The 144,179-nt window shown below is 43.4% G+C and overlaps 2 protein-coding genes across 4 annotated transcripts in view; one reads left to right on the forward strand and one right to left on the reverse strand.

The window, feature by feature from the left end:
- Positions 1 to 65,518: 65,518 nt before the first annotated feature.
- Positions 65,519 to 99,218, reverse strand: LOC115129977 (fidgetin-like). The gene is made up of 3 exons (XM_029660767.2): positions 99,063 to 99,218; positions 98,166 to 98,196; positions 65,519 to 69,757 (listed from the first exon to the last, which is right to left on the reverse strand). The coding sequence occupies exons 1-3, from the start codon at positions 99,174 to 99,176 to the stop codon at positions 67,566 to 67,568; spliced, it is 2,337 nt and encodes a 778-aa protein (XP_029516627.2). The 5' UTR covers positions 99,177 to 99,218; the 3' UTR covers positions 65,519 to 67,565.
- A 43,450-nt stretch (positions 99,219 to 142,668) lies between these two features.
- LOC115129979 (complement C1q-like protein 2) overlaps positions 142,669 to 144,179 on the forward strand; it is a 3,113-nt gene continuing 1,602 nt past the window's right edge. The window contains exons 1-3 of one of the 3 annotated variants that reach the window (XM_029660768.2): positions 142,669 to 143,065; positions 143,403 to 143,465; positions 143,615 to 143,656. In XM_029660768.2, the coding sequence (XP_029516628.1) occupies positions 142,738 to 143,065; positions 143,403 to 143,465; positions 143,615 to 143,656 (433 nt within the window). In that variant the 5' untranslated portion in view covers positions 142,669 to 142,737. The remainder of the gene's footprint in view (positions 143,066 to 143,402; positions 143,466 to 143,614; positions 143,657 to 144,179) is intronic. The other 2 variants (XM_029660769.2, XM_029660770.2) reach the window with 2 other exon arrangements.

Raw genomic sequence — 144,179 nt, forward strand, 5'->3', positions numbered from 1 at the left:
CAGGTGATGTGAGAACCAGCTTATCTCTCTGACATGCTGCTGTCCTCCATCAGTGTTAATGTGAAGCCATACAGGTGGATATTCTCTCTCTCTCTCTCCTTCTGGCTCTCTCCCTCTATCTCTCTCTCAGGGCATTGGAGGAGTGTGCTCTAAGGTAGCTAAATCAATATGATGTGAATTATTAAGAGAGTGAACTACTGTCATGCAGGATTGGTTCTCAGAGTCTGGAGGCTATAGCAAGGTACTGTAGATACTGTAGTCAGTCAGTCAGTCAGTCACTCTCTCTCTCTCTCTCTCTCTCTCTCTCTCAGCACACCACATTTTTGAGTGAACACACACCTCATGCACTCTCTTAGTCTTTCTCTCTAACACACGCACACACTGACCGGTCCTACAGCTCACCATTGTCAGAGAGCTCATTAGTCAGTGCAGTGATGCAGAGTAGCCTGTCATTAGCTGAGGGGTTTCTGTCCTCTGTTCTCATCTATATTTACCACATACCCCCTTTCTCCATCTCTTTCTCTAGCTTCTCATCCTGCTGTCCAGAGGCATCATAAAGGTCTACATGACAGTGGAGGTATCGCTTCTCTATAAGGTTTCTTCTTATAAGATCTTGTATTCCTTATCTTATCAACTGATTTGGGATGAGTTTTTCACTACAATTCCCACAATGCACCCATAACAGAGGATGCCGGTTGGTGTTGACATAATATGTGCAGCTGAGCGCCATTCAGTTCAACACACAACCCCAGGGAGTCCCCTCCCTCACACACCTCCTCCCATTCAGACAGAAAACCGCATCCCTGTCTCACAAATCAATCCAACAGGGTTGACTTTTACCACTTCCTACCCACTACCACCAGAATTCTCCTCTCTCTCTTAACAGGAATAACGTGACACTGATACATGTTAGTCCTGTTTAACCCAGCCCATTGATGAATCCTTCAGCTGGAGGAGAGAGATCCGTTTCCTCGTCCAGACTCCTCCTCAGGCCTTAATTTGTCTGCTGGGAGAAGAGGCTGACACACTGAGACTGATGGGATAGCCTGTCGTACTCCGCCTCGACCTCAGTCTTCCGGCTACCCGCCTTGTTGTGTTGTCTCATCTATTATAGCTTGTCGAGACGTCCGCCGTTGGCGAAGCAATCAGTAATACACATCCCTGAGCCGGGGTAGAGCGACGCCTAATGAAAGTGTGTGTTGTGTTGTTTGTCCACATGCTATCAGCTACATCAGAGAAAGGAAGTATCAGTCCACATGGATTGAGAGAAGAGAAAGGAAGTATCAGTATTATTCCACATTGGTTTGAGAGAAAGGTATTAGTCCACAGGGTTTGAGAGAAAGTATCAGTCCACATCGTTTGAGAGAAAGGTTTGAGAGTGGGAAGTATCAGTCCACATCGGTTTGAGAGAAAGGGAATTATCAGTCCACATCGGTTTGAGAGAAAGGGAAGTGTCAGTCCATTGCATCGGTTTGAGAGAAAGGGAAGTATCAGTCCATGAGAGAAAGGGAAGTATCAGTCCACAGAGAAAGGGAAGTATCAGTCCACATTGGTTTGAGAGAAAGGGAAGTATCAGTCCACATCGGTTTGAGAGAAAGGGAAGTATCAGTCCATTGGTTTGAGAGAAAGAGAAAGGAAGTGTCAGTCCACATCAGAGAAAGGGAAGTCAGTCACATTGGTTTGAGAGAAAGGGAAGTATCAGTCTACATTGGTTTGAGAGAAACATTGGTTTGAAGTATCAGTCCACATTGGTTTGAGAGAAAGGGAAGTATCAGTCCACATTGGTTTGAGAGAAAGGGAAGTATCAGTCCACATCGGTTTGAGAGAAAGGGTTTGAGAAGTGTCAGTCCACATCGGTTTGAGAGAAAGGTTTGAGAGTGTCAGTCCACATCGGTTTGAGAGAAAGGAAGTAAGTCCACATCGGAGAGAAAGGAAGTATCAGTCCACATCGGTTTGAGAGAAAGGGAAGTGTCAGTCCACATCGGTTTGAGAGAAAGGGAAGTATCAGTCCACATCGGTTTGAGAGAAAGGGAAGTGTCAGTCCGCATCGGCTTGAGAGAAAGGGAAGTATCAGTCCACATTGGTTTGAGAGAAAGGGAAGTATCAGTCCACATTGGTTTGAGAGAAAGGGAAGTATCAGTCCACATTGGTTTGAGAGAAAGGGAAGTATCAGTCCACATTGGTTTGAGAGAAAGGGAAGTATCAGTCCACATCGGTTTGAGAGAAAGGGAAGTATCAGTCCACATCGGTTTGAGAGAAAGGGAAGTGTCAGTCCACATCGGTTTGAGAGAAAGTATGTGGAGTACAGTAAGTGTGTTGGCCAATGTGTCTGTAAGGCTGGTGTGAGAGGCTGGTATGAGAGTTATCATGAAAGATTTTGTGTCAACTTGTATGTCTGAGCCGGTTAGTGTCTCCCTTGTTTCAATTCATGCTCCAGATCTCCTGATTGTTGCCTGACTTTTTTACTCACATTTCATTTCACTAGAGTTAATTGATTGATGTTCTGATGATAACATTTAAATATGCCCATGCCTGCATTACTGAGTCGAACATCACCCACACAGCACATCATTTAGCTAATGTCTCTCTTGCCGCTTTGCACATCCTCCAAATGTACCACCATAATCTCGGTGACAGACGACATTAATTACAGCTCTCTCCCCACATCATCTCTGATTACAATTTCACACGTTTCAATGGAGCGCTCACTGTGTTGCTATACGGAGCGGCTCCGAGACGCCACCACAGCCCGCCGTCGACCAATGACTTGGGGATTTTGTAATTCCTCAGAGACTCGCAGAAGGAGAAAATGTCGACATGTGATGTGCGACAGCCGAGTCAAAGCCCAAAGTGCTCAAGCAAAATGCTTTAATTGCGGCGCGTAATGGCAATAAATCTCAACGGCATCTTCATTAGGACAGTGTCGTTGGTCCTAAATGAAGGGACAATGAAGTGCTAACTCCTCGCTGGATACACACATTCACATTTCACATTTGCCAAGTTTAATTAAGCAATAGATTACGTTTTAAAAGGGGCTATCGATGTGATGAAATCCCTTGAGTGGTCGGATAAACACTAGAATAGGCTCAGTACTTCAACGTCGAATCGGTTTGGAAATAACTTTAAATGCTCTAGACTAGCTTATATTGCCATCAGTCTTTGGCACATCATCAAGTTGATAACGATGTTGAGGCAGTTGCGAAGTTGTCTGACTCATTTGTACTCTTCCTCACACTATTCACGTTATGATCCTTGTATGCTATAGTTAGCAGAGTTTTCTTTTATGAACAATTATATTTGAACAAGTCTTATAAATGAATATACTGTATTATCTCTGCAGCTTATCAGCATACACACAATATGTTCCCCCTGATGATGATGCTTGTTATGCCTTACGGTTGAACCAAAAGATTACGTGTAACAAAAATGTAATGAAATTGGAAACAATTAAATATATTCAAGGGTTTTTCTTTATTTTTTAAAACTATTTTCTACACTGAAGAATAATAGTGAAGACATCAAAACTATGAAATAACACATATGGAATCATGTGGTAACCAAAAAAAGTGTTAACAAATCAAAATATATATATTAGATTTTTCAAAGTAGCCACCCTTTGCCTTGATGACAGATTTGCACACTCTTGGCATTCTCTCAACCAGCTTCACCTGGAATGCTTTTCCAACAGTCTTGAAGGAGTTTCAACCTAGGCTGAGCACTTGTTGGCTGTTTTTCCTTCACTCTGTGGTCCAACTCATCCCAAACCATCTCAATTGGGTTGAGGTTGGGTGATTGTGGAGGCCAGTTCATCTGATGCATCTCACCCTCCTTCTTGGTGCTTCTACGCCTGCGTTGCTTGCTGTTTGGGGTTTTAGGCTGGGTTTCTGTACAGCACTTTGAGATATCAGCTGATGTAAGAAGGGCTATATAAATACATTTGATTTGATTTGATTTGGTCAACTAGCCCTTACACAGCCTGGAGGTGTGTTAGGTCATTGTTCTGTTGAATGACAAATTAGAATCCCACGAAGCGCAAACCAGATGGGAAGGCGAATCGCTACAGAATGCTGTGGTAGCCATCCTGGTTACATGTGCATTGAATTCTAAATAAATCGCAGACAGTGTCAGCAGCAAAGCACCCCCGCACTATCACACCTCCTCCTCCATGCTTCCCAGTGGGAACCACACATAACGGTGTCCTACTCTGCATCTCACAAAGACATGGCGGTTGGAACCAAAAATCTCAAATTTCACAATTCCTGACATTTAATCCTGTCTTAGGTCAGTTAGGATCACCACTTTTTTTTAAGAATGTGAAATGTCAGAATAATAGTAGAGAGAATGATTTATTTCAGCTTTTATTTCTTTCATCACATTCCCAGTGGGTCAGAAGTTTATATGCACTCAATTTGTATTTGGTAGCACTGCCTTTAAATTGTTTAACTTACGTCAATATTTTCGGGTAGCCTTCCACAAGCTTCCCACAATAAGTTGGTTGAATTTTGGCCCATTCCTCCTGACAGAGCTGGTTTGTAGGCCTCCTTGCTCGCACACACTTTTTCAGTTCTGCCCACAAATCTTCTACAGGATTGAGGTCAGGGCTTTGTGATGGCCACTCCAATACCTTGACTTTGTTGTCCTCAAGCCATTTTCCACAACTTTGGAAGTATGCTTGGGGTCATTGTCCATTTGGAAGACCCATTTGCGACCAAGCTCTAACTTCCTGACTAATGTCTTGAGATGTTTCTTCAATCTATCCACATACTTTTCCTACCTCATGATGCCATCTATTTTGTGAAGTGCACCAGTCCCTCCTGCAGCCAAGCACCGCCACGACATGATGCTGCCACCACATGCTTCAAGGTTGGGATGGTGTTCTTCGGCTTGCAAGCCTCCCCCTTTTTCCTCCAAACATAGCGATGGTCATTGAGGCCAAACAGTTCTATTTCTGTTTCCTCAGACCAGAGGACATTTCTCCAAAAAGTACAATCTTTGTCCACATTTGGGCGGTTGCAATCCGTAGTCTGTTTTTTTATGGCAATTTTGGAGCAGTGGCTTCTTCCTTGCTGAGCGGCCTTTCAGGTTGTGTCGATATAGGACTCGTTTTACTGTGGATATAGATACTTTTGTACCTGTTTCCTCCAGAATCTTCACAAGGTCCTTTGCTGTTATTCTGCGATTGATTTGCACTTTTCGCACCAAATACGTTAATCTCTAGGAGACAGAACGCGTCTTCTTCCTGAGCGGTATTTTTACTTTTTATTTTTATTTCACCTTTATTTAAGCAGGTAGGCCAGTTGAGAACAAGTTCTCATTTACAACTGCAACCTGGCCAAGATAGAGCAAAGCAGTGTGACACAAACAACACAGAGTTACACATGGGATGAACAAATGAACAGTGAATAACACAATAGACAAATCTATATACAGAGTGTGCAAATGTAGTAAGATTAGGGAGGTAAGGCAAAAAATAAGCCATCGTGGCGAAATAATTACAATTTAGCAATTAAACACAGGAGTGATAGATGTGCAGAAGATGAATGTGCAAGTAGAGATACTAAATAACAATATGGGGATGAGGTAGTTGGGTGGGCTATTTACAAATGGGCTATGTACAGGTCCAATGATCGGTAAGTTGCTCTGACAGCTGATGCTTAAAGTTAGTGAGGGAGATATAGGTCTCCAGCTTCAGTGATTTTTGCAATTTGTTCCAGTCATTGGCAGCAGAGAACTGGAAGAAAAGGCTGCCAAAGGAGGAGTTGGCTTTGGGGGTGACCAGTGCGTGTGCTATTGGTGGGTGTTGCTATGGTGACAAGTGAGCTGAAATAAGGCTGTGCTTTACCTAGCAAAGACATATAGATGACTTGGAGCCAGTGAGTTTGGTGACGACTATGAAGCGAGAGCCAGCCAACGAGAGCATACAGGTCGCAGTGGTGGGTAGTATATTGGGCTTTGGTGACAAAATGGATGGCACTGTGATAGACTACATTCAATTTGCTGAGTGGAGTGCTGGAGGCTATTTTGTAAATGACATTGCCGAAGTCAAGGATCGGTAGGATAGTCAGTTTCACGAGGGTATGTTTGGCAACATGAGTGAAGGATGCTGTGTTGCGAAATAGGAAGCTGATTCTAGATTTAATTTTGGATTGGAGATGCTTAATGTGAGTCTGGAAGGAGGATGTACAGTCTAACCAGACAATTAGGTGCCGACAGAGATGGCCGCCTCGCTTCGCGTTCCTAGGAAACTATGCAGTATTTTGTTTTTTTACGTGTTATTTCTTACATTTGTACTCCAGGTAATCTTCGATTTTATTACATACAGTCGGGAGGAACTACTGGATATAAGAGCAACGTCAACTCACCATCATTACGACCAGGAATACAACTTTCCCGAAGCGGATCCTCTTTTTTGCCCTCCACCCAGGACAATGGATTGGATCCCAGCTGGCGAACCAAAACAACAACGCCGTAAAAGGGGCAGACGGAGTGGTTTTCTGGTCAGGCTCGGAGACGGGCACATCGCGCACCACTCCCTAGCATACTACTTGCCAATGTCCAGTCTCTTGACAACAAGGTTGATGAAATCCGAGCAAGGGTAGCATTCCAGAGAGACATAAGAGACTGTAATGTTCTTTGCTTCACGGAAACATGGCTCACTCGAGACACGCTATTGGAGTCAATACAGCCACCTGGTTTCTTCATGCATCGCGTCGACAGAAACAAGCATCTTTCTGGTAAGAAGAGGGGCGGGGGGGTATGCCTTATGATTAACGAGACGTGGTGTGATCATAACAACATACAGGAACTCAAGTCCTTCTGTTCACCTGACTTAGAATTCCTCACAATCAAATGTCGACCGCATTATCTACCAAGAGAATTCTCTTCGATTATAATCACAGCCGCATATATTCCCCCCAAGCAGACACATCGATAGCCCTGAAAAAACATTATTTGACTCTATGTAAACTGGAAACCACATATCCTGAGGCTGCATTTATTGTAGCTGGGGATTTTAACAAGGCTAATCTGAAAACAAGACTCCCTAAATTCTATCAGCATATCGATTGTGCTACCAGGGCTGGTAAAACCCTAGGTCATTGTTATTCTAACTTCCGCAACGCATATAAGGCCCTCCCCCGCCCTCCTTTCGGAAAAGCTGACCACGACTCCATTTTGTTGCTCCCTGCCTATAGACAGAGACTAAAACAGGACGCTCCTGCGCTCAGGTCTGTTCAACGCTGGTCCGACCAATCTGATTCCACGCTTCAAGATTGCTTCGATCACGTGGATTGGGAAATGTTCCGTATTGCGTCAAACAACAACATTGACAAATACGCTGATTCGGTGAGCGAGTTTATTAGCAATTGCATCAGTGATGTCGTACCCACAGCAACTATTAAAACATTCCCAAACTAGAAACCGTGGATTGATGGCAGCATTCACGCGAAACTGAAAGTGTGAACCACTGCTTGTAATCAGGGCAAGGTGACCGGAAACATGACCGAATACAAACAGTGTAGCTATTCCCTCTGCAAGGCAATCAAACAAGCTAAGCGTCAGTATAGAGACAAAGTAGAAACACAAGGCTCAGACACAAGAGGTATGTGGCAGGGTCTACAGTCAATCACGGATTACAAAAAGTAAACCAGGCCCGTCGAGGACCAGGATGTCTTGCTCCCAGACAGATTAAACAACTTCTTTGCTCGCTTTGAGGACAATACAGTGCCACTGACACGGCCCGCTACCAAAACCTGCGGACTGTCCTTCACTGCAGCCGACGTGAGTAAAACATTTAAACGTTGTAACGGCGTTCTTCATTTGTTGAAGGAGAGTCGGACCGAAATGCAGCGTGTTGGTTACTCATGACTTTAATGAATGAAATGCGGTACATGAAATAACTCAGAAATACAAAACAACAAACAGAACGTGAAACCTATTACAGCCTATCTGGTGACTACAACACAGAGACAGGAACAAACACCCACGAAAACCCAGCGAAACTCAGGCTGCCTAAATACGGTTCCCAATCAGAGACAACGAATAAGCACCTGACTCTAATTGAGAATCGCCTCAGGCAGCCAAGCCTATACCACACCCCTAATCAGCCGCAATCCCAAATAATACAAACCCCAATACGAAACATAACATATAAACCCATGTCACACCCTGGCCTACCCAAACATATGACAAAAACACAAAATACAATGACCAAGGCGTGACAGAACCCCCCCCCCTAAGGTGCGGACTCCCGGACGCACCTCAAGAGCATAGGGAGGGTCCGGGTGGGCGTCTGTCCATGGTGGCGGTTCTGGCTCGGGACGTGGACCCCACTCCATAAATGTCCTTGTTCCTCCCCTTCGCGTCCTGGGATAATCCACCCTCTCCGCCGACCATGGCCTAATAGTCCTCACCCAGATCCCCACATAACTGAGGAGCCACTCGTAACAGAGGGGCAGCTCGGGACAGAGGGGCAGCTCGGGACAGAGGGGCAGCTCGGGACAGAGGGGCAGCTCGGGACAGAGGCAGCTCGGAACTGAGGGGAAGCCCGGGACCGAGGGGATGCCCGGGACCGAGGGGATGCCCAGGACCGAGGGGAAGCCCGGGACTGAGGGGAAGCCCGGGACTGAGAGGAATCCCAGTACTGAGAGGAAGCTCAGTACTGAGATGAAGCTCAGACAGGTAGTAGGCTCCGGTAAATCCTGGTTGTCTGGCAGATCTGGAAGAGACTGGTTGTCTGGCAGATCTGGAAGAGACTGGTTGTCTGGCAGATCTGGAAGAGACTGGTTGTCTGGCAGATCTGGAAGAGACTGGTTGTCTGGCAGATCTGGAAGAGACTGGTTGTCTGGCAGATCTGGAAGATCATGGCTGACTGGCACTTCTGGCGGATCCTGGCAGACTGGAGGCGCTGGGCAGACTGGCGACGCTGGGCAGACTGGGAGCACTGGCGGCGCTGGGCAGACTGGCGGCTCTGGGCAGACTGGCGGCACTGGCGTCGCTGGGCAGACTGGCGGCGCTGGGCAGACTGGGAGCACTGGCGGCGCTGGGCAGACTGGGAGCACTGGCGGCGCTGGGCAGACTGGGAGCACTGGCGGCGCTGGGCAGACTGGCGGCGCTGGGCAGACTGGCGACGCTGGGCAGACTGGCGACGCTGGGCAGACTGGGAGCACTGGCGGTGCTGGACAGACTGACAGCTCTGGCTGCTTCATGCAGACTGACAGCACTTGGCAGACTGACAGATCTCTGCAGACTGGCAGCTCAGGCTGCTCCGAACAGGCAGGAGGCTCCGGCAGCGCAGGAGAGGATACAGGCTCTGGCTGCGCTGAACAGGCGGGAGACTCCAACAGCGTAGGAGGGAAGGAAGGCTCTGGCTGTGTTGAACAGGCAGGAGGCTCCGGCAGCGCAGGAGAGGAGACAGGCTCTGGCTGCGCTGAACAGGCGGGAGACTCCGACAGCGTAGAAGGGAAGGAAGGCTCTGGCTGTGTAGAACAGGCGAGGCGCACTGAAGGCCTGGTGCGTGGTGCTGGAACTGGTGGTATTGGATCGAGGACACGCACAGGAAGCCTGGTGCGGGGAGCTGCTACCGGAGGACTGGTGTTTGGAGGTGGCTTTGGATAGACCGGACCGTGCAGGCGCACTGGAGCTCTTGAGCACCAAGCCTGCCCAAGCTTACCTGGCTCGATGCCCACTCTAGCCCGGCCAATAGGAAGGGCTGATATGTGCTGCACCTGGCTCTGCACCCGCACTGGAAACACCGTGCGCTCCATAGCATAACACGGTGCCTGCCCGGTCTCTCTAGCCCAACGGTGAGCACAGGGAGTTTGCGCAGGTCTCCTACCTGGCATAAACATACTCCCTTCTAGCCCCCCCCAATATTTTTTTTGGGGCTGCTTTTCCGGCTTCCAACCGCGTCGCTGTGCTGCCTCCTCATACCTGCGCCTCTCCGCTTTAGCCGCTTCTATTTCTTCCTTGGGACGGCGATATTCTCCAGGCTGCACCCAGGGTCCTTTACCGTCTAATATCCTCTCCCAAGACCAGAAGTCCTTATATTGCTGCTCCTCACAATTAACAGGGAGAGTAGGCTCACGTCTGACTCCTAACTCAGCCACTCTCTCTCTGCGCTCTCCCCCAATAAATAATTGGGGTTTAATTTCGGTTTTCGCTCTGCGTCGCCGTGTTTTCCTTTTTGACTCCATTCGTCTGTAGCCCTCTTCGCACTGCTGAAGCGAATCCCAGGCGGACTCCTGCACTCTCTTTGGGTCGGCCGCCCACCTGTGGATTTCTTCCCACGTCGTATACTCCATGCCTCTGATATCCATAACGTCCTCCCTTCGCTGCTCCTGCTGCCTGTTACCACGCCACTCGATCGGTTTGTGGTGGGTGTTTCTGTAACGGCGTTCTTCGTTTGTTGAAGGAGAGTCGGACCGAAATGCAGCGTGTTGATTACTCATGACTTTAATGAATGAAATGCGGTACATGAAATAACTCAGAAATACAAAACAACAAACAGAACGTGAAACCTATTACAGCCTATCTGGTGACTACAACACAGAGACAGGAACAAACACCCACAAAACCCAGCGAAACTCAGGCTGCCTAAATACGGTTCCCAATCAGAGACAACGAATAAGCACCTGACTCTAATTGAGAATCGCCTCAGGCAGCCAAGCCTATACCACACCCCTAATCAGCCGCAATCCCAAATAATACAAACCCCAATACGAAACATAACATATAAACCCATGTCACACCCTGGCCTACCCAAACATATGACAAAAACACAAAATACAATGACCAAGGCGTGACAAACGTGTTAACCCTCGCAAGGCTGCAGGCCCAGACGGTATCCCCAGCCGCGTCCTCAGAACATGCACAGACCAGCTGGCTGGTGTGTTTATGGACATATTCAATAAATCCTTATCCCAGTCTGCTGTTCCCACATGCTTCAAGATGGCGACCATTGTTCCTGTTCCCAAGAAAGCTAAGGTAACTGAGCTAAACGACTTCCGCCCCGTAACACTCACTTCCGTCATCAGGTGGTGAGGGTAGGTAACAACATCTCCACCCCGCTGATCCTCATCACTGGGGCCCCACAAGGGTACGTTCTGAGCCCTCTCCTGTACTCCCTGTTCACCTACGACGGCGTGGCCATGCACGCCTCCAACTCAATCATCAAGTTTGCAGATGACACTACAGTGGTTGGCTTGTTTACCAACAATGACGGCCTGCAGGCAGGAGGTGAGAGCCCTCGAAATGTGGTGTCAGGAAAATAACCTCACACTCAAGATGATCGTAGACTTCAGGAAACAGCAGAGGGAGCACGCCCCTATCCACATCGATGGGACAGTAGTGGAGAGGGTAGTAAGTTTTAAGTTCCTCGGCGTACACATCACAGACAAATTGGTCCACCCACACAGACAGCGTGGTGAAGAAGGTGCTGCAGCGCCTTGCCAAGACTGTCCTGATCAGGTCAGGTTACAGGAGACCACAACCCTACAGATTATCTCTCAACCCCAACAGAGGAGGAGAGATCTAGGGGTCTGAAGATATGGGGGGTTTTATGACCCCTCACGCCCCTGGTAAATCTCAGGCCACAGACAAAATCCTTTGTCCTGTTACTATGGAGAACCAGCCTCACAACATTAAACATGAAATAAAGGGACTTTGGAACAATGGTTTCCGTCAGCTACAATGGTGGTCATGACGATAGATGGAATATGAAAATGTATGTAATTTTTGTTTTGTTATTAAAGGTTAGTAGATTACGTTATTACGAAAACATTGTAACATCAAGAGTTTTCCTAGTATATGTTTGATGTTTATACATTGTATGTTGTGTGGAAAATGTCCAAATCAAAGGGAATGTTTTGGAGAAGATGAAATGTTAAGATAGTTGTCTAAAATTGGATTTTAGTGAAATCTAGATCTTGCCCTCATTAAATTAACTTGGTACGCCCAGAGAATTGCCCTAAAGGTGGTTATGCCCACTTCTGACCCAAGGGTATAAAACCTGTGAGGAAAGAATTCACAGACAAGACTACATGACCCAAGCTGCAGCCAAGATCTAAAAAGTCAACGAACCCAGAACGCAACGCAAGTTTGAAGAGAAAGAAGTCCTTTTCTACCCAAGCTACGGATGAGTAGCTGTGTCTAAGCGGGTGAATTCAAGTCAAACTACGTAGCCTCCATCTCCCATCGAATCGTGGTATCTAAAGGGTTTCATTCCAATGCTGTCAGCTCTGAGCTACAGAGCTGTCTGTCCTCAGAAGACACCTTCCAAAGCAAAGGGTGAGGGAACAGACTCCTAAGCCAAAAGGACACTGACATCGGGAGGACGATCAGAGAGGTGCGCCGGAGTAGCGCGTCATCGAGCAGCCTGAACGGTCCACGCAGTGAATCCTCTGAGATCATCCCCACGTAATTACATCATTATATTCTGACCCATAAGAGCGGCAGTTTGGGGCATGGCTAGGGTTAGAATAGCATAGCTGACAAATTCACCCAAATGTATATTTCTGTTGTGTACTTTCTTTTTTCTCTCTCTTTTGAAATCCCCATTGTGGGTAACACGCCCCATAGTGTGTTGGCCCGGCATACTAAGTTCTAATCAATAGCCTATAATGTGTATTGTCTATGTGTATCTTTTATCATCATTTTAGCTTTTTAATAAATAAATATTCAACTAAGATTGGTGTGGTACGAACTCATTGGTGAGACCCGGGTCCGTGCAGATTCACTGGCTATACGATGTTCAGAACGAGATTGGTAGAGGCAACTGGTTACTTAGCGGCTGTTGTAAAATCGATATTCTGATATTCTTTTTAGTTAATTTGGGAAATAGAAACTCAATAAAAACTAGTTTTCCCATGGTGCCCCAGGTTAATGAGTTAATAATTGCTTGATTCAGTTAATCACGCAATTTGAAACTTTAATCATTCGATGAACAACAGTCGTCACATTAACTAATACAACGTCACGACAGCCTCTTTAACCTCAGGAGGCTGAAGAAATTCAGCTTGTCACCAAAAGCACTCAAAAACTTTTACAGATGCACAATCGAGAGTATCCTGTTGGGCTGTATCACCGCCTGGTACGGCAACTGCTCCGCCCACAACCGTAAGGCTCCCCAGAGGGTAGTGAGGTCTGTACAACGCATCACCGGGGGCAAACTACCTGCCCTACAACACCCGAAGTCACAGGAAGGCCATAAAGATCATCAAGGACAACAACCAACCGAGCCACTGCCTGTTCCCTCCGCTATCATCCAGAAGGCGAGGTCAGTGCAGGTGGATCAAAGCAGGGACCGAGAGACTGAAAAACAGCTTCTATCTCAAGGCCATCAGAATGTTTAACAACATACTGACTCTGCTGCCAACATACTGACTCAACTCCAGCCACTTTAATAATGGAAAAATGTATGTAAAGAATGTATCACTAGTCATTTTAAACAATGCCACTTAATATAATGTTTACATACCCTACATTACTCATCTCATATGTATATACTGTACTCTATACCATCTACTGCATCTTGCCATCTTTATGTAATACATGTATCACTAGCCACTATAAAGTCTTCGAAAGCCAAGTTAACAAACAGATCACCGACCATTTCGAATCCCATCGTACATTCTCCGCTATGCAATCTGGTTTCGGAGCTTGTCATGGGTGCACCTCAGCCACGCTCAAGGTCCTAAACAAAATCATAACCGCCATCGATAAAAGACAATACTGTGCAACCGTATTAATCGACCTGGCCAAGGCTTTCGGCTCTGTCAATCACTGCATTCTTGTCGGCAGACTCAACAGCCTTGGTTTCTCAAATGACTGCCTCGCCTGGTTCACCAACTACTTCTCAGATAGAGTTCAGTGTGTCAAAACGGAGGGCCTGTTGTACGGACTTCTGGCAGTCTCTATGGGGGTGTCACAGGGTTCAATTCTCGGGCTGATTCTTTTCACTGTATACATCAATGATGTCGCTTTTGCTGCTGGTGATTCTCTGATCCAACTCTATGCAGACAACACCATTCTGTATACTTCTGGCCCTTCTTTGGACACTGTGTTAAAACTTCTCTAAGATAGGGGGCAGCATTTGAAATTTTGGATGAAAAGCATGCCCAAATTCAAGAAGATAAGATATGCATATTATTAGTAGATGAGGATAGAAAACACTTTGAAGTTTCTAAAACTGTTTGAATCATGTCTCTGACTAAAACAGAACGTATTTGTTAGGCGAAGTCCCGAGGACAAACAATTCAGATTACTTTTTTTGAGGTCACTCTCTTTTCAATTGTTTTTCATTGGGAATCCAGATTTCTAAGGGACCTTCTTGCAATTCCTACCACTTCCATGTCAACAGTCTTTAGAAATTGGTTGAGGTTTTTCCTTTGTGTAATGAAGAAGTAACACTGTTCAAAATGAGGCTAGAGTGAAGAGGACTCTGAAAGCTAGCTACAGTTTGTTTTCCTCCTGTATTGAACACAGATCATCCCGTCTTCAATTTGATCAATTATTTACGTTAAAAAATACCTAAAGTTGTATTACAAAAGTAGTTTGGAATGTTTTGGCAAAGTTTACAGGTAACCTTTGAGATATTTTGTAGTCACGTTGCGCAAGTTGGAGCCGGTGTTTTTCTGGATCAAATGCGCCAAATAAATTGACATTTTGGATATATATCGATGGAATTAATCGAACAAAAGGACCATTTCTGATGTTTATGGGACATATTGGAGTGCCAACAAAAGAAGCTCGTCAAAGGTAAGGCATGAATTATACCTTTATTTCTGCATTTTGTGTCGGGCCTGGAGGGTTGAAATATGCTTGTCAGTGTTGTTTTACTATGGTGCTATCCTCAGATAATTGCATCGTTTGCTTTTGCCGAAAAGCCTTTTTGAAATCTAACATGTTGGCTGGATTCACAACAAGTGTAGCTTTAATTTGGTACCTTGCATGTGTGATTTCATGAAAGTTTGATTTTGTAGTAATTTATTTGAATTTGGCGCTGGCTTTTGGTCAGGTGTTACGCTACCGTCCCGCATATCCCAGAGAGGTTTTTAACAAACCTCCAGACAAACTTCAATGCCATACAACACTCCTTCTGTGGCCTCTAACAGCTCTTAAATGCAAGCAAAACTAAATACATGCTCTTCAACCAATTCGCTGCCCGCACCCGACTGCCCGAATAGCATCACTACTCTTGGTGGTTCTGACTTGGAATATGTAGACAAATACAAATCAAATCAAATGTTATTTGTCACATTCACATGGTTAGCAGATGTTAATGTGAGTGTAGCGAAATGCTTGTGCCTCTAGTTCCGACAATGCAGTAATAACCAACGAGTAATCTAACCTAACAATTTCACGACAACTACCTTATACACACAAGTGTAAAGGGATGATGGTACAGAATGGCATAGGCAAGATGCAGTAGATGGTATCGAGTACAGTATATACATATGAGATGAGCAATGTAGGGTATGTAAACAAATAAAAGTGGCATTGTTTAAATTTAAGGATCGGCGTCCCGTCAATGGGACAGACGTAAATAATGCAGCGCGTTATGTCAAGATCGCAGATTTTAGAGAAACAACAAATGTCGGTATATATAAGTGTCTTATAACGTCTGAAAGCTGAAATTCGTGTTAATATAACTGCACTGTCCAATTTACAGTACCTATTACTGCGAAAAATGCCATGCTATTGTTTGAAGAGAGCTCCTAACAACAATACTCTTTATTAATTGAGATTGGTTTGAAAAATTAACCTCTGAATTCTAAAATATTGCTCTGATTTATCATCCAAAGGGTCATAGAGTGTAGTTTTGTTAGAGGAAATCATTTTTAAATATCCTAAAAAGGTCCATATAGCAAGCACGATAAATGTTGTTATTTCCACTCATTCAATTTGCAAAGAAAGGAATCTGTAAAAATCTCACCCTAAACGTTGTTTCAATGAGTCAAATCACATTTGTATGTATTCCTCAGAGATACTAGAAGGTAACAAGACTCCACTATATCATTAGGGGTGTAGTATATCCTATAGGACACCATATTTGGTCAGAGAGCGACTCCTTCATGGCACGCCATAAGCACCAATCGGGGTCAAACGAAGCTAGCTAGATAGCCAATGAGCTGGGCTTTATGGGAGTATCCGGAATCCATGTATATGTCGTCAAATGTATCTACTAACTTTGTATGATAGCATGCCTTTTCATTTTGGACAAAAATTTAAAGGATATTCCTCGTTATGAAGTTATGAAAACTGGTTGTTTTGCAAATGTTGAACTTATAATATGGCTACTAATACTTGGAAAGCTAAATCAAAGTCCAAGTATACAGATTTGACGATATCCTTGCAGAAAAACGTAAAATGAATGCAAAGGGCTCCTTCGCGATTTGCCCAAATCTACCTGGGAACTTCACACTAAAAATCTTGTAGTTCAATCATACTTAAAGTTATTCATCTGAAACTTTGCACACACACCGCTGCCATCTCGTGGACACTATCGGAATTCCAACGAGAGTGATGGCTAGAACGGTGACCTTTCTCTTGCATTTCAAAGATGGTGGCAGAAAAAGAAAAACCAAAAGGTTGTTTTTTTCTTTTGTATTTTCTTCTACCATATCTATTGTGTTATATTCTCCTACATTCAATTTACATTTCCACAAACTTCAAAGTGTTTCCTTTCAAATGGTACCAAGAATATGCATATTCTTGCTTCAGGGCCTGAGCTACAGGCAGTTACATTTGGGTATGTCATTTAGGCAAAAAATGGAAAAAAGGGGTGCATTTGTGCTTAAGACCACAACCCTCCAAGGACTCCAGTTGAATTGCGAGAGACAGCTGTTGTGAATCAAATATTGAATAGTATCTGTCTATCAACTAATTTTCAGTATAATTTCATTTGTAAATCATATCCCTGAACAAATTTGGCATAGGAAAAAGCATGAAGTAACACCATTTGGGCTTAATTGAAATCCTCACCACAAAACCACAATACCACAATTTCAAAGTTATCCTTCATTGCGGATTTGTCTTTTGTTTTTGTTATGTCTGAGCATAATCAGACACAGCTTTAGTGTTTATAAACAAATGAACTGTAAATGAATGCTTCTCTCTCTAAAAAGGGTTTACAGATTTCCGGCAACGTTTTTGATGTTGTGTCTGGAATCCTCTTTGACCTTCTCACCCTTATTATGGGCTGCCCGTTGCTAAGCCCGTTGCGCAGTTACACCAAGTTGAATGGAGTCCTGGCCCGCCTATTTACACTAATGCCCTTGTCTGACATTCAGACCAATTCAGGGAGATTCCAGGGAGTATGTGTGCTTTGTTTCATGGTTTGAAGGGTAAATATCCACCACTATTGGGTAGCAAGAGGGCAATGCGTATAGCGATTACCAGGCAGTTAAATGCAGTTAAATCAACTCATTATCCATTACAATATTTCCAATTATGATATTGTAGACCGTAAAGCAACGTGATAACATGAAACGACACGTGATCTCATGTGAAGTGTTCCAAAACATGTTTTCATGTGATTTCACATGTGAAATCATGTGTTTTTTCTCTAAAGGTACAAGTCTGCAACATTTGCCTATCAAGGGCCAACACAAAAATAATGATTAGTCTCTTGCCCCTTTGTTTTGAAATGATACCTTCTTTATCTTGAATAACGACTGAAACAACCTCAGAAACACTAATCATCGGAGACAAACGATGCTAGGCGAGACATTTGGCACTCCACTCCTCTTCTCCCCCACTCCACCTCTCCTACACTCCACCACTCCTCCTGTCCTCTCCTCTCCTCCACTCCACCACTCCCCCCCCTCCTCCTGTCCTCTCCTCCACGCCACCACTCCTCCTCTCCTCCATTCCACCACTCCTCCTCTCCTCTCCTCTCCTCCACTCCACCACTCCTCCACTCCACCACTCCTCTTCTCCTCCACTCTACCACTCCACCTCTCCTCCACTCCACCACTCCTCCTCTCCTCTCCTCCATTCCACCACTCCTCCACTCCACCACTCATCTTCTCCTCCACTCCACCACTCCTCCTCTCCTCCACTCCACCACTCCTCCACTCCACTCTACTACTCCTCTTCTCCTCCACTCCACCACTCCTCCACTCCACCACTCCATCTCTCCTCCACTCCACCACTCCTCCTCTCCTCTCCTCCACTCCACCACCCCTCCTCTCCCCCACTCCTCCTCTCCTCCACTCGACCACTCATCCACTCCACCACTCCCCCTCTCCTCCTCTGCAGTCTCTCTCTGTCTGTTGGATTCACATCAGGAACTTTTCTTTCCGAGTTTCACCTGTGAACCCGGCTGCGTTGAGCAGTTAGATTTTTCGACTATGTGCCTCGGAGCTACGTTGTGAACCTTCAAAGGGCTGGCTCACTTCGTAAAGCCTCTGTGAGACTCAGAGCGGGAGCGGGATCTAAGCCCCCGGCCGTCGAGTGCTCCGGAGCGTTCCGAGGAACTGGAGGATTCAAAAGCTGATGGGGATTGACAAGGCCACTTGGACGAGGAGGGAGAGAGGGAGAGGAGGGGAAGAGAGACACTACCCGGATGAGGAGGGAGAGAGGGAGAGGAGGAGGAGAGAGACCCCAAACAGGTGGGAGGGGTGAACGGGTTGATGAGGATGACAGTGAGGAGCAGGAGCTGGGACACACACCATTTATTAGACAACACTATCACTATGGTCTATGGTAACCATGAGGGCGACAAACAAGATATAAATAGCATAGACTGGATAGTGCGTCTCTCCCATTCACATCAGGGGATAAATGGTTCTGTATCCCTTAGAAATAGAAGCCCAAGAACAGACACAACAATTTCATTGTTACACTTGACTAGGAATGTCCATTTTAGTAATTACATTTCTTTGCTGTACCCTGTCTTTGCTAACCTGTATCCTGAAATTAAGTGACAGTTCAGGGAGACTCCTCTGCAGAGACGTCACATGGCAGAGCGTGTGTGTGTGTGTGTGTGTGCGTGCGTGCGACAGGAGCTGTCGATAAAGGGGAGGCCGTAGTGATGGAGTGCTGATGGGAAGAAGTGCTGTTGAATCCTCTTTTTAATCTGTCCATCAAGGTTATTGAAAGTGCTGTCTTCCTTATTACCAGCCAGCCTTGGTATGTACACGGACGCAAACGTGTACAAGATCACAAACAACCACATGTAGCCTACGCACACACAGGCACGCGCACACACGCGCACAAACACACACTATAAATATTTTTTTAAGAAAGGAAGAGCATGTTAAAAGGTCCGATGGAGCCGTTTTTATATCAAATCATTTATAGGTAATAAGTCCGACCAGTATATAAAAATATAATAGAATGTTCAATTGAACAGAAACGGTGTTGTACTGAATGACCAGGTGAATAACGGGGAGGGGTTGAGTACTGGGTTCAACATGTACAGCTGACATTTAAATACGTCACTCATGGCTTCAAATCACTTCCCAGGACACCCACAGAACGCAGCAAACATACCTCAAAGTCAGTTCAAGAACATAAAAGAACATTTTGGGAAAAATGTGTCTTTCAGTACAAAACCGTTCCGCAACGTAGCAAACGTTCAAGTGACCTGAATGCACAAATAAAATAACATCTAACGTTATTTCTACAACACATTTCAGACATGGAAGACAACGCAATGTTTTTCACAGGAAAAAAGCAATGAAAAAACAATGAAAATAAGGTTAAATATTTACTGCTAAACAAACATAAGAAGAATGACAAATAACTGATATAAATATGATATAAAACACAGGAACATTCTCTTTTTTTGACTGCATGACTGCACTTGTCCTTGAAACTAAAAAGTACACTTTATTTAGTGAAAGGAAGAACTAGAGGGTTGATTTCATGAGACAGTCCTGTTCTTGGAGAAAAAAAACCTTCCTCTTGACATTTGAATCCCCTATTTTTCAAAGTGAACATATCACCGTCTGAAAAACAAATGTAATAAAGATTGGATAGTGAAGGGGAAGGGGAGGTAAAGGGGAAGAGTAATGATAGCAAGCGGTATGATCTAGATCAAATCTGTAAATGTTACGGGTGAAAGGCCTATTGATCTTATCAACTCATTGTTCCTGCACCGTAAGGATTTATGACGAGGTGTATCAGTGTATTGATGGCCATTCTCCTCAGACCCACTGCTCTCTCTCTCTCTCTCTCTCTCCCTCTCTTCTCTCCTCCCATAGTTTAGACTTAGACTGTAGAGATCCAAAGCTCCACATGCATACAGTACAGCAGATCTGGGTTCAAATACTATTTAGAATCATTTGAAGTAGGTTAGCTGGGATTTATTGAGCAAGCCTGGTGCAATTGAACCAATAGAATAGACACAAACCTGCAAACCCCACCCGTCTGGCACTCGGGGAAGGCCAACACTAAAAGTATTTGAAATATTTCAAATACTTTTTGAACCCAGGTCCGCGGTACAGGGACTCATTTAAATTGAGACCCAACAATGAGTTGTCAATTGAATTCTCATTCGAATTCAGACTCTCGTTTGAATAATGTCGTACGGCTCAACGTAGACGGATGAGAGACGGACAGTTGACAGCTTGTCGGAGTGTGATTTTTAATCAAACGAGGGGAAATGTCACAGGGATATTGATGTTATGGTCTTTAGCTCCCTCACTGCGTCTGTGTTGCCGTGGTTTTTCTGCAACATTTGCTTTACAGCTAATCTCGTTATGGAGGTGCGCGGTCACTTTTGGCTAATGTCGTACTTGTAAAATATGTTCTCAGCTTATCATTCATGTATCATTGCTAACCCACATTCATGTCCATTGCACTTTAGTAAAACATAACGTATCCCTGTGTGAAATAATGGAGCATTTCTCTCGCAAGCTGCAAGAGCTACACACACTCCGTAAAAGCATAGTATTTTGAGCTTGTCCACTTGTAACATCCTCCTCTATCCAAATTGCACGATCAACCAAATGGAACTAAACGTAATTAAGCCCGGTACAAGGTTAATTTGGTCAGTAATGGTATTAAATAAGTATATGGAGATAGTTCTCTTTCTAAATACCAATTCATTAAATCCCTGTTATTAAAATATGAAACTGGGAAATTACACAGAGCATATACACATGAACTGTCATGAGTAATAGATTCATGTGTTTGTCTTAGCAAAAGCCTCACCAGAGAGTCTCAAGGTGAATATTTATGTTCAATATCATTAATCATCACTTCAGTAACTTTGTATTCCAAATCTAAAATTGTCATTACTTGAACACGCACTCGTGTATTCACATCTATTCTATGGTTAAGCTTTGTCAAGGTCCACGCATCAGGAGAGCTATTCAAGTACACAAAATAAACTGGGAGTTTTAAAAATCTTTACAAGCGTAATAATTGGTAAGTGGCTGTATTGATTCAAGTTGAGGTAGCTGAGATATGAAAGGGAAATAGCTTTTTATATTCACATTTAACTCATTTAAATTCTGATGTTATTGTCTTGCATTCGTCGTGGTCTTTTGTGTTCGGCCCAAGGCTGTTCCCTGCAATGACTTTATTCTCACCTTAGTATTCAAACTATACATTTACCTTCACTACCTTATGTTCAAGTTTACTTTGTCAACTTGATGGACCTTTTATTTCTTTACGAGTGCAAAGGCACAGAAATCACTAGTTTCTACTAATATATTCCTGTTTCCTCAAGAAAACAAATAGACATAGAAATTCTACACGTCCAAAGAAAATATCAGTCCTTGAAACTTGTAATGTTGATCACAATGTCACTCAATGACTGTACACAGACGTTCTCTCTTTACCATTAAGCACAGAACCATGCCATTTAAATATCTGTCTTTTATTCCCAAGTTCTCTCCCATATTAAATAGTTGAACCCTTGATGAAATGAATTGGTTTGGTTTTATACTATGTTCACTGGGGGGTTGGGAGAGATCACCCCTGTCTATGATCCTCTATTCCCCAGAGACCAGCAGAGATACTGTAGTGTGGGGGTGTGTGTGTGGCAGTACGAACCGTTTCCCCCTAAGACGACTCCACGTAAACCCTCCCAAATAGCCGTCTCAAATTAGCCAGGCCCAAAGTGCTCTACTGGCATTTCAACTGTTATGAGAGCTCACATATACGAGCTGTGGAGAATGGTGGGCTGTGTCCCATAAGGAACCCTATTCCCTATCTAGTGCACTACTTTTGACCAGGGCCCATGGGGTTATATAGGGAATAAAAGGGGACCATTTGGCCATGGTGGGGTGGCTATGAAAAGGACCAGGAGACAATAGCCTCCAACTGATAGGCTAATTAATGGGTCTCCATTGTAAAATTGTCTTTACACAGGTCACCTGAGAACTATAATTAAAACGCATTATAGATTCTTATTTTTTAATTGAGGCAATTAAATAAATCAACTGTAAATATAGCCGTCCGAGAGGGTGAAGGTGAGGATGTTGGTCAACAATGTGCATTTGAGAAAAAATGTGGGGGTGTTTAGGTGAGATTTGTAATGCTGCTCACGCATGTTCATGCAGGCACGTGTACCTAGGCTCATACACGGGTTTAGACACATGCACCATACACGTTCCCACACACGCACAGGCGCGCACGCACACACAGGCCTGCGAGGTTTGATAGATGTGTCACATCGGAGCTTTGAATGAAAGCCAATTACATTTATAATGTCAAACGTTGGACAGAAATTAGCCACAGCGTTATTATGGGCAAACTAATTGCAAGGAAATGCTCAAGTGATTCAAATCACCGGGGCTATTTCAAGACATTAGGCATTTGAAGATAGCTACAACACTAACAATTTGTACCACCCATTTTATAATTACATTTAATAGGTTGTCTTATCAGAGCTCCAAATGTGGATTTGGATTATCACTCCCTTGACTAGATGGACGGGGCCAAATTGTATTTTTCTCCCCGCGACGAGTGTTCACACCCATCGCATAAGAGAAGGGGAAAAAGATAATATTCCGAGGTTAAACTCCGGAATTGCCTCTTGAAAAGGTAAAAAAAATGAAGCAGAACACTATTGGCTCACCTGCTTTGTATTTTAAAGCAGGCAACCTGGAAGGTCTGCCATTGGCATTCAGGGCCACTTGACATCCAATGCAATAGATTTCCTACAGTATGCAAAGACGTACAGTTCATGGAGAGGCCCCATCTTCAGCATTGACCCCATCCATGCTATTGACCCCCTGCATTGTGAAGCCTCTCGGAACTCAAATGGGATACTAATACGCAGCAGGAGAATAGTCTAGGCTGTTAAGCATATGTAGCACTTGTGTTACTAAGGCTGCCTTATTAGTCTTTTCACGAGGCCCCACATTTCAAAACATTTGAATAACAACACAATTGGTTTCGCCGAGACGCGAATCGCCCTCTCCAACCAAGGTCAGATACTGTGGAAGGTATCTTGGGAATGACGTTAACCTCTTTTTCATGAAGCTTGACGTTTCTGCTTCATCGGCATAAACCAAGCACTTTATTGGTGCGTCGTGGGTCAGCAAATCGCAGTTTTTCACGAGACAGCGACACATCCAACACCGCACCTGTGCTTTACGGTAGTCACAGGCCGTTGGCGGGGTAGGTTTCTGCTGCTACACCAGGAAGCCGTACCCACGGGTGTACAATCAGCAACATAGGCAATAGGCCCTTAATCCCAAGTCCAAGTCATCCTAAATCCAAGTCATCCTGCAGGCTGGCACGGAGACATGGGGCTCCACTCCGTTGTTAAGGAGAGATTACTGACAGTGTGTCCTCCGAGTTTCTCCCTGTGACGGAAGAGCACTGCTCCTCATAGGGCACATTCCCCGAGTTCATCGGTGGTGTCTGACCCTTTCTGATTGAATTGAATGGGATGTTTGTTAGGTGTTTGTGTAGAGAAACGGAATGGTCTGGAAGCCTATGTAGCGTGTCTCTTTAGAAGGAGGTCAAAAGGAATGGGAATCACTCAGGGTTTATCTATGGGATGACCGTGGTTTTCAGAGCAAGGATGATTCAAACGCATTCAGGCTCTATGGTGTCTGTCTGCAGTTGATGATATTCTGATCCATGACGTTCACACACACACACACACGCACACACACACACACACACGCACACCTCATCCATCCCTCCCCAACATCTTGCCGCTTCCCAACATGGGCATGGTGGGGTCTGTGGAGGTCTCTGTTCCTAGCTCTGCCTGACTGTGAGTCATTAGCCATTCCAGACATAGCGGGGCGATCAGCAGAGCCAGCCTGGCCTGAGACAATTAGAGAGCCCAGAGGTGGCTGCACATCACAATGAGCCCAGCAGTCATGATTAAAACATCAACCGCACTGAATATGCTCTGCCTACCGAGGAAGGGGGGAGGAGATAGGAGCTAAGGCATTAGAGGCTACAGCGATGTTATTCTATTACGTGTCGGGTTAACCAGCTTCAAGGGTTTTTGATGTTCTGATGGAGAACTGAGTAAATGATCGATGCTGGATCAATAGTAATACTAGCAGACTGTTTTGCTGAAAAATGTGTATCAGCTTCCATGAGGAAAATGTTGAGTGTTATGTTATACTCTTTTTGCCTTCAAATAGGCTATTTGCATAAAATGTAAACGGTTGAATTAAGTTTTAAGTGTCGGCGTTGTTCTGACATCACTGGAGGATTCTACTGGCTTTCTTCTATTCCCCATGGTGGATTGCCCTCCTTCTCTTCCCGCTCCTCCTTTTCCTCCCTCTCCTCCTTCTCCTCCCTCTCCTCCCCCCACCTCCCTCCTGGGTCTCTCTGTCCCATAATCACCACTGACTCCCTGTCTCCCCCAAGATAGCAAACCTCCCAGAGGAGCCTCCCTTCCTCCACTCCTCCCCCTATCCCAGTCCATCATCCCCCCAGTATGGAGCCCTCTGTGTCCAGCCTATGGTCTCTCTGTCCCAGTCCAGTCTGGCTCTATGATTCAGCCACCATGGAGGAGTGGAGCCCCAGGGAGCTCCTCTGCTGTGCCAATAGGACTCCCAGGCAGCCAGGAGGTCTGGACAGTGATCAAGAGCCCCTCTGTCCCTCTACCCCCTGTGCCCCAGAGAAATCCCCCCCTCTGGCTGTAGTAATTTACTGTGAGCTATGGAGTGCACTGAACTAGCAGCCTTAGTGCAATGTGGGTGCATAGTGAACACAAACACTACATTACCCATGATGCTTTTGGGTGGAAGGTGTGAAAACCTCGAGGCATTTAGACCTTGGTAGGTGGAATTATTGGCTGGTAGTTGCATTCATATCATGATGTTATGGATTCCGATGACAGATATATTGGTGTTGAATTAATTCTCATCAATTGGAAATAAGAAATCGCTGGTGATATTGTAGGATGATATAGATATTGGGGCGGCAGGGTAGCCTAGTGGTTAGAGCATTGGACTAGTAACCGAAAGGTTGCAAGTTCAAATCCCGAGCTGACAAGGTACAAAATCTGTCGTTCTGCCCCTGAACAGGCAGTTAACCCACTGTTCCCAGGCCGTCATTAAAAATAAGAATTTGTTCTTAACTGACTTGCCTAGTAAAAAAAAATATATATATATATATATATAACAAGAGAGCTTAACGTAATTAACGTAGATACAAGGTAATTAAGAATAAGAGGAATAGTAATTGTCTAACATGTAATAATCTGCCTTGATGAAGATGTGGCTGTCAATGTTGTCTCATTGAATTTGAAGCATCGCAGCACACGCTCCTGCTCTGACAAACGCTATAACACCTAATTAAATGTGACGGTTGGCATTATTTAAATTCAGAAACAGTTGTACCTCAAAGAGCAAAAAAAAAAAGATCAAATTGATTTGATGATGGTTAAATTGCGAGAGAAGACATGGTCTAACCAGCCCATGCAAATGAGTCCAATTTACAATCTTGTTTTCGGGCTGGGAAGCGGCATTGCAAAAATGATCAGGCCAGCCAGTCACAGATATTAAAATGAATTATATCAAATCGGAATTTTAGTCACGCTACATTAACTAATATAACGTTATTAACATTTCAAGAGGGGAAAAAAGCTTTTCCCTGCTAAATTAACAGTGACTGGAGTGACCTGCAGGCATGCTAGTCTGATCAGTCTAATGACAGCATAATGGCATATTTACATTAAAACCTCGCCAGCTAATATGGGATTCAGAATTAGACGTTAAATCAAGGATTATTTATTCTGGCCTACTTGGCCTCTTCTGCAACTATTTCTTCTTTCACTTCAATAGAAACCCCAAAAGTTTTTCATTCGGAGTCTCCAAATTTTGTGGTTCTCATTCTCATTCTCATTCTCATTCTCATTCTCTCTCTGTCTCTCTCTCTCTCTCTCTCTGTCTACATCCTAATGGTCTCTTTAGTTACAGCTCCCTTTGTCTTTCATCTACTCCTCTCTTTCTCTCGGTTTGTCTTTCTTTCTCTCTCTCATTTTCTCAGGGGATGAATTCAGTCCTTCACTAGGGTAGAGGGCCACACTCACTGGTTATTTCTTCTCTGGAAACAGAGAGTGAATTTTTTTAGTTTAATTGTTTCACTTTCATTTCGTTTCTCTTTGGTCTTCCCACATTTCCCCGTCTCTTTACTTCATCAGTTGCAGTCATTTTAAGTTCAAGGACTGGGGGAAAAAAAAGGATATGCTGACTAACACTTAAAGACAAGCTTTTAAGATAACCATATCTGATGTGCTCTTCTGGTTTCAAAGTACCATCGCAATTTACATAGAACAGCATAAGCCTTCACTTTAACCACAGAAATGGGATAAAAAAACAAACAATTCTGGACTAATTTACACAATATCCATAGCCATGAACCCAGTACATGTAGTTTCACAGGTCTTCATTTATATACCCATCAGGGCTAGCAAATGCTTAAAGGGGTGGTCCACTCAAAACATATTTTTTTTCCACTTCCCTGGCTGTTGTTGATTTCTTAAGACAGTCAGGGAAGGTAGAAGAAATAATGTTGGTTGTATTTTCAGTGGAACGTTCCTTTAAATATTTTCTCAGTTTCTTTTTCGTACCCTGGCCAGCCAGGTTTGTTTTGGTTCCATTGTTTTTTAGAGGGGGGGGGGGGCAATATACAAGCTGCACAGGCTAAGTTATTGTGTCTGATTGGTGGAGACCTCGTGCGTCGCTTCTCTCCTCCACTCTCCTTCTCTCATTTCCACTCTCCTTCTCTCCTCCACTCTCCTTCTCTCATTTCCACTCCTCCGCCCACGTGTCTGCAACCACTCTGCTCATCTACAGCCAGCAATTTTTATTTTTATTTAATTTTTTACATATGACAGTCTTCTCCTTTATATTTCAAGGAGAGGAAGCTATCCTTGGGGAGACACCGGAGTATGTTTATGGCAGCATCAGCACCTTGTGTCATTATACATTTGTATTTAGGGTTCATTAAAAAGGGCCTGCTGGTATCCCGTGTACGTGTTTCTTTAGGTTTGAAACCTCTGTAGTTTGCAGTGAGAGTGGACAGACAGGGTGGTGTGTGTGCATTACATACGTTCCTGGGTGAGTACGTTACTTGTTCATTAGGGACCTGGTTTATTAGAGTGTAGAGAAGGATTGCTTTCCAACCACCATTATTCAACAGCCCTTTAAACCCATGCATGTTGACAATATATTCAGTCAAGGTTGAATCTTTAATTGGGCAATCTGCAATTGCTACATCCATTTTTGGACTTCTAAAGTAATAGTATATACCCATTGATTCTTGAAAAATATAACTTAAGCGCTTCATGCGCTTAGTTCAACTGTCATACCTCATGAGAACCAAAAATATAAGATGGTTTTACGCCAATGTTTGTAAATTAAATAGCAGTTAATGTAAACACACTGTATAGTATCAAAACCTGGTATCGTGGATGGTCAGTCATTGCGTCCAGAGCTCTGTTTATGAATTTGAGAGTGGTTACATTTCTCCTGCCCCATCCCTCAGCGTTTTTATCAAAACAGTGGCAGGGTCACCGCTTCGTTATTGTTTCAACAGCAGATTTCTCCTTTAAATGGTATCGTTGCACAATGGCATTTTTGAGAGGAAAGGGCTTGGAGTTGTGTCCCTCTACGTATCAACAGGTTGCCATCCTCTGCTGTTGACATTCTCTATATAGGTGAAGGCACTGCATGTGTATTTAGGAATGCAAAGTGACAACGTGACTGTGCTCGCCCAACAGACCCTGTATACAGTTAGCCATCCGGTCCATCAAGTCACATCCTCCAGTCATACTAGCTGATGAGCTCAACCCTAAAGTCTGTGGAGATATTTGGCATATTCAGAGTGGGCGCAGGTTTACATGAAATCGAAGACTGCGTCATTCTAGAAACATTCAGAAACATTGTGCTGTCTTAATGTACCCAGTGTTCTGTTTATTATTATATATACAGTATATATATTTTAGAACAGTTTTAAAGACAAACAGAAAATGAACAAAAAGAGAGTGACATACACAAAGTACATTACATACAAAACAACATCAGTACATAAAGTACAGTTAGCATTATAACGTAGTAATACTTAGCAGCATGTATCATTTTAATGTACAGTTAGCATTATAACGTAGTAATACATAGCAGCATGTATATTTTAAAGTACAGTTAGCATTATAAAGTAGTAATAGATAGCAGTTGTATCATTTTAAGTACAGTTAGCATTATAACGTGGTAATAAATAGCAGCAGGTATACATTTAAAGTACAGTTAGCATTATAATGTGGTAATAAATAGCAGCAGGTATACATTTAAAGTACAGTTAGCATTATAACGTAGTAATAAATAGCAGCAGGTATAATTGTAAAGTACAGTTAGCATTATAACGTAGTGATAAATAGCAGCAGGTATAATTTTAAAGTACAGTTAGAATTATAACATAGTAATAAATAGCAGCCGATATAATTGTAAAGTACAGTTAGCATTATAACGTAGTGATAAATAGCAGCAGGTATAATTTTAAAGTACAGTTAGAATTATAACATAGTAATAAATAGCAGCATATATAATTGTAAAGTACAGTTAGCATTATAACGTAGTGATAAATAGCAGCAGGTATAATTGTAAAGTACAGTTAGCATTATAACGTAGTAATAAATAGCAGCAGATATAATTGTAAAGTACAGTTAGCATTATAACGTAGTAATAAATAGCAGCAGATATAATTGTAAAGTACAGTTAGCATTATAACGTAGTAATAAATAGCAGCAGATATAATTGTAAAGTACAGTTAGCATTATAATGTGGTAATAAATAGCAGCAGGTATCATTTTAAAGTACAGTTAGCATTATAACGTAGTGATAAATAGCAGCAGATATCATTTTAAAGTACAGTTAGCATTATAATGTGGTAATAAATAGCAGCAGGTATACATTTAAAGTACAGTTAGCATTATAATGTGGTAATAAATAGCAGCAGGTATACATTTTAAGTACAGTTAGCATTATAACGTAGTAATAAATAGCAGCAGGTATCATTTTAAAGTACAGTTAGCATTATAACGTAATGATAAATAGCAGCAGGTATAAATTTAAAGTACAATTAGAATTATAACTTAGTAATAAAAAGCAGCAGGTATCATTTTAAAGTACAGTTAGCATTATAACGTAGTAATAAATAGCAGCAGGTATCATTTTAAAGTACAGTTAGCATTATAACGTAGTGATAAATAGCAGCAGATTTCATTTCATAAAGCAGATGTATTTTCTGAGCTTTTCAAGTAGTACATGAAATATTACACCTTTGAAGAGCTTTTTTTCAATAAAGGACAGTAAGGTGACCGTACTTTCAGGAATGTGGGTCCATTGTTCACTTTTCTAATGGCCCAAAAAACTGCTTGTTTTTAGCAACAATTGAAAAGTGGATGTGTTTTCATTTTTCCAACACACACAAATACGTTTCTTTGCAAAGTATGACATAATTATCAGCAACCTTGTCTTGCCTGAGTCAAGCGTAGTACTCGGCATGTGATTAGGGAGGGTAAAGGCTTGGGAATTGTACCAATTCTATATCTAAAATAATCTGAGTGGCTGTATGAATAGAGCACCAGAAATCCATTAGTTTATTGCAGTGCCAGAATATATGCAAAAATTTCCTTTATCTGTCCTGCGTTTCAGGCAATATGGTGAAGTATCTGGGAGCATGCTATTTCATTTAACAGGGGTGAGACAAAACTTCAAAATGAAGTTGTTCTGTTTCGTTTTTTAAAACAAAATAGAGAGAACAACAGAAATACCAATATGATGGTGGAGGGTGTAATGAACAGAAACTAAAACAGATGGGGTTGGAGGGTAGGAGACTAGGGGAGGGAGAGAGGTGGGGGTGGCGGTTGGGGGTAAGGGGGGGGGGGGGTTAGTGTAGGCTGCTGAAAAAACAGTTTGTCTCCCCCAACGGCGAGCCTCTGCCACTTAACAAATGAAATCACAGTGGAAACGTGGCGTATTAATATCATAATGAAGGCGAGAGTGGCCATTAGAGGGGTGTAATGTGCCTCCAGGGGTCCGTGATGGATGTTCGCCGGCGCTCAGGCCTTATTTGCACACAGTCACCTCTGTGGTGGACAACCATTAGGCCCCGACATAGGAGGTAAGGGATGGGGCGGCTGGGCTGGACAGCACCACAGAGAAGGGATTTTATTAGACAAAATGACAGCAGGTTGTGTAGGGGAGAATGTGTGCGGAGGGATGGTGGTGTGAGTGGGGGGGGCAGTGTGTGTGTGTGTGTGTGTGTGTGTGTGTGTGTGTGTGTGTGTGTGTGTGTGTGTGTGTGTGTGTGTGTGTGGCTACTCCTTCTAACAGACAGACTGTGCTCTCATTCCCTGCTCTGTCTAACGTCTCTCTCTGTGGGGTGATTCTGTATACTGCTGTAATTAAGACAAATTGGCCTCGAATGCGGTATTATGTTTACAGCAACATATAGTATGTCTGCAAATATTTATACTGTAGGATAGAGACATTATCATCATACAGTAGCTTATGATGTATCAAAGTCAGTTTAAAAATGTGATTAGAAAATGTGTCACTTTATTATGTTCTATTTCTCCAGTTCTCACAATGACAAGATATCGTTCCCTCCCTGTCCATCTATCACCCTCTCCCACTTCCTTCCCACTTCTATCTCCCCATTTCTCTCTCCTCCCCATCTCTCTCTCTCTCTCCCCCAGATATCCTTCCCCCCCTGTCCATCTATCACCCTCTCCCACTTCCTTCCCCCTTCTCTCTTCTTCCCATCTCTCTCTCTCTCTCTCCCTCCCCCTCTCTTTCTCTTCTTCCCTCCCTCTCTCCCTCCCTCCCTCCCTCCCTCCCTCCCTCCCCCTCCCTCCCTCCCTCCCTCCCTCCCTCCCTTTCTCTCTCTCTTTCCCAGTCTCTCTCTCTCTGCCACATCTCTCCATCTCTCTCTCTCTCTCCCCCCTCTCAATCTCCCTCCCTCCCTCTCTTTCTCTTCCTCACTCACTCTCTCTCTCTTTCCCAGTCTCTCTCTCTGCATCTCTCTCTCCCTCCATCCATCCATCCATCCCCCTCTCTCTCTCTCTCCCTCTCTCTCTGCCATATCTCTCTCTCTCACCCCTCTCTCTCTCTTCCTCCCTCTCTCTTCCTTCCTTCCTCCCTCTCTCTCTCTCTCTCTCTCTCTCTCTCTCTCTCTCGCTCTCTCTCGCTCTCTCTCTCTCTATCTCTCTCTCTGCATCTCTCTCTCCTACCCATCTCTCTCTCTCTCCCTCCCCCATCCCTCACTCTCTCCCTCTCTCTCTCTGTCCTATCTCTCTCTCTCCCCCTCTCTCTCTCTCTCTCCCTCCCTCCCTCCCTCTCTTTCTCTTCCTCACTCACTCTCTCTCTCTTTCCCAGTCTCTCTCTCACTCTGCACCTCTCTCTCCTCCCCATCTCTATCTCTCTCTCTCTCTCTCTCTCTCTCCCTCCATCCATCCCTCTCTCTCTCTCTCTCTCTCGCCCAGTCTCTCTCTGTCATATCTCTCTCTCTCACTCCCTCTCTCTCTCACCCCTCTCTCTCTTCCTCCCTCTCTCTTCCCTCCTTCCTTCCTTCCTTCCTTCCTCCCTCTCTCTCTCTCTCGTTCTCTCTCGCTCTCTCTCTCGCTCTCTCTCTCTCTCTCTTTCCCAGTCTCTCTCTCTCTGCCATCTCTCTCTCTCTCCCCCTCTCTCTCTTTCTCTTCCTCACTCACTCTATCTCTCTCTTTCCCAGTCTCTCTCTCACTCTGCATCTCTCTCCTCCCCATCTCTATCTTTCTCTCTCTCTCTCTCTCTCTCTCTCTCTCTCTCTCTCTCTCTCTCTCTCTCACTCTCTCTCTCTCTTTCCCAGTCTCTCTCTCACTCTGCATCTCTCTATCCTCCCCATCTCTCTCTCTCTCTCTCTCTCTCTCTCTCTCTCTCTCTCTTTTCCAGTCTCTCTCTGCCATATCTCTCTCTCACTCACTCCCTTTCTCTCTCACCCCTCTCTCTCTCTTCCTCCCCCTCTCTTCCTTCCTTCCTTCCTCCCTCTCTCTCTCTCTCTCTCTCTCTTTCTCTCTCTCACACACACACACACACACACACAAATGCTCACTTCTCTCTCAGCACATTTCAAAAGAATGAATTACTATCTGCTGTCACTAGGCCCAGGCCAAGAATGTATTTTTGTGGGTCAAGTGTTTCAGAATGTCATCTTTGACAGGAACCATCTCATACAATAAATACAGGGACAGACCTGGACTGTTTTTCCCTTTTATATGCATACTGAGGGGATCTGCTGCCATTTTTTGAATACAACCAGCCATCAGAAAAAGAGTGGGAGAAAAAGAAGGAGAAGAGAGAGAGGGGGAAAGAGCGAGAGGTGTAGAGAAATCAATATTGAATTAAAACAACCAAACCACATGTAAAGCTATGTGTGGAGGGAGGGAGGGAGGGAGGGAGGGAGGGAGGGAGGGAGGGAGGGAGGGAGGGAGGGAGGGATTGGTGTTTCTGCAATGGTTCACTGTAAGTACGACTAAAGAACATACACAAAAACAACCCGTTTTTAAACACCAACCAGAGCGTGTAACACTGCAAAGTCCAATCAATACCCTTCCTAAATGAACCAATGAGTTAATGAAGCTAATGAAAAGCCTATCTAACACGGCCCTGCCATTCAATACATAGAGCAGAGGGGACCACAGCTACCACAGGGTCTGCCTTCTACTGTGTTTATTTCATCAAGGGACAAGGCTGGGGGTATGCATTGTGTGTGTGTGTTTGTTGGGACTGCGGTGTGATGGAGAGACCAAGAGACATGGGGGTTTCAATGGCATCGGCATTCTAACAGAGACAATCTATTTAAGGGGTGCTCAGGGGAGCTTCTAAACAAATGTTGAGTAATTCCAGCCAGCAGTAATTACCCTTGTCTCTGACAAGGAGAGTGTGGTAGCGTCTCCTTCACCCTCGGCCCTGGCCAGAAGGCAGCGAGACACAGGCAGCGTTCAGGCTTCCATATCTGGATGCCGCGCTTGTGTACGTGTGGCTGCGGTCCAGCAGTCAATACTACAGTGTACACCAAAAACTTCACCCCCTCCTCCCTCTCTATTTCCCGTTCTCTCTCTCTCCCTATCTCTCTATCTCTCGCTCGTTGGCGCTCCCTCTCTATTGCACCCTTGCATCTGAAAGAAGGGGGGCTCTGAACATTCCTGGCCCTGCTACAGATTTTATTTGCTACGTTGGCCAAGGAGAAAATGTGTGATATAAATTTATGAGTATGGGGCAATATGACACGTTAAATGTTATGCCTGAGTTTTATTGGAATAAACAGAAACAGCTTGGGTTTTGAACAGAATTGATTTATGAGTGAATTCGATAACGGCCCTATCGGCCGTGAAATTCACTCGGCGTGTGGAAAGGCGTTGTTTCCAAGAGATGTACTGTCATGTTTAGGGTGGAACCCAAGAGAAAGTAAGAAGCTCCCAGCAAACACTCACCAACACTCAACAACACAAGCGTCATTTACATTTACATTTTATATTTAAGTCATTTAGCAGACGCTCTTATCCAGAGCGACTTACAAATTGGTGCATTCACCTTATGACCTCCAGTGGAACAGTAGTGCATCTAAATCTTTTCAGGGGGAGGGGGGGTGAGAGGGATTACTTTATCCTATCCTAGGTATTCCTTAAAGAGGTGGGGTTTCAGGTGTCTCCGGAAGGTGGTGATTGACTCCGCTGTCCTGGCGTCGTGAGGGAGTTTGTTCCACCATTGGGGGGCCAGAGCAGCGAACAGTTTTGACTGGGCTGAGCGGGAACTGTACTTCCTCAGTGGTAGGGAGGCGAGCAGGCCAGAGGTGGATGAACGCAGTGCCCTTGTTTGGGTGTAGGGCCTGATCAGAGCCTGGAGGTACTGAGGTGCCGTTCCCCTCACAGCTCCGTAGGCAAGCACCATGGTCTTGTAGCGGATGCGAGCTTCAACTGGAAGCCAGTGGAGGGAGCGGAGGAGCGGGGTGACGTGAGAGAACTTGGGAAGGTTGAACACCAGACGGGCTGCGGCGTTCTGGATGAGTTGTAGGGGTTTAATGGCAAAGGCAGGGAGCCCAGCAAACAGCGAGTTGCAGTAATCCAGACGGGAGATGACAAGTGCCTGGATTAGGACCTGCGCCGCTTCCTGTGTGAGGCAGGGTCGTACTCTGCAGATGTTGTAGAGCATGAACCTACAGGAACGGGCCACCGCCTTGATGTTAGTTGAGAACGACAGGGTGTTGTCCAGGATCACGCCAAGGTTCTTAGCGCTCTGGGAGGAGGACACAATGGAGTTGTCAACCGTGATGGCGAGATCATGGAACGGGCAGTCCTTCCCCGGGAGGAAGAGCAGCTCCGTCTTGCCGAGGTTCAGCTTGAGGTGGTGATCCGTCATCCACACGGATATGTCTGCCAGACATGCAGAGATGCGATTCGCCACCTGGTCATCAGAAGGGGGAAAGGAGAAGATTAATTGTGTGTCGTCTGCATAGCAATGATAGGAGAGACCATGTGAGGTTATGACAGAGCCAAGTGACTTGGTGTATAGCGAGAATAGGAGAGGGCCTAGAACAGAGCCCTGGGGACACCAGTGGTGAGAGCACGTGGTGTGGAGACGGATTCTCGCCACGCCACCTGGTAGGAGCGACCTGTCAGGTAGGACGCAATCAAGCGTGGGCCGCGCCGGAGATGCCCAACTCGGAGAGGGTGGAGAGGAGGATCTGATGGTTCACAGTATCGAAGGCAGCCGATAGGTCTAGAAGGATGAGAGCAGAGGAGAGAGAGTTAGCTTTAGCAGTGCGGAGCGCCTCCGTGATACAGAGAAGAGCAGTCTCAGTTGAATGACTAGTCTTGAAACCTGACTGATTTGGATCAAGAAGGTCATTCTGAGAGAGATAGCGGGAGAGCTGGCCAAGGACGGCACGTTCAAGAGTTTTGGAGAGAAAAGAAAGAAGGGATACTGGTCTGTAGTTGTTGACATCGGAGGGATCGAGTGTAGGTTTTTTCAGAAGGGTGCAACTCTCGCTCTCTTGAAGACGGAAGGGACGTAGCCAGCGGTCAGGGATGAGTTGATGAGCGAGGTGAGGTAAGGGAGGAGGTCTCCGGAAATGGTCTGGAGAAGAGAGGAGGGGATAGGGTCAAGCGGGCAGGTTGTAGGGCGGCCGGCCGTCACAAGACGCGAGATTTCATCTGGAGAGAGAGGGAGAAAGAGGTCAGAGCACAGGGTAGGGCAGTGTGAGCAGAACCAGCGGTGTCGTTTGACTTAGCAAACGAGGATCGGATGTCGTCGACCTTCTTTTCAAAATGGTTGACGAAGTCATCTGCAGAGAGGGAGGAGGGGGGGAGGAGGATTCAGGAGGGAGGAGAAGGTTGCAAAGAGCTTCCTAGGGTTAGAGGCAGATGCTTGGAATTTAGAGTGGTAGAAAGTGGCTTTAGCAGCAGAGAGAGAGGAGGAAAATGTAGAGAGGAGGGAGTGAAAGGATGTCAGGTCCGCAGGGAGGCGAGTTTTCCTCCATTTCCGCTCGGCTGCCCGGAGCCCTGTTCTGTGAGCTCGCAATGAGTCGTCGAGCCACGGAGCGGGAGGGGAGGACCGAGCCGGCCTGGAGGATAGGGGACATAGAGAGTCAAAGGATGCAGAAAGGGAGGAGAGGAGGGTTGAGGAGGCAGAATCAGGAGATAGGTTGGAGAAGGTTTGAGCAGAGGGAAGAGATGATAGGATGGAAGAGGAGAGAGTAGCGGGGGAGAGAGAGCGAAGGTTGGGACGGCGCGATACCATCCGAGTAGGGGCAGTGTGGGAAGTGTTGGATGAGAGCGAGAGGGAAAAGGATACAAGGTAGTGGTCGGAGACTTGGAGGGGAGTTGCAACGAGGTTAGTGGAAGAACAGCATCTAGTAAAGATGAGGTCGAGCGTATTTCCTGCCTTGTGAGTAGGGGGAAGGTGAGAGGGTGAGGTCAAAAGAGGAGAGGAGTGGAAAGAAGGAGGCAGAGAGGAATGAGTCAAAGGTAGGCGTGGGGAGGTTAAAGTCGCCCAGAACTGTGAGAGGTGAGCCGTCCTCAGGAAAGGAGCTTATCAAGGCATCAAGCTCATTGATGAACTCTCCGAGGAACCTGGAGGGCGATAAATGATAAGGATGTTAAGCTTGAAAGGGCTGGTAACTGTGACAGCATGGAATTCAAAGGAGGCGATAGACAGATGGGTAAGGGGAGAAAGAGAATGACCACTTGGGAGAGATGAGGATCCCGGTGCCACCACCCCGCTGACCAGAAGCTCTCGGGTGTGCGAGAACACGTGGGCAGACGAAGAGAGAGCAGTAGGAGTAGCAGTGTTGTCTGTGGTGATCCATGTTTCCGTCAGTGCCAAGAAGTCGAGGGACTGGAGGGAGACATAGGCGGAGATGAACTCTGCCTTGTTGGCCGCAGATCGGCAGTTCCAGAGGCTACCGGAGACCTGGAACTCCACGTGGGTCGTGCGCGCTGGGACCACCAGATTAGGTGGCCGCGGCCACGCGGTGTGGAGCGTTTGTATGGTCTGTGCAGAGAGGAGAGAACAGGGATAGACAGACACATAGTTGACAGGCTACACAAGAGGCTACGCTAATGCAAAGTAGATTGGAATGACAAGTGGACTACACGTCACGAGTGTTCAGAGAGTTAAGCTTACGTAGCAAGAATCTTATTGACTAAAATGATTAAAATGATACAGTACTGCTGAAGTAGGCTAGCTGGCAGAGGCTGCGTTGTTGACTAAGTAGGCTAGTTGGCATTGGCTGCGTTGTTGACGCTACACTAATCAAGTCGTTCCGTTGAGTGTAATAGTTTCTACTGTGCTGCTATTCGGGGCTAGCTGGCTAGCTAGCAGTGTTGATTACGTTACGTTGCGTTAAAAGAACGACAATAGCTGGCTAACTAACCTAGGAAATCGCTCTAGACTACACAATTATCTTTGAAACAAAGACGGCTATGTAGCTAGCTATGTAGCTAGCTGCGATCAAACAAATCAAGCCGTTGTACTGTAATGAAATGAAATGAAAAATGTGATACTACCTGTGGAGCGAAGCGAAATGCGACCGGATTGTTGAGTGCAGAAGTTCTGTTCGGTAGACGTTGGCTAGCTGTTGGCTAGCTAGCAGAGTCTCCTATGTTAAGGACGACATAAAACTACACACTCTAAACTACACAATTATCTTGGGTACGAAGACAGCAAAGACAACTATGTAGCTAGCTAACACTACACTAATCAAGTCGTTCAGTTGAGTGTAATAGTTGTGCTGCTAATCGGTAGACGGTGGACTAGCTAACGGTGGACGTTAGCTAGCTGGCTAGGTGCAGGGCAGTGTAGACTGCGTTAGGACGACGAAATACGATAATTACGCAATTATCTATGATACAAAGACGGCTGTGTAGCTAGCTAAGAAGAAATTGCTAAGATTAGACAAATCAAACCGTTGTACTATAATGAAATGTAATGAAATGTAATGAAATGTAATACTACCTGCGGACCGAGTGCAGATGCGACCGCTCGCTCCAACCCGGAAGTGGGTAACCGGGTCATGTCTTTGAGTGTAGCCATTTCAATATTAGAATCAACAGATACTGTATCATAAGCCAGTGAGGGGAACATTTATATGGGAAAAAGATGGACTATATATATATATAGTACAGTATAGCAGGGTATAGGCCTGCTGTACTGAGTTATGGTAATACTGTGTATCCCCGTCGATTCACATTAGCATTCATTCTGCAATGTTCTTCTATCAGATAATGAAGTCGAAACAAACTAACAAGTCATATCACACTGCGTTGTACCTTGCGAATTTGTATCTTTCATTAGAGCAATTCATGTGTAAAGTGTATCAAACAAACAAATACATTTTCACCTCAACCTCTGAAAGCCGAGGAGTCCAGAGACGACTTTACTTTATCCCGGCTGATCGATTAGGATCTCGAAGCTGGTCTCCATGCAAATGCACCTCAATCAATCCCTACGCTCGGTCAATCGATACAACAGCTTTGTTTGACATTGGCGGTGTGATTTTATAATTACACGACCAGAGAATAATTCTAGGAGAAATGGGAAACGGATCACAGGGGTTATCTGGATGGAAGGATGGAAGAAAGACAGTAGGGTTAAAAAACAAAAGAAACAGAGTGAAGGCTGGTCTGGTGTGAGTGGAGATGGCTCCAGAGAAGGGGGGTGACAGCCCAGCGTGGGCAGGGGACAGACGGGTACGTCAACCCCCACCCCTCCATTCCCCCCTCTCCCCCGCCTCCTCTTCTCCCCCACTGATGGACAGATGCAGAACTGACAATGACCTCCCTCACCTACCTCTCACTCTGTATGTTGACACTGGCCACTGGAGTGGGTGGGTAGAGAGAGAGAGAGAGAGAGAGAGATAATACAGCATGTATTTTTCAACCTGCTGTGAAGTCCAACTGGCCACAGTGCTAGACCAGTACCTGTTCACTTCCAATGAGAACGTCCCTCAATCTTGACTCCACCCAAGACTTTTGGCATCCACTTCTCCCAAACAAGTCACTCTGAAACTCATTCTGATTAGAGTGGTGGTGAAAGTCACTGACAAAGACAGTGATGGGAGTGAGAGGGAGGTTGAGAGAGAGAGAAGATTCACCCTACCTGAGGATTCCAAATCAAATGCCACAGCTTAAATGCCACAGCAGAGGCTCTTCTACTCTGTTCCCATTCTATCATTCTCCCTCTCTCTCTCTCTCTCTCTCTCTCTCTCTCTCTCTCTCTCCCTCTCTCTCTCTCGCGCTCTCTCTCTCTATGCTCTTTGATTGGGGGAGATATGACATAGGAGTGGGGGAGAGATGAGAGAGTAGTGGGGGAGAGATGAGAGAGCTGCTTAACCCCGGATCACTGGTGGCTTGGTGTTACTGCGGCAACACTGTAATTAATCGTCAGTGAGGGATGTAGGGAAGGGGAGGGAAAGGAAGGGGGGGGGGGTTTCGTTCCTCACGGTCCCCTGGAAAACTGTTTCCCACGTGGCCACACCTGCGGTCGGAAAGCAATGTGCTACATCGAGTGGCCCCGTTTCCACGGTTGCAGCAGTCGCGGCCTGCAGGGAGCTCGGCTTGACTCGGGGCCCGGAGAAGACATGGACACATGCACATGGACTCAACACAGACACACACACACAGAGACACACACACTTGACACATAGAGCCTTGTCTCTGTACACCTTTCATCTGAGTTGAGATTTGGAGAGGCTTCGCTCCGCGAAGGCTTCTTAATTCTCCCTTAATTCACGAGCGTTCCAGATTCACTGAGCTGGGAATAACCTAAGAATGATAATGAAGAGGCCTCAGAGAGGGGGAGAGGTGAAAGATAGAAGACAGAGAGAGAGAGAGGCGTAGGGTCCCCATGCCTTTGAATGTGCTCGGAATGGATTGAGGGCTTTTCTGGGAGTCTTTCAAGGGAAGACGTATCTTATTAGTGCTGATTGCTAGTCATGCCGTATCCTCCGCCAAGGGTTTACCTGGGTTCACCCTTTCACTGACACGTTGAGAATGAAGGGTTTAGCCATGGTTTGATTAAGTGATAGAAATGCTCACATAGTGATAGAATTTGTACCTAGATATGTACAGTACGTTTGTGTGGTGCATAAGTGTTAGTTCTAGTAGGTAAGATAGAACGTTATGTCCTACAGTGAATGTATAGGGAATCAATTCTACATCAATAGTCCCAGTCGCTTTTAGATAGAATAGGGGAAAACGTCTGTGGGGAAAACAACCTGTGGTTACCTAGGTTACCCCATTGGCTCACAACAAAAACGTTATATTTTTCAAACATAATTTGCTTGTCTGCTTGTTTTAGTCAATTACGAAACTACATTTAAGAAAGGTACAACATGTCTAAAAATGACTTTTCAACATTGCCTGCTCCCGGGCATTCTCCCTACTTAGAAAAATGTAATATTGTAGGGCTAAACTCATTCTCCTTTTCATGACGATGCTAGCAGTGTTAGCTAGCTATCGGCCAGAACATTAAGCTATCCAAAACCAACACAAACAAACGGACTACACAGCTTCAAGTAGTGAGTGGAGTTACAGTACAAACAAACTATAGTAAACAAGTGAAATATCTTACTTGTGATTAAATGTTTTACACACACATTGCTATGTGTAGCCTAGCGTAGGCCTGAAGCCAAAAGGGCTCTTCTCGCAAAGTCTATTTCCGTATGTGGGGGCATTGCGAACCGCAGGATTTTTGACCTAGTTACATGTACAGTACATTGAACAACACAGCAGTTTTTTGGCATGTTTTGTTATTTTCTGTATAACAAAAAAAATCGACTGCGATGTTGCCTCTACACTGGGAAAGAATGCTTGTTTTCCCCAATTTGTGGGCGTGGACGAGGGGAAATCCTTATTATTACGTGAATATCGACTCGGACTATATTAATAACGCTCGAAAGAATAGAAGAACAACATATCCTGTGAAATATCATATAACATACAATCTTATCAGGTGTTTCCATGTAATAATCCCTTAATCATACAGTATGTGAGGCAGCCTACCAGAATCCACCGGATGGCACGACGACTCATTGTTGGGAAAAAGCCCAAATGCAACTGAAATCTGTTTTTGTGGTTGTTTTCGATACTATAAACAAAAAATATTCCATGATTACTCAAGGAAAAATTGTTAATGTCCGTGTTTTTCTTTTATTTAGCTATCATGCCCAATTTGAAAACGTTAGCTCAAACCTCCCTGACCTGAGAGAGTCGCAGCCGACTTGGCCCATTTAACATAAAATGCTACAAATAAATGAAATCATGCTGGTTTAGACACAGAATAACTAGATAGCTAGTTAATAATGCAGTAGTAGAAAGTTATCATTTGCAATCAACAATGTAGTTATGAATACAAGTGGGTCAGATTTAGATTTTGTCTACAAGTAGCCGTACGCTAGAGCTAACGAGTAATGTTCATAAAAGAGGCCCACTTGCTGTTTGATCAGTGGGTAGGCCTATTATCTGGCCAAAATTACATGAAAAGGGATCAAAATATATGAACAGTATTGCAGTCATTTCAGCAGTTCAGAATTATTTTGATTTTAGAACGCAAAGCAATTGATATCCTATCCTACCTTGTTGGAAGCGAGAGACATCTTGCTGTCATTGGTTAGCTATGTCATTTTGAGCCGCATCCCATTTCTTGTAAGTCCGCCTAGCCCTGGCCACTCGCCTTCACTCCCCTCAAAGATGTACAAGCATTGGCTAAGTGTAGATGACTTGTCTACCAATACAGTTACCCCAGTCCACTACTTTTAATCTTCGAGGGGCAGTGAATGAGTGCACAGGCGAGAAAGGGTGCATGCACACTTATGCTGTCTTCCCGTTTTCTAGTTAGTCATCAATCATTGTTGAAGCTGACAGCTGACTTCTCAGATAAATAGCCATGTTGCTTGTTGTATGATTTAGCTAGTTAGTCGTCATTACTTTGAGCAAAGCTATGCTCTGAATTACCGGTAATCGAGGATTGTTTTCGAGGAGCAAGCAAGGTATTTTAAGGCCAAGCACTAATAGCAAGGGTTGGAACCTAAATCATTTTCCAATCCTTTTGTTCTGTTTAAAGAATATATATATATATTCCACTGTTCCGACCAGCAAAATAAAGTTCTCGACTGGTTAGAACCCAACAAAAAGTATAGGTTTATATCGTTCCTTTCTGTCCCTTTTTAACCTGTGAATTCAACAGTTTTTTATATTTATTCGTTAAATTACTACACCAATCAGCGTGGATAGAGCAGGCAAGCTAGTTGTTTACATGCGTGATGAACATACAAGTGTAACCTATGGCGCTAGATGCGGAGGAAGCTTGAAGCGCTAGGGATCTTGTTATGACATGCATTATATGAATTAGGTCAACAGAATTATACCTAAGAGAATTATACCTAGGAGGAGAAGCTTCTATAGAGGAACTTTTAATGTCCTTTGAGCTAGCTAGCCAACAATCTTGAGCTAGCTAGCTAACAAGCTTGTGTGTGCAGAGCTGCACCAGAATTAAAAACACGTCTCACGTTTTTGTAGTTAATTAATCAATTGAAAAAGTGTATCAATTTCTTATCTAGCTAATTAAAAATCTCCCTATCTTTTGAATCACGATTGTAATGTCAGTACAGTAACTTGAGTAAAAGTAAAGATACCTTAATAGAAAATGACTCAAGTAAAAGTCAACCAGTAAAATTCTACTGGAGAAAAAGTATAAAAGTATTTGGCTTAAAACTTCTTACGGCTAGGGGTTCCGCTGAAAAGGCAGAGAGCGAAATTCAAAAAGATTTTTTTGAAATATGTAACTTTCATACATTCACAAGTGCAATACACCAAATTAAAGCTTAACTTCTTGTTAATCTAACCATCGTGTCCGATTCCAAAAAGGCTTTACAGCAAAAGCACACCATATGATTATGTTAGGTCAGAGCCTAGTCACAAAAACACATACAGACATTTTCCAGCCAAAGAGAGGAGTCACAAAAATCAGAAATAGAGATATAATTAATCACTAACCTTTGATGATCTTCATCAGATGGCACTCATAGGACTTCATGTTACACAATAGATGTATGTTTTGTTCGATAAAGTTCATATTTATATCCCAAAATGTTAGTTTACATTGGCGCTTTATGGTCGGTAATGTTGTGCCTCGAAAACATCCGGCGAATTGTCAGAGAGCCACATCAATTTACAGAAATACTCATAATAAACTTTGATAAAAGATACAAGTATTATGCACAGAATTTTAGATATACTCCTCCTTAATGCAACCGCTGTGTCAGATTTAAAAAAATAAAAGTTTTACAGATAAAGCAAACCATGCAATAATCTGAGTACGGCGCTCAGACACAAAAACAAGCCATGCAGATACCCGCCATATTGTGGAGTCAGTAAAAGTCAGAAATAGCATTGTAAATATTCACTTACCTTTGATGATCTTCATCAGAATGCACTTCCAGGAATCCCAGTTCCACAATAAATGTTTGTTTTGTTCGATAAAGTCCATAATTTATGTCCAAATACCTCCTTTTGTTAGCGCGTTTAGTAAACAAATCCAAACTCACGAGGCGTGGGCGAAAGTTCAGGCGAAAGTTTAGACGAAAAGTTCAAAAAGTTAAATTACAGTTCGTAGAAACATGTCAAACGATGTATATAATCAATCTTTAGAATGTTTTTAACATAAATCTTCAATAACGTTCCAACTGAAAATTCCTTTGTCTTTAGAAATTCAATGGAACACAGGTCGCTCTCACGTGTGCACGCGTGATCAGCTCATGCCACTCTGCTAGACCTCTGGTTGAATCAGCTCTCATTCGCCCCCACTTCACAGTAGAATTCTCAAACAACGTTCTAAAGACTGTTGACATCTAGTGGAAGCCTTAGGAAGTGAAATATGACCCAATAGACACTGTATATTCGATAGACAATGAGTTGAAAAACTACAAACCTCAGATTTCCCACTTCTTGTTTTTTTTTTTCTCAGGTTTTCGCCTGCCATATGAGTTCTGTTATACTCACAGACATCATTCAAACTGTTTTAGAAACTTCAGAGTGTTTTCTATCCAATACTACTACTAATATTTATATATTAGCTTCTGAGCCTGAGTAGCAGGAAGTTTACTCTGGGCACGCATTTCATGCGAACGTGAAAATGCTGCCCCCTATCCCAAACAGGTTACAATATGCTTAAGTATCAAAAGTAAAAGTATAAATCATTTCAAATTCCTTATATTAAGCAAATCAGATGGCACCATTTTCACCACAGGCACACTCCAACATTCAGACATCATTTATAAATGAAGCATGTGTGTAGTGAGTCCGCCAGATCAGAGGCTGTAGGGATGACCAGGGATGTTCGGTTGATAAGTGTGTGAATTTGGCTGTTTTCCTTTCCTGCTAACCATTCAAAATGTCATGAGTACTTTTGGGTGTCAAGGAAAATGTGTGGAGTAAAAAGTACAATATTTTCTTAAGGAATGTAGTGAAGTAAAAGTAAAAAGTAAAGTACTGATTCCAAAGTAGTATTTTAAAGTATTTATACTTACATACTTTACACCACTGGGGAGGGGCAGGTCGCCAAAACACAGACAGGCAATATGCAAAGATTTTCAGCTTGCAGGCAGACACTGGGATATGTTTCTGAGTGGCAGAATGAGGGCTTTGCATATGCGCTTAGTTGCGTCTTGTTGTGCCTGAAATGTAAAATAATGTTATTAACCTCTCTTGGGTAGGGGGCAGTATTTTGACGTCCGGATGAAAAGTGTGCCTAAAGTAAACTGCCTGTTACTCAGGCCCAGAAGCTAGGATATGCATGTAATTGGTTTAGAAAATTGGTATAGAAAACACATTGGATAGAAAACACTCTACAGTTTCTAAAACAGTTAAAATTATGTCTGTGAGTATAACAGAACTGATATGGCAGGCGAAACCACGAGAACAAACCATCCCCCCCCAAAAAGAAATTCAGCCTACCACTATTTTCAATGGCTATCACTTTTATTTTAAGGCCAGGTCCTCCCAGATTGCAGTTCCTAGGGCTTCCACTAGATGTCAACAGTCTTTAGAAAGAGTTTCAGGCTGGTTTTTTGGAAAAATTTGCCAGAAATGGTAGTTTTTCTAGGTGGCTCCCATTTTGGCTGTAGTGTTTTCAAACGCATGGAAGAGAGCGCGTTCTTTGGTATTTTTCTCCGGGAAAAGACAATAACGATTCTCCGTCTTAAATTGTATCATTTATTTACGTATTAGGGTACCTAAGGTTTGATTCTAAACATTGTTTGACTGGATTGGAAAAGTTTATTAGTAACGTTTGGGATTCATTTTGTATGCATTTTGATGGAGGGAAACTGGGTGGATTATTGACTGAAGCACACCAGCTAAACTGAGTTTTATGGATATAAATAAGGACATTATCAAACAAAATGACCATTTGTGATGTAACTAGGACCATTTGGAGTGCCAACAGAAGAAGATCATCAAAGGTAAGGCATTTTTTAATATCGCTATTTCTGACTTTCGTGTCACACCTGCCTGGTTGAAATATGTTTTTCATGTGTTTGTATGCGGAGCGCTGTCCTCAGATAATCGCATGGTGTGCTTTCGCCGTAGAGCCTTTTTGAAATCTGACACAGCGGCTGGATTAACAAGAAGTTAAGCCTTATTTTGATTTATTACACTTGGGATTTTATGAAAGTCAAATATTTATAATACTGTAGTTTGGTTTTTCGCGCTCTGCAATTTCACCGGATGTTGGCCAGGTAGGACGCTACCGTCCCACCTGCCCATAAGAAGTTAACCGGTTCCCATGCTTTTAATATAATGGTTCTGTTCCGGAACAGTATGGATCACTTTCTCTCAATGTTCTGTTTCTGTTCCTTAAAAAATAACATAATTTTCTGTTTTTCTGAAACTGTTCCCTGAACCGGTTCCAACCCCTTCTCTTAATAATGTCACAATCAACTTTTACCAGTTAACATACTAGGATTTCACTACTTCCATCTTATTTGTATTGTTCAAGGTAGGCTATAGCCAGTGTTGTTGGAGTGGCAATCTAAGACAAGTTTGAAGACAAGCTGATATAGCTAACGTTAGCCTATATGTTCACAGACTATTTCACCAGCCATGGCATTCTTCATCCCTGTATCCCACAGAACAAGTTAGGTAGCTTTGTGTTAATTAATTGAGAGGAAGACAGAGATAAGAGAATAGTTTGAGACAGAGATAAGATAGTAGGGAGACAGAGATAAGAGAGTAGTTTGAAAAGGAAGAGAGACCCTTCTTTGTGCGTGTGTACAGTATGTGTGTGTATTTAATGTGGACCAAAATAAACAAGAATGATAAGGTACTGAAACATGTTTTTTTCCCCTCTGGGCAAGATGGTGAAGGGAGGCTCTGGTGGCTAGAGCTGGATCCAACGTGGTCGTCACCATGAAGCACTCAGCTAAGTTAAGAATGATGACCTAGTAGTTTGTGTTTGTGTGTTTTAGAGATCTCTTTGTGTATGTTTGTCAGAGAGAGAGAGAGCGATAATAACCATGACTCTCAATATGAATGATTATTATCAATATGATTTAAATCCTTCTTGCCCCCTGCCACCTGGCCTTCAACAATACCAGGTCTCAGTCAACACACGACACTACACAGTCACTATATTGGCTTTTGCTCACTAGTACTGTACTATTTTACTTACTTCTCTACTGTTATATTTATTTATATTGTGGATGATTGTCTTGTAGTGTTGTGAGTATTGTATTTTTTAAAACTTTGCCTGTGTGACAAACTAATTTAATCTCATCTCTCAGCAAATGAGATTGTCCCTCCTGGCCATGGAGACGTTGGCAACTCGTTCTAGTACCCGTTCCTGCCAGCTGAATGTAAATGATTATCATAATTGTTGCCATCTTTCATACCATCCAGTGTTGTAAATAGTCAAATCAAACAGATCTTTATATAATGTTTTTATTTTTAAGGATTTGTTGTTGTTCATAATCAGACTAAAATGTACATTATTTTGGCTCCAATTCAAATATATGTATCTATTATTGTACAGTATAATAATGTGTTCTAGTAATAATTATTTCATGCAAACAATACCAGCAGTTGCTACTTTCAAAATAATAAATATAGTGACAAATTATTTTGAAACAAGTTGAGTGTTGGTGTTTTTCTCTCATGCCTCAGTGGATTTAGAAAAAATCTTTGAATGCTGTTGTCACGCCCTGACCGTAGATAGCTTTGTATGTTTCTATTTTTAGTTTGGTCAGGGTGTGATGTGGGTGGGTATTCTATGTTGTAGGTCTAGGTTTTCTTTTTCTTTTTCTATGTGTTTGGCCTGGTATGGTTCTCAATCAGAGGCAGCTGTCTATCGTTGTCTCTGATTGAGAGCCATACTTAGGCAGCCTGTTTTCCCATTTTGAGTTGTGGGTGATTATTTTCCATTTCAGTGTTTTCACCATACGGGACTGTTTCGGTTTTCCTTTATTCTGTTGTTCGTTTGTATTCAGTGTTCAGTTTAGGAAAGGCACCATGAACACGTACCACGCTGCACTTTGGTCCTCCTCTCCTTCTCCCGACGACAATCGTTACAGCTGTTTTGTCAGTTTTAACTTTTTGGCAGCAGTCAACTTTAAAATCTCATAACTCGGGTTCTGATAAAGATATCTCAGTTAACAAGTCCAAATCTGACAATGTGAAGGTTTTAACCTCGAGCCGCTACACATATTTTTGCCAATTAAATGTTCAACCAAATAATGTAAAGTACTATGCTACTGTAGCCTACACTGTATCCTCATAGAGCATGCAGCTCAGCCTAGAAGAGTCTACTGTACACCAGCCTCTCTTTGTCTGCATCTCTTGATCTGCCACTGGAGTCTCTTGACAGGCACCCAAAATATAAAACAGCATTTCATCCCGTGGAGACCAACTCACCGGAAGCTCTCAAAATAAAAGAGTGAAAGCGGCGCGGTGTCGATCGATAAACGGAGCTGGACACACCGTGACTTATTTACTGGCATTGTATTATGTAGAGAGACGAAGAGCCGGCGATATCGCTACAGGCAGCTAGCGAACATAATGGGGCCCCTCTCAATCTTCCCAGGAGCGGCGTTGGATTGGCTGCGTCGGTTTTCACAAACACTATCCGATCAAGCACCCGGAGACATCGGCAACTAGACAGATGATTAGTCACTGTAAACGGTAGGGGGAAAAAAACACAGCGAGAGAGCGGATATTGATGATTCAATACAGTTGGGTGACAGACGATTCTGTTACTGCGTAGACAAAGTGTCAGTGGCCTTATATCAATCATAATAGGCTTCTTATTGAGCATCAAGAAACATGTTTAATATCATTAAATCTAGATCTGTATCCCCCCTCCTATTTCTCCCTCCTTCCCTCCATTTCACATCTGGCAGTTATCCATGTGTGTAAGAGAGAGAGAGAGGGGGGGGGGGGGGTGAGACGGGAAGAAGGTAGGAGGAAGAGAGAGAGAGCTAGGATGAGAGAGATTGAAAGGGAAAAACTCCAGGGGCAATCATTCTTGGCAGTGCTCTGGCAGCTTGTGCATTTTTGTAATTTCAGACTGTTTCACAGCGGCACCTGCAGCAAGGTGCAATAACGCATTTACAGACTGCCGCTGATGTCATCACATTTTGACAAAATTCTCAATCTGAAATGACCTTGGTCTGTTGACGCTCACCGGCCTCTGTATTCCTCTCCTCTGCTGTTCGTCACTGTCCTCGGAGGGCGCTGAGAAAGACTGCTGTGTGTGGTTGACTTTGAACACAGACCACTATTGTATTTCTACTTTTGTCCTATTGAAACAGCACTACTCAGTCTGTTTCCATCTTCTATACTGGGTTTGTACATTTTGGGCTGGGTCTTGGTAAATGGAAATGGAAGGCTATCAAACTACAGAAACAGACAGTCAGTCAGGCAGGCAGACGTCGATTTGGAACTCTCCATCACACAGAGGATAAAACAGGGATTCACATCTCATTCCTCTTCTGCCTATCCCTCCATCCCTCCCTCACTCCCTACTGACCCCCCATTCCCAGCAACACGCAATTCCAGGGTCTGCTCTGGAATCCTACTGGTTGTAATGAAGTCATTCTGTCCACACCTGATTGGGAGACATTGCCATTCTCTCTCCCCCTTCTTCGTCCATTGCGGTCCTCCATCCACCCATCCCCACTACCCACTGGACTAACACGGGTGACCTCATGTGGAAAATGTAAGATAAGTGGGTCGTGGTGGTGTGGACTCTAAGTTTTCTTAACTAACATAAAAAAAACAGACCAGCTACTAATTGGATGTAACCATTGGTCGTCATACATGGTGTGATTTTGTAGCCGAGAGAGTAGTCACACTGTCTAACCTCTATGAACCAGTGGAGGCTCCTCGGAGGAGGAAGGGGAGGACCATTCTTCTCAGTGAAATTTCATTAAAATAAAAAATTGTGAAACATGATATACATATGAATACATTAAATACATACAGTGCCTTGCAAAACTATTCATCCCCCCCTTTGCGTTTTTTATATTTTGTTGCATTGCAACCGGTAATTTAAATAGATCTTTATTTGGATTTCATGTAATGGACATACACAAAATAGTGAAGTGGAAAAAACATATAAAAAATAAATAAATGGAAAAGTGATGTGTGCATATGTGTTCACCCCTTTGCTATGAAGCCCCTAAATAAGATCTGGTGCTACCACTTACTTTCAGAAGTCACAAAATTAGTTAAATAATTCCACTTGTGTGCAATCTAAGTGTCACATGATCTGTCACATGATCTCAGTATATATATATATATATATATATATATATATATACCTGTTCTGAAAGGCCCCAAAGTATGCAACACCACTAAGCAAGGGGGTCCACCAAGCAAGTGGCACCCTGAAGACCAAGGAGCTCTCCAAACAGGTCAGGGACAAAGTTGTGGAGAAGTACAGATCAGCGTTGGGTTATAAAAAAATATCAGAAACTTTGAACATCCCAAGCAGCACCATTAAATCCATTATTAAAAAATGTGAAGAATATGGCAACCCAACAAACCTGCCAAGACTCCAAAACTCACGGACCAGGCAAGGAGGGCATTATACAGAGAGGCAACAAAGAGACCAAAGATAACCCTGAAGGAGCTGCAAAGCTCCTTCAGAGATTGGAGTATCTGTCCATAGGACCACTTTAAGCCATACACTCCACAGAGCTGGACTTGATGGAAGAGTGACCAGAAAAAAGCCATTGCTTAAAGAAAAAAATAAGCAAACATGTTTGGTGTTCTCCAAAAGGCATGTGGGAGACTCCCCTAAAATATGGAAGAAGGTACTCTGGTTAGATGAGACTAAAATTGAGCTTTTTGGCCATCAAGGAAAATGCTATGTCTGGCGCAAACCCAACACCTCCCATCACCCCGAGACCACCATCCCCACAGTGAAGCATGGTGGTGGCAGCATCATGCTGTGGGAATGTTTTTTCTTCGGCAGGGACTGGGAAACTGGTCAGAATTGAAGGAATGATGGATGGTGCTAAATATAGGGATATTCTTGAGGGAAACCTGTTTCAGTCTTCCAGAGATTTGAGACTGGGACGGAGGTTCACCTTCCAGCAGGACAATGACCCTAAACATACTGCTAAAACAACACTTGAGTGGTTTAAGGGGAAACATTTAAATGTCTTGGAATGGCCTAGTCAAAGCCCAGACCTCAATCCAATTGAGAATCTGTGTTATGACTTAAAGATTGCTGTACACCAGCAGAACCCATTCAACTTGAAGGAGCTGGAGCAGTAGCTAAATCCCAGTAGCTAGATGTGCCAAGCGTATAGAGACATGTCCCAAGAGACTTGCAGCTGTAATTGCTGCAAAAGGTGGCTCTACAAGGTATTGACTTTGGGGGGGGGTAGTTATGCACACTCAAGTTTTCAGTATTTTCGTCTAATTTATTGTTTGTTTCACAATATATATTTGTTTGCATTTTCAAAGTGATAGGCATGTTGTGTAAATCAAATGAAACAAACCCCCTCAAAATCTATTTTAATTCCAGGTTGTAAGGACACAAAATAAGAAAAATGCCAAAGGGGGTGAATACTTTCGCAAACCACTGTCCTAAATATATTCACATGTCACCAAATAATTGATTAAAATATATTGTTTTGCAATGGTCTACAGTAACTTCAACAGCACTGTCTAGGGTAGCACCATGGTGTAGCTGGAGGACAGCTAGGGTCTGTCCTCCTCTGGCTACATTGACTTCAATACAAAACCTAGGAGGCTCGTAGGCCTCACACCCTTCCATAGACATACATGTACATGGCAATTATGACCACTTCCGGAGGACGTCCTCCAACCAATCAAAGCTTTTGCAGTATAAACTGAAATGTTGTCCATCCAATCATAGAATTAGGATCAGAGAAGGAACCTGGTGTATTGTATTGGGATTGTGCCACAGAACATTATTGGGATTCTATGTATTGAGAAGCTTGGTGACATTGTTGGATAGAGATTAAGAGTGAAGAGTGATAGTTTAGCATTTGGGGGATATTATTCAATTAAAATTGTTTTTTTTTCTCTCCAAATTACAGGAGATGGTATATTACAAATAGTTTTCTTGGTTTTAGAACTTTATTTCTGTGTCCTGATAGTGCAATTTATTTTAATCTGCCTTACTAACTTAACCTCTTCAACCTATGGGGGCGCTATGTCATTATTGGATAAAAAGACGTGCCCGTTTTAAGCGCAATATTTTGTCACGAAAAAATGCTCGACTATGCATGGAATTGACAGCCTTGGAAAGAGAAAAATCTGACGTTTCCAAAACTGCAAAGATATTATCTATGAGTGCCCCAGAATTAATGCTACAGGTGAAACCAAGATGAAGTTTCATACAGGAAATGCCCCAGATTCTGAAGGCGCTGTGTTTCAATGTCTCCTTATATGGCTGTGAATGCGCCAGGAATGAGCCTGCCCTGTGTGTTGTTTCTCCAAGGTGTCTGCAGCATTGTGACGTGTTTGTAGGCATATCATTGGAAGATTGACCATAAGAGACTACATTTACCTGGTGTCCCTCTCGGTGTCCTGTGTCGAAATTATTGATTAATCTGTAGGTCCATGCGAGTTCCATTTCTTCAGAAGAGAAAGTCAACTGCCACGATGGATTTTATCGTCGATAGATATGTGAAAAACACCTTGAGGATTGATTCTAAACATCGGTTTGCCATGTTTCTGTCGATATTATGGAGTTAATTTGGAAAAAAGTTTGCGTTTTAATTACTTTTTTTTTCCTTATCCAAACGTGATGAACAAAACGGAGAGATTAGTCGACACAAATAAGATTTTTTGTAAAAACGGAACGTTTGCTATCTAACTGAGAGTCTCCTCATTGAAAACATCTGAAGTTCTTCAAAGGTAAATGATTTTATTTGAATTATTTTCTGTTTTTTCTGAAAATGTTGCATGCTGAAAGAGAGGCATAATCCTATGCTAGGCTATCAATACTGTTACACAAATGCTTGTTTAGCTATGGTTCAAAAGCATATTTTGAAAATCTAAGATGACAGTGTTGTTAACAAAAGGCTAAGCTTGAGAGCAAATAGATTAATTTCATTTCATTTGCGATTTTCATGAATAGTTAACGTTGTGTTATGCTAATGAGCTTGCGGATAGATTTACACAATCCTGGATACAGGTTTTTTTTCGTAGCTAAACGTGACGCAGAAAACGGAGCGATTTGTCCTAAACAAATCATCTTTCAGGAAAAACTGAACATTTGCTATCTGAGAGTCTCCTCATTGAAAACATCCGAAGTTCTTCAAAGGTAAATGATTTTATTTGAATGCTTTTCTGGTTTTTGTGAAAATGTTGCCTGCTGAATGCTAACGCTAAATGCTACGTTAGCTATCAATACTGTTACACAAATGCTTGTTTTGCAATGGTTGAGAAGCATATTTTGAAAATCTGAGATGACAGTGTTGTTAACAAAAGGCTAAGCTTGAGAGCAAATAGATTAATTTCATTTCATTTGCGATTTTCATGAATAGTTAATGTTGCGTTATGGTAATGAGCTTGAGGCTGTAGACACGATACCGGATCCGGGATGGCTCGATGCAAGAAGTTAAGTAGCTGAGCTAGCTACCAGCGCGTGTGTGCAGTTTTCTCTGCAAGAATGGTAGAATGGCAACGCTGTCAAAAATGTTGTGGACTTTTTGTTGAAGAATTAAATGCAGGGGTTGACCTCTGCCTGAGATCAGTTTCATGAAAAAGGATGAAATGGTGAAGGCGTTCAAAACCAACTGGTATCATAAGTATAGCTGGTTAACAGGGAGCTTTTGATCAAGCTGCCTGTATTGCTGGCCTTGCCTGCTTTTTGGAAAGTCAGAGCCTTGGGCGAAAGATGGGTACATTGACCTAAAGAACATTGATCGTTCAGCCAAATGGCAAAACAAAAGCAAGGAGCATAGAAATGCCCACATCAGATTCAAGTTTCTGGGAAAAAGCTGCATCGATTAGGACGAAAGTCTGCGTATTCAAACTGCGGAACACAATGAGAAAGTAAGAAGAAACATGTTCTCAAGCGGCTTATCAACACCGCTGTGTTTTGGCATGCAATCATTTGCATGGCCACCAACAAGGGCAACTACAGGGAGCTTGCAGAGGTAATTGCACATTACGATGCATTACTTGCTGAACATGTGGACATTTCTACTGTCTTTTCTGGGATGTCGAAAACAATTCCAAATGATTTGATAGCTTCCATCGCATCATCCATTATAGGTTAGATTAAAGAGAGTGGTTGACGCAGCGCATTTCTTTCTTGTGCGCTCAAGTAGACTTTCCACTTTCTTCCGGTATTTATTTAGCAAAGATGATAACACATAATCACTCTGGAGAGACACAAGGAAAAACTCATGACATACATTTTGCAGCAGCTTTGGCTACACCTAAACATTGGGAATCTGACATACTATATGGCAGTGGTTCCCAAACGTTTTATAGTCCCGTACCTGTTCAAACATTCAACCTACAGCCGGTATACCCCCTCTTGCACCAGGGTCAGCACACTCTCAAATGTCGTTTTTTGCCATCATTGTAAGCCTGCCACACAAACACTATACGATCCATTTATTGAACATACTGTAACATACTGTGAGAATGAGTGTGCTTTTTATTGTCACAACCTGGCTTGTGGGAAGTGACAACGAGCTCTTGTAGGACCAGGGAACAAATAAGAATAATATAATAGTAATCTTGCTCTTTATTTAACCATCTTAAATATAAAATTTGTTCATCAAAAAGTGTGAATATCTCACCACAGGTTAATGAGAAGGGTGTGCGTGAAAGGATGCACATACCTCGTGTGAGAAACTCATCATCATGCAAGCGGTCAGACATGTGAAAATGATGGTCAGTAAAGAAAACTTTAAGCTTGTCTCTCAATTAAAAAAAACACGTCAATACTTTGCCCCTTAGCAGTAATTGTTTCAAAACATCTCCTGCCATGTCACTGATGCTTCGTGAAGCACTGTTGTTTGATGAAGACATTGTCTGTATAGTTGTTTTGGCCTTTTCTCCCAGCATTGTCCCAGCCATATTAAGTCCTCCACAATAGTATGGGGCTTGCCTGTCCTAGCCACTCGGTAGCTCACCATGTAAGACGCTTCTAGCCCCTTCTTATTAATGGTATCTGTTGCTTTTATACTCTTACTACTCGAAAGTTGTCTCTATTCTCGCTCAAAAAAACTCCTATGGCTTATTTTTCAAATTGTCATGTTCCGTTTCTAAATGTCTGTGCAAGAGTGAAGGTTTCCCGTGAGAGAGTAACGGTTAATGTGATTGGATGTTAATTATTTGACTAGGTTATCTGTATTTGACATTGTGTTGTTATTTCGCTGAACACTAGATGGTTTAACTTTACTCAGGCGAGAGAAAAAAACTCACCCAAATGTACAGCCCTGTTGGAAAATGTAAATGTACTGTTTTTTTGTGTTTAAAATTTTTTTTTACCCCCTTTTCGTGGTATCCAATTGTTAGTAACTACTATCTTATCTTGCTACAACTCCAGTACGGGCTCGGGAGAAACAAAGGTCGAAAGCCGTGCGTCCTCCGAAACACAACCCAACCAAGCCTTCTTAACACAGCGCGCATCCAACCCGGAAGCCAGCCGCACCAATGTGTCGGAGGAAACACCGTGCACCTGGCGACCTGGTTAGCGTGCACTGCACCTGGCCCGCCACAGGAGTCGCTGGTGCGTGATGAGACAAGGATATCCCTACCGGCCAAACCCTCCCTAACCCTGACGACGCTAGGCCAATTGTGCATCGCCCCATGGACCTCCCGGTCATGGCCGGCTGCGACCGAGCCTGGGCGCGAACCCAGAGTCTCTGGTGGCACAGCCCTAGACCACTGCGCCACCCGGGAGGCCCTATAAATGTACTGTTGATTATTTTTGTATTTAAGAAAAAATGCATAATGTGAATAATGTTTTTATTTGGCGCATCCCAGTTTGGGAATACCTGCAATATGGGATGAAAACGAGACTGTGTTTCAGTTTGGTCAACTGTAGGGTCCTAATAAGAGCAGCTGCATACAGCCTTTGCACCCCTCCATCTGGTCAGGGTAAACTAATTGGTAACGTCAGGAGAAAATGTGAATGTGATCAAATTTTGTTTATATTCAAAATTGGGCTGGCTAGGCTGCCTATACGTTTTTAATAAAAATTAAAAAAGATTAACTGGAATTAATTAATCAACATAAAAGTGATGACAGATGTGATTTTTTTTTTATAAGGCCTACAGTTTATGCAAACATGCATAAAGCAAGCTCATCCCTGTGAGTTATATTGTCTATCGGTTATTGTATATGTGTCTGGGTAGAGGAAATCCTCCTCTTAATCTAGTCTACATATAATGAATATGAACATATATAACGTAGTTCGACAGGGTTTTCATCCCCCACGGTGTCAGCATTTTTTCCCAGGAGTTTTTTAAAACCATGTGACTGGTCACATCATAGCCCATATAAAACCTTTTAACAACTGATTAATCACTGTCATACACTGTCATAGAGTTGTCCTGGTTATATAAGGAAAAACTCCAGGCCCCAGTGGGTAAAAATTGCCCCACCGCTCTGGGACCTATGGTGCCACCAGTCTGCTTGCAGTTGTCAGTTATCATTTGGTATGTGGATGATCAGGGACATTTCTTGGGCTACTTTGATGTGTCAAGTGGGCGAAATGCGTAGCCCGTTTATGACTTCATGGATTTTGAGACTTCATAGAGCAACTCACTGTCCAAACCTACGATGGCACAGCTGTAATGGAATGTATCTGCTATTTCTATTTACAGCTAATCCCCCCCCCCCCCCCTGTTCCCTGGTTAAGAGGTGGTGTCCACTCCACTCCACTACCATTGTCAACTTTCTCCTGACATTAACTGAAGCCCCTTCTCATGTGCCCGCTCTTACACTGGCACATTGAATACTTCCCCTCCAAGCACTGCGAGTACCCATATCAATTTTCTCACACTACTGTATGTAGACTCAACACAATCACATTATTACACATCAATGATTTTACTCCTTGCTTGGACTAACTCATTCTTAGCTCTTTTGTCTCACTGTGTAGTGTGTTGTGTTATTGTTTTTTTGTCTTCCCAGTCAAATCCTGTCCTGCACTGGTCAAGCCTCTGAACACCTCATCTCATGCCTCATACCCTCATTCAATCACTGCTGTGATCCATTTCTAACACTGTGTGAGTAGCCCTCTCATTCCCATTCCCCATAATATTGTACTAGAAATGTCTTTATTAAAGGCTTTATGTTAAAATAATTAGTCTTTGGCAAATTTTTAAACACTTTTTGTCGTGTCTGTGCATTCCGTGCCTATACCATGGGTCTCCCATCCTCCTCAATTATTCAAGTCACCAGCCTCCACTGCTATGAACAGAGGTCGTCATAGAAAGTGACACAAAACCGCCTATGTTGACAGCCTAATCTCACGTAACATTGTAAATGTAAATCCAGGATTTACATACAAAATAATACGAAATGCTCAGAGACCAGGTTGATGTTGAAGGATAAGGAATGTCCTTTGCTTCGGCTTCAATTCCATGTGATAGGTTTTTTTGTCTTTCTCCCAACAATGATTTACTCCACTGTCTACAGAAAGGAACAAACGATGGAAAGACTATTGTTAAATGATCTGAACAAAAAGCAGTCAAGCAGTCAATCTGACAAACACACACACACACACACAAACACACACACACACACACACACACACACACACACACACACACACACACACACACACACACTAGAATATATCTTTGAGGAGAAAACCACACAAAAAATCCCTTCAGAACTTCACAGTCTGTCTTTTGTCAGGCTATCTAGCACTGCTATCACACTTTGTGAACGCACACTGATGCCCCTCAGTAGGCCTCTGCTGCCTACCTGTCTGTCTGTCCATCTGTCAGCCTCTGCCTGTGTGTCTGAGAGCGCTAAAGCACAGTGGAATCTGACAACACAAAGCAGTAGGAGCTCTAAAAAAAAACAATGAACGCTCTACTCTATAACCATTGTTTTAATAAAGCCCTACTCTATAACCATTGTTTTAATAAAGCTCTACTCTATAACCATTGTTTTAATAAAGCTCTACTCTATAGCCAATTGTTTTTAATAAAGCTCTAATCTATAACCATTGTTTTAATAAAGCTCTACTCTCCTGTGACGACCGACTCAACTGAAGGGAGATGAAATGAAGACTTCAGCATCTGACTCCCCGTTATTGAGGGGGACTGGACGAAACGGATCTCCGCTTGTTTGAGTCATTAGCGGACGTTTGGGGCTCAGTAATAGACGGAGCGCCGCACTGATAAGGGACGTCAAACCCGCCATATTTTCTATTAGCTCTATCAACTCTAATCTAAAATGTATGGGCAGGGATACGGATAGGCTACATCTCCGATGACTTGTGATGATAGTCAATGAAGATACTGTACATCTATGAATAGCAATGCTAGAGTGAAGAGACAGAACATTTGATCTTGTCTCTATCGGATATGATAAGGCATCATGGATGAAACTGAATAACTGAATGGTGTATTGGCTTGAATTATAAGGGTATCTTCAGTATAATAAATAGCGGTTATCTCTTGGACTGAACAGTCCATGTATTTATTGACAACCTGAAGTAAGTGTCAATTAGGCTTACTCCATAAGTTCCAGACGTACAATTTGCATGACAAAATGCAACGTGTTATCAATATCTCAACGTCAATCTCATGCATTTAAGAAGTCTCTCATTATTATAATCAAGTATTATCATAAAAAGAATACTTTATTAATCATTTATAATTTTCATAGGCAAAGGACTAATAAACCAGAGTTACATATTAAGCATCAGCAAAAAATATCCAGTCCTTACAACCTTAAAGGGATTGTTCACTCAAATGACAAAAAAAGCTAATTGTCATTTTGTAATTTGGGTGAACTATCCCTTTAAAAACATTGTAAGATATATATTTTTTGCGGTGTCTCTCTGAAACCTCCAAGCACGTTGTTTTGAAAGGGCACAAATGAATGTCATGTCTTCTGAGAGGCAGGCAGGGAGGCATGAAGGCTGACTAGCTGCCTGAGGAGTGTCAGTGTTCGGAAAAGACCAGCACTACGAAAACAGACATTGTTGAGAAAACAAAGTCTGTGCACTGTTCAAGATTATACTTAAGAATTTGTCTCAAGTTTTGTTCTAAAAACCTACATCCCAAAGAATTTGCTTAAAGATATGACCTGTTTGAATACAGACACACAGATGATAGATTAAGTAGTAGAATGTATTTCCTTTGCAAAATTCTTATTCTAAAATACTGAAATTGATTCAACTAGGAACTTTGAACCATTAAGTAAGGACCACTTTTAACAACACTTTGCTAAATGAAACATTTTGCTAATAAAACAAATGATAATTTTTAAAACAATAGTACCTTGTGTTCTTTGCTATAAGTCCCTCTCAACATTAATATATTGTTTTTGTGCGTCTGAGGGAAAACAAGTAAGAGGTCACGAATTAGAACAATGCATGTTGATTCCAATTACGGTAAAAAGCAATGAACAAGATGTGCTAATGATGAAAAAAGAAGGTGTTTGTGTGCGCTATCAAGAGCCAGTGTGGAATATTTAATATCAGATTTATTTCCATGATGTGTGTTGTGATGAGACTTCAAATGATTCCCTTCCACACAGTGTCTGCATCAACACAACAAAGCATTGTGGGTATTTATCTCTCTCTTAGCGCGGTGAAACAATCAAGGCTTGGATTATAGTGACTCTTCAAGACGGCACCGATAATGAGATCGTCCCCCACTTCACCGTCAAGGAGTGGCGGGAATAAAACAGACAAAATGCTTAATAAATGGATACGTGTTTTATTTTATTCACACCCCCCCACCCCCACCCCCCAAAAAAGGAAAAAGCCACAATTTTCAATTTATGAAGCTGGAAATTGTGTGCTGTGTCCCTCCAGACTCGCATTAACTATGACTGGAGGGGCCAATCATACTTAGATCCGTGCTGTGGTCTACATTTCCTATGCAGGACATGCCCACTACTCTCCTCCTCTCCTCTTCTCTCCATCCCCCTCTCACACCCTCCACCACCCATGCTGAGGGTTGTTGGTGCAGGGCCACTATTAGTGCTGGAGAGATAAAACTGTAAGTGTTGCTCCCAATTAGTGCATCACTGACCAAGCTGTGGGTTCTCTTCACCCGTTAATGCTGGCTGAGAGAGGGGGGGAGGGGGATGAGCAGGGAGGGAGAGATAGGGGAGAGAATGGGAGAAGCGATGGGCAGTGAGAGAGACAAAAAAGAGAGAGAGGGAGAGAAAGGATAGAGTGGGAAAAAAAGAGCGAGGGAGTGAAATGGGGCTTAAGCATTCATTTTGAGTGGAGAGACAGGTCCCATTGACATTTAACAGCGTTTGTGCAACTTGGTGCGGAGGTTATGATGCAAATGAGGAGGAATTAAAAGTGGATAGAGGTTTGTCATTGATGGATTGCAGTCTGGCAGTGCTCACCACTTCCTAGTGTCCATCAGAGGCGATTACTGTGTAATTAAACCTTATTTCTGGACTCTCCGGCGCATAATTACTTGTGTGGGGGGGGGGGGGGGGGGAATATGGAACCATCATCTGAAAGCTCTGGCGGCAGAATGCGTTAGCGTCAAGGTCTGTCCGTGGTCTCAGTCCAATGTCAGATCCAGCCGGCTGACAGTGCAGAAGAACAGTCACTTTTAATAAGAGGTGAAAACATATTAAACGACACAGTATGCTGATTATAGAGGATTTAGGCTTTCAAGTGTTCCAGTCCTTTGTGTTATTTGCATAATGTATTCTTTCCATCCACCTCTTCTAGAGCTTTGGGCAATTTCCTCTCACAATTTGAATCGATTGCACATTGAAGGTTACTTAAAGGGAATTATCACTTTGCATATTTTAATTGTTGTGCGGGGAGAGGACTGTTAGGTGTATCCTGTTGAGTCTGGCTCTGGCCAGGTGATTCTAGGTGTGCAGTGACGTCCAGAGTAACCCTCCAAGTTCACACATACACAAACACACACACGCACGCATGCACGCAGGCACCCACACACACCAGTATTTGCAATGCAAATGAAGAGCATAGGAGTAAGTGCCTCTTTGATATCAACAAAATGCCAACACATTGATTTAACAGCACTCCACTAATGATCTACCGGTACCCATGAGATTACCATAACAATACATACATATATAACTGTTTCAATGAAACCTGAATTAACTAACATTATGTACTGTATCTTTAAACCCATCCAAGGTTTGTATTGTAATGCGAAGACCTTGGACCTGCAACATATTGTTGCTATGTAGACTCTCAGGGCCAAATTGTAATAGAATGTACATACACGCAGTAAGGATGGGACTGGTTGTAGCTTTTCAAATCAACTTAATATTTCATGTTTAGTTTTAAAAACAAGGTAAGAAAAAAGAACAGCGGCTGAACCTCAAATCTCACAGACCTCATAAAGCAAAGTGCAATGGACAAAGACCAAGCAGAAACTCCATTGCTCAGCAACCGGAAATCTCAGTCTGCTTTGCACAGCTAATTACACTGTAGCTAGCTTCCTACGCTTACCATCAACCATATAATGATGCTTTCAAAAATGGTAGGGATAAAAGCACCTAATTTACATTCATAGTAGTCACTTTATGTGAATTCTTTGTGTGAGGTAAGGTTTTAGTGTTTTTACTTGACACTTTTCCTCCCAAAATAAATGAATTGTTACATTTTAATGAGAGAAATGTATGACTAAACTTTTGGTGCACTGCAACATACCAGAGATATATTTTAATTGCACAGGTTGTAGGTTGAGGTGGCACAAGGTTTGTTCAAAAATGTGCATTATCTACTGTATACTGCATACACAGTGCATCAATCTGTGAAGATAATCCATATTATCTGTGTTTGATATCAAATCATTTGCACTTCAGGAAATGTAAATTGTGTAAGTACATTTAAACAATTAAATTAACCCCCAAACAAACATATTACAAAGATCTCGCAGAGCACTGTTTTTTTTCCCGAAAGTACGGCCTTGATTTAAATCTAAACTACACCCTTACAAGAAAGGGTTCCAAAAGGGTTATTTGCGGAGGGATAGGGTTCTACCAATAACTATTTTGATCTGAAGGACCCCTTCTGGAAGACAACGTTTCTTTGTAAGGCAAAGAATTGTACCCAGAATTTTAACATCCTAAGAACAGTTTTTGGAAGAAAGGTTCTTTGATGATTCTTCGGAAGACAAGGAGGATTCTTCGGAAGGCAAGGAGGATTCTTCGGAAGGCAAGGAGGATTCTTCGGAAGGCAAAGGATTCTTCGGAAGGCAAGGAGGATTCTTCGGAAGGCAAGGAGGATTCTTCGGAAGGCAAGAAGGATTCTTCGGAAGGCAAGGAGGATTCTTCGGAAGGCAAGAAGGAATCTTCAGAAGGCAAGAAGGATTCTTCGGAAGGCAAGAGGGATTTAACATAGAACCATATATCATATTTCCCAGCATGCTCTATTGCAGGGTGATTTTAAGAATTGTTTTAAAATGTTGCATGTACATTGTTTGTTTGATACATTATATGCTACACAAAGATTAACAACATATATTTTTTAAACTAAACCAATCTGTTAGTAGTTGGACTTATTGCACCTGTTAAAGAGATGGTTATTCCATTGTAGATCATTGGGGTAGTCACAGTATTCAATCTTCCCTACGCTGGCAGTCATTCTGAATGCAGGTTGCGGGTGATACAAATTCCACTTGTTGGATATCCTAATTCTGAGTGTACAACGCATTAGGAACACCTGCTCTTTCCATGACATAGACTGACCAGGTAAAAGCTATGATCCCTTATTGATCTCAACAGTTGAAACCACTTCAAGGGGAGGGGAATTTTAAGCCTTGATACAATTGAGACATGGAATGTGTATGTGTGCCATTCAGTGCGTTTGAACGGGATATGGTTTTAGATGCCAGGCACACCGGTTTGAGTGTCAAGAACTGCAACGTTGCTGGGTTTATCACGCTCAACAGCTTCCTGTGTGTATCAAAAACGGTCCATCACCCAAAGGGCATCCAGCTAACAACTGTGGGAAGCACTGGAATCAACATGGGCCAGCATGCCTTTGGAACGCTTCCGTAACCTTGTGGAGTCTATGCCCTGATGAATTAAGGCGCTTCTGAGGGCAAAAGGGGGGAGCGGGTACAACTCATTAGTAAGAAGGTGTTCCTAATTCATTTAAAGGCTGGCAGAACCATTCATAGAGGGAAGAACCTTTAGATAGGAAGAACCTTTAGATTATAAAATGGTTATTGGTAGGATCCTTCATAGAGGGTTCTAGGTAGGACCATATTTATTTTATTTTACCTTTTATTTTACTAGGCAAGTCAGTTAAGAACAAATTCTTATTTTCAATGACGGCCTAGGAACAGTGGGTTAACTGCCTGTTCAGGGGCAGAACGACAGATTTGTACCTTGTCAGCTCGGGGATTTGCACTTGCAACCTTTTGGTTACTAGTCCAACACTCTAACCACTAGGCTACCCTGCCGCCCCAGGGGGGGTTCTTTAAAGAACCATACATATAGGGTTTTCGGTGAAGGGTTCTACCTAGCACCAAAAAGGGTTCCCCTATGGGGACAAACTGAAGAACCCTATATGGTTCAACATAGCACCTTATTTTCTCAGAGTGTAAACTCTGTACTGTTAGGTTGGCATTCAACAAAGTGAGAGGATGTCATGAAAACAAGCTTTATTTTCAAGGAACACAAAAACTCAATTGAAGACCTTAGATCTTTAAAAAATACAAAAAGAAAATAGAATTTCAAGAAAACATCTTTAATGAATCAGTTGTTGTCTTTTGTACCTCAGACAGATTACATGAAAATACATTTAAGTCGACTGCAAGTATGGCAACATATCCACACATATAAACATGTATGTGGTGCATTTTGTATGTATTTATGTATATAAATATGTACAACAGAAACACGTTACACTCAGTTAAAGTTTTGTGCAAGTGTGTTTTACATATACTAATTATATATAAAATCCCACACAAACCAAATCATTTTCATGTGTGCCCACGTAATATACACAATCACACAACTACAGCTCACCAAAGATTAAAGCAACGCATTGGATTATGCATCAAGAGAAACCTCGGAGAGGACCTGCAAAAGTCCAGCAGTTTCCTCCAGTCCACCAGAAATGTTCCCTTGCGGGTGTTGTGTGTCTATCTGTATGTCGCTCGGAGTCTTGAGTGAGTGTGCATCCAGTCTTGTCAGACACACGTTAGACTGTACCACCATCTCCTCTGCTCAGTGCCTCTGAGGTAGACTCAAGCTCAAGGACCTGTGATTTCCTGCTCCCCACCCACTTCGCTTTTTGTTTTTCTTTTGTTCGATTTGTCAACAAATTGTAGGACATTCAGAAGACATAAATGAAATACTACATGTGTAATATGTAGCCATGAGGTAGAAATGTCTCAAAGAACACTATAATAAAATGATTGAATAGAAAGCGGGGAAAAAAATAAACAAACACAGAAACCACCAATAACATTGTTTGCCAGTTCTGGTACAAAGAAAAAAAGAAGCAGAGAGAAAAGTACATAGCAACACAACAAAGACAAGAAGATTGGTTGGATAGTACAATTCAAGTGATTTGGTTGTTTCGAAAGTACTGTATATGTGAAGGAATGGGCTTTTCGTGCTCAGTAGGTTTCAGTTTAGAGAGGGCAGACTGAATTATGGGATAGACCGCGTTGTGGTCAGTTGACAGACTGCACTGCAGTTTCCATGTGCTGTTGACACTGTCACACACACGCACGCGCACACACGTACATACACACACACACACACACACACACACACACACACACACACACACACACACACACACACACCACCTCAGCGTGTCCTTTCCTCTCCTCAGTGAGAGTGAGTGGAGAAGTGAGATTCACACGCCTGGGCTGTGGGTCAAGGAGTAGGGAGCGAGACTCCATTTTCTATTTCCAGAACAAGCCTCCTAGTAATGAGCTTCTACACATACAGCACACTCAGGCTGTGAGCATCCGTCTGTCAGCACTGTATCAAGTTTGTGAAACATCTGAACATTCCGATGAATTGAAGGTATGTGAAAGTGCATTCAGGTCAATCTTAAGGAACTCCAGAGGTGAACTAAATCTGAGAAGTTGACGTGGATGTTTTGTGTTCTATGGTTTGTTCGTGTGTAGCATATCAATAAAGCATTGTACATTTCACCCACCTGCCAATATCTTTTTATATGAGTGAAGTATAATTTGAGTCAAAGTTTCAAAAGCCATGTAAGCGGTTATATTACGGTCGTGTTACTTCCGTGGATCCACCCTTTAATCTACCCGAGTGAGAGAAATTGGAGAAGTGTTCAATCTTAAATAGCCAAGACGTCGTGGTAGACGAGTGCAAATGTGCAGTCACAGCAAGTTCCATCTAAATTCCATTGAGTGCTAAAATGGAAAAGGTATGCAAACTAGAATTGGAGATAATACCAATCATAGGAAGAGATAAACGTTACACTGGTCACAAGCTGACAAAACAAAACAAAAACGTAAAGGCAAGCAACATAGGACTGGCAATCTCAGTGCTCGGGGATTGCAAACCAGTGATTATGAACACCAAAACAAAAAATACACACAAAGGAATGCGATAGTGCAGCTGTTGTACAATAATAATAATACACCTACGGTACATCAACACCGCAACACGCATAGCAACAGTCACGCACAGAGAACAAAAGAAGAGCTACAAAATACATTCAAATGCAACACAATGAGCTATGAATCACTGTTCTGTGGGTCTTTTGGAACTGACCACAGTAGACTGACTGAACGTTTCTTAAAGGTGCAATGCAGCTGTTTTTATCTCAATATCAAATCCTTTCTGGGAAACATTGAAGTACCTCACTGTGATTGCTTTCAAAAATGGCAAAAAAAAAAATATATATATATATATATATATATATATATATATATATAGCTTCTCAGCAAAGGGCAATTTCTAAAGCAATAATTTTGCTAGGACATTCTGGGAGTGGTCTGAGTGGTGTGCTGTTATTGGCAGAGAGGTTTGGAACCCTCTTTCTTATTGGTCTATTAACTAATTTACCGAATGGTGATATCACCATGAATGGCCAAATCTCCATTCCACCAAAACAGGCAGAAATTTCAGGCAGTCTTTTCAAATAGCTCGTACACTAAAATTACTTTATCAGAATTTTCATATTATTCCAACCTCATAGTGTGGAAATATATATAAAACACAGGTAAATCACGTTTTTGACTGTACTGGGCCTTTAAGAGCCAGGATGAGTGTCCAATTAGTGGTATATCCACCCTGACCATGTGCTTGGGGTAATGTGTGTACATACAATACAATGAGGATGCGATTGGCCAAATACCTTAAACAATACCTAGCTCCTACCCGCAAGCCCTTGTTGAGTCTCCTTGCAGATATGACACAACTGGATAGGTGTTAGCAATATGACCGAAAATCTCCAGAGCATTCCAGAGTTCAATCATTATAGCCATAGTGTTGTGGACAGTCTTATCACGTCAGATCTGTACCTGGATAAGCCAATGAGGACCACTGGTAAGGAACTGAAAACAGGTTTGGAATTGAGCCCCTGGTGCTGAACCTCTGACCTCGGTGATGAATAAAGCTGGCAGCCTTTTCTCATTCAAACCGACTCGACTGGCTGACATATAGCAGTAATTAGCATTTGGCCATTTTGGATCTGAGACTGTTCTGCTGCCTCCTAGATGAGTTGAAACCAACTGAGGTAGAACAGAAAGTATGTGATCTTAAAGTTGCATTTTATTTTGGGAAATACGGAATCACACACTGTGTCACGGCACCGTTTGCTTTTTTTTCTCATTTGGTGGCGTTTCTGCTTCATCGTCAATTACAGTAATTCTATGGCTTCCTGTGATAACACACAATAGCAACTGAAGTTCATCGTTCCATCTAAAGAGTTGTTCGGTGTTGACCACCTTCCCCTAACATTCACATAAGCCACTATACGTGGTCATCAGCACCCCCTTAAAACATCAGGGGAACAACTCTCTTGATTCAATCAATACACAACTCGGGATCAGAAAAACACACTCGGGCATCGCATTTTCTAAAAACCTTAAAATGGAAACTGAACTCATCGCCAAATTCTTCATTTAAGCACCTTCGGAAAAGAAAAAGAGAAATCTCCATATTGACTTATTTGTCCCGTCGTTCCAGAACTAAATCTGGTTACATTCATTTTCATCTCCTTGACCGTCTCCCCTAGAAGGTTCGAGGTAAACCTAACACTGTTTCTCTAGATATGATATAAATGACAAAAATCTTGGTCTTAATACTCTCAGAGGATTGTAGTGCTTTTGTGTGGTGATGACGCTGAGGTACTGTACAATTCACAAACACTTTCCTGAGTTTTTTTTGCAGACAGAGGATCAGAGATGAAGTGTATGGATCGGGGGTCCAAATTCCTGTCACCCCCTGAGGAATACTGTTGATACTTGGTGAAATGGCAGGAGAAAATGGCAACTCTAATTTTAATTTTTGCTGTTGAAGTTTAAAGCTCATAATATCAGCACATGCCATTAATGTAGATTGTGAGGCAAACGAAATCATTATACATAAAAAAAAGAAATTATAATTAAGAAAGCACCACTACAGGCACTTGGTTAGCCAACTACATTTTTAGGGGACAACAACAAATGTATATATACACACGGTCCTCCTCTGTCTCTTCTCAAGTTGACCCCTTCTTAATGTGTATAACTATGCCTGACTTTAGCAGCGTCAAGCATCCTAATGAAATCTCTGCTCGTTACCTGCAAAACCATCAGGTATCACTCCAACCAAGTCTCTTGATGTTTCTCCACCTCTGGTGTCAGGTCTCACGTGTGGGGGGTTTACATCGCCCCTCTTGTGTGCCTTCCTCTCTGGTTAGCACCACAGCCAGGTCAAAGAATTCCCAACGCCTCTTTCTTGAGGACTTTCCCCCCGAGGTTCACTGACCGCACCCAAACATTTTGTTCCACTCTGTGTACGTGTCGATCTCTTTCTGCGATATACTGGGCTGGAATTTGCAAAAAACACTGTCAAAGTCCTGGTAGGTGAGGGGTCGCATCTGGCCCGTGGGCATTATGCTCACCGAGAGGTCCAGGCCTTGGGAGGAGGTGTGCAGCATGCCCACCAGGGCCTCCTGGCACAGCCTTGCCACGTCCAGGCCGGAGAAGCCCTCGGTGCGCTGGACCAGCAGCACCAGCTCCTCCTCACTGAGGCAGTACTTGCGCTGGGACTGGGACAGCAGCTGGCTCAGCATGTGGTGGCGGGACGAACCGTCCGGCAGTGGCACCAGGACCCGCCGGCCAAAGTACCGTCGCAGCCCCTCGTCCATGTCCTGGGGCTTGCTGGTGGAGCAGACCACCAGGACGTGGTTGTTGGAGTCATCGGCCGGCCCCAGGAGCAGCGCATCAAGCTGGGCCAGGAGCTCGGCCTTGAGGCGGTGAACGGGGCTCTCGTTGCTGAGCTGGGCTGACAGCAGCATGTCCACGTCGCTGATGAACAGCACTGAGGGCTGGCGGCAGCGCGCCACCAGGAAGGAGGCCCGCAGGATCTTGTCACCCTCTGCCAGCCACTTGGTGGCCAAGGTGGAGCCTCTGAGCTGCAGGAAGGGCGCCCCCAGCTGGCTGGCCATGCAGCGGCCCAGCAACGTCCGGCCCGTTCCTCTGGGGCCGAACAGTAGAACGCACCTCGGGGCCGAACCTAGGCCGCTGAACATGTCCGGACGTAGCATGGGCCAGAGAACCTCCTCCTTCAGAGTGGCCTTGGCCAGCTCCAGGCCTGCAATGTCACTCCAGTCCACTGGGGGTCCCTGCTGCAGGATCTCAGAGGTCACCATGTCCAGGAGGTGGGGGTCGCTGCTCTTCAGCTGCTCCTCAGCGGGCCGGGAGGATGAGGTCGCCCCCGTCAGGGAGAGGTGGGAGAGGTGCAGGCGGTGCTCGTCCCCTTGGTCGCTCAGGGAGGGAGAGGTGAAGCTGCCCAGGGAGTCGGTTGAGCGCGAGCCACCCCGAGTGGAGGCATAGGACGGAGGGGTGAGGGCTCCACCCGCAGACTGCTCAGAGGCCATGGGCTGCTTTTGGGTATTAAACGGCAAAGATGACTTGCCAGCGTTCCTGTCAAAACCATTCCCTCCGCCGCCCGCATTTGAGATGCTGCTGTCCGGTACCCTGTACATGGGGCTCTCTGCGGTGCTGCGCGCCTGGCCGTAGACAAAATTTCCATAAGTGGAGTCCATCTCCCCTTGCCCTGTCATGTAGAAGGCTTTTCTCTTCAGAGAGTTGGACGAGCTGCCATTCAGAGGCGTGAGCGCAATGGGGCCAAGGTTGTGCGACTGGTAGGGGTACCCGGGGAGCGTGGAGGAGGGGGGCAGGGGGGTGGGAGCGGCGATCCCTGACGGTAGGTAGGAGGATGGAGGGGGGGCTCCCCCAGGGCTGTAGCCTGGCCCCACAGAGCTCTGGGAGGGGTAGCCGGCATGTGGGTAATTGTAGCACGAAAGGTTGGAGGATCCCCCATTGTAGGCCGGGACCAGGGAGGGGTGTGGGGGCGGAGGAGGGGGCTGTAAGAGACCGGAGCTGTGCAGCGGGGAGGTGGTGACCTGGGAGCTGTAGCCCAGGTAGGAGCCACTGTAGCTGTGGCCGTATTCCTGAGAGGAGCCTGCAGAGGAGTGGAGGGCCGTGGCGGTGTGACTACCACAGCTGCTGCTGGAGTAACCAGGCTCTGTCAGGCCGCTGGAGGCCAGGCTCGGGGACGGAGAGCTGCACATACCAGCCACCTCCGCCGCCACCCCTCCTTTCCTCATGGACATCCCCTCGGGGACGCAGTATACCCCCTCCTGCCAGGCCTCGCCCTCCCCCTTTCTGCCGTTCATCCCGGCCTCGGCGTAGGAGTTCAGCAGGGCCCTCTCACTGGGCATCTCCAAGATGCCAGAGTACTTCTCAGCGTACTTCTTGAGCAGGTTGGAGGCGGTGAGTGCAGAGATGTCGTCGTTGGCCCAGGCGTACTGGTAGGTGCTGCCGCCGCGCTGCAGGTGGCCCCGGTAAGCCTCGGCCTTGTGGGCCGGCGAGCGCGTGGTGGAGGTGATGTCAAAGTGCTGCTCCGCCCACTGCGCGTGCTCTGGGGTCCACTGCATCTTTAGGCCTGCAACGGCAAGAGCATAGAGACAGACAGGACAGTTAGGTTGGTCTTATTTATAAGACAAAGGTACAGCCACTCAAAATACAGCATCTCTTTACTTAGGCTCTCTGTCAATTGGTCTTCGCTATGCTGTCAACAGATTGATTATAATAGCTGTGATGTGATGACAGTTTATTGGGAGTGATCAAACACTGTCATGCTTACGATAGTACTCACTGTATTTTGCTTAATCATGGAGATTCACTGCTGCCATTTCTTCAATATAAAATCGAGAATACAACTCATGAATATGTATATGAATCTGAGCTCGGAGGTTATACAGTGGGTCATTTATGAGGTTATACAGTGGGTCATTTATGACATGATTCACACATCATGATCAATAATTAACATCCACAATGACTAATGTACTACTGAGCAAAATGTGTTCTAGTTTAATGAAATTTTACATTACGTGCTACTGTATATTGAATAATAATTACTGTGAATAATAATTTTAGATTTGACGTCCATCAGTTTCATTTAGTGAATGGCTTAAAGATGCAATATGTCACTTTTTGGGCGACCCGACCAAATTCACATAGAAATGTGTTTTATAGATCTGCCATTCTCATTGAAAGCAAGTCTAAGAAGCGGTAGATCTGTTCTATGTGCGCTATTTTCATGCTTTCTGTTCTTAAGCTTAGTTTTTGTGTCTTTTACTTTCGGTTTTGTACACCAGCTTCAAACAGCTAAAAATACAATATTTTGGTTATGGAAAAGATATTACACAGCGGTTTAGATCGTACAATGATTCTTATCTATACTATACTTGCTTGTTTGGTCACATAAACTGAAATGAACCCTAACCCTAACTATTATAATTTTTGCAGCCAGGAAACGGCAAAGCGATTTCAGCAAGGTGCATTTAAATAAATGTAAAATAAATGTAAAATATTTTATTCATGAAAATGACTAACTAACAAAAATTCTTCACATTTAAGTCGTAAGTGATTCTTTTCGCCTCTCGCATTTCTTTTGTTTCTTGGAACACGGATGGTAAATATGACACGAGTAATGACAGATCACATGAAGGACACCGCCTCTCTGCCTTGGGACCGGGCTGGTCGCTACCAGGTTAGGACAAAATAATGCACCCTGCACAGAACAATATGACACAGACATGGCAGGTCACTCCATAATCCCTCTCTCATCTCAGGCGGCCGGAGATGGTTTCAGAACGCGCCTCGCCTAGTGCAGCAAGCAATCTCCCCCCGCCGGCAGTGTTCTGCTGCTTTCATCAATACACACACACACACACACACCAGAGCCACAGCTGGCTATGAATTACAACACCCTGTGTATGAGGCCTCCGCTATACACCGCACAGTGCCGGACTGCACCTCCACCCCGTCACCTCTCTCTCTCTCTCTCGCTCTCGCTCTGCCTTTCCATCCCCATTCGTCTCCTACCTTTCTCTCTTGCTCCTTTTCCCTGTCCACCCTCTCTCATTACCCCCTCCCATCTTTGTCCTCATCCCTTTTTCTCTCTCCCCCCCGCCTCTGGCTCGTTCGCTCCGTCTCACACACACTTCAGTCACCTAGATCCCTTTGTTGCCTCTGAGGCTCAAGAGCCACTATTTTATATAATCCCCAAAGACTATCTGCAAATACTAACACAAGCACGCACACAGGCACACATACACACGCACACGCACACACACACACACACACACAGTCATCTCACTATCAAAGCATGGTGCTATCAAAGGCCAGACCCACATCGTCGTAGGAGCCTCCTCTCAGATCGGACTCTGTTTGATTTGATTTAACACACAGCGGATTATGAGGATCATTTATGACCATCCTCTGTCCTTTCTTCAGTCTCAGTAGCATGTCTTATGAATCCACTGTCGGAGGCCCTTTAAGCACTGCATGTCTTACAATTACCATACCACCGACGTTCCTCTGGGTTTTTTTATAAGTGGAACTGGCTTGAACACACACACACACACACACACACACACACACACACACACACACACACACACACACACACACACACACACTCACTAACACACATATTCACAAACACACTTCTCCAGTAGGTTCGGCGTGTCAGCGTAGCATGGTGTTTGTTTGGTAATAGAGCCGGGGGAATTCCCCAGACTCCTCTCTGATTCTCTCTCCCAGACGTCTCGCCAGACACCAGCAGCTAATTAGCAGGATGACGATGTGCTAATTGTGTTCATTTACAAGGTTTAAGCCGAGGGGAGTCTTGCCGGGGCTGGCACGCATGTCACGCTCCTTTATGTAATGACTATATGAAACTCGACGGAGAGAAAGGACTTGGAAATACTTCAACCTGGATCAAATTGTTCAATAAACAGCACTCAGCTAAAATAATGGAACAGTGTGGTGTGTTTCATTGACATGACGTTTCATTGGCAGTGGTTTCTGAAAAATAACTGCTGCATGATGGGAATAATTGTTGCGATTGATAATTCTTCACATAGCATCTGTATTATTTTCTTGTTTTGTAAAACAATTACATTTCTGCACAGTAAAACGTGTTTGAATATACAACTAGAATGTTTACTCAACGTATATTTTGGACTTAAGAGGTTAGACACAGAAGTAAACTAACTGCCTAAATTTTAAAAAGTTTAAGTTTTAGGTAAGGATGGGAGTTTACAATAGAAGGGTATTCATTTGCCAATGGAGCTCATTTGAGAACTCTAAAACATAATGCATCCGGATTTAAATACATTAAAATTTTAAAAAGCATCAGCAGAAAATATTATTCTCAACTCTGTGATTTTCCTGTTCATAATAATATTTGTCATGGTCAGCTAATGGAGAACGTTATATCTTGTACCCAGCAAGACATTACACCCGATAGCTAAGTGGGTGGTTATTGCAATATTTCTCACATCCTTTACACTAATTGTGAGGTTCATAAACCTCCCTATTGCCCCATTATACGATAGCTGCAATATTTGTCCAAAGTTCTAAAATACTTCGATGGCATTTCAATTTTGGGGCTAAATGTAATTTATTGGAAGAATTACCATTTCAATTGTAGATAGCAGAGTATTAAGTAGTTCAGAGGTTATGGTAGTAACAGTTTGGGAGAGAAAAATACGCTTCTAAGAGCACAGTCTCTATACTCTCTTAAAAATATAGTATCTCACTTCAATATTTCAACATAACAGTATATCTTCTTGAATCTTTCTCACAATACCCTGGTCTACCCTAACAACATCTCTCTCTCTCTCTCTCTCTCTCTCTTCACAGCAGCATGCTAGGTAGTCTCTCTCCTCACAGTGTTATTATTAACTAGAGATGCCTCCCTCCCTCCTCCTTGCCTGTGTTGGAGAATTCATAGTCTGACTCCTAGTACTGTGTACTGGGCCTCGCTCTGGGGACCACGGTTCAGCTGCCAGCATGTCAATGGAGAGAAACACACAGGAGGGAAGGAGGGAAAGAGAGGGGGGATGAGAGAGGGACAAAGGGAGAGAGAGAAGCTATAGGGGAAATAGAGGGTGAAAGAGAGGGTATGCAGTGCCAGTCTGGCAACTTGGCAAGAAAACAACAGAGAAAACACACACACACACGCGCGCACACACAACCTTCTACGCGGCAAAAAACCACATCTTCCAAATCTTCCAAATTCCAGCCCACTTAAAACAACCACCTAACCTCCCTTTTATCACTGTAATATTGACATAGAAAACCTCAATCACTCCTATCTTATTTAAATCCATTTAGAAAACATGGAATCTTTATAATTCCATCCTCAATAAAGCCAACACTTCTAAGAGACGTGTCAGGCTCCATCAGTGCCTTCATCTCTCCAATCAGGGGGTTAATGTAAAGCCACAGCACGCGTCTCAATGGTGTCCTATTCCCTACATAGTGCACTACTTTTGACCATAGCCCTATAGGCCCTGGTCCAGAGGTGTAATATATAGGGAATAGGGTCCTATTTGAGACGCATCCACAGTGATTACCTCCACTATGCAAATGAGGGCCAAATGATAACTTGCACTATTTAAATCAGGTAACACTGATTACTCTCCCGTTATTCAGATGAGGGCATATGAGTTTGAACTCAAGGCTTTGAACCTCATGCACTTCCATAAACACATGGAATAAGGCCCTGAGACTGGCACTTGAATCGTACATTGTAGTCCATGTGATGGTTATAACATGGAATACACACGTGTCTAATCTTATAAAAACTTTTATGCCTCTCGAATTGAAAAAATTCTAAATATCAACATCTAACGCAAGATTGAATTTGGGTCACCATGAAGGACCATGTAGCAAAATTGTCAAGAGCAACTAGACTTTGATCACAAACTATGTGTTTGTGTGTGTGTGTGCGCGCGTGTGTGTGTGCCCGCGTGTGCTCTCTGAGAGAGAGTGAGATTGTGTGAGTCTGGCCGAGCATTAACGCACTCAGCTGCAACAACATCCAACAACATTTGGATGCGTCCTAAGAGCATTAAGTCTGTCATATAGAAGGTGTGTGTGTGTGTGTGCGTGCGTGCGTGTGTGTGTGCGTGCGTGCGTGTGTGTGTGTGTGTGTGTGTGTGTGTGTGTGTGTGTGTGTGTGCGTGTGGGGGGTAAACAGCTCTTCAGAAAACACTAATGAGCTCTTTGAAGTCCGTCTGCTGTGTGATTCTACACAGAGTGTGTTTGAGTGGGCGACCTATTTCAGCCCTGTCATAATTAAGATCCATGCGTTTACAGAGACGGACATGTGAACAAAAACACATCAAAGATCCTTCTCTTCCATATGCACGCCAAAACAAGGTGTGCCGCAATATATTCAGAACGTGTTCGGCGGCGGGTTTTTGAAATGAAATGTGGCGAAAGACTGAATTTGTGGCAGCAACTGATTGACAAGTGATCTAACTTCATCAAATGAGAATAAGAGACCAATTCAATTTCACGAGGAGATGGTCCAAGCAATTACTGATATCCTCGTCCGATAGAGCAGAGGGCATAATTTAACCTCGAATTCAGCGAGATATTGCGTGTGTAACGTGCGCGCGCGTGTGTGTGCGTGCATGCCGGGGTATGTGTGTCACCTTGTTAATGAGGCTGCCACATTGACACTGTTACTAAGCCAGTGGCGATGGCGTATTGGCACGCTACCTGCCGTGTAAAATAATGTGATTAAGCCCTCTAAAATGCAATTAATTAAGTAATTAGTCTTAAATGAGTGTCAGACACTGCAATCAAAATTGCTTCAGTGTTTTGGTTAATTGATTGAACCTCTGCACTTACAAATACTGATGTCAGGTCCCTAAGCTAAGAAGCTACAGTTTGACTCTTAGCGTTATGACCCAACTATAACATTGCATCAATGTTGTCATCTGGATTCCTAAACGCTTGTGTACTTCTAATGAAGGTAACTATTGTGTGGTGGCCCACTAATACTCATAGTGCTGTTCAGAAATGTGGGTAGCTGCATACAATAGATTGTCAGGCAAAAAAAACTCCACTTAGAATCAAGCTGCCTGTTATAAAGCTTGAAACGGAAGAGAAAGCGAGGACTTGGGAGTCTGGGGTTCAACCTCAAAGACGATAGAAACAAATGAAGTTATATTTGAAGTATTTGTTTCTCTTCTGTTGGTATGTAAATGCAGATTTAAATAGGTACTTTGTGTCTGAGAAGATGGAGCTGGAACACCTTGCGTGAATATTTAAATTCCAATGTCTGAGGATCAGATCATTTCATCCCCCCCAAAAAATATGATCTGTCACTCCACAGATCCCTTCCAAAACAGAAATATGTATCAAACAAAATTAAAATAAAATAGCTTGAACCCAAAGCCTGACAAATTAGTTCCGAATCCCCACAGACCAAGCAAAGACCAAGCATCCCCTCATTTCTTCTGAAACTGTAAAGATAAACAAAAACCCAGCATTGCAGTCTTTGAAGCATGCATTTTGAAGCCCAACCGCTGTTCAGTGGCTTTACCATGACAACAACTCCACTGAGGGAAAACAACAACAAAAACAGAGCAAGTTGAAAGCGCAGACAGCAAGCAGTGACTTTCCACTTTCAATACAGACACATGACAATACAGACACATGACAATACAGACACATGACAATACAGACACATGACAATACAGACACAAAAGATAAGCTGTCATCAATGAAATTGAGATTTTATATTAAAAAAACATATAAACCAACTGGAATTCAGGAAATTCAGTGACAGGTAATATTAGGAAATCCGACAGATATCCTTTAAATATTTCTAGTAATATGGGGATCCCTCATCCCTACTAATAATACATGGACCACGTGTTCTCCCTCATGTATGGATTTGCTCGACAAACTATAACCTGCCAGCGTTCAGGGATAGTTAAAGTGATAGTTTACTCTCCAGTAAAAGTTTGCCAGATGTTTCAGACCTTAAAAGTGATCTAATGTTACGAAAAGTCCATGTCCCATGACAATACAGACACATGACAATACAGACACATGGCAATACAGACACATGACAATACAGACACATGGCAATACAGACACATGCCAATACAGACACATTGCAATACAGACACATGATAATACAGACACATGACAATACAGACACTTTTTATTACTCCATTGAGCACAAACAAATCTACCTAGGCAAATATAGTGACACTTTCCCCTGAGCTGTATAATAAATTGACACGGGATAAATTGCCTTTTACTAGACCTACTATCGGAGCTCTGGGTTAAACGGAGAGCGCAGTTAAACAAATGCTCCGGATCAAGGAAATTGTGCATGGCTTCACGTGTCAGTCAGGGGGGAAATTGAGAGATATTCAGAGTGAGCTCTAAGCCGCCACCGCGGCGACACGGGGACGCTAACGCCCTAGCGCCTCGCCATTCATCTTTAATGCAGTCGGGCCCGTCCTTCAGACAGTCCATTTCCTGTGACTGGCGCACCGTGCCTAATCACCCGGTTATACCCACGATGGTATTCTCAAAGACACAGCACACACATACATAAACACACACCGGGCCTGTAGCACACTGAGACAAGACACCAGATCATTTTAACCCAGCGTTAACACCGACAACGCCTTTCACAACATAATCTTACTCCTCCCTCATCTCCAACACACACCACACACGGACACACACTAACTGCCTTCCTGCAGATTCATCTTAACAAGCATGGACATGTCCTAATACGTCCCCAGTATGTGCTGACATTCTCAGGACGGTAGAAAACAGTAAGCCACTGCTGAGGGACCTCATCTACATATATTCTAAACCTGTTAGAGGTGATGGGATCCTTCTGGTGGCGTAGTCCAGGACTTTGTTCCAAATGGCACCCTATTCCCTATACAGTGCACTACTTTCCACCAGTGCCATATGGGCCCTGGTCAAACATAGTGCACTTTATAGATAATAAGGTACCATTTGGGAGGGGCCCAATATCTCCTTTCTTTGGGGGGCCTGTGGGGTTAACACAGGGCTAGGTGGTATTGATACACTCCAGACGCCTGGATCTATACCGGCGGTGCCACCGCGACTTTGTTTACCTGCTTGTTAAGTAATTAAAATAGATTTCAGACTGAAGGCCCTAATCCTTTTAGAAACCACATTGATTGGACAACCGGCAGAGGAGAGTCATTGTGTCATTTAGTTCAACTATTGTTTTTTTTAACACAGGTGGAGTGTGTGTGTGTGTGTGTGTGTGTGCGTGCGTGCGCGTGTGTGTGCGTGTCTATGTGTCCTCCATGTCTATGTGCACTGTGTGTGCCTCGTGAAATCGAAACTTGGAAAAGTCCTCCACGAGGAGGACGTCATTAAGGGACTGTGGACTATGAGGGGGTGTAGTTGAAAGACAGAGAGAGAGGCCCACCTACAGATAATGGAGGGGAAGCCTCTCACCTCGTCTAAAGCTGTCTGTCTGCGTAAATAAAATGAGATAATTATTGAGTGAACAAGCGGCGAGGCGCACTCTTTTTTTTACCGTTGCGGTCAGTAAATCAACGCGAACAGGTTGCTTTCAGACATTAAGTGCCTGCTAAGCACAGAAGATGCATCATATTTCAAGAGCTCTGCATTTGCGTGGGTGAGGAGGCAGGGAAATGGAGTGTGATAACCATCCATTACCTTATACGGTGTTGGACGATGAGCATTTTCAAGTGACTCATTTCTGGAAGTACCATCTATTGGGTGCTTGGGGAGAGAATACTTTGATAGGTCATCCAAAAAGAACTATTCACGGGGTCGTTACCGCGGCAGCACAAAGAGACACAGGAAGAGAAAGGCTCTTTCCCCGCTCATTATTCTAATGTAGTAGTCAGAGAATAATCCACACGACGACGCGTACAAACACAACGAAATCACAGATTCACGGCCCGTAGGTACTAAATAAGACAGAATATCAACATATGCATACACCTCGTGGTCAAGTCAAATCAAATGTATTTGTCCCAAACGCAATTTACAACAGGTATAAAAGGTGCAGCGAAATGCTTATGTCCTAGCTCCCTCAACAATACAGTACATTAACCAGTGATCAATAATAACAATGCAGTACATTAACCAAGGATCAATAATAACAATACAGTACATTAACCAGTGATCAATAATAACAATGCAGTACATTAACCAAGGATCAATAATAACAATACAGTACATTAACCAGTGATCAATAATAACAATGCAGTACATTAACCAAGGATCAATAATAACAATGCAGTACATTAACCAATGATCAATAATAACAATTGTCACGCCTTGGTCATAGTGTTTTGTGTTTTCGTTATATATTTGGTCAGGCCAGGGTGTGACATGGGTTTATGTGTTGTGTTTCGTATTGGGGTTTTATAGGAATTGGGATTGCGGCTGATTAGGGGTGTAGCATAGGTTTGGCTGCCTGAGGCGGTTCTCAATCAGAGTCAGGTGATTCGCGTTGTCTCTGATTGGGAACTGTATTTAGGTAGCCGGGGTTTCACTGTGTATTTCGTGGGTGATTGTTCCTGTCTCTGTGTAGTGTTCACCAGATAGGCTGTAATAGGTTTCACGTTCCGTTTTGTTGTTTTGCATTTGTATTTCATAAGTTATTTCATGTATCGCTATATCTTTCATTAAAGATCATGAGTAACCACCACGCTGCATTTCGGTCCTCTCTTTCAACAAACGAAGAACGCCGTTACAACAATGCAGTACATTAATAAGTGATCAATAATAACAATGCAGTACATTAACCAGTGATCAATAATAACAATGCAGTACATTAACCAGTGATCAATAATAACAATGCAGTACATTAACCAGTGATCAATAATAACAATGCATTACATTACCCAGTGATCAATAATAACAATGCATTACATTACCCAGTGATCAATAATAACAATGCATTACATTACCCAGTGATCAATAATAACAATGCAGTACATTAACCAGTGATCAATAATAACAATGCATTACATTACCCAGTGATCAATAATAACAATGCATTACATTACCCAGTGATCAATAATAACAATGCAGTACATTACCCAGTGATCAATAATAACAATGCAGTACATTACCCAGTGATCAATAATAACAATGCATTACATTACCCAGTGATCAATAATAACAATGCAGTACATTACCCAGTGATCAATAATAAAAATGCAGTACATTAACCAGTGACAATCAGAAGAGTCCAAAATAGCAGAAGTAATTGAAGAGTTAGTTGAATAATGGAATGGATTTACACTGTATTTACTAATATAAAGTGGGTAGTGAGATCAATAGAATTTAATAGAACAGCAGCGTTGACTGTGTGTGCGTGTGTGCATGTGTGCGTGCTTCTGTGTGTGCTTCTGTGTGTATGTTTGGATATGTGGGTAGTCAGTGCAATGTTCCATATATAGTCTCTCCGGTGCAGGTCTGTCCAGGGAGACAGCTAGCTGAGTTTTTCAGCAGTCTAATGGCCTGGTGGTAGAAGCTGTCTTGGAGCCTGTTGGTTCAGGAACCGATATTCCGATACCGCTTGCCAGATGGTAACAGAGTGAAAAGTCTTTGGCTCGGGTGACTGGAGTCCTTGATGATCTTTTGGGCCAGGCACCGCCTGGTGTAGATGTCCTGGAAGGCAGGAAGGTCGCTCCCAGGGATGTAGTAGGTCCTCTGTAGGGCCTTCTGGTTTTCGGCGAATCAGTTGCCGTACCAGGGTGTGGATTGTGCAGCTGTAGAACTTCATTAGGATCTGAGGGCCCATGCCAAATTTCTCCAGGTGCCTATGGTGGTAGTGTAATTGGACCATGTCAGGTTCTCTGAGGAACTTGAAGCTTTTGACCCTCTCCATTGCAGCCCTGTCAATGACAATAGGGGAGTTCTCCTCCCCCTGTTTCCTGTAGTCCACGATCAGCTCCTTGGTTTGGCTGACGCTGAGGGAGAGGCTGTTTCTCTGTCACCACAGTGCCAGGGCTCTAACCTCCTCCCTGTAGGTTGTCACTTCGACGATGAGGTCCACCACCGTCGTGTCGTCGGCAAACTTAATGATGGTGTTGGAGACATGCGTAGTCAAGCAGTTGTGGGTGTACAGGGAGTACAGGAGAGGGCTGAGGATGCACCCGGGAGGGCCTCCGTGTTTAGGGTCAGCATGGTAGAGGTGCTGTTGCCTACCGTCACCACATGGGGTCTGCCTGTCAGGAAGTCCAGGATCCAGTTGCAGATGGTCCTCATAGCCAGGGCCTTGAACTTAAGTGTCAAGCTTGAAGGGGACTATGGTGTTGAATGCTGAGCTGTAGTCAATGAACAGCATTCTCACATTGGTGTTCCTCTTGTCCAGGTGGGACAGGGTAGTGTGTAGCACTTTGGCGATTGCATCTTCTGTGGATCTGAGTGGGTCCAGGGTGTCAGGTAAGGTGGAGCTGATATGGTCCTTGACCAGCCTCTTGAAGCACTTCATGATGACAGAAGTGAGTGCTACAGGGTTTTAGCTGTTGATGTTATTCATCAACAACACAGACCCCAAAGCAAATCAGGAGGAGAAAAATACATTTATTCACAGAGAACAAATCATTGTTGTTATGCTTGAAAGTGGATGTTCGATGTTCGTTCAGTCCTCTACCGCAGCGGGGGGCCTTGTAGAAGTATCAGTGTTGATTGCCTCGAAACGAGCATACAGTAGAAGTTGTTTAGATTGTCTGGGAGAAAGGCATCTGTGTTCGCAGTGCTGCTAGTTATTCCCTTGTAGTCCGTAATGGTTTGTAGTCCTTGCCACATGCATCTAGCGTCAGAGCAGGCGAAATGTAATCCCTGTACTCTCTTTTTTCGTCTTTTGATTTATTTCTGGAGGTCGTAGCTGGTCTTAGTGTATTCATCCATATTCCCAGAAATCCAAGTTGAATGCGTTGGTCCACGCTCTCAGTTTTGCACGGATGTTGCTATTGAACTACAGCTTCTATTTTGGATATGTGTGAATAGTCATTGATGGGATAACATCCTCTATGCATTTCCTGATGAACCCCGTGACTGAGTCTTTATACTTATTGATGTTATTGTCAGAGGCAAACCAGAACATTTCCCAGTCTTGTAGCATAAATTCTGATTGGTCAGACCAGCATTTAACAAATCTTACCATGGCTTTTTCCATGGCTGCTTTAATTTTTGCTTGTAGACTTGCAGGAGCAGGATAAAGGTGTGATCTGATTTTCCGAAGGGGGTTAAAGGAGGGCTTTGTATCCATCTCGGAATGGAGAATAACAATAGTCCAACCTATTTTTCCTGGCAAGAGATGTGTTGGTGGAATTTTGGGAAAACTTTCCTTCAATTTATTTTGTTAAAGTCCCCGGCTACAACGAATGTGGCCTCAAGATATGCTTGTTTGCTATTTCCAATTTGTTCATATTCCTGTGTAATTCCTTGAGTGCCAGTGTGGTGTCAACTTGGGGGTGCACAGCCATGATACAAACAGCAGTGATCTCTCATTAGATAATCCATCAACATCACAAACACTAAAGCTATTGAAAAATATTTTTAGGCGAAATCAAATGTCAATTAAAGCCAATTTGGTACATTTAACGGACAATAAATTTCTACAATTACTATTATCTTTGTTACGTTTTGTCACGTAACTTTTAACCTTCGGACAACAGTGGAACCAGAGTTTCCTCTTGAATGGTTATTTAACACCAGCCACTGATATCCTCCTGAATGTTAGAAAACACAAGCAGATTCCCAACAATGTTTCACTTTCTCTGTTCTCACTGGCTTTCTGTCTGTGTGTGTGTGTGTGTGTGCGTGTGTGTGTGTGTGTGTGTGTGTGTGTGTGTGTGTGTGTGCGTGTGTGTGTGTGTGTGTGTGTGTGTCTGTGTGTGTGTGTGCTGCGGCAGACACGGTGGCGTTAAGCTTTTGACAGACGAGCCAGGCATGGCTGTCAAAGTGACACTGCTTGTGAATGAATGTGTGTGTGTGTGTGTGCGTGCGTGCATCAAATGCATGCCCTTCTTGATAGTTGTTTGTGTCAGAATAAATTCTCCACTGCCATAGCCAACAGTGCAAACCCCTCCAACACAGACAGGAGTCACCAGTTAAGAGTTCTGCTGCAGCTAATTAGCTAATTATCTGACGATAGCCACCCTGACAATCCTCCAAAAAAGGAAAAGCCGGGCGACCGCGTGTTGGTGAGATGGGGGTCAGAGATGGGGGTCAGAGAGGCTCCAAACAGGAGTTCAGCTCAGATTAAAAACTGCTGTCAGCAGAGCACAGCTTGTCTCTACTACTGAACGGCACCGTTCTGAAATAACCCCAACATCCACACTGAACTGTAAATGCATGGGATCGTCAAAGGTGTCAAGTCATTCACGCTTCACATCAGGCACTGCCAGCTCGGGCGGGTTTTTCATCCAACAAAAATCTACATGAAGGGATACAGACACACCAAATAAAAGGATATTATTGACCGTTTGCAATTCTTTCATTCACATCTGAAATTATACTGAATAAGAAAAATGCGTTTACTTTAATATTGCTCATAATATTTTACAATTTTGTAAAATGTGACGAAGCCATTGGTTAATTCCAGACTCCTTTGTAGTCTAAAATACCTCTACTTTGAATTCAATGTGGATTTCATTCTGGTGGAATTCACACAGGTTGTCTAAACACTCAAACAGTGGATCAATATGGCCATCGATCTGTGGCATTGAGACTGAGCCAGACGTGTCGGGGGGGCAAGAGATTCTCACTAGCGTTCCCCAGTCTACCGCTGAGGATCCGCAACACACACACACACACACACACACACACACACACACACACACACACACACACACACACACACACACACACACACACACACACACACAAAAATATAAATAACACCAACCAAACTACAGCACACAAATTTCAGTCTCTTTACTCCCGAGACATTTGTGTCTTTGGAAGTTGGAATGAGCTGTTAGTTTGACTCTATGAGGACATCCATTTCAGTTATCTGAGTGAATATCAAGCCAGCTAGGCAGTCAGCGTAACATCATCACAGGTCCTGAGACTGAACTGACGCAGTCGATTCCTTTGAATAATTCATTGGGACTGAGTGATAAGATGGCTTCTGATGCAGCTCTGAGACTGAGGGGTAGATTTGGAAAAGTCCAAACTTTAAAAGAACCAGCCCGTGACTGACGGATCCATATTTCAGACAACTCACTCGTGATATCACACCACAGAAAGAAGAAAGACACAGATACTTGCTTCATTTTAAAACTATTTTCTTAGTGTCAATGTGTCATTAGTCATTATTTAATCTCCTATCCTCTATTTTCCCTTTTGTTGAACACTGACTAATGACATCAAATGAGTTGGAAGGAAATAAAAAAAATCATTATTGTAAGTTTGGAAAAAGTATAATTACAATTGACAAAAATCATATATCAATCATCGCTTATTTCCATTTCACAGAGAGACCAGGCTAGTCAATTCCTCAAACAATTTCCAGACTGGTATTTGGAAGCATCGAACTAAACAGTCAAAACCGCGGCGATTACAAAATGCCTACCTCCTCCTTAATATGGCATCTAGGAGGTTGGAACGTGATGGGGGGTAGCAATAAGCCAGACGGTGTCTCAGAGGAATAAGAGAGAGCAGATTTAATGTAATCATAAGGGAAGCTCATCTTTCAGGGAACAGTAATAATGAGCAATCAATAAGGGCCCTAACAGAGTTAGAGAGAGTGCCTGACAGCAGCTGTAGGCCTGTTAACAGGCAGCGTCTGCTCTCCCATTACTGGGGTTGGGTGCACTGTGACATACACACACACACACACACACATACACACACACACACACACACACACACACACACACACACACACACACACACACACACAAATACACACACACAAATACACACACACACACACACACACGCACACGCACGAGCACACATAAACACACACACACCTCTGGTGACACCCACCAGCAGTGTGTCAGTCTCTATCGATCTCTGGCTTTAATCACATTCACTGTTAATGTACCCAATAGATGTTAGAGTGGTCTAAGCTGTACTACAGATAAACCAGTATAAAGCAGATATTAGAAACACACTTTTCTTGTGAGCACCATCAAACAGTTGACCAGTATCTCACTTCAAAAAACAAGGACATTGATTTGAATGAGAACGTCTGAAATGGCTTTGCAAGGGTCAAAGTGAAAGAGTGTAATGAACCTTAACGGTGCTGAGGAGATGACATCATTAGCTTTGGTGAAAATAACTGACCCAAAATCAGTTGCTATGGGCAACGTCTACCCCCTTCCTCTGGACAACACAGTACTGCAATAAGTCAGTCTTCTTCTACCTTACTGTGATCACACTTTCAGACAATCAGTGAGAGAGAGGGAGAGGGGGAGGATAACAGAAAGAGAGAGCATGAGAGAGGAAAGGAAAATAAAGGAAAGGAAATGCGACACACCACACTGACACGCTCACTTGACTGACCCTCGAAGACGAGGTACACATTAACCCAATTACAACATGCTAGCCCAGCTAGCCTAGCTCTAATCATTAGACCAATTACAACAGGTTAGCCCAGCTAGCCTAGCTCTACACATTAGCCCAATTAAAACATGCTAGCCTAGCTCTACACATTAACCCAATTACAACATGATAGCCCAGCTAGCCTAGCTCTACACATTAGCCCAATTAAAACATGCTAGCCTAGCTCTACACATTAGGCCCAATTGCAACATGATAGCCATGCTAGCCTAGCTCACACCCAATTACAAATCAAATCAAATGTTATTGGTTGCTAGACATATTTTGCAGATGGTATCGCAGGTGCAGCAAAATGTTCATGCTCCGACAGTGCAATATACGTAACAATACGAAACAATACACAAAAATCCCCCAAATAAAAAGAAAGAAATTAAGAAAAAGAAAGAGCAATGTCAGAGTCGGGAGTATGAATATATACAGTGTATATGTATATAATGTTGTGTATAGACAGTATGGACAGTATATGAATAGCAAAGGTGTGTACGGCAGTAGTTATATAGGATGAGCCTTGACTAGAATACAGTATATAGATATGAAGTGGGTAAAACATTACGTAAACATTATTCAAGTGACCAGTGTTCAATGACCATGTGCATAGGGCATAGGACTCACATGTCAAAGTGCTGAGGGTTGATGAAAGGAGAGATTTTTTACGATTGCAAAGACTTGGGCGCTACGTTTTCGATTGACAGTGCATATATTTGTTAGTTAGTTAGTTAGTTAGCTATACAAACAAATTAAAACTGCACATCTCTGAGAACAAGTCATTTTGACCAGTTTACAGCTAATCAAGGGCGAGGAGGTGTAAGAGAAACATATGCACGAGCTCAGCCACCCACACAGATGCGCGTGCAATTATTGACTGGGAACATTTCCACGCTGTGAAAATGTTTACATCATGACTTCACAATCAGAACGATTGGGAACTATTTCACGCTGGGAAGATTTGTACATGACAACCTGTAGTGAATTACAACATCCTAGCCCAGCTAGACTAGCTCAGACAGGTACCTGTAGGGAATTACATTTAACATTTTGCTATGGGCCTTATTATAGGGGCGGGGGCAATTTTGAACTGTGTATTAAGTTAGCTATCCAAACATAGTCCTAAATTGACTTCAGCCAAGTAAAATGAGGCTATGAGGCCGTGTCCAAATGGGAATCTGTTAAGATTACTTTTGTTTTTGTTTTCTATCCCACAGCAACACACATCACTGAGCCAGTGTGTGTATGTGTGTGTGTGTGTGTGTGTGTGTGTGTGTGTGTGTGTGCGTGTGCATTAAGCCTGGGTAAACTACGGCCCTCTCTCCCTGGGGAGCACTTACTCACTCCAAGAAAGCAGAGCTGGAGGATGGAGCTAAACAAGGGTTCATTGGCCAAAATATCTCCTCTCTCTCCACACACACACACACACACACACACACACACACACACACACACACACACACACACACACACACACACACACACACACACACACACACACACACACACACACACACACACACACACACACACACACACACACACACACAAACACTTTCCAGTAAGCAATATCCCCTGAAGCACTCATCCACTGAGAATAGCCAAACAGTGGTGGAGTGAAGAAAAGACAGAGAGAATGAATGGAAAAAGAGATAAGCGAGTCTAGTAGCTGGACTAGGTCCAGGGGAGCAGGGGAACAAACCACAGCCTGCCTCTACGACCACTTCTTACTGCGTCCGTAACATGTCGACCTAATGGCATGGACATGCAGACAATTGATTTGTAAACCAATGGGCCTGTCCCTCTTGCACATTCAGATTACTGAGTTCACTGGTTCAGCACGAAATGAATAGTCTTCTCCAACACTCACTCTGACCACAGAGATGGTACTGGGGGGGGGGTACATGAGGGTAAAAGGGGAGTGAATATGCATACCTTTATGTTTACAGATTGCTCGTGTACATTAATCAGACATAGACAAATGCAAGTGCACACAAGTATGTAGATAACCCATTCAACGTCAAATGAGCCTCATTTTTCTTTTAATCAAAATAATGATTTGACTGCTCACCATATAGCAATCTATATGATATTTAATGGAAGCTAGGGATATTTGACAGTCTGAAAGATATGTTGTGTTCCTCAATGTGAAAATGGTGGAAAACAACGACCCCAGGACTGAAGTAATGATCATCTCAGGTTATTTACAAGTGATGGAGTGTGGTTGATGACTGATGTGGCCGCACACAGACACTAAGCTCTAAATCTAATATCTATTAAATACAACCGCAAAAGATGCCTGACCAGCAGCACAGTACACAGAACTTCAACTAGAGTTGCGAGAGGTGAGAATAATTTCCTATTATCCACAGTCCGAGCACATTTCACTCATGTCTGTGTTCAAGTGAATCGCCATGAAAATCACTTTATCTACGAAGGCACTGTAGTCCATATTGGACAATGCTGCTATTATGGTCTGTCGAGGTCTGTCTCCCCCACACTACGCAGTCCTCTCTTTTTTTCACTAACATCTCCACACTGACTCCTCTGTCTCACTGTTAAGTGGGGAAACATTCATTTGAAACGCTTGAAGATATGAGAGAGACTAAGATTGATTTGCCTTAGGTGACCTATAAGCTTACTCTCCAATGATTTCACCAGTGAACCCCAAATTACAGAATTAAGCATTAGATGTAGTCTTTATCGAGTTATTCAGGTGTGGCCTAAAAATCAAGAGGTCGCAAAACAGATATTGGGTACTGTCATTTCACGCGTGTGCGCATGCACGCGCACACAATGGAACACCTACTTAAAGATAGCACTCAACTACTATAATCTAATACACGTACATTTTCCCTCGTGTTAGGATGATTTCACACCCCTGTAATCGTTCGGGGGAGGGCTGGGAGAAATACGGCGTTGTGAGCGTTGTGCCTGGGGAGACCACAATGGGCATACAGATGACAGAAACAAGCCGTTTAGCAGGTAGACGTCTCAGAGTTGAACTCTATATCTCAGCTAGACTATAGCAAGTCATCGGAGAGTCTTGATTGTGCTGACAGAACACCACATAACCATATTCATGATTCTATTGAAATCAGACGACCTTATTGTAAATGTGTAAATATCAGGAAATCTACACGTTTAAGGTACAGAAGCTAACTGTTTGTCTTGCCTAGACCCTGATCTTACCAAACTTATGTCTGAACCAACTCGGCATGTAATGTGCTACTAATGAACGAGCAGGACCATTGGCAGGCAGGCGGGCATCTCTAATTCTCCTTCACAGGCGATCATGTTGCAGCGGAGAGCCAGATCAATAACATTTGCTCGATACACGGGAGGACTGGAATCCATAAAAGCGCTTTTATTGAGTAATTAAACACCCATTACAGTCCCGGGCAGCCAAACAATAAATTTGATAATCCTCTAAGACGCAGATCCACAGTGGTGATTAATACCCGGGTGAATGCATGGCCAGGGTGACATAAAGGCCCTAGACTAGATGACATTATGCTAAGGCCTATAGCCTAGCGAGCTAATACCGTACTGTAAACAGGACTGGACTGCCTTCCAAGGGAGCAGGGATTCTAGTGCTTACAGAACAAATTCAAAGGTGCGGTACTGTACCCAGCTAGCACAGAACATTCCCGTAACATTCCCTAATGGTTCTCCTTTGGTTTTCCTACAACGTTCTTGGAACCAAAATGTGTTAGCTGGGTAGTACCTTCTAAAGGTTGTTAAGAATGTTCTGCTATTAGGATTATTAGTGGAGAATGCTGGGGAAAGTGTTCTGTAGCAAATAACTGGGTTACATTGTAAAATTCATGGAAAGAGAGGGATAACTGACATTGGCACAGGACAAATATGGGTCAGTTGAAATGTTGCTGTATCACTAGCTTCAGTAAAACCCATTTTGAAGCAGCAAACAGTAAGTGAACCTTTGCTTACTTACTTAAACCATAAAATGATCATCTGTAGCCATCTCTAAAATGACAAATATGTTTGACCCTAAGATAAATCTACAGTTACCAGTTAGTGATGGGGGGGAAAAAATCGATAGTTACTGTAGATATCGGTATATTATTTTTGACGATATTTCGTGTCGTATCGTTTTGACAATATTACAATATTATTTTTACGCTAGTTGGCTGTACCTTAACTAAAACTACATTTTTTCCAATATAGCTTGATTTCCATCTTCTTTCCATCTTCCAATCGCAATACATATTGTATCGACACCTAAGTATGGTGATAATATTGTACCGTGAGGTCCCTGCCAATTACCAGTCCTATCTACTACCACTTTAAAAATACTCACACTCCTTTTTCATAATATTGCAAAAATGATTTTATTCCGTTCATACGGCCCACCGCAGTTCTTTTTAAAACTTTTTTTAAGGACCCATGCCTTTTACACTTTCACAACTCGCCAAAATACCCACAATGTCGCCCTTGTTGGAGAGCGTTTAGCCTTGTTGCGCCAACAATATGGCGTCTGGGTAATTCTTCTTAAATATGAATGGTCCATTCAGTCTGCTCAATGGACTCTTCTGGCAAACCCCCCCCCCCCCCCCCCCCCTTTTCTTTCCTGACAACAATATTCATCGCGGCGCTCTTGGCAGTTTCCCGGCCAAAGTAACAAAAGAGGAACTCGAATACGTCGCTGATGGTTTCAAAAGCATTAAGCCCTCAGTGAAATGCCTAGTTCTTGGCGAAAGCAAAGTGATTTGACAACAATGGACAAATCATACAGTGGTTTATGAGCTTTGCAGGACACAACGGCAGTCTTTTTCCCAAAGCACACATTAGTAATCATGTCATTGAGACCCCCAAGGGTTCTCATTGGCCCGGAGGAGTGTGGAGAACAGGATGAATGTGTGGACCGGGTGGAGGGTGGAAGTTGGCCAAGTCTCTCAATTCAACACTCTGTCTAAATGTGATGAGGTTCTTTTGCCATACACACTCTAAGAACAGAAACACATACAAGAAGAACACACACTGATTTAATGCATGTTTTCCATCTAATAAGACTAAAACAAGCGAGTGGTGAGTTAAAAGTATAAGAGGACATATTTCCTACATGTCAAACAAAACCTTTTTAAAATAATGGAAGCAATTGAATCGGTTGTCTTAAAAAAAGATTCTGCCTCTTTGACGCAAAACTACTCCAACGACTAATGCACACCCACTGAAAAGTCAATACCACACGTGTATTTGCCTATATGGATAATGTATGAAACCAGGTTGAGGAGCTCGGAGCTGCATCTCATTACCCAGCGCATACAGTACCATCCTACATTAGCCAAACATTAGCCATCCATGCAGCCAAACCCTGCACCCGACACAAAACACACAAAAGCTGATAAGAGACTCTAACACACAAATAGGCACGCACACCCACAAAGATACAAGCATGCTTTCATACGCATTGCCACACACAGACACACGCCCTTCTCCACAGGTCCCCGGAGATCAACCTGATTATGCACACGCTTCTGCTGGACGCGGCACTTTACAAAACACTTTTCTCCTCCGTCCTCGCTGTCTGATTCTCACCCTTCCCTCCCGGAGACAGGCCACAGGCTGCCGTGCTGGCCGTGCCGCACACACACAACACACCCAACCCAGCCACTCAAGGTCCTTTGTGCCACCCCCTGGCAACCTGCCAAGCTGTCAGACACGCACACACACACACACATACACACATACACAGCTCTGCGGAGAGAGGGGCTGGGTGAATGAAAATGCCAGACAGGGACTTACTTGACCGTGGCTGACAAGAGAGAGAGAGAGAGAGAGATTGCGAGATTCTCCAATGATCGTCTGCCTAATCAAGCTGTACACCAGCCGAGACACACAGAGTAAGACATAAGATCACATCACAGGCAGAAGAGAGATGAGAGATGACTCAATTCCCTCTCTCTCTCTCTCTCTGCCGCTGTCTTTTTCTCTCCCCCCAGCAGCCCTGAAAAAAGCAGTCATCGTTTAATAACTGGTTCCCTCATCAGGCAAATGAACGCGAGGCCGCTTCGCATATCAATGCACCGTTTAACTCAGATGTCCATATCAATAACTTAATTAGAATTGCAGAAGGTCTCATTTGAAAATACAATGTACAGGATAAGCCGTGGTCTATTGTGGATCTAACGAAGCCGAATATCCGGTCGCGGGACGTTAGCTTTAATAGGTCTTTAGCATATTTAACTTTTCCCATCATCTCGGTAGAATGTGTTAATATCTAAGAGAGAATCTTAGCCATGGGTAGTATGGAGAGATTGAGCAGGAGAGAAGCCACGCGGGGTGAGAAATGACTGATTCAAATTCCAAATGGGCAGTGAAAAAAAGAGAGGAGAAAAATATCCATAGCTTCGATTTGATTAAACCTATGAAAATGGTGCATGACATCAAAAAACAGGTGAACTTCAAACACTTTGAGCACTTGCCAAGCACAGGGAAGATATTATTTTAATTCCTGTATTCACAACGAGGTGAATTTAGCTGAACTCTGGATGAAGAAACAGTGCGATGTTCCCGAGATGTGTGCTGTCTGCCTCGGTGTTCCCAGATGAGTATAGTTGCATGATGGGTAAAAGTGTTTTAAACGGTAGATGGTCACTAGTGGACTGTTGTCTGACACTGCTTCCCCTTCTAGGCCACACACCGATTCCTTTACTTGTCTACTAATTTACGACCACAAATCTCAACACACACCTGAGCTCTCACACTTGTCTTTCTGCACCAATTACAACGTCAGAAAAAAACCTCCCTGAAACCCACTTGTAATGGATCCATCACTCTGCGAACATGTTGAATGTATTTTATGTTAAAAAATATATATATAATAGATTTGACAATAATGGGGCGCACTCAAAATAGCATACTCAAAATACTAAATCAATACAAAGTGCTGGCTATCGTCACCATAATGAAAACATCCACACATACAAAAAAGACATCCCTCCCCTTATTACTGGGTATATGGTGATACCTAAAATACTGTCCTTTCAGAAAGTATTCACACCTCTTGACTTATTCCACATTCCGTTGTGTAACAGCCTGAATTCAAAATGTATTACATGTATTTCTTTTCATTTATACACAATACCCCATAATGACAAAGTGAAAACATGTTTTAGACATTTTTTGCAAATGTATTGAAAATTAAATAAAAGAAATCTGATTTACGTAAGTATTCACACCCCTGAGTCAATACTTTGTAGAAGCACCTGCAAAGATTACAGTTGTGAATCTTTATAGTGTACGTCTAAGAGCTTTGCACACCTGGATTGTGCAGCATTTGCCCATTATTCTTTTCAAAATTATTCAAGCTCTGTCAAATTGGTTATTGGTCATTGCTAGCCAACCATTTTTAGGTCTCGCTATTGATTGTCAAGTAGATTTAAGCCAGAACTCTAACTTGGGCACTCAAGAATATCCACTGTTGTCTTGGTAAGCAACTCCAGTGTAGATTTGGCCTTAAGTTTAAGGTTGTTGTCCTTCTGAAAGGTGAATTCATCTCTCAATGGCTGGTGGAAACCAGACTGAACCACGTTTTCCTATAGGATTTTGCCTGTGCTTAGTTCCATTCCATTTATTTTTTTATCCTGAAAAACTCCCCAGTCCTTAACGATTACAAGCATACGCGTAACATGATGCAGCCACCACTATGCTTGAAAATATGGAGAGTGTACTCAGTAATGTGTTGTATTAATATATATAAATGAATTGCTTTGCCACATTTTTTGCAGCATTACTTTAGAGCCTTATTGCAAACAGGATGCATGTTTTGGAATATTTTTATTTTGCACATGCTTCCTTCTTTTCACTCTGTCAATTAGGTTGTTGAGTAAATACAATGTTGTTGATCCATCCTTTATTCTCCTACAACAGTCATTCAACTATGTATCTACTTTAAAATCACCATTGGCCTCATGGTAAAATTCCTGAGCAGTTTCCTTCCTCTCCGGCAACTGAGTTTGGAAGGACAGCTGTATCTTTGTAGTGAGTGGGTATATTGATAAGAGGTCAACCGATTAATCGGAATGGCCGATTAATTAGGGCCGATTTCAGGTTTTCATAACAATCAGTAATCAGCATTTTTGGATGACGATTATGGCCGATTATATTGCAATCCACGAGGAGAGGCTGACCACCTGGCAGGCTGACCACCTGTTACACGAGTGCAGGCAGCAAGGAGCCATGGTAAGTTGCTAGCTAGCATTAAAGTTATTTTATAAAAACAATCAATCTTAACATAATCCCTAGTTAACTACACATGGTTGATGATATTACTAGTTTAACTAGCTTGTCCTGCGTAGCATATAATCAATGCGGTGCCTGAAATTGTGTCACTTCTCTTGCGCTCAGTGTAAGCAGAGTCAGGGTATATGCAGCAGTTTGGGTCGCCTGGCTCGTTGCAAACTGTGTGAAGACCATTTCTTCCTAACAAAGACCACAATTCATTAGCCAGGATTTTACATAATTATGACATAAAATTTAAGGTTGTGCAATGTAACAGCAATATTTAGACTTAGAGTTGCCACCCATTCGATAAAATACGGAACGGTTTTGTATTTCACTGAAAAGATAAACGTTTTGTTTTTTAAATGATAGTTTCCGGACTTGACCATATTAATGACCTAAGGATCGGATTTCTGTGTTTGTTATATTATAATTAAATCCATGATTTGATATTTGATAGAGCAGTCTGACTGAGCGGTGGTAGGCAGCAGTAGGCTCGTAAGCATTCATTCAAACCACACTTTCCTCAGTTGCCAGCAGCTTTTCGCAATGCTTGAAGCACAGCGCTGTTTATGACTTCAAGCCTATCAGCTCCCGAGATTAGGCTGGCAATACTATAGTGCCTATTAGAACATCCAATAGTCAAAGGTCTATGAAATACAAATTGTATAGAGAGAATTAGTCCTATAATTCCTACAATAACTACAACCTAAAACAGGGAATATTGGAGACTCATGTTAAAAGGAACCACCAGCTTTCATATGTTCTCATGTTCTGAGCAAGGAACTTAAACGTTAGCTTTTTTACAAGGCACATATTGCACTTTTACTTTCTTCTCCAACACTGTGTTTTTGCATTATTTAAACCAAATGTAACATGTTTTGTTATTTATTTGAGACTAAATTGATTTTATTTATGTATTATATTAAGTTAAAAAATAAAAGTGTTCATTGTTCATTCAGTATTGTTGTAATTGTCATTATTACAAATATATATATTTTGGTCCTCCAATAACCGGTATCGGTGTTGAAAAAGCATAATCAGTCAACCTCTAATATTGACACACCATCCAAAGTGTGTATCAAATGTCTGCTTGTTTTATTATGTGACTTCTTAAGCACATGTTTACCCCTGGACTTATTTAGGCTTGCCACAGCAAAGGGGTTGAATACTTATTGACTCAAGGCATTTCAGCTTTTCATTTTGTACTCATTTGTGAAAATGTCAGAAAACATCATTCCCCTTTGACATTATGGGGAGAAAAAGTAAAGGGGTATGAATTCTTTCTGAAGGCAATGCATATCTGCTCTTAGCCCAGATACAGTAAAAGTTTTACTGTGCTAAACCAGATACTGTACATCAGGAGACCTCTTTCTCTCCTAAAACCCCCACAAGACACAGGGCTGTCAGCACTCAGAATGATAACAGCATGATGACAGTCTGAGGGAGGGAAAGAACAAACAGATCACTGTTCAAATGGCTAGAGGAAGGATTTAGGCGTTTGTCTCTGGGACTATCATACTTTCCAAAAGAATGCCTTTGCCCATACACTGTCAGTCAGAGGAACACCAAACACACAAAAACATCTAAACAGACAGCCAGAGCTGACAGACTGATCCAAAAGAAATGAAGGAGGAGGAAGAGGAGGAGGGGGTGGAGGAGGAGGAGGAGAGCGAGGAGGGACAGGCTGGATGTCAAGGATTTACGGATTGGCGGCCGTTCATCTTTGCAGCAGCAGAACGAACGCTCCTTCGTCTCACAGACAGTGTAGCAACAGACAGCTGCCTCCCGTTTCCAGCGCTGTGTGCCTCTCTAACTTAGATCACTGAGAGGGTTGTCAGCACACACAGAGAGACACGCACAAAGACAACATAGCCAGCTGCCACAAGTCCAGGGACTAGTTTTTGGGGACAGAGAGAGAGAGAGAGATATAGAGACTCAGAGAGGGATTTGCATGAGCCAGGCTCCCTTGGGGTCATTCCTCGCTCACTGAGACGGGGAGAGCACAAAAGACAACACTTAACATATTTGCTAAAAGATGACAACCCTGCCTAGATCTCATTTGAAGCCGGCCTTTGTTAGGAGCGGCAGACGAGAGAAGTCCACTGATATTTGCGAGAGAGAGAGCGTCTGACAAGTGTCTCTTTCTTTAACATTACAAGGAATCCATCTACATACATCTTCCACAGCAGTAATTCCCCAGGGTTCAGTATATGCAAGGGAGTCATTTTGGAAGAGAGGGGGCTTCTTTAATGGTAAACATTACAGACGTTTTGAAACTGTCAGGCTAATTCCTGTCTTTAGTCCCACAGGGAATAGTCCAGCTAGCCTTAACGCCAAACCACTCTCTGTATTCACTCTGAGTCAGAGGGAAAATCACTAGCTAGATAAACAAAGTAATCGCGAGGAGACTGTTGTATATTAGTGTCTCTGTTTGCAAAGACCGTTTTCTTTAACCCTCTCTAATATCTCTACTATCCCCTTCATTATCTCTTTGAGCAACTATTACGACGCTTCTGACAAAGACATAAAATGAGACATAAAATACGTACACAATGAGGGGAATCATTTGTGCTGTCAGTTCAGTTTCTAATGTAGTAGGGATGTGTAGTGGATAAGTGAACTTTCGTGTTTAGATCTTTAGTACAACATTATAATACTATGTGAGAGTGAATGCACACACAAACACACACACACACACACACACACACTCCACCCCCCGTCCCACACACACACACACACACACACACACACACACACACACACACACACACACACACAGACACAACTCTCATTACATCAGCAACAGCCAGTATAAATGACACAGGGTATAAGTCACTCTCTGTGCCTGTAGCCTCCACAACTTCCCTCACTCTATCAATTTATCAGGAGAACCACCGGGTAGAAACACACCGTTAGAGGACTGCTCACTGCATACCAACTATCCATCACTACACTAAACAGCGTAGAATGTCAACTTCCTTATTTAGGAAATAACCAAATGAAATCCACTAAATATCAGTACAGATAGTTGGGCTGATTTTTTTAAAAAGGAACAAATAGTGTTTAATGTTCACACAGGCTTTTGCCTTGACTTATGCGACAAGAGACCACCCCTCTGTAGGGGCCCACACTGAGATATTTGGATTTGCCAACAGGCTCCATGATGTGCGTAATAGAATCGAAAACAGAATACAGATGTGCTGCATATATCGAGCAAAATACATTTGAGAACGAATCAAGCAACTGCATTACAGCAAGGGACATTTTTACAATGCAGCGGAATATCTTGATCTGAAACAGTCTTCATCTTTATTCCAGAGAAGTTCTTGGTTGTATTAGCCTACACTATAACAAGTTGCATTATGTGGGCTAATCTAATGAAAACAAATCTATTCTATCATTCAGCAAATATACAGTGGATTTACATGAAATGAATTAATTAGTAAAGTAAGGGGGTGGAAAAGGATAGTCAACCAACATATGTGACTAACTACACCCCGAACTGTGATGCGTTTCTAAGAGAGAGCGAGAGAGAGAGAGAGAGAGAGAGAGAGAGAGAGAGAGAGAGAGAGAGAGAGACAGAGAGAGACAGAGAGAAACAGAGAGAGACAGAGAGAGAGAGACAGAGAGAGAGAGACAGAGAGAAACAGAGAGAGAGAGACAGAGAGAGACAGAGAGAGAGACAGAGAGAGAGAGACAGAGAGAGACAGAGAGAGACAGAGAGAGACAGAGAGAGACAGAGAGAGACAGAGAGAGAGAGAGAGAGAGAGAGAGAGAGAGGCTAATATTAACATTCATCTCTATACTACGTATAAAACAACAAGTGAAAACATAGTGGCAAATGAACATGACAAATGAACAACATGTTGACGTTGAAGACAGTAGGCTAAGTCCTATTTGTTATTTCTAGGTATCTTAACTTGAACATACAGGGAAATACAAATGAGAGTTGATGCATAACATTCTATCTGGCCTACCTTGCGATGAATGTTATACTACATTACCTAAACAAAAAACATTATTTTTTTGTGACTCACTTTAAAGTTCATTCATGTCCCTTTTGAAATGCACACCTCACATAACAGTTTGTACGATGCACACGGATCAATGTCACAAAGCCAGTCCAGAAATGGGATAGGCCTAAATCTTCTATGTTCATATATTCAGGATGAAGTCGAATTATTGTCATGCTCATTCAGGATATTTTGGTTTTGATGCAAAATATCTCAATATTATTTTATCAATTTTAAATATGTGTCTAATAGCCTAACTAGGCTATATATTTCAGTGTTCCGTGTTGATAAAGGCCTAATGGTGACAAAGATGGCCTCTTAATGTGCTATTAATAGCTGCTTAATTACTACTGTTTGCCATTTCTGATGAGGTTAATAATCAATTACTATCTATAATTCTTATTTGTAGGGTAGGCTTGTGGTATAAGATAAACATTATATTAAAACAAATTACTGATCAATGATTTGATATATTTGGATTACATTACAGTTTGTTTGCCACACCTGAGACTAACAAAAGGTAAACTTGCAGTCTATTCTTCTAATAATAGGATAATAATCTAGTAGTATATCCGTAATAACAACGTTTGAAGATTAGTATTACACGTTTACCGGTATATTAGTCATAATTTAAGCAGACTAATATATTCTGAATATAGCCTACATAACAAGTGGACCTGGGAGACATTCCTGTTAGCCTACTATTGCCCAAGCTCTGCGCTTGAAAGGGGTTCTGGGTGCAGCAATTTCCGAAAACATATCCGCATCATAATGATGTGCATTCAAAGCCGGCACAGGCAAACGCCAAGGGTCCGTTTGCATTCACAGCGACCATCTGATGCGAGGAATATTCCATTATGTATACTATAGTAATCATTTGTTTTCCCGAGAGTGGCAACAATTCGACCTAGATAGAGTGTGATACTTGTATTTTATTGTTTTAATTTGGACACAAGCCTGAGGATGATAGCATGGAAAAATCAACATGCAGGCCTTCATTGCTAAACTCTCACAAAACAATGTGCACGCGTGCAACATATCTCATCTGTCATTATTTTAAAGAAACTGACACAAAACGCATGCTTGGAAACGAGCACGGTCAAAACGAACACAATTTTAAAAATAACAACAGTTAATCAAATGAAAGATTGGAAAAAAATAACCTACCATAGACGCTGCTGCTACTGATCATTTCTCGCTGCGAATAACGGGGAAGAAGAGGAGAGAGCATTGGAATTGGAATTTGGACGAGGAGGAATTCCAAAGGTTGTTTTACATAAGAAGCACTACTCTCCACTCTCACATTTCAGTTTAACGTGAGTCGTTCTAGTCAGGGCTACTAAATACTCATCTAACCTACACGCATACTATTACAAGGAAAGTGGACCCTGGCAGCAAAACGCAGTTGGATAGCGCTGTAGAGGCGGGAGCAAATCATATGATGATGGTGCAGCCACTTGGTTCACACCAGATCATTTGCGCATTTGATTGCTGTTATTATGTTATCGAGAAAGTTACCTGTGGTGATATCGCTCTCGCCTAATACAAATACACAAGCTCTAGCATAGGCTACTCTCGTGCTTTAACAATAGATGGCGTGTCACAAGGACTGTGACATTGCATCCGCTGATGCGACTGATATGATGCATAGGGATACTTGTTGTAATCACCGTATGCATGGATAAAAGTTGTCTACTTTGAAACAATTCAAATATCGGCCCAGCACCCCCCACACACAAGCACTGTCATTCGAACCGAGCAATAGCAATTGGATAGCCTACATAAGAACACAACATACCCATGCGGTTTTAAGTGACACTAATCCAAAACGCAAATGCGCTACTTTACGATCCTAAAACGAACAAACTCGTTGATAAATGCATTGCAAAAGCAATACAAATTGTTTTTAACAGTGCCTGCTTAAATCCCGTATGATTCATTGCGTCTCGGAGGGTGGTGGTGTCTTTACGGATAAAGCGCTTGGGTTCCCTGCTAACGCAAGACTCGCCTAATAACGGCTACTTTAATTGCGGACATCTCGAATCCAGTTCTGGAAAGGCTTACCTGTATGTGCGACAGGTCGACCTCTGGGGTTAGAGCAACATCGATCCACGGTAGAGCTTGCTGATGAATGCCTGTGCGGTGGGTTAAGCGAGGCTGCGTGGGATTTAAAACCATTCCAAGTTAGCGCAGGCAACACTGACCACAGCCACTGCCATGTTGGAATTTCAAACCCTAAAACAGCTGCTTCGGAGACTGACCAGTATGCCTCCCAATGCGCATGCGTCTAGCTGTAAAGACCAGAAATTCAAAGTCCCGCGTAAAAGGGGTAATTATCCAAGGTTATTATCTTGTTATGCCAACAGACATCGAGGCAACATTGTAATGGGAAATAAGCAGAAGCTCGTGATTGTGTTCAAATAAACGCTACCTACAGTAGACTATTGTAGGCTATGAGATTGGATCTGTCTAAACAGGTACTTTTAATCTATGGATTATTTGTAATTGCGCGCTGATCTTTAATTTTTTTTTTGTAAATAAGAAATCAATAACCATTGTCCCATATTTAGAGAACAATCTGGGAATGTAGCCTATTGTGCGATTGCTGTGTGACACACGCGCGCACACACGGACACACGCACTCATTCCACTAGTCCTAGTGCTGTGTCTCCCAATGATAATTATAGCACCAACGTCGAATTATCTATCTGAGTCCTAATTAGAGCTGAACTGTCCCAGTTAACACACTATCAGAGCATCAGTAGGGAGATCACATTTAAACAAGACATCAAAGATGGAACAACTGTCAGATGAAGTTCAGTGTGTCAAATAAAAGCTCAATCGAAATATCCCAATCGTCATGGCTGATATCTTTTATTTATTTACACAATCAAAGTCCTGGTAATGAGAGCCAGGAATGTGATTTGTATACAGTTGAAATAAAGGGAATAAATTCATTTAAAAAATAGTGAGATATCTGAGATGGTCTACACTTACCCACGCACACACGCACATGCACAACGCACGCATGTGTGAGTGTGCACACACACCTAGACACACAAAGAGGTTCAACTGGGAATTATTTTTTCAAGTGCTATAAAACTGTCCCCGAAAGGGATGGCTATTTCGATGACCATTTTGAACAGAGAATCACTTCAATTCTCACTGTATGCTTCCATCTGTTCCACTCTGTTCCCTTTCAATTTAACCCCTGATCACACATGGCCTGGCTGGCTGACTGACTGGCTAGGGCTGGCTCTATACTGTAGGGTTTCACTGGCCTTTTACAAACCTCTGGTTTGGACATCATCAGTTCAGCATGGAGCTATTCCAAATCCCAGTGCTCCAGTTCCCATCACACCTCCCAAAACAGGTTCCAATGTAGGTCTACCACCTTGTGGTTCCCAGGTATACCTCCAGACAGACAGACAGACAGGCAGACTGACAGACAGACAGACTGACAGACAGACAGACAGACAGACAGACAGACAGACAGACAGACAGACAGACAGACAGACAGACAGACAGACAGACAGACAGACAGACAGACAGACAGACAGACAGACAGACAGACAGACAGACAGACAGACAGACAGACAGACAGACAGACAAGCAGATATTTACACTGAGTGTACAAAACATTAGGAAAACCTGCTCTTTCCATGACATAGACTGACCAGGTGAATCCAGTTGAAAGCTATGATCCCTTATTAATGTCACCTGTTAAATCCACTTGAATCAGTGTAGCTGAAGGGGAGGAGACAGGTAAAAAATTATCTTTAAGCCTTGAGACAATTGAGACATGGACTGTGTATGTGTGCCATTCAGAGGTTGAATGGGCAAGTCAAAATATTGAAGTGCCTTTGAACAGGGTATGGTAGTAGGTCCCAGGCATACAGGTTTGAGTGTGTCAAGAACTGCAACGCTGCTGGGGTTTTCAAGCTCAACAGTTTCACGTGTGTTTCAAGAATGGTCCATCACCCAAAGGACATCCAACCAACTTGAAGCATTGGAGTCAACATAGACCAGCATCCCTGTGGAATGCTTTCGACATCTTGTAGAGTCCATGCCCGGACAAATTGAGTCTGTTCTGAGGGCAGAAGGGGAGGTACAACTCAATATTAGGAAGATGTTCCTAATGTTTTGTGCACTCACCGTATTTGCATGTTTTGTTCACATGTTGAGTAAATCTCACCTTGATTTTGTTGCAAAAAAAAGTATTTGACAGATTAAGAGAATTTCCCCCTCCCCATTATGTTGAAATCTGGACTCTAAACTGGATTGCGGCTGATAGGGGGCCACAGCTGAATGTGAGTCACACTGCTAGGAGTGGTACTGCTGTAGTGATAGAAAGTGACGCAACAGAGACAGAGGGTTGAATCAGTAGGAGGGTTTGGGGGCTGAGAATGGAGGGGTTTTGGCTCGCCCTTGTGTGTGCCAGCCACTGTGATGGTGTACCTACGTGGCTGTGAGGTCCACACAGCTGCCGACTGGCTTGGAGGTCATTCTGAGATACAGCCACGCTGTGATTCTTGATGGTACCATGGGTGTGTAAACACACACTCACACAAACACAAATGCACACATATACAAACACACATGCGTGCACACAAATATACACAAACACATGCATGCACATGCAGAGCACACACACAAACACACACACACACACACATGCAAACACGCACGCAAGGATACACACACATTGTGTCCGGCCTTTTGTCCTTGTGTCAGCAGACAGGACACATGGAATTATTTGACTTCTTTGACGTCTCCTTTTCTTCCCCTATAATATCCACACTTCACATACACTCCGAATGTCTTCAGAATCTTGTTGGTTCCTCTCTATTTCTGTAATATTTTTGTCCCTTTCTGTTGGATCTACCACGTTGTAATTTTTTTTTGCAGGAAATGGTGGACTACCTCGATTGTTTCAGACTTGATGTAGATAGTACTGTGTAGGCTCCACACATAAATTACCCTCCTGTGGTAAGGCAGAATATTTGCATCTAATTTGCAAATTGCAGTAAAGACAGCAATTCAGGGGATACTGAATATTCAACGATGACATGAAATATTTGACACTAATCTGTAAAATACCACCTAGTGTACGAATCCCTCAAAGTCATCTATTATTCGGATTTAGTTTTCAAATGAACCACAAGTCCAATTTGAAAGTGAATTTGCAAGGGAGCTCAGTCTGCCAACACCAATATTATTCGCTAAGAGTAATGGATATGCTAGATAGACTGTGTGTGTGTGTGTATGTATGTGTGTGTGTGTGTGTGTGTGTGTGTATACTATATGTGTAAGCATGGCCTTGTTGAATTTGAGCAGGCCTCGCTGTGATTTAACTGCTACATTAATCTAAATGGATTTGAAGTCATTAACCATTTCAGAGGTAATGATGTGGTGCTACCACTAATGAGCTTTAGCTCTTAATTGAATAGGAGGGGGTGTACAGTGATGCTAAACCCACAGTAGACGTTCACTCCACCCTCCTCGTTTCCATCCTACCACACACACACACACACACATGCATGTGACATGTGGTGACGCACGCACACATACACACCCTCGACGTTGACGCCGTTTTTCCTGCCACACACTCACAGGGGTTAGAGAAGGGGTTTCTAGTCACATGACTGTCTGGATTACAGCCCCTCCGTCCGAGGACTTTGATGTCACCCTTCATCACTTCAAGACCACAAGCTGTAATTTTGCTTTACAGCAATTACAGGAAAAATACATGTGTTTTCTTTTCCAGTCCTCATAAAAATGAAAAGAAAAACATTGTCTGGTGTCACATTATGATTGGATTATGCATTATTTAGTAGGCCACTGAAGTGCTGGATCCAAAAACATCTTAAAAAGCTTAATTTGAGATGCATCTCGCCCTTAAAGAACAAAACAAGCAGCTTTGTATAGAGGCAAAGTAGTTTTATCAACTGTCACACAGATCAAACATTTAAATTGAGAGAATGTGTTTTACATACATTACGAATACAAATCTATTTTCCTTCCTTGATGTCTATAATCCTCAAATCACAGATATAATTGTACTCCTCGCTTATAAATCATTATGCAAACATTTAACCTGCAATATTTATTAACAGACAAAGATGTCAAGTACAATTTGAATGAATACAAATCTCTCCTTTCTAAATTCCCTACAATACATGTGCAACACAATATGTTCCCTTGGTAATAGTACCTATGTGAAATAAGATTGTGTTGGTGTCTCTTATCAAGTACAGCTACATTGCATAGAAACCCCCAGTGAATAGAGAACACTGATATAAATATAACACCCTCAAAAGCAATGAAAGCCTAAGGGAGAAAAATGAGAGTATTTTTCAATGAAACACAGTCACTGTTCCATAATGCCTAGTGTTCAGAGAATCAGGAAGGAAATAGACTGAGTAGACAGGCTGAAAGGCCTGTGTGTCTCTGCTGGTGTGTGGTCTGCTGTCCTTTATGGACTGAGACTAAGACCCTGATGGGTCGGAGCTTAGATTGAACGGAGCCTATTGAGAATAAGCTACTAAATCTGGCAATAAAGGCAATGTGATTTACTGTAAACGCCACTGGGCCCATGGAGTCATGGCTAGAGGCGCAAACACATAGGGACACACACACGCGCGTGCTGGCACACACACATACACTCTCGCTCTCTCCCGCCTGGCTGGTTTGCCTCTGTCTGCTACGTGAGTCGCACCACACACTCGCTATGTGCACCCAGTCATGCAGCTCAGCAGCAGTGACTTTGACAAATAACCAGGAAGTCCCACTGTTGGCTTAAAACTCCAAGTTGTTCAGTTGCATTTCTGCATTTGTCCTGCCTTAATGGCTGTGGAAGTGGCTTTCGAGGTAATCTGTCATTGATTGATTAGGTGCTGGCCAAATCCCCTCATCGTGTGCATTGGTAGGCTGGCCGCCCGCTGCTGCTGCTGTGTAAATGTGCTACGGAATGGCTATATTAGGGGATGTGTGTGTGTGTGTGTGTGTGTGTGTGTGTGTGTGCGTGCTGTGTATGTGTGTGTGCGTGTGTGTTTGTGTGTGTGTGTGTGTGTGTGTGTGTGTGTGCGTGCGCGTGTGTGTGTGTGCGTGCGCGTGCGTGTGTGTGTGCGTGTGCGTGTGTCATAACGCTGCCTGCTACACAAACACACACTTACATCCACTCAGGTGGACAGGCTCATGAGAGGACTCCCACTGCAGTGGGCAAGGACACCAGACATGCTGCTGTTTGTTGTTGCTGCTCAATAGAAACATGCTTTAGGCCTGCGAAACCAGACAGACAAAACATGTCCTTTTCCTAAACATGCAGACATGTCGTGTCAGTCAGATTTCAGGTGGTAGCTAATAAGTGTCGTTGTATCAACTGCTGTTGATTGGATTATTTATAATACAGCACATGGCGTCAATACAGCACAGTGGATCACTCAGAGCATAGTGGAAAGATGATCACATTGAGAAGTGTTTGACAATTAGATTGCAGTCTAATCCATACATGATAAGGTCAGACTTGTTAAGCATGCATAGTGTAGTCAATACAATGCATTGGGAAAGTATCCAGACCCCTTCCCTTTTTCCACATGTTGTTACCTTCCAGCCTTATTCTAAAATGGATTCAGTTCATTTTTTTCCTCATCAATCTACACAAAGCAACAAATTGTGCACAATTCTGCACATAAAAAAATTAATTAAAAAAAATAATCTGCAGAAATACCTTATTTACATAAGCTCCAGAGTTACTCTGTGGAGATGGGAGAACCTTCCAGAAGAACAACCATCTCTGCAGCACTCCACCACTCCATCAGGCCAGACGGAAGCCACTCCTCAGTAAAATACAGGACAGCCTGTTTTTTGTTTACCAAATGGCATCTAAAGGACTCTCAGACCATGAGAAACAAGATTCTCTGGCCTGCTGAAACCAAGATTGAAACCTGGCACCATCCCTAAGGTGAAGCATGGTGGTGGCAGCATCATGCTGTTGGGATGTTTTTCAACTCCCCCAAATACAGGTGTGCCAAGCTTGTAGCGTCATTCCCAAAAAGACTAGAGGCTGTAATTGCTGCCAAAGATGCTTCAACAAAGTACTGAGTAAAAGGACTGAATATTTATGTAAATGTGATATTTCTGTTTAAAAAATATATACTTTTGCTAAAATTTCTAATAAACCTGTTTTTGCTTGGTCATTATGGGGTATTGTGTTTAGATTGATGAGGGAATTTAAATACAAAAATATTTTAGAACAAGACTAACGTAACAAAATATGGGAAATGCCAAGTGGTCTGAATACTTTCCGAATTCACTGTACATTGTAGACCGTTAAATAGTCGAATGTTTTCCATGTGGTATGCTTTAATGATTAAATGACATTCATTCATATGATATTTGATTTAACACTATGCAATAATTGAAATGTATTCAAATTAAATCAACATAAAATCCCCTGTCCATTTCACATTCTTCCTTCATTCTAAATCAGAACCACAACTAAAGAACATCCTCTTAACAGTTCTCAATCAATGAATAACATGTTTGTCTCAAAAAAAGCCAGAGACGTCTGGGCCATGAACAATTTTACATTCATTTTAATGGAGACACTAAAATGGTAATTATTCCAACTCGGCTCAAATGTGGAACTAACAAATGGAATTCAATCAGGGCTGGCACATAATGACCATCATTAGGCCCACCAAAAATTATAATGACATCCTATCTGCATTTCAACCTGACGACTCTTTTACGTTGGGATATCGAAGCCAACTCACATCTCCATGGTGATACGCCGTTTTAAATTTTTTTTTACAATGACTGGTCACCACTTCATTGTTTGTGGCGTAGTCTTCCTCTGAATGAACGCCTGGCTTCATCTAATTAACTACTTGAAAGGTCTATTCTTGAGTTCTCCCTTAATTGAGAGTGGGAGAGTGCTGGCATCGTTGACCGCTATGGCTCTCTGTCTCCTACCCAGGCCTTTTCACATGGTGCAGTCCTGCTCTGTCCTTTTCATATGATAACAACAGTAATACATGCCATTTAGCAGACGTGGTGCAGTCCTTTGAAACAGTAGGCGTCTTGTATATTCCCTGTAGGGTAATGAGTCAAAATGTCAAGGGGTAAAACAACGTGTGAGTGAATGATTGTCCTGATAGTATCACACTCAAATCGTACAATTAGGGGCAAATCCTGACTTGCCTCAAATGTATGTGCAATTTCAACCCTTTTTTTTAGGTAACGTTTGAGTACATTTCTAGGATTGTGCATCTGGGTCCTTTGTCACACCCTGACCATAGTTTGCTTTGTATGTTTCTATGTTTTGTTTGGTCAGCGTGTGATCTGAGTGGGCATTCTATGTTGTGTGTCTAGTTTGTCTATTTCTATGTTTGGCCTGATATGGTTCTCAATCAGAGGCAGGTGTTAGTCATTGTCTCTGATTGGGAACCATATTTAGGTAGCCTGGTTTGTGTTGAGTTTTGTGGGTGGTTGTCTCCTGTGTCAGTGTTTGTACCACACGGGACTGTTTCGGGTTTTCACGTTTCTTGTTTTTGTAGTTTATTCATGTATGGTTTCATTATTAAAAAACATGAACTTCAACCACGTTGCATTTTGGTCCGCCTCTCCTTCCCAGGAGGAAAGCCGTTACAGAACCACCCACCAAAACAGGACCAAGCGGCGTGGTAACGGGCAACAGCAACAGCGGCGCAAAGAGGAATGGACATGGGAGGACGAATTGGACGGTAAAGGACCCTGGGCACAGCCAGGAGATTATCGCCTCCCCAAAGAAGAGCTGGAGGCGACGAAGGCGGAGAGGCGCTGGTATGAGGAGGCAGCACGGCGGCGTGGATGGAAGCCCGAGAGTCAGCCCCAAAAATGTATTGGGTTGGGGGCACTCAGGAAGTGTGGCAAAGCCAGGTAGGAGACCTGCGCCAACTTCCTTTGCTTACCGGAGGGCAAGAGAGACCGGGCAGGCACCGTGTTATGCTGTGGAGCACACGGTGTCCCCAGTGCGGGTGCATAGCCCGGTGCGGTACATACCAGCTCCGCGTATCGGCCGGGCTAGAGTGGGCATCGAGCCAAGTGCCATGAAGCCGGCTCTACGCATCTGGTCTCCAGTGCGTCTCCTTGGGCCGGCTTACATGGCACCAGCCTTGCGCATGGTGTCCCCGGTTCGCCTGCATAGCCCAGTGCGGGCTATTCCACCTCGCCGCACTGGCAGGGCGACCGGGAGTATTCAACCAGGTAAGGTTGGGCAGGCTCGGTGCTCAAGAGCTCCAGTGCGCCTGCACGGTCCGGTCTATCCGGTACCACCTCCACACACCAGCCCTCCGGTGGCAGCCCCCCCGCACCAGGCTGTCTCTCCGTCTCATCCCTACAGGTGCTCCGGCCTGTCCAGTGCTGCCGGAGCCTTCCTCCTCTCCAGCGCTGCCGGAGTCTCGCGCCTGTCCAGCGCTGCCAGAGCCTTCCTCCTCTCCAGCGCTGCCAGAGTCTCCTGCCTGTCCAGTGCTGCCAGAGCCTTCCTCCTCTCCAGCGCTGCCGGAGTCTCCCGCCTGTCCAGCGTTGCCGGAGCCTTCCTCCTCTCCAGCGCTGCCGGAGTCTCCAGTCTGCCCAGCGCCGCCTGAGCTACCCGTCTGCCCAGCGCCATCAGAGCCGCCACTCTGCAAGGTGCCGCCAGTCTGCAAGGAGCCGCCAGTGCCGCCAGTCTGCCAGGAGCCGCCAGTGTCGCCAGTCTGCCAGGAACCGCCAGTGTCGCCAGTCTGCCAGGAGCCGCCAGTGCCGCCAGTCTGCCAGGAGCCGCCTGTGCCGCCAGTCTGCCAGGAGCCGCCAGTCAGCCAGGAGCCGCCAGTGCCGCCAGTCAGCCAGGAGCCGCCAGTGCCGCCAGTCAGCCAGGAGCCACCAGTCAGCCAGGAGCCACCAGTGCCGCCAGTCAGCCAGGAGCCGCCAGTGCCGCCAGTCAGCCAGGAGCCACCAGTGCCGCCAGTCAGCCAGGAGCCGCCAGTGCCGCCAGTCAGCCAGGATCCGCCAGTGACGCCAGTCAGCCAGGATCTGCCAGAGCCGCCATTCAGCCAGGATCTGCCAGAGCCGCCATTCAGCCAGGATCTGCCAGAGCCCCCAGTCTGCCAGGATCTGCCAGAGTCGTCAGCCAGTACGGAGCTGCCCCTCTGTCCCGAGCTGCCCCTCTGTCCAGTGGGGTCATTTAGAAGGGTCGCCGTGGTTAGGAGGCCACGGAAGCGGACAATGTGGCGGACTAAGACTATGGTCTTTGTGTTTCTTGCACCAGATAGGGCTGTTTCGGTTTTTCCACGTTTATTGTTTTGTATTATGTTCATGTTTAGTTTTCTTATTAAAAAACATGAACTTCAACCACGTTACATTTTGGTCCGCCTCTCCTTCCCAGGAGGAAAGCCGTTACATCCTTAGAGATATAGTATTTCAGTGATGGGTTATTACAGGTGCACTGCAGGGTCTAGCTCATACAGTATGGGAATGTGTACCTCCTGTTACAGCGAGGGGGTTGCAGGTCACAGAGAGCATAGTATTATATTTACTCTGCTCGGTGCAGCACAGGCAGCAGCACTCCACAACATCTCATGGTCACCAATGTGTCCACACAATTAGCAGGAGACTGTATGTTCAGCGTGTGTGTGCGTGTAGCTGGGTGTGCTAGACCATGTCCCTGAGGTTTACTCTCCTGATTCAATAGCGCTCCACTTGGATGGACTCCAATGAAGGCTGCTGTTCAACAGTGCTGCAGGTCCACAGCGGGTACCTGGTTTTCAGATAGTTTCCTACTACTGTGTCCACACTGTACCATGTGTATACAGACACAACCACAACAACAATAGGTGTTCCAACAATAGGAGTAGATACAATGTGATTAAATAAAGAAAAGGTATGTTGCTATAGTGATAATCAGTGATATTACGTTACTCCTTGTATGAGTGGAGAGTGTTCCAGTTGATTCTATTTTCATTTGTTTCTGATTTTTAAATAACTCACATTCTCATAATGATTATCATGCTGCCATCAAGCTGTCTGTAGAAAAGGACTGTATGCAGTCTATGCTACGCCTTTTCACTTCGTGGTGCTATTGGATACCCAGAGACTCCATTCAAAAAACCACACTGGATTTAATTCTCCAATCTCGTTGCAAAATGACTTGTGAATTGCATCTGTGCTCGCTAAAAACATTCCTCTCAGAGCCTGACCATTAATAAAAGAACCCCGGAGAGATAACAAAGAGCTCACCAAAACAGTTGAAATGACCAAAAGATTCAGAAGCCATTTCTTCCAGAATACCTTGAAGATAATCGTATCTTGGCCTGGGTTACAGAGTGTAAGGAGAGAAGCAAAGCTGGGCTGTTGGGGCGCACTGAGGCATTTCCAATTTCAGTTTGAACCCGTAACATTGGCCCGCCGCGCCGTCTGACAAATGACTGCTAATACGAGACCACAGGCCACTTATGGGAGATTATTGTGGGTTAAGGTGAGGCCGTCGGGAAATCCCCGTCCAGACAATGTTTTGGAGGATGAGCACGGCTTTGAGTGAATGTGCAGTGCAGGTATAGAATGAGCTGATTTGTCTGTGGAGCAATCACCGAGGGTGGCGTTTTTCACAGCGCAAAAAGAGTGCAGATCTGTGAGAAGAACGTCTGCAGCACAAATTCACTTGAAAGGCGACGATGCACTTTGTGAATACAACAGCAACAGCGGCTAAAACAGTCAAGCAATTATTTGTACCACAAAACAAGGGTGAAATCATCTGTGATTTGGCTGATTTGAGGAGACGTGGTTTTGTAAAAGGCTGGCCGCAACATCCATGAGCTTCCACGGTCGGGTTCTTTAATCTGATGCCAGATTGAAACAGAGAACTTTGTCTGTTTTGTCCTGACCCCCAGCACACTGTGTGTTCCTGTTCTCCCGTCTTACGAGGAGAACATCTCATCAGGCATGAGAGTGTGTAGCGCAATGCCTTCAGGAAGTATCAGTAAACAATGCTGTGGAATTCCAGGGGCTATATGCTCATGAAAAATGCAGTGCTTTGCTACAGAGCAAGCTACACCAGGAGGCCAGGAGAAGCCTGCCTTAACTAGGATAGCTGCATGATCACAACTACATGTAAATGTGTAGGAACTTGACCTTTGCAATTCAAACAGATGTAAATAAATTCCTCAGTGACATGGATAGGAAAGTTCAGAGTAAGACAGCCAGTCTCACCTCGCACCGGCTCAGTCCTCTGCCGTTTTCTCTCCCTCTTTCTACTGAATCCTTTAATGGAAGAAAATTCAAACGACCCTCAACTCCACACAGCTTCCAGTTGTAAATCTCCCTACGGCTTATAGTTCAAATTAACGGCCCAACATAAGTATTTGAATTTCATGAATTGTAGTAATACTTACATCACAAGATTGTGAAGTCATGTCTCGAACAGCGATGATATGATACATTTAGAACAAAGTGGTCCCCAGATAGATCCCGATGCATTATAATAGAGTTTATTGGCCAACCCCTGAGTGCAGATATTCATGTTTCATACTTGAAGGCTTCGCTGCCTTCCTCAGTGTAGCGTTTAGTTGGGAGCATTAAGTTGTAAAGGAGATTAAAGGACTGTTGGCTTTTCTTAATAACTGGGGCACTCACTCATGGGGTGAGACATATTTTCAGTCTGATAGCAGTCTGCCGACTACACCACAGCCTTTCTTAAACAATTAAATTAATATAAAGGCCTTAAAAGCATAGTGATTTACTGTGAAAATGGCAAAAGTAAAAGTTAAATACTTCTGATTCATTACGGCATATTGATGAGGTATTTATTTATTTATTTGTATTTTGATAGACAAAGTAAAGGTGTTTGCGTACGAGTTTTGCCTGTGGGTTTCTTGTGTGCATATGTGTGTGCTTGTCTGTTAGTATGTGTGTGTTTGGGTGGGACGTGCATCCGTCCATGCATGTCTGTCTCTGTGTGTGTGTGTGTGTGTGTGTGTGTGTGTGTGTGTGTGTGTGTGTGTGTGTGTGTGTGTGTGTGTGTGTGTGTGTGTGTGTGTGTGTGTGTGTGTGTGTGTGTGCCACTCACGCCCGTGCCTGTGTGTGTGGAGCAGAAGAGGACACAGTTGATGATTCTCATCTCCTTCATTGTGACTGTGTGGAGTCAGTGAGCCGTGGCAGGGCTGCCATAACTACTAGTTGAGCACTGTCAGCCACATGACCCTCTCCTCTGTACCAGGAGATGTGCTTCCTTGACAGACAGGCCTTTCCAAACAACAGACGTGGGCATTGAATGTCCCACAGAAATGGCAGTGCTTCTTAACTGAGTACTCAACCTCCTGTCACATAGAGTGACTATAAAGTGGATAGATTGCATTTTAAAGAGCATCTTCACGTAGTTAACAATGTTTCAGCTTTTAGCATAGCAACATTGTCCTTTATAGGCTGTACTCCACAAGCTCTGATCAATATGTCGGCTAAATTTTATTGGCCGTTCTTTGACAAAACAGCTTCTGCAACACTAGCTGTAGCATATATTTCCTAATGGCCAGATTGAGTCTATCTCTTAACCTTCATGTACCTGCCCTCTCAAGACCAATGCTCCATTCACAATCAATGCCACCTCGGCTAGAGCTGAACAGCCCTTAATAACATACTGGTTCCACATAGACAAACAGCTCAGTGTTGTTCTCCTGCTACCTAGCTTCCTGTCCTGTCCCTTCAGTATCTGGGCCCAGCATCTCTGTTTGTGTCTGTTAATTGGGGAGTTAATTGATATGTACCTGAGTTCGATCCTGTCGTGTGTCAGGCTCCACCGCTAGCACCGGTGTCACGACCTGCATCCGGGTGCCGGTCCCCTGAGAGCCAGCCTGCAGCGTGGAGTCTACAGCGCCAGGCCAACTAACACCACAAACAATTAAAACAACTACACTGTCTCTCTGAGTCTCTCTCTGGGTCTCTCTCTCTCCGGGCCTAGAAGGAGTGTTCCATCCATCTACTGCTGTTCTGAAGGAGCCGGGTAAAGGTTTGTCCATCTGCTAGGCTGTTGGCTGGGCCCGATGGTCGTTCCCCTGGCCTATATAACGATGCTGGGGAAAGAGTGGGGCCGGAGAAATCGATACCAGCACAACAGCTGTGTAGCTGGAGGTGGAGGGGGTAAGGTGGGGAAGGTGAGGGATGTTTTGGGGTGTACTTTTCTAACCACCTGAGCCACTTACATCACGTGGAAGACAAGAACCCCATCCTGTATTTATGCAATTTGTTTCAACACACAATGATAACCAGTTACGGCTCACTGCATATTTATTATTCAAAACGGCAATAAAAGTCCTTCAGCCTCATCTGAATAGGGCTGAATCATACAGAATGAATCACCAACGTCATCTTCTGAGAAGACAACATGAATCATACAGTAACAACAGAACAAATGTCCGACGCAATAACAACATCATATTCCAAGCAGATCTCTTACACAGATAAGTGTATAGTATAGTGAATGTCGATGTAAATGTATTTGAAATACAACTCTCCGCCTGAGCCCTTTGCTCCTCAGTCCTGTTGCATGGCTACCGTCTCCCCAGCCCTCCCTCACAACAAGCAGGGAGAGAGGGAGCCATCCCTGGGTCTAAATATGCGGTGTCCGTGGCTAGGGAGACCTGCTGCCAAAGCCAGTGTGAATCCTAATGATCACAGAGCGGCCTGCGGGCCCCCTCTCTTCCTCTCCGCTCCAGGGGCCCGGGCTAAGCGAGGACGTTGGGGACTTCTCAGAAGACAGTGATTCTTATCGCCTGGAGGAACCTGAAGGCACCGCCATCAAAACTCCAGACCCCACTCTCTTTCTCTCCCTCCTCATATTCCTCCTCTTCTCCCTCCTCTTGCTGCTGTCCATTCACTCGTCCTCATCCTCCTCTTCACTTACATACTTTCTTCATCCCCTCATCCTCCACCTCATTCCCCTCCTCCTCCTTCCATCACTCTCTACTTCCTTCTCCCCACTTCTTCTCTCCGCCCTCCTCCTCCTCCTCTTTTTACTTCCATTCCCATGCAGAATATATGAAGCAGTGTGCTGGTCTGTGATCAGTGTGGGGGGGGGGGGGTCTGAGTGGGCGTGACCACGTCCTGTAGGAATCCTGCGTGACAGGAACATGACACCTGCCTCCTTCTCAGGTATTCTGGAACACAGTGAGACTCCATACATTTCCAACAGGCCATATTCATTCTGTACATGTTCCAGCCTTCAGGGCCGATGCACAGCTAATCCACAGGTTGTATAGAAATATCAGAGAGCGAGTTAGAGTATATTGTAATGCATCTGAACGTTGTAAGCTATATTTTACCTGTTATATCACATCTCATTCCCCACCAATGTAGTTGTTGCATTAATATAAGGAGAGAGAGAGAGAGACGGAGAGAGAGAGAGAGAGAGAGAGAGAGAGAGAGAGAGAGAGGAGAAGGAGTGATAGGCAAAGAAGGAGAGAGAGAGAGATGATAGGCAAAGAAAGAGAGAGAGAGAGAGAGAGAGAGAGAGAGAGAGATAGGTATGAGAGAGAGAGCGAGAGAAAGAGAGAGAGAGAGAGAGAGAGAGAGCGAGAGAGATAGGAGAGAGAGAGAGATGGGAGATGAGTCATGTATAAGTAGAGACACTGCCTGAAAAGTGATGCTAGCCTAAAGGCCTTTTCACTACCCATCACATTCAACAGTGGGTCTCACAGCTCCTAGCTCCTCTACCATATGTGATGTACCATTTAAACAATGTTGCCAACAAGTCATATGTTGCCAACATGTTATATTCTTATGAAAAATGAACTGCTCAGGACCTGAGTTAACAGCTATTACCAGACCTGGTATTTCATGCTGTAAATGTATACATGCAGGATAGAAATATCTGTGTCGTTCCACGAAATGAGTGCCTTTTGTGACCTGTGATAGTTTAAGTAGAAGTTTTGCACAAATATCGAATTGTAAAAGCCTGTTACAATAAATGAATTGCCCATTAATATAGACCGCATGGAGAATTCAATAATTCAGATGTTTTTATATGAATAAAGGCTTGCTAAAGTACCAGAATTCAGCATTCTGACACGCCCCTCCTTGCACCCTCTGTGACTTTTAGGCAGATCTTAACCCACACTGCTCAAAAATGGCTCAAAGTTTTCACCAACATCAGAAAGTCCTCGTTGTTTTTGTTGCCTTGACAAAGTCTTTTCTGATCATCATGATTTATTTATTATGATTAGGGGTCACTTTAAGGTCAACCCTGTTACAGGAACTGTTACAGGAACTGTTACAGGAACTGCACTCTCGTTTTAATGTGGGGAAATTATTCATTTCTAAATATTATTTTCAAAAGAAACATTCACATCTAATCGTCAAGACCCAGTGTAAACGCAGGTGAGCTGGTTCTACTCTTTTTGGTAATTTTCTTGTGTTTGGTGGTGGGGAACAGAGCAGGTCAAGCATAAAACATCAGCCCTGTTACCCACAGATAGACAGACTAGAAATGTTTGAACAATTCCATTTTTTTGTGAAGCTCGCATTCATTTGCCCCTCCCTGTTGTATACAACAAGTTTCCAATCCCCTTGTCACATGGGGATTTAGGGCTGATCTCAGATGAAATAGTCAACCCTGTTACAGTCAACACTGTTACTTTATTTGGCACTTAATAGGCACCTACTACAGTCATTTTTTTATTTAACTGCTTGAGATGGGAAAACATGTTTTTTATGAGGTTGAACATGTGCTCTTTATGACAGAATGTTAAAAAGAGGTCAAATCCAACCGTTTCTTTTGTTGCCAAGTTACACACACACACACACACACACACACACACACACACACACACACACACACACACACACACACACACACACACACACAATGCACATAGATACAGTACATACAATAAATTAATTAATCAATAATATTCTTCCCACAAACCCCTCCCTAGTGACAACCCACTGCAACAACCGTTCATTAATTAATCCTCTGACAAACAAACAGAGGCAACGTAGTTGAACACAAGTCATCCTAGAGGAAAAGCTACGGTCTCCAGGGTTGAGGAGAGAATCTTAAAAATGTGAATTTAATTGGATCCCTTGCCTCTTGTTTGTCATAAGGAAAGATAGACAGAAATACAATCAGCATCTCTTTGACTACTCTTCTTCCTGAAGAACCTGGCAGGAGTCCCAAATGGCACCCTATTCCCTATATAGTGCACTACTTTTGACCAGAGCCCTATGGGCTCTGGTCAAAAGTAGTGCACTATACAGTGAGGGAAAAAAGTGTTTGATCCCCTGCTGATTTTGTACGTTTGCCCACTGACAAAGAAATGATCAGTCTATAGTTTTAATGGTAGGTTTATTTGAACAGTGAGAGACAGAATAACAACAACAAAAATCCAGAAAAACTCATTTCAAAAATGTTATAAATTGATTTACATTTTAATGAGGGAAATAAGTATTTGACCCCTCTGCAAAACATGACTTAGTACTTGGTGGCAAAACCCTTGTTGGCAATCACAGAGGTCAGACGTTTCTTGTAGTTGGCCACCAGGTTTGCACACATCTCAGAAGGATTTTGTCCCACTCCTCTTTGCAGATCTTCTCCAAGTCATTAAGGTTTCGAGGCTGACGTTTGGCAACTCAAACCTTCAGCTCCCTCCCTGGCTAGGCCACTCCAGGACCTTAATGTGCTTCTTCTTGAGCCACTCCTTTGTTGCCTTGGCCGTGTGTCTTGGGTCATTGTCATGCTGGAATACCCATCCACGACTCATTTTCAATGCCCTGGCTGAGGGAAGGAGGTTCTCACCCAAGATTTGATGGTACATGGCCCCGTCCATCGTCCCTTTGATGCGGTGAAGTTGTCCTGTTCCCTTAGCAGAAAAACACCACCAAAGCATAATGTTTCCACCTACATGTTTGATGGTGGGGATGGTGTTCTTGGGGTCATAGGCAGCATTCCTCCTCATCCAAACATGGCGAGTTGAGTTGATGCCAAACAGCTCCATTCTGGTCTCATCTGACCACAACACTTTCACCCAGTTGTCCTCTGAATCATTCAGATGTTCATTGGAAAACTTCAGATGGGCATGTATATGTGCTTTCTTGAGCAGGGGGACCTCACGGGCGCTGCAGGATTTCAGTCCTTCACGGCGTAGTGTGTTACCAATAGTTTTTTGGGTGACTATGGTCCCAGCTGCCTTGAGATCATTGACAAGATCCTCCCATGTAGTTCTGGGCTGATTCCTCACCGTTCTCATGATCATTGCAACTCCACGAGGTGAGATCTTGCATGGAGCCCCAGGCCGTGGGAGATTGACAGTTCTTTTGTGTTTCTTCCATTTACGATTAATCGCACCAACTGTTGTCACCGTCTCACTAAGATGTTTGGGGATGGTCTTTGTAGCCCATTCCAGCCTTGTGTAGGTCTACAATATTGTCCCTGATATCCTTGGAGAGCTCTTTGGTCTTGGCCATGGTGGAGAGTTTGGAATCTGATTGATTGATTGCTTCTGTGGTCAGGTGTCTTTAATACAGATAACAAACTGAGATTAGGAGCACTCCCTTTAAGAGTGTACACTCCCTTTAAGAGTGTGCACCTAATCTCAGCTCGTTACCTGCATAAAAGACACCTGGGAGCCAGAAATCTTTCTGATTGAGAGGGGGTCAAATACTTATTTCCCTCATTAAAATGCAAATCAATTTATAACATTTTTTAAATGAGTTTTTCTGGATTTTTGTTGTTGTTATTCTGTCTCTCACTGTTCAAATAAACCTACCATTAAAATTATAGACTGATCATTTCTTTGTCAGTGGGCAAACATACAAAATCAGCAGGGGATCAAATACTTTTTTCCCTCACTGTATAGGGATTAGGGTGATACTTGTGATGCACCTGGTTCCCCAGAGAACGGTGCCATTGTCTGGTGTCACTCTGAAACGACTGGCGGCAGGACATTAGAGAAGACTGATGCCACTACTTACACAGTTTACTCACTCACGCAGTCTGGTTACTGGTTGATTTGTTAGCCCAACGTGTTTTCAATATGTCCAGGGAAAACCCCTAATAACGTTAGCCTAGTCCTACAACCATTTTGTAATTTTGCAGTATTTTTTGCTCATCATGGTAACTTGTCCAAAACACAAAGTATACTTGACAGTACTGTACTCATCTGTTCAAAATTATGCATGCAAATACAGGCCTTAAAAATACACATACCCTACATATGTTCCTTCCTCTTATTTGATTATGTACTTGCACCTCAGCCCTCCAAAACCAAACCAAACCCACACCGTTGACGCGAAGTAGAAACTACGGAAGATGACTCTAACATGACTACATACCTGTGGCTTTGCTAGTAATACATTGTTTCAGAAGGAGGAAGTTGAAGAGATGCTTTCACCAAAGACAAGGACCAGCCTCCATCCATAAGAAGTGGAGCTTGTAAAAGCAGTGATTACCTTCCTGTATCTTCTCCCACTACTCCTCGCGAGGGAACGAAGGCGGGTCCTCCTCTGAGAAGAGTACCACTCAATTACCTGTCTCCAAAATTACATAACTGCATCGCTCTAATGACGGCCATGTTTTTGCGGGCTCCTAGTGGCTCGTAGTGGCCCATTTGGGGTCTGCATTGAGTGTGTGTGTAGGTTAGAGGGTGGGTTTGAGAAGCCTCTTGTAGTGCGGGTGGATATTGAAATTCCTAATAGGAGGTCATTGAAAATGGGCACATTTGGGCTGTCGACTAGTGTTCTCCTCCTGGATGAAGGGCCATGGTGTAATCATGTGCTAGACTTCCTATCGTGACGAACCAGGGAACGCTTCTCAGTAAATCAAATAAATACTCTTATTCCACGTCTAGATCTAAATGCAAATTGGAAAATAATAATATCACACCCATCTGGAAAATTGAATATGGAAAGAAAAAAGGCAAAGACTATTCTTGAATATGACTTCGATAATAAGAATTATACAAAAGCATTTCCTATTTCTGTGTGTCTCCAATAGAGTGTTTGTGTTAGACTACTAATCCTTACCATGTAGTCCTCTACATGGTCAAACCTGCCATGGCCTCACACAGCTGTTGGTGTCATTATAAATGGGCCTCACCAGGAAACAGCCCATAAACTAAGATTAATAAAGGATTGAGCAGTGAGTAGTGCGACGTACTCCGGTCACTGAGCCACCGACAATCAGTTCATTAATTTGACCAATGCTCTTCCTCTGTCTCCGCTTCCCTCTATAGTCGCTGCCGCTGAACCTCCCTATTCAACAGACTCGGGGGAAGAGAGGAATTAAGATGCAGCGAGATCTCACGAGTGCTTGTAGCAGCTATAGCTAAAAACCTTTCTGCTTTCTTTTTTTATCTTCTCCCCTCCGCAGCCTTCAGACAGCTGCGTGGTTAGAGTGTGGGGCGATAAACGGTATTCACCGGATCTGAGTTAGGTAGGCAAGATGAGCTGCAACCTTGAGTTTCCACCCAAAGTGAGACAAATGTCCAATTCTATCAGCGAACAGTGAATAAAATAAGTGAATAAGTGGAGGAATGGCCGGGCTGATGTGGAGAGAGAAGAGCCTATTGTCGTGGTGGGCGAGCTACTCAGGAGAAAGTGGTTGCGTTGACACACAGTAGGAGTCCTCTCTGCTGCTTTTCATAACAGTGGTACAATGGTATGTCCGCACCGCAACATATAAGCTTGAAGGAAAGTGTGTCCCCAAAAATATTTGTGGACATTTAAATAAAATAAGAAAAATCAAGGTATGATTATACTGGTACAAAATGTAGAACCATATTTCTGAGTAAAATGAAAGGTCACCAAAAAGGTCAGTGAGAGACATTCATATGGTCAATACACTTGGTAAACAGAAGGAGAAAGTGATGCTCTTTTTATCCTGTTCGAATAAGGAGTGTAAACGCAGGCCTTGCGAAGGACTGAGAGCAAGAGATAGATTTCCAATGGGATTCATGCAGTTGGCTGTAGGGTTGACTGCATGTCCCTGTGTGTATGCCCTGTTTATTCACCAGACAAGATCCCACAAGATCTGTAATAATCCTATAACAATGTCATCGAAATCCCACTCCGTCCACATCTCTTAATCAGTCACAATATCTTGCTTCACACAAACATAAGCTCTAATACTACAGATAAAACGGGAGGATCGTCGTCTGATTAACAGCTTTGACTGGGCACTGTGGAGGGAATGGACTTGGACCGCTGCCAGCTCATTGAGTGTCGCACAATGGGATGTGGCGGACGGAAGGGGCAGTGTGGGATTGGCAATTGGCAGACAACTAGGTGGGGTTGTTCAGTGAGGAGGAGGAGCCCCTAAACCCATCTGTAAACCTCCCTTCCCACACACACACACACACACACACACACACACACACACACACACACACACACACGCACGCACGCACGCACGCACGCACGCACGCACGCACACACACACACACACACACACACACACACACACACACACACACACACACACACACACACACACACACACACACACACACGCCATCCAAACAGAAAAAAAGGCCAATGAAAAAAAGGGGCAGGCGGCATAGTAGAGGAATTGAAGAAAAAATAAAAGAAACCCTTTCAGTGGGAGATGTCTTTGTCAGCGCCCTCAGTAGCCTGCCGCTAATCATTGACGGAATGATTAAGGCAGATGAGGAAGGCTTTTTCTGCGCGTGAAGGATCTGATTGTTGGTCTCCTCCTCCCCGGCGTCCGGAGTAGTGCGGCCGGCGGTGGAGATCGATACACTCAATCACAGCACAGAGAGGCTCTGTCAGTCACGCTGAGCCAGACTATTATAATGGAGTGGGTAGACAGTGAAGAACTCCACACGGTCCTCTGTGTTAGAGATCTAGAGATCTCATTCCGCTCCTCACAGGGGGCACCAATGAACTCGGGCGGGAGATGCGCTTACCCTCACCTGCAAGACATGAACACACAAACACCCCACACTCACATATGTACACACGCATATACTCAGGGGGGCAGACGTAAACACAAACACACAGTTGCATAGACCCATATACACACACACACAAAACAACACACATGTACACACACTCATTCATCCACATTATGCTCTGTTTGCACTTATCATGATACATCAAAAACTTTGGGTATATCACAAAATGTGTCATTTTAATTCAAAATATAAATAACACAAAAACTGTGATATTGGATGTTGGATAATATTTCTGCAAGCGTTCCTTCTCAGAACACTACAGTTTGTCATTGTCAAACCAAGGCAAAGGTCTTTCTCTTAAAACTGCTATTGGAGGAAGATGAAGCTGACAAAATAGTATAAAATTCATCATCAGATACTTTCTCTGTTCTGAGTATTCACTCAAAAAGCCATAAACCTTGGAAAGTACATAACACAATTGGTACTGTTCATCCACATTTGCTGTTTGAAAATGAAAAAACACAAATAAAGGCTGTACTTCAAAAATCTTGGTACTAAAGAATCTCCACTCCAATACACATTGCCTCATCTTCCCCAGAAAACCTTGTGATTGAGTTTGCATGCTTTCGCCCCCTCATCCCCCTCCACCCTTATATCCCACACTATATATCCCTGCCACCTTCCTATGGAGCAATGAAGACTTGTTAGATCCCCAAGAGCGAGGGGGTTTGGGCGGAGCAGGGCAGCTGTGTCCCTGACAGAGAATGGATGGTCAGGGTCCATCTGGTTACTGCAGCCCTGGACAGACATGATGTATACACCTTCAGCAGCCAATGGGTGTCATCAATCCCTCGCCATAGCGACTGGCCGTGACAGCTACGCCGTAGCAACCCCGTAGCAACCTCGTAGGAGCCCCAGGTGTGTGTAAGGAGAGAGAAGGCTGCTATCACAACACAGGGCAATCAGCGTCGTGTGTGTGTGTGTGCGTGTGTGCTTCCGAATGTGTATGTGTGTGTAGTATCCCAATATAGATGTACGTGTGTCTGTCTGACCGTCTGTATCTTTTTTCTCCATAGCTCTCTATTTCAAAATGTTGATCCATCTATCTCTACATCTGTCTGGTTTCCAGAGCTTGTTTCCTCGAGGAAAAGTGAGTCCAGATGAATGTTACAGTATGTCGCCTCCTCATCTTCGTGCTGCCGTCCCCGAATCAAATAGAAGCCAACCTTGTCAGCCTCCACTGGGTGGATCCAGAGATGGATCGGAGTACTGGCCTTGGTACTGGCCTTGGTACTGACCATTCAGAATACGTTAACAGCTCCACTTCCCTTGAGCTGTCGCAGTTTGAAAATCCAGTGTGCTTTTTTTACACCGGCATTCGTACACATCTGGTTTCTCCCACTCTCTGCACTGACTTGTACGAGGCTTTTTAAATAGCGCTTGTGGTCAGAGCGTCGGGCTAGTAACCGAAAGGTTGCACGTTTGAATTTGTCATTCTGCCCCTGAACAAGGCATTGTTCCTAGGCCGCCATTGAAAATAAGAATTTGTTCGTAACTGACTTGCCTAGTTAAATAAAGGTCAAATAAATAAATAAAACACACGTCCTGTTTAGAAAGCAGAGGCAGCAATGTGGAGGTCTTTCCAGCCCAGCTCGGTTGAATGTGATGGAGATGTTATTATAGAGGGACGTAAGAATGAATGGCCATCCAGGATGAGCTAGCGTAGCCGGGGAGGGAGTACACAATGCCCTTGGTGTCCCAAAGACAAGGACACTCGAGCTCTTACAAGGGTTGGTTCAATCACACACATATTTACAAATAGTGCCTGTTGGAACCATGTTAGTCAAGCACATTATCATACTTTTAGCTACTGTATATTTTTGGGTTGGTGAGTTATCTGTTATATGCATTTTTGTCATGTATTTGCAATGTTAACAAGGCACGTTCCATATACCTTTGAGTCGGTGTATGTTCTCTCCTTAGAGAGTTATCTGTTGCAGCCGGCATGCATTCAGTCTGAAAATAAAAACGTTCAAGTTTTAATAGTCGTATGTACAGGATACACATTGTATACACTGTCCAAAGAAATGCTTACTTGCAGGTTCCTTCTGGACAATGCAACTACAATAAATAATAAAAGATAAGAATAAAAACTTAAAGTAAATGACTCAGTAGAATAGAATAAACATTTTAGCATAAGTGTAGTACAGGAAGGCACAATTTATAGTCCAATATTTACACGTGTTTTGTGGCAGAGGGGATTGGGGGGCACGTGTTCAAATTGTGCATTATTATAAACTAGACTCTGGTAGCAGTAGTTGTGATGTGTGTTTAGCATTAGTGTATATATATCTCTGTGTGTGTGTGTGTGTGTGTGTGTGTGTGTGTGTGTGTGTGTGTGTGTGTGTGTGTGTGTGTGTGTGTGTGCTAAGATGTGGAGAATCAGAGCAGGTGGTCAGTCCAGTTCAAGTGTTCAGCAGTCTGACGGCTTGTAGATAGAAACTGTCTCTGAACCTGTTGGTATCAGACCTCATGCTCCGATAGCGTCTGCCCGATGGTAAGGGAGTGAACAGCCCGTGGCTGGGGTGCCTGTGGGGTTGTGTTATGTGTTAGCCATGGTGCTTTTCTAAACTGAGTATTCCCAAGGGCACTCAAATGTAATGCAATACTGGTATCACAGTGTCGATAAAAACTGCTGATATTTGTTTATTTAAGTGTGTTTCTTATGAACAAGAATGAAGATGTCCCGTGTAGCTCAGTTGGTAGCACATGGCACTTGCAACACCAGTGTTGTGGGTTCAATTCCCATGGGGGACCAATATCAGAATGTATCCACTCACTTCTGTCAATTGCATCTACTAAATGACTCAAATGTGAATTATATTTGTTTTAATATATTGAATACATAAAAGGACAACTAACCACCAATTCCCCTGGATATCTCCAAACTAATAATAAATCATCAAATGTTTTTTGTAATCAATGAAAGTGTAAGTGTCAAAGAAAGACGCACTCCCAGAACGCGTGTATCTTTCTTATGTTTAAACGCTCCCCTTTAAATCGAATCGAATTGTTAAAGTCCCGCTTCCTGTTTTCTCGCTCTCATTGTGACACAAGCAACCTCTCGTCCCTTCCCCATTTTGTCACACGGCTGCATCCCTTGGCCTGTGGAGTGTAATTATTTCCCTCTAATTGGAAGTGAATCAAGCTCGGTAAACACAAACACGGAGTCTCTTTAGATTAATACACTGCGGTAATGTGTTAGGCATGGAGGGTGGCTTTCAATGGGTTCTGGCCTAGTTCCAAGTAGTTGGAGTATGATTCTCATTATAGGACTATGACACCAAACCTGGGAGATATGGGCAGACGCTAATAATACCATTGTGAACAGGCCTGCACAGTAAAGAACAATAGAATAACAGCACTATTCTGTGTCCGACACTGAGCTTGGCTTTTGTTTACAACAAAACAGGATGTTGTGTTGTCATATATTAATTATGCATTGGCCAAAATCTGCAAGTCAATGCTACTGTACTCAAAGCTGCTTTTCTCCTGCTAGGAAAATGGAGAAAAATAGAGCAATGTTGATTTGTTGCATGCTCTATGTTGATTACAGTGGAGGCTGCTGAGGGGAGGACGGCACATAATAACAACTGTTACGGCAAAAATGGAATGGCATCAAACACATGGAAACCATGTATTTGATACCGTTCCACCTATTCCGTTCCAGTCATTAGCACGAGCCCGTCCTCCACAATTAAGGTGCCACCAACCTCCCGTGGTTGATTATCAAATATCGATCGTTACTGAATTAGAATAGACATGTAAAAATGAGGGATGCAATACTTGCTGAATTATCTGGGTTAAAGGCATAAAGAAACAATCTTCTCACACAACCAAATCAAATCAAATCCAATTTAATAATCACCTGGGCCGAATACAACAGTGAAATGCTTACCAACGAGCCCCTAACCAACAATGCAGTTTCAAAAAATCCAGACAAGAATAAGAGATAAAAGTAACAAGTAATTAAAGAGCAGCAATGAAATAACAAAAGCGAAACTATAAACAGGGGGGTACCGATACAGTCAATGTGCAGGGGAATTGGTTATTTGAGGTAGTATGTACATGTAGGTAGAGTTATTAAAGTGACTATGCATAGATGACAACAGAGAGTAGCAGTGCTGTAAAGAGGGGGGCACTGCAAATAGTCTGGGTAGCTATTTGACAAGATGTTCAGGAGTCTTATGGCTTGCGGGTAGATGCTATTTAAAATTCTCTTGGACCTAGACTTGGCGCTCCGGTACCGCTTGCCGTGTGGTAGCAGAGAGAACAGACTAGATTGGCTTTGACAATTTTTACAGCTTTCCTCTGACACCGCCTGGTATAGAGGTTCTGGATGGCAGGAAGCTTGGCCCCAGTGATGTACTAGGCCGTTCTCACTAGTCTCTGTAGTGCCTTGCGGTCGAAGGCCGGGCAGTTGCCATACCAGGCAGTGATGCAACCAGTCAGGATGCTCTCAATGGTGCAGCTGTAGAACCTTTGGAGGATCTGAGGACCCATGCCAAATCCTTTCAGTCTCCTGAGGGGGAAAATGTTTTGTCGTGCCCTCTTCACGACTGTCTTGGTGTGCTTGGACCATGTTAGTTTGTTGGTGATGTGGGCACCAAGGAACTCTCAATCTGCTCCACTGCAACCCTGTCGTTGAGACTGGGGGCGTGCTCTGTCCTCTTTTTCCTGTTGTCCACAATCATCTCCTTTGTCTTGATCACGTTGAGGGAGAGGTTGTTGTCCTGGCAACACATGGCCAGGTCTCTGACCTCCTACCTATAGGCTGTCTTTGTCACGTTCTGACCTTAGTTCCTTTGTTTGGTCTTTTGTTTTAGTATGGTCAGGGCGTGAGTTGGGGGGGTTGTCTATGTTAGTTTGTCTATGATTTTCTATTTCTGTTTTTGGCCTGGTATGGTTCTCAATCAGAGGCAGCTGTCAATCGTTGTCCCTGATTGAGAACCATATTTAGGGAGCCTGTTTTCCATTGTGTTTTGTGGGTGATTATTCTCTGTTTAGTGTTGTGTTGCACCTTACAGGATTGTTCGTTGGTTGTTTTTTGTTTTCAGTGTTATTTAAAATATGAACACTTACCATGCTGCGCCCTGGTCCTCCTCTCCTTCCCCAGATGACAAGCGTTACAGTCTTGTTGTTGTTGGTGATCAGGCCTACCACTGTTGTGTTGGAGTCGTGTCTAGCAGTGCAGTCATGAGTGAACAGGGAGTACAGGAGGGGACTGAGCACGCACCCCTGAGGGGCCCCTGTGTTGAGGATCAGCGTGGCGGATGTGTTGTTACCTACCCTTACCACCTGGGTGCAGCCGTCAGGAAGTCAAGGATCCAGTTGCAGAGGGAGGTGTTTAGTCCCAGTATTGGAGAGCTTTGAGGGCACTATGGTGTTGAACGCTGAGCTGTAGTCAATGAATAGCATTCTCACGTAGGTGTTCCTTTTGTCCAGGTGGGAAAGGGCAGTGTGGAGTGCAATGGAGATTGCATCATCTGTGGATCTGTTGGGGCGGTATGCCACTGTGGGGACAAAGTCATCAATGCACTTATTGATGAAGCCAATGACTGAAGTGGTGTACTCCTCAATGCTATCGGAGGAATCCCTGAACATATTCTAGTCTGTGCTAGCAAAACAGTCCTAAAGCTTAGCATCTGCTTCATCTGACTACTTTTTTATTGATCTAATCACTGGTGCTTCCTTCTTTAATTGTTGCTTGTAAGCAGGAATCAGGAGGAGTTCTGGTCAGATTTGCGAAATGGAGGGCAAGGGAGAGTTTTGTACAGGTCTCTGTGTGTGGAGTAGAGGTGGTCCAGAATTTGTATACCTCTGGTTGCACATTTAACATGCTGATAGAAATGTGGTAAAACTCATTTAAGTTTCCCTGCATTAAAGTCCCCGGCTACTAAGAGCACTGCTTCTGGGTGAACGTTTTCTTGTTCGCTTATGGCGGAATACAGCTCATTCAATGCTGTCTTAGTGCCAGCCTCTGACTGTGGTGGTATGTAAACAGCTACAAGAATACAGATTAAAACTCTCTGGGTAGGTAGTGTGGTCTACAGCGTATCATGAGAAACTCTACCTCAGGCGAGCAATAGCTCGAGACTTCCTTAGATATTGTGCACCAGCTGTTGTTTACAAAATACATAGTCCACCGACCCTTGTCTTACCAGATGCCGCTGTTCTATCCTGCTGGTACATCGTATAACCTGCCAGCTGTATGTTGATGTTGTCGTCGTTCAGCCACGACTCCGTGAAGCAAAAGATGTTACAGTTTTTTATGTCCCATTGGTAATCTTCCGCGTAACTCGTCGATTTTAATGTACAAAGATTGCACGTTTGCAAGCAGAATGGAGGGAAGTGGGGGTTTATTCCATCGCCTGCAAATTCTCAGAAGGCAGCCGGACCTTTTTCCCCTCTTTCTCCATACACAATTTATCGGCCAAAAGTCAAAACAAATGATACCATATCCTCTCTCTATGTGTACAGCCCATAAGATCAAACCCAGATCAAACCTGAAAGTTCCTAAACACATTCAATTAGAATCAAAAGCCAAAGATAAAACGTGAAAAATATTCTCTAGTCTGGTTTTTTTGGGTCTCCAGCATAACATTTCGTCCAACTAATTACTTAAGCAGTTGTCAAAGGTTTGAGATCAGCTCTTGAATTCAAATGAACACTGTCCATGGGTAGCGCCGGACGGTTTTGCATATATTATGAATATTTCCACTTTTGCCGGTAACCTTGGTGTCGTTTGGCAGATAGAGACTGGCAGCGAGCCATTTAAAAGCTTCTTTGCTGCAGCGAGGAGGAGCCAGGGTATTAAGGTTTATCTATACTTGACATTTAGAATCATTTGTAATTCATTCATTTACAAAGTCTTTCTCTCTCTAAATGGCCATGAGCGGAAAGGTAACATTGATTGTTTTCAGGAAAAGGACACACACACACACACACACACACACACATACCCACACACACTTACACACACTTACACACATATACTACACACACAATAGTGAGATGCAATTTGTTGCATGCCAGTGGTTTAATGGTTGAAGGTTAACACAACACAGGTGTGTATCTTCTACTACTGTAACATTCTGGCTGTTATGTAGTATGTGAATGGAAATACGAGTTCCCAAGTATTAGAATGTCCTGAAAGGTTGTGAATGTGAAATGACTGGCTACAGGACCAGACGGACACTGGTCTCTAGACCCCTGTTTCCCTGTCATCTCTCCCAGCAGGGAACCTCTCAGGAACACTCCAGAGGGCAGGGGCGTGTGCATGCATGGTCTATGGTCCATGTCTCATGAGCTCTCATGAGTGTGTGTGTTAGGGGTTTCCAACTGGAATTAGGGAATGCGAGTGGGCCTAACTGGTGGAATGGCGGTCTCCAGTGGTGTTGGAGTGTTTTTAGACCCACTCCTCCCATCATCCCCCTGATTCTCCGACTGGCTTATAACTTTCTGGTTTGAGTTCTGGCTCAGCAGAGATGAGCTGTACCTGCAGTTTAGTGAATGGCAGTGAAGATTGTGTGTGTGTGTGTGTGTGTGTGTGTGTGTGTGTGTGTGTGTGTGTGTGTGTGTGTGTGTGTGTGTGTGCTTGTGTGCGTGTGTGTGTGTGTGTGTGTGTGTACATGTGTTTGTGAGTGTGTGTGTGTGTAGGTGCGTGCATGTGGGTGTGCTATGTGTGTGCGAGTGTGCTTGCATGCATACCATGGTAATGGAGAAAATGTTTTCTTAATTTTTTAAATAAAAACATAGATAACCAGAGGTGGTTTTTGCAGCTAAATAATCATTTATCTTGATATCATTATGTGTATTGCAGTGAAATATTTTCTCCCTGATTTCAACTGTATCCATCTTTGTTGTGTTGACTGCAATACAAGACGGGACGCAGGATTTATCTGAGCTGTCACTATCCCCTCCTTTCAGAGGTGTTTCTGAGTGTACTGAGAGCTCTGCCAACACCTGTGATGATTGTACGTCTTTAAAGGCTGCGAAGGAAGGCCAACACTGCAGAGTGTACGTCCCAAATCTATTCCTTGTATAACGCACTACTTTTGACCAGAACCCTATGGGCCCTGATCAGAAGTAGTGCACTATACAGGGAACAGGGTGCCATTTGGGATGCAGCCAGAGTGTTCAGGGTGCCATCCAGTGGCAACATCAGAGAAAATGTCAAAGATTCTGAAGGCTTGGTTAAATATGACTGTATTTCTTTGCCTTAAACCTTAAATGACATTTTTGGCTGTCAGAAAGGTCAGGTATAGCGCCTGTGTAATGCTAGCTCCTATTGGGATGAACTTTACTATGGGTTAATACATTTCACTCCATTTTTTTGTGTTGTCAGTTTCCTGGTATGTCACAATGCTCTTTATCCACAGCATAGGCTATGTGTTGCTATGTGTGAAAAATAACCAAATGTCAGAAAGCAAACTTTAATTTACAGTAGTTGTTTTGTACTTCATTCGTACACAATTCCGACGTGTATTTTCAGGCTCAAGAAAATGGAATGAGAAGTTACAATTGAACGGTGTAAATACCTAAATAATAACAAATAAGTAAATACCCTCAGGGATAAATGCTATCAATCTCTCTAAGCTAAGTCATGACACAACCTCAATACACCTGCTGTATAACCACTGACACAATACCTCTATACTGAGGTAAGAATGTTTCACAGTGCTACATAGAGCCCTACACGAGGCCTATTGAAAATCATTTTCAATTGGTTTACTCTTGATGAGACAAAAAGGCTCTCATTGCCGTGACCATGCACTGAAAGCTTTGCATTTTGCAGCTTTTGAGTATTCAGTTTTGCATATTCAAATGAGAAGAGGAAGGATGCTGCATTTATTTTAATTTTAAAAATTGTATTGAGCCTTTATTTAACTCGGCAAGTCAGTTAAGAACAAATTCTTATTTACAATGACGGCCTACCGAAAGGAAAAAAACTTCCTGCGGAGACGGGGACAGAGAAATGCATGCCTTGGTAGTACTTAGAAGGACTAATGTCCTGGACACTCACTCACACACACAGACACACACACACACACACACACACACACACACACACACACACACACACACGGACAAAAGGGATTACGGTGTGATGCAGACAGCAACAGCATCTGACAGTTTGAAATTAATATTGTAACTTAGTGCGAAAACAGAACATAGCCTTACTCAATGTGCAATGATTCTAATTTTGATGTAGACGTTGCAAGTACTGGACATTAAAGGTCCATATCAGGAGAGGTTTTTTTGCACGACACTTTCTTGATATTCTAGAGAATACAGACCATTTGTGGATTTGCACCATATCCGGACAAATTATGAATCTAGATGTATCTTTTAGACATATATGATATTGGGATTATTCCGAATATCACACATGGACATTTCCTATGGCCGGATATGGACCAATTCACTATCTTCTCTATGTGACATCCTATTTGCTCTCATCATGTTGACAAATACGGACTGTATAAATCGCATGTCTGTGTTTTCTCAGCACATTCGAGATGAATGGATTGATTCCAGATATGCTTTTCTTGGCTGAGGTCCATATCTGGATCTTGAAATGCTTTTTGATGTGCTGAATTTCTGATGCATTTCTGAGTTTTCAGCACATGCTCAATAATTTCACAAATCCATATTTTTCTTTCATGCACAAATCGTTTTGGGATTCCCTCCGGATATCATACATGATATGGCCGGATATTGAGTCATTAGATATCCTGAGATAGGCCTATGTGGACATCTTATTTTCTCTATATGATGACAAATACTGACAGTAGGCCTGCATAGTATATTTTCTCAGCACAAGCAATGCATAGAGTGCATTTGGAAAGTATTCAAACCCCTTGACTTTTTACACATTTTGTTACATTACAGCCTTATTCTAAAATGGATTAAATAGTTGTTTTCCCTCATGAATCTACACACAATATCCCATAATGACAAAACAAAAACAGATTTTTAGAAATCTTTGCAAATGTATAAAAAAAATGTAACTGAAATATCACATTTACATATGTATGAAAACCCTTTACTCTGTACTTTGTTGAAGCACCTTTGGCAATGATTACAGCCTTGATTCTTCTTGGGTATGACGCTATAAGCATGGCACACCTGGAGTTTTTCCCATTATTTTCTGCAGATTCTCACAAGCTCTGACAGGTTGGATCGCGAGTGTTACTGCACAGCTATTTTCATGTCTCTCCAGAGATGTTCGATCGGGTTCAATTCTGGGCTCTGGCTGGGCCACTCAAGGACATTCAGAGACTTGTCCCAAAGCCACTCCTGGGTTGTCTTGGCTATGTGCTTAAGGTCGTTGTCCTGTTGAAAGGTAAACCTTCTAATGTCCTGAGCGCTCTTGAGCAGGTTTTCATCAAGGATCTCTCTGTACTTTGCTCTGTTCATCTTTGCCATCGATCCTGACTAGTCTCCCTGTCCCTGCCGCTGAACAACATCCCCACAGCATGATGCTGCCACCACCATCCTTCACCGTAGGGATGGTGCCTTTAGATGCCTTTTGGCAAACTTCAAGCAGGCTGTCATATGCATTTTACTGAGGAGTGGCTTCCGTCCATAAAGGCCTGTTTGGTGGAGAGCTGCAGAGATGGTTGTCCTTCTGGAAGGTTCTCCCATCTCCAAAAAGGAACTCTGGAGCTCTCTCACAGTGACTATCGGGTTCTTGGTCACCTCCCTGACCAAGGCCCTTCTCTCCCGAATGCTCAGTTTGGCCAGGCAGCCAGCTCTAGGAAGATTCTTGGTCGTTCCAAACTTCTTCCATTTAAGAATGATGGAGGCCACTGTGTTCTTGGGGACCTTCAATCCTACATAAATGTTTTGGTACCCTTCCTCAGATCTGTGCCTCGACACAATTCTGTCATGGAGCTCTACGGACAATTCCTTCGACCTCATGGCTTTGTTTTTGCTCTGACAGGCAATGTCAGGTGTGTGCCTTTCCAAATCATGTCCAATCAATTTCATTTACCACAGATGGACTCCATTCTAGTTGTAGAAACATCTCAAGGATGATCAATGTAAGAGGATGCACCTGAGCTCAATTTCGAGTCTCATAACAAAGGGTCTGAATACTTATGTAAATAAGGTACTTCTGTTTAAAACATTTCTGAATTTGCTAAAACTGGTTTTGTCATTATTGTAGCTTGATTGATGAGCATTTTTTGTTTTTAATCCATTTTCGAATAAGGCTGTAACATAACAAAATGTGGAAAAGGTCAAAGGGTCTGAATCATTCCCGAATGCATTGTATTTATATCTGTTATTGAATACATGTTGTTTAGTATATTTTATCAATTTAGTAGGTTCAGTTAAATTTTCGCTGTGAGAAGCAAGTTCATTTAAAGTTATATGTCATTTGATTTATGTAGATACAACATTTCAATGTTGTTAACACCCAGTAACCCAAAACCTGATCTAATTAGTGTAGTCATACGGAGTTTGCAGCAAATTTGTTGCGAACAGTAGAATGTTCGCCACATATTTCCAGGGATTGTTTGCCATAAGTTCACAAGTCACTGCAAATTTGCCACAACATTTTGCCACAAAACTAATTTGCATGTGAAAATATTTTTTTTTGTGGCAAATTGGCCAAAGGTTTGCCACAACTGTTTGCCAGAAGCCTGTTTTTTTTTCAGTAATGGAAATCATGTTCTCCACACCATGGAGTCGGAAAGTGGCGCATGGGACACTGGAGAGAGCAGTCAGGGCTTTCCAATCTGTGGGCTGAAATTGAAAATGAAGGTCAGACAGTCCCCAATCTGATGTCAATAAAAGTCAGCTCTCCTCCCTTGCTCCACTTCGCTGACCATGTATTACTTGCTGTCTGTTCTGTTCACGTTGGTGCTAACTGATACAGTAGCTGTAGACACCATGCAACAGAATTTGACTGGATGCCATGCAAAGAACATGGACGTATGTAGAGGTGACAGTGTTTTGAACACTACTCAGAATAAACTGTAGCCTACAAAGTGTTGGATGTCCATAAAATGTTAGTGTCCATATTAAGAAAGCCTGCCTGTGTTAACGCACAGAACTGCTTTTGTGTCTTTACCTACACAATATACGACAAAGTACTTCATGTCAATAAAACCATCTGTTACGGTCTCCGTATTAGGACAGCTTGCAGTGTATTCTGCAAAAAAACTGTTTGTGTCTTCTATTTTAAAGATCGCATTGTTTTTGTCTGTACTTAAATGAGCTTCTTCTTTTTTTTCTTTCTTCTTTTTACCCATAGTGACCTCCACAATCCGAGGGTCAAAATGCCTTAACAAAATACTGCTGCCATTCTCCGAGCAGTAAGAGAGCACTGATAGCTATGCGGATCCAGATCACATAACATGATTTATGGTAAGAGTGAATTATGGAAACATTGACCTTCCCTTTACATTCCATCAAACTGATAACTGGCCAGTGAGCTGCAGTTGGGACAGAAAAGCACCATGTCAGGCTTGTTTACATGCAATGATACAGCTGGACGGTAAACAGTAGATCAATCAGATATGGCTTTGATATATGAATAGGAGTCACAACTACTGTGTGTATGACTGTAGAGCATGCAGTATCCTACTCATGGGATTACAGCCATTATGAGTACTCTGAAGCACACTGTCTAACTAATTATCCTATCATATATCATATCACATCACATCATGTCTTATTTCTGTTTAAGTATTTTGTTCTGCACGGAAAATATAAGACATTTCTCTTAAATGCTACAGTATGGAAATAGGACATTTTCTCCTCCCTTTTCTAACAAGATGTGACGACGAGCCCACCTTTGAGATTTTCTTATATTGAAAAATCTACATCGCCTCCACCTTTGTTTGCACTCTCTATTTGCATATCAAAGAAAACCCATCGGGGACCTGCTTTGCATATTTAAATCTGATTAGAAACTTAAAATGAATATGTCAGTAACGGTCGAGTTTTCATTTCTGACTGTATGAGGACTACCTAGCTTGTATAATTAGTGGCAGCATGTGTAGTATAGCGAGAAACAGAACAAAATGGTATAAAACAACAGATGATGCACCTTTCATATTGCCTTTCATTAAGCACGTTCAAAGAGTCGAACCTAACCTCGCAACTCGAAGCCTGCTCAATGATAAGTCCCTCAGAACGATAAAGATTCAAAAAAAATATGTATGTTTTTGGTAATATTCCTTAACAATGACATTAAGGTCTACCGAATTCCAACAGTCTTTTTCTGAAGGGATTTTTTTTCAGAAGTTTTGCGGAATAGTTTGAAAGGAGAGTGGTATGGTTCAGGGTCGCTTCGTTATATGACAAAAACAATCTGTCTATAACTGTCTTACAGTTGAAAGTCACAATAGGGTAAGGTGATATTCTATCTTCTCACTTGACAGGAGATATGTCTCTGGCAGACATGTTGTTCTTCTAATTCTGGGACTGGGGGTGTGATCTGAAACAAAAGAAATGTAACATGATTCTGTGTGTGTTTTTTCACTTATGGGAATGATGACAGAAGATCATATGTCTTACGTTAAAACCCCATGCATCTGTCACATGTGACCAGAAACATAGGCCTGTCAGTGAGGCCTATATCAAGAAATAAAAAAACACTTTGAACCCTATATCTCAACTTTTCCAATTGAAAACTTTGACAAGACGAGCGACGCTGCGGCTGCACACTGCACAGACAGTGTCTAAAATATGAACTAACTACGTGATTATTAATTGGGTTCGTTCTATGATTCTGTATTCCGCGCTGCATATCGTCGCCGGGCCTCAGCGGGATCATGTCTGCCCCGCGCTGTGTCGGGGGGGGGTGTAAGAGAGTCTGGAAGGCTCAGCCATTTAGAGTGTGCCTCAACGTGTATGCATCAGCATACCAATGAGCGGGGTTAAGAAGGCACGGCTCCTCCAGGAGACTAAGCGCTCGCTCTCCTCCTTCTGCAGCCTGAATCCACCGCGTCTCCATGGACTTATTTCCAAAACCACCTCCTAATATGGGCTTATGTCAATCACCCCAGCAGACAGGGAGATCTCCACTGATATGAAATTCTCATACATTTACAAACCAAGGGAGGACGGCAGGACTCTGCTGTCTCCAAGTTCTCAAGTATTCAAATGCAATTAAATGTACAGTAGTATGGATACTTAGAAAAAGTTCATTCTGTGTAAAAGAATGGCAGGTTCTTACATGATATGAGTAGCAGCTGGAGACATTTCCTTTATTTGAGCAAACATCTCTATTTTGGTGACAAAGGGCAAAATTTGTATTCTTAAGAATTCAAATGCTTTTCACAGACACCCTTTTTTGTTTGTTTCTTTGTTTTTGATATGTGTCAAAATGTGCAGGAAAACAATATTTCCTCTTACACAAACGGACAGGTGCTAAATCTTTTATCTTTTTTTATGACACATTTATATGGCAACTTCACTTGACGGTTGTGACACTGAACGGAAAACAAAAATGTCCTGCCGCAAAACTGGATGTATTTGTAAAGTGTTGGGATGCATTTAGCTCGAAACATGTCAGGTGACGCGTACATCTTCAGTACGCTGAATCTTAGGAGATGCGAGGATGCTGCCAAAGAACAGTGTGCCTGGCGGGATGCTGCCAAAGAACAGTGTGCCTGGTGGGATGCTGCCAAAGAACAGTGTGCCTGGCGGGATGCTGCCAAAGAACAGTGTGCCTGGCGGGATGCTGCCAAAGAACAGTGTGCCTGGTGGGATGCTGCCAAAGAACAGTGTGCCTGGCGGGATGCTGCCAAAGAACAGTGTGCCTGGCGGGATGCTGCCAAAGAACAGTGTGCCTGGCGGGATGCTGCCAAAGAACAGTGTGCCTGGCGGGATGCTGCCAAAGAACAGTGTGTCTGGTGGGATGCTGCCAAAGAACAGTGTGCCTGGTGGGATGCTGCCAAATAACAGTGTGTCTGGCGGGATGCTGCCAAAGAACAGTGTGCCTGGCGGGATGCTGCCAAAGAACAGTGTGTCTGGTGGGATGCTGCCAAATAACAGTGTGCCTGGTGGGATGCTGCCAAATAACAGTGTGTCTGGCGGGATGCTGCCAAAGAACAAACACGTTATTCACCTGGTGCATATTATCTCACCTGGTGCATATTATCTCACGACAGGAACTGAGTGACACAAAAGCATTTACCAGTAAGCATGTCGTCCCTTTGCTTCCCAATAATATGATACATTAAAACTGTCCCCTTTTATCGCATTTCATTTGTCGAAATGTCTTTTCTTTGTCATTGTCGTCGAAGCAAAAGCCTTCAACGCCTTTCACATGATGCGACAATCATCAAATGTTCTAAGGATGTCAATTCAACGTGTATCTTCCATCATTCCCCGAGTCTGGACTTCTTGATGACGGTGTTTGAAAAGCACACGTAGGACACACAATACCACAGAGGATGCTGTCCATGCACTACCTCGATTACTGCACCTCTACCTCCGCGGATCCATTCTCCACCAGGGTCACAGCACATTGGGGCTTCTTTCACTCAGCTTAGACTAGGCTACTTACTGGGCCTGGGCCACAATGGAGACAACGCAGAATACCAAGGAGAGATGGGGAAGCCACAGGGAGGCTCGGCGGATTGATCCTCCCATCAGTGGCCTCTTTTCTAGTTCGTGTTTTATTGACTAGCGAACGCCGAGCGAGTGAGAGAGAAAGGGAGAGTGAAAAAGAGAAAAATAAATAGTGGGGGGGGGGGGGTGAGAGACAGAGAGAGAGAGAGAGAAAGAGAAAATGTGTCCTGATAATCCTCTGAGCTTTGGTGAAAAGTGATCACTTTGTCCTTTTTCTCTCTCTGCGTGTTGCTGTGAGCCATCTGGGCAGAGGGAAACTCTTTGTTAAACTCCTAGACCAAAGCCAGTGGGGGAGGTAAGCCATGACACCACAATTTTTAGGCCAGACGTGTCATAGATTCAGCCAGTCTTTCAACAATGAACATACATGTCTTTCTCTTGGTAATTCCATTGTCAGTGCTCGCACAATTGCATTCTCATGTTACAAATAGATCAACCGAATGGAAATACAGTGAGTATCCCGAACATCAGGCACACATGAGGGGAACCTCCTTTGAGATTACAACCTACTGTAAATGAGGGATCACGTGAAGTCTGTCATATACACAGAGCGCACAAAACAATTAAGAACACCTTCCTACTATTGAGTCGCACCCTCCCCCCTACAAGGTGTCGAAAGCGTTCCACCCTCTGAATGGCAAGCTTAAAAGTCCTTCTTTAACCTGTCTCCTCCCCTTCATCTCCCCTGATTGAAGTGGATTTAACAAGTGACATCAATGAGGATCATAGCTTTCACCTGGATTCACCTGGTCAGTCTATGTCATGGAGAGAGCAGGTGTTGTTAATGTTTCGTATACTCAGGCCGTCCCTCCAATCCTTTTTAAAACTGAACATTACTTTAGCCATTGGAGGCCTGTTTGGTTGAGAGAGAGAAAAAAAAAATGCATTTCAGATTTGAACCATATTGAAAATTAGAGAAAGAAAGAGATGCTTTCTCGAGTCTATGATCGTATGATGTGAACATGAGAGGGGGTGCTATGTTCCCATGCAGCCCTGTGGAAAGGTGCCCGGTGTCATTACTGTGGAAAGCCTGAGTCCTGAGTGTGACTTAAACAGTCATGAGGGAAGAAGTCTTGACTTTTAGTCCATGTAAAAATGTCATTAAATGTTATTATTCAGTTGTCACTGTGGCTCTGAATTAATAACACCCAGGCAACAAGCCTTGAATTAATATTTGTCATCTTTTTTTCCAGAGCCACCAAAGAACCAGGTTGAATAGTAGTGTTTGCAAACATACTGTATATAACACAATACATTCTCACATTGCATGACTCAATCAATGAATGTTTCTCGCAATACATCAACAATTCCATATATAGTCCATACAGCACATACTGTACCTTGACCTACAATACCTAATACAGCTTGGGTGTCACCTAGCCTTGGAACCTGGAACCAGTTCCGTCGAAAAAGGAGCTTTAGGCGTTGCCTTGAACGTGGATTGTGGAAGCTTTTTGGACGCACAATAAAAGACGGAGTATAAGGGAGAATAAACGGCGACAATGTGGTATGCAAGCACTGACCTGAATCGTGACAGAGTATAAGGAATCCCTCTGAAACAACCTAGAACAACAGCCACGAGAAGGTATACATTAAATAGCAATAACGTGAGGACGGGACAGTGAGGGTCACGTTCCCTTTAGTGTGACTGACACACTATTAAACTCAGGATGTGTGTGCTCTTAAGACGGTGTCGGCCCTCTGAGCCGACCTTTTAACTCAGGGAGAAAACACAAGTCCAACCCTACTCACTGAATAGCGAGAGGCTGTATATATATATATATAACCACACAAATCAACAAATCACTCAAGTGCCATAAGTCAATCTCTGCCCTCGTACGAAGAGCGACATTTACAAATGTGACGTGGTCTTGATTACGAAAGGCTTTCTTTCGGGTCAGTAACTGAAACGCTGTCTGAAACGGTGCTACGGTATTCACAGCGGTGGCGAGCTGAAGATCTGAAACAATCCTATTCGTACATTATTTCCCTCTCACATCAACAAGTAGAGGAAGCAAAGAGGCTCCACTTCCTTTCCTCCGAAACAAACTTCAACCTGGAGTCATCACAACAGCAGCAGTGTTGACACCCCTTTAGTTCCTACTGTTGCAGCCACGAGCACGTTGTGTGCTTCGATAAGAACAGTGGACAACCAAACTAGGGTGAAAGACGTAAGGTTTTGCCCAATCCACAAACACAACATCCTCCAGAGATTGGTGGCGTCAAAACGGAGTCAGATGTAGCAGAGCGAGTCAAATACCCGAGTTGCTTTACTCCGATTGATAGGGTTAAACTAGTGGTGAGGCTCTTACAAAGAGTCTGGGCAGGGCAGGCCAACAGACTACACCTGCTAATGGAAAAAAGACAGGTCTCCTCACACTCACACACGCATCCTCCGCCACTAACTACTCCCTCAAAGAGCACGGCGTGGAGATGAAAGATACGACTAGTGCCCATCTGCACAATGAAATGCATCCACAAAGGGAACACGGACTGCCACCGTTCAATGCCAAGTTCAAAGCGACGTGGCTGCCTGCTTCTCACACCCTCGGGCCTGTGCATTCTGATCATCAATAGGACTAGAATGTCGTTCTGTCACACCTGCCCTGTCTCTTGTGAGACTCCATCCCAGAGCACATCTAGACGGAGAGAGCCCTGATGCAATTAACAAGGGCCAAGGTGAGGAATTGTGGCCACACAACAGCCTGAAACCAAGACACGGTCTTGAGGTATGCTTCGGTTTTAGCCTTGGGAGAGAGAAAGCCTTGCAGTGAAGCAAGGTAAACGACTAAGATATTTCCTGTCGGGAAAGCAGAGGTGAATGCTGTGCTTCAACCGTATTGTGTTAAAGAAGGAAGTGAAAGGGTGAAAGGGTTTTCATGGCAGCTCCATGTGTTCACTCTTTATTTCCCAGAAACCAATGTGTTTCGGTTGGTTAATGGTTTATCTTCAGATGGAATGAGCGAGTAGGTTTGTCTAAAGGGTCTAAGCCAGTAATGTGCTTCTTCTTTCATGAACAGAATAAGTTGGCAAGCATTCTTCTATAAGTCTTTCAGACGAAGGACACCCTTTTGGTAAGCATCACAAGGTCTGGCCAAAGAGAGTCCCCTTAAAGCAAGGAGGTATTGTTCCTCGACTTGTTTAGGGTTGAAGGATGTTTAGCAACCGACAGCCCAGCTATACAAAGGACAAATGCAGCATATAGAATACACACATCCGTGCGTACAATGCAAAGAAACACAAAGTAACCTTGTACATTTTCACTCCAATATGCTCTCAAACACACATCAAGAAAATACATTGGATTATTGCTTTTTAACCGTGTAACAGACAGTTTTAATGCTTTATATCTTGTTATAAGCATCCTTTATGATTTTGTTTTTTACAAGGCTTATAACATGTCTTTCTATGGAGCAAATCTTCAACTGGCCAAAGTATTTTTTTCTTCATTTTCTCATAACATAGTCATAATAGTTCTAATTGAGCAGCTAGGCTCATCTGGGGGAGGTTTGTTATGCTTCCTGCCCACCTGTCTGCCTGTCTGTGCTGCCTGCGCTGCCTGCGCTCCGTGCAGAGTGACATTGAGCCTCACCCTTTCGGGGATCTCTTGTGTTTCACTCCAGTGCACATTTCACTGGTCTCTTCACTCCTCCGTCAGACAATGAGCTTTTTACTGCATATATTATCCCTGTTGTTGTTACACTTATTGTTCTGTTTTTTTTTGTGTCAAAGAAAAGGAAATGAATTATTAATGGTGACGGTCGGATATTTATGAGATGTTTTGTATTTGGGATATTTTACCTGTCGTCCATCATTTCTGTCAATGGGATGAAATGGAATGATGAAGTTTTTCATTCAGTTGTCAAATGTAAAATACATTCTTGGTGTGTTTTCTCTGGCGAGTGTAATTGTGTTGCTTTGAATATGGTTCCAAAACATTGATGTGATACTGTAATAGGAGCTTCCAGGTGAACTAAAAGGAGAGCAGTCGCACGTAAAAGTCATAGAAATATGAACTTTAGCCGTCTTAAATTCCGCCATTAGAGGTGTCCACGCACTGTAGGATTTGTCATTTGCAACTTGACATAGCACGTGTTGTGTTTGCAGCTCCTCTTCAATGTGGCTTTTATTTATATCAGATGAATCACATTTATAGTAACAAAATGTTGAAAGAAAAAAAAACGACACATCTAACGAAATATCATAAATAAAGTAAATATCATTCCATCACATCCCCATAAACATGTTTTCATTTAGTCTACTCCGGCAATAATAAAACCGTTTTCACCAACATCTTCTTAGCAGTGAGTGTTGAGGACACAGATACTGACCATCATCAATATGATACTAAACAGTGATGAAGATGTCCAACTGTGCTGTCATGATTATGTTCTTCCTTTTTATCCCAGTCAACAATCTCTTGAGTGTTGTTACACAACCCTGAGTCTTAAATAGTGATTACTCTGCCCACTAGTGGTCATATAATAATACTGCACTATCGTTTAGGACTACGGTCAGACTCAAAGTCTAACAATACAGTTTAGACCAGACTAAATAACACAGTTATTTCCACTATAATGACTCCAAGTATACAGTTAGTGACAGATCAAATGACTTTCTCTGTGAAACCAGGATGGATTGAATCATTTCCTCATCTGATCATCTACATAATCTGACTATTTTAGAGGCCGGTATTAAATCAAAGAAAAGGCTTATGGGAAATTGTGTAAATTTGTCAGCGGATTGAATTTGGAGGATTCGTCACAAAAAGAGAAATTCCCCTCCGAGAGTCTCGGAGACTTGCAAAATGAAGAAAATGACAAGGTGAAACGGCTTGTCGCGATCTATCAAACCGTATTGTATGGTTGTTAAATAATGACCATTGGTTGTAGTGGCAGTAAGCAGATAACCATTGTTCTATATATCAAGGCTGTACTTGGGTTGGTGGTTACTGTCACTTCTGGTTTGTTATGTCATCTATACACACGAAACAGGTGAATTGGATTTAGAAACATACTTTCTCTTTTACCAGACCACTTCTACACTACGTTCAGATCAACCAAAGAAAATATAAATGGAAAATTAAAACCAAACATCCACATATTTGATATGTATAAAATAATATAATTGGTGAAACTTATGATGCAGTCATTGATTTGTGCAGAACCTCAGACTCATCTAAATAAGATTATACTATTTATGTGGAATCAAAATGAATCTGAAAAGTGTTTATACAAATGGTAGCCTTGTTCAGTGTCCCTTATCAGTAACCTTGTTCAGTAGCCTTGTTCAGTAACCTTGTTCAGTAGCCTTGTTGAGCAGCCTTGTTCAATAGACTTGTTCAGTAACCTTGTTCAGTAGCCTTGTTGAGCAGCCTTGTTCAGTAGACTTGTTCAGTAACCTTGTTCAGTAGCCTTGTTCAGTAACCTTGTTCAGTAGCCTTGTTCAGTAACCTTGTTCAGCAGCCTTGTTCAGTAACCTTGTTCAGTAGCCTTGTTCAGTAACCTTGTTCAGCAGCCTTGTTCAGTAACCTTGTTCAGTAGCCTTGTTCAGTAACCTTGTTCAGTAGCCTTGTTCAGTAACCTTGTTCAGTAGCCTTGTTCAGTAACCTTGTTCAGCAGCCTTGTTCAGTAGACTTGTTCAGTAGCCTTGTTCAGTAACCTTGTTCATCTCCTATTCACTACTGTAATTATTACACTCACTTTAGCCAACTGGTATATAAATAACATACTTAAAAAATCATGCTATTAGTATTCTCCTGTTTAAAATATCTAATTCAATGACCTTGAATAATAATACTGATGCTATTACCGAAAAAATGCTACTGTGTATAGCTGTAAAGTTTTGCTTACAAAATACATACACACACACATATCTCTCTCTCTCTCTCTCTCTCTCTCTCTCTCTCTCTCTCTCTCTCTCTCTCTCAGTTATATAGCTGGCATCAATCTGACACAACTCAAATAAATGGTAATATTGAATACAAGCACATCCCTCTTGCTCTGTCTTTGTTTTCCCTGGCTATTTGCCACATCATGAAAAACAATCACCAGTATCATATCCCTAACATTTAACCAGGTTGCCCACATATCCTCATACAAAAAGCACCACTACAAGAATCTGACAATGTCAATTACATGGAACCCACTGATTTCCCATTCTTCCAAAGTAGAAGAGATCAGCTGAATATATGTTCCAGGTCAAAGGTCAAATATCATCTCCCCCGCATTTTCTTTCCCAACACAACAACCCCACAGGCGCTGCTAACGTTCTCTTTCCTGCATCTCCATCGTACTGGGGGGCGGGAGGGGGGCTGTCAGTCCCCAGGTGGAGCTGTTGAGTACTGTTCAGCTCCTCTCCCCCACCAGCTAGTCAGTCAGTGTGTCCAGGAGAACAATGCTTTGGGTTATTCATCGATTGCCTATTTCAATCCTAGCAAAAGCTACTCCATGAACACACACACACACACTCCAACCGCAAGCACCCCTATAGGCTTATTTATGATGAGCATATCATCCTACTGCTACAGTATGAAAACCAGCCGTGAGGCTCCTTGTAAAACTAAACTAAATATATATATATTTAATGGTAGAATATATAGATGAAAACTAATTAACTGATGACTGAATAAATGAATGGGAAGTACTGATTACCGGTTGTTGTGTGAGCTGCTCAATTGATTTGACAGGATGCAAACGTTTTGTGTGTGTGTGTGTGTGTGTGCGTGCTTGCGTGCGTGCGTGTGTGTGCGTGCGTGTGTGTGTGAGTGCATATCTGTAAAAGAACATGTCAATACTATGTGATTGTGTTACTTCTGAATGTGTAATCAGTTCATCTGTGCATCTACAGTGTGCATTCATGCATTGTGTGTGATCTGTCACAGTATTAGTACTATGTAAATAGATAAACATAAACATTGACACACCGTACCTTATGGAGATAAAGAAAGACCTTCAACCAAATAACAGGTTCTGTTCTCCCACAACCTTGCAGTGTCTCAGATTAAAAAGGCAGCCAGCTCACCTTGAATTCTTCAGCAGGATCCTTGACATTCTTTTGTACACATTACGTCAGAAACATGTGAAACACTTCTCAGGCAGTGGTTCACTGCTTTTTTTTGCCTGGAGTGAACCTCACAGGCTGCGTTATTTCCGAAGAGGTGTCGTTTCAGAATGAGGGGTGCTGTAGCTCTGCTGGTGTTGCTGTTCTGTCCGTCTGGGACACGGACTCAGGGAGAAAGTGGTGGGGACAGAGAGAGTTTGGTAGAGAGCCACGGGACTGAAGATACAGAGACGACTAGTAAACAGACGACTGGCCAGACCATCACAACCCCTGATATCTGGGGCGAGGTAGAGGAGCTTAGAGACATGGTGGATAACTTGGGAACTGTGGTTTTGGAGCAGAGACAGAAGCTGAGGAACATGGAGAAACGAGTGGAAAGAAGGTGGAGAGGAAAAAGGAGCAGAGGAGCTGAGGCCAGACTGGAGAGTGAGAATGCAGGTGTTTATGGATGTTGGTTCATTATGACCTCGTTTCAGTGGAGGATGAACATGTTTGTGAGACTTGTTTTGTTTCCATAAATCCAGCTATGGGGACCAGACTGAGTCAAATCAAAAAATCGAATCAAATTGTATTTGTCACATGCGTCAAATACAACAGACCTTACAGGGAAATGCGTACTTACAAGCCCTTAACCAACAATGTAGTTTTAAGAAAATTGTTAAGAAAGTATTTACTAAAATAAACTGAAGTAAAAATAAATCAATGACAAATGAATTTGTTATAACGAGGTCAGATTAGAGGAGGATCATGATCTTCCATTTTCTCGTAATTCTAGCCATGGGCGCCAGACTGAGTGCCAGTGAAAGGGAGGTGGGGGAGCTGCAGAGAATGAATGCAGGTAAATGTAGTTTGTCCACCAACATCAGTTGTTTATCGTTAGAAAGAAAGGGTCATGAATAAAACTGTATTTGTAAAATTGTCCATGAAAACTGTTTATAGACCGTTTATTTATGCTTATTTCTCATATGAACTCACTTCATATTTTAGCCCTGGAGGCCAGAGTGACAGACAGTGAGAATGGGAACACAGGTAAATCAATGTGACCGGATTCTGGATCGTAGGCGTTTGTTGCCTTTTCCTAACTTCCCTGACCTTTCATATGCCTTAATTACAAACGTGTCTGGGATCTGTTAAATGATGACCCTGGTTTCGTCAAGGAGAAAGCACGGAGCTATGTAGGGAGAAAGGCAGGATCCCATGTTTGAGAGAAAGGAGGGGGATAATAGACTACTTCCTGGAGGACGACGCCACGCTGACTCGTTCGTTTCCATGTGAATTCTTAAAAAGATGGGTGGGGTGAAGGCCTAAGAAGGTGTGAACAATGCTGAATGGGCGTAAACCAAAAAAAAGAGCCCTCTAGAAAGTGTGAAAATCATTCAAGGGCACTTTTGCCTCCTACTTGTCTCCAAAATGTAATAACAGCTTTGTCAAATTTCAAAGAAGCATAACTTAATTATATCATATTATATGCCGATTTGAAGCTAAGTCTGTACTTTTATAAAATGTAAAAGAAAGACAATCTTGAAAATTGGACATAAGCTCGCTCACCTTC

This window comes from Oncorhynchus nerka, linkage group LG5, assembly GCF_034236695.1.
Source record: "Oncorhynchus nerka isolate Pitt River linkage group LG5, Oner_Uvic_2.0, whole genome shotgun sequence".
Classification (NCBI taxonomy): domain Eukaryota; kingdom Metazoa; phylum Chordata; class Actinopteri; order Salmoniformes; family Salmonidae; genus Oncorhynchus; species Oncorhynchus nerka.

What these genes read in the sequence shown, in the direction of transcription:
- LOC115129977 (XM_029660767.2), bottom strand. Translation starts at nt 99,176, where the DNA reads ATGGTTTTAAATCCCACGCAGCCTCGCTTAACCCACCGCACAGGCATT. An exon ending in TCGACCTGTCGCACATACAG is followed by an intron (nt 98,197 to 99,062) that starts GTAAGCCTTTCC and finishes CGTTATTCGCAG; the next exon opens with CGAGAAATGATCAGTAGCAG. An exon ending in CAGTAGCAGCAGCGTCTATG is followed by an intron (nt 69,758 to 98,165) that starts GTAGGTTATTTT and finishes TTGCCGTTGCAG; the next exon opens with GCCTAAAGATGCAGTGGACC.